The 102,130-nt window shown below is 37.1% G+C and overlaps 6 protein-coding genes across 7 annotated transcripts; 3 read left to right on the top strand and 3 right to left on the bottom strand.

Annotated features, from left to right (window-relative positions):
- Positions 1-16,035: 16,035 nt before the first annotated feature.
- On the bottom strand, positions 16,036-30,041 carry LOC132098234 (KN motif and ankyrin repeat domain-containing protein 3-like). Its single transcript, XM_059504417.1, has 10 exons — positions 29,951-30,041; positions 22,215-23,843; positions 21,025-21,133; positions 20,459-20,656; positions 20,136-20,226; positions 19,802-20,021; positions 19,456-19,598; positions 18,129-18,329; positions 17,527-17,625; positions 16,036-16,945 (listed from the first exon to the last, which is right to left on the bottom strand). Exons 1-10 carry the CDS (start codon positions 30,039-30,041, stop codon positions 16,883-16,885), a joined length of 2,844 nt encoding a protein of 947 aa, XP_059360400.1. The 3' UTR covers positions 16,036-16,882.
- Positions 30,042-36,450: 6,409 nt separating this feature from the next.
- Positions 36,451-39,269, top strand: LOC132097072 (NADH dehydrogenase [ubiquinone] 1 alpha subcomplex subunit 7-like). Its single transcript, XM_059502704.1, has 4 exons — positions 36,451-36,609; positions 36,827-36,876; positions 38,311-38,448; positions 39,164-39,269. Exons 1-4 carry the CDS (start codon positions 36,559-36,561, stop codon positions 39,237-39,239), a joined length of 315 nt encoding a protein of 104 aa, XP_059358687.1. The 5' UTR covers positions 36,451-36,558; the 3' UTR covers positions 39,240-39,269.
- Positions 39,270-41,797: 2,528 nt separating this feature from the next.
- ppih (peptidylprolyl isomerase H (cyclophilin H)) lies at positions 41,798-70,330 on the top strand. The gene is made up of 9 exons (XM_059503063.1): positions 41,798-42,023; positions 63,081-63,145; positions 64,296-64,319; positions 65,232-65,276; positions 65,744-65,786; positions 68,617-68,709; positions 69,267-69,354; positions 69,433-69,473; positions 69,896-70,330. The coding sequence occupies exons 1-9, from the start codon at positions 41,958-41,960 to the stop codon at positions 69,962-69,964; spliced, it is 534 nt and encodes a 177-aa protein (XP_059359046.1). The 5' UTR covers positions 41,798-41,957; the 3' UTR covers positions 69,965-70,330.
- LOC132097071 (probable G-protein coupled receptor 160) lies at positions 52,394-53,959 on the bottom strand. The gene has a single exon (XM_059502702.1). It carries the CDS (start codon positions 53,729-53,731, stop codon positions 52,685-52,687), a length of 1,047 nt encoding a protein of 348 aa, XP_059358685.1. The 5' UTR covers positions 53,732-53,959; the 3' UTR covers positions 52,394-52,684.
- Positions 70,331-74,786: 4,456 nt separating the features above from the next.
- On the top strand, positions 74,787-83,107 carry ybx1 (Y box binding protein 1). 2 transcript variants are annotated; one of them, XM_059503061.1, is made up of 8 exons: positions 74,787-75,032; positions 77,089-77,152; positions 77,361-77,394; positions 77,481-77,570; positions 78,947-79,264; positions 79,377-79,462; positions 81,815-82,079; positions 82,780-83,107. In XM_059503061.1, exons 1-7 carry the CDS (start codon positions 74,927-74,929, stop codon positions 82,041-82,043), a joined length of 927 nt encoding a protein of 308 aa, XP_059359044.1. In that variant the 5' UTR covers positions 74,787-74,926; the 3' UTR covers positions 82,044-82,079; positions 82,780-83,107. The 2 variants fall into 2 exon arrangements, with proteins under 2 accessions (XP_059359044.1, XP_059359043.1); XM_059503060.1 differs by having other exon boundaries at positions 79,377-79,474.
- Positions 83,027-101,502, bottom strand: LOC132097390 (rho guanine nucleotide exchange factor 16-like). The gene is made up of 15 exons (XM_059503062.1): positions 101,351-101,502; positions 99,128-99,706; positions 97,493-97,544; positions 96,814-96,974; positions 96,495-96,551; positions 93,069-93,229; positions 91,686-91,838; positions 91,445-91,574; positions 86,857-86,931; positions 86,457-86,549; positions 85,412-85,566; positions 84,400-84,537; positions 83,709-83,776; positions 83,479-83,580; positions 83,027-83,368 (listed from the first exon to the last, which is right to left on the bottom strand). The coding sequence occupies exons 2-15, from the start codon at positions 99,611-99,613 to the stop codon at positions 83,229-83,231; spliced, it is 1,971 nt and encodes a 656-aa protein (XP_059359045.1). The 5' UTR covers positions 99,614-99,706; positions 101,351-101,502; the 3' UTR covers positions 83,027-83,228.
- Between the last annotated feature and the right edge of the window lie 628 nt (positions 101,503-102,130).

Raw genomic sequence — 102,130 nt, 5'->3', positions numbered from 1 at the left:
ACAGGAGGGCCCCCCCCCCACCTCACTACATTGGACTATTCCATTATTTCACTTACTGCGCATCTGCGAAAGTGACAAGGCTGTAATGCACCAAAAAACTGACGAAGAAGTGATTGACAGTGATAGACAGAGTGTACAGATAGAGAGTGTTGACAGTAAAAATGAAGCGAATCTACCCAAGCGGTGCTGAAAAAAGGAAGAAACGGGAGGAAAGCAAAAAGTTTTTAGCAAAATTGCCGAAGGTAACAAACTTTTTTGTGATGCCCGGCCCCGCTGACAATGACAACAACGCTAACACCATCACGACTGTTAGCACTGCTGCTAGCGTGGAGGAGCTACCCGTTGCCACCGGCGCCGACAGTGCTAGCCCAGGCTGCTCAAGCGATATTGCTGCTAACGTTACATGCACGGCAATTTTACAGGATGAGGAGGATCCTTCAACTGCAGCTGCAGGTAACAAAACTTCCGCGTTCACTTTCAGTGACAGTGATAATAATGATGACGACGTCTATGACGAAAAAGACGACAATTCCATTTCCAATGAACAACTAATGAGTACTAGCAGTCATTCTGACCAATGTGTTACACTTGAAGTTGAAGATGACCCAGCACTCTGGCCAAAACATCTCACTGACAAAGAGCGCTGCTCAATAGTGCAGAGAGGCCCAGTTCAGAGCAAGGATAGAATTTATCCTAAAAATCAAGAGGGCAGAAGATTTACAAACAGCAATTATTACCTGCAAATGAAGAATGGAGAAAAAATAAAGAGGTCCTGGCTCGTGTACAGTGAAAAAAATGACTGTGTTTTGTGCTTTTGTTGCCGCTTGTTTGGTAACCGAGAAAAGGCCACTCAGTTAAGTGCAGATGGGTTTAATTACTGGAAAAATCTTTCTGCACACTTGAGACAGCATGAGAGGTCTGCAGAACACATCACAAACATGGATGCTTGGCGCAATCTTTCACAGAAACTACAAACCAACACAGCTATAGATCAGGTAAACCAAGATCTAATTGCTCTTGAAGTAAACCGCTGGAAAGAGATTTTAAGACGACTTATTGCAATTGTAAACCATCTGGCAGAGCACAATCTTGCATTTCGTGGCCACTCAGACAAATTGTTTGAGGCTGGTAATGGAAATTTTCTTGGACAAGTGCAATTAATGGCTCAGTTTGACCCAGTGATGCGAGAGCATCTGAGGAGAATTCAGGCAAAACAGCTAAGTGACACCTATTTAAGCAAGAATATCCAAAATGAACTTATTTCCCTTGTGGCAAAATGTACAACTGATGCAATTGTAGAGAGAGTGAAAACAGCCAAATACTATGCAGTAATTATGGACTGCACTCCAGACCTCAGTCACAATGAGCAGCTCTCAGTGGTGCTACGAATTGTTAATTGTGAATTATCAAAGGGTGTCTCCATCCATGAGTACTTTGTTGGATTTCTTCAGGCACTTGACACAACAGGAAAAGGCTTATGTGAGACATTTTTAGGCCAACTAGAAACACTAGGATTGGATTTTTGCAATTGTCGAGGCCAGTCTTACAATAACGGGAGCAACATGCAGGGTAAAAAGCAGGGAGTCCAAAAGAGAGTGCTGGAAATAAACAACAAAGCGTTATATGTTCCTTGTGGAAGTCACACACTGAACCTTGTTGTTGGTGATGCAGCCAAGTCCTCCGTGACGTCCATCAGCTTCTTTGGGCTGATACAGCGACTTTACAATCTTTTCAGCTCTTCAGTTCAACGTTGGAGTATTCTCAAAGAACACGTCAAGAATTTGACACTTAAAGCATTGTCAACAACCAGGTGGGAGTGCAGAGTTGAAGCTGTGAAAGCTGTTCGCTACCAGCTGCCTGAAATCGTGAAGGCATTAACTGCTTTAAAGGAGTACGCCACAGAGAAAAGAGATGCAGATGTTGTCTCAACAGCTGAAAGCATCTGCAAGGAGCTGCAGAAATGGCCTTTTGTGGTAAGTACCATTGTGTGGTACAATGTGTTGTTCCAGATAAACAAAGTGAGCAAGATCCTTCAGAGCCCCAAAGTTTCAGTTGAGACAGTGAGAGAAGAAATCAGGGCAGTGAAAGAATTTCTTCAGGAATTTCGCAGTCATGGATTTCATTCTGCGAAAACAGATGCCAGGGAGATAGCAGAGAAGCTTGAGGTGGAGATGAGCTGGCCTGAGGTGCGTCAGAGAAAAAAAAAAAAACAGTTTGAGTATGAGGGAACAGAGCAGACTCAGTCAACTGCAGAAGAGCTCTTCAAAAGAGAGTTTTTTCTACGTCTAATAGATACAGCTCTTGTCACTGTAGAGAACAGATTTTCCAATATGGAAATCTTCTATGAGCTTTATGGATTTCTCTACTCACTCGACACAATGAGAAGCACTGAGAAGGAAGGGAAGCTGGATGAATGCTGCCACAGATTAGAGCAAAGGATGGATGACATTGATGCAGAAGATCTGAAGCTTGAGGTTAAGGGTGCAGTTAGGTCATTCCCGCCAAATGTTTCATCACCATTTGAGATGCTTGACTATATATATAAAGAGAATTTACTTGACATATATCCAAATTTGAGTATAGCTTTCAGACTCCTCCTCACTCTCCCTGTTACAGTAGCTTCGGGTGAGAGAAGTTTCTCATCACTGAAACTAATCAAAACGTACCTCAGATCAACTATGTCACAGGACAGGCTGTCTGCTCTAGCTGTTCTCTCCATCGAGCAGGAAGTCAGGAAGTCACTGGATATGGAATCAGTGATAGCAAGATTTGCTGAGGCCAAAGCTCGCAAGGTCAGATTATAGTGCTTTAGACATGACAATACAGAAACTCACTCACTCACAGACACACTCACTCACACACACACACAGACACACTCACTCACACACACAGACACACTCACACACACACACACACACACACACACACACACTCACTCACACACACAGACACTCACACAGACACACACACACACACTCACACAGACACTCACACAGACACACTTACACACAGACACACACACACACACACACACACTCAGAGACACTCACCCACACACACTCACACACACAGACACACTCACACAGACACACTTACACACAGACACACACACACACACACACACACACAGACACACTCACTCACACCCAGACCAAAGAGAGAAGAAGAAAAAGATAGGCAAAGACCAAAGAGAGAAGAAGAAAAAGATAGGCAAAGACCAAAGAGAGAAGAAGAAAAAGATAGGCAAAGACCAAAGAGAGAAGAAGAAAAAGACAGGCAAAGACCAAAGAGAGAAGACTAGAAAGATGCAAAAACAGAGACAAGGGAAATTAAGAAATGGTCAGAAAAAAAGGGAGAGCAGGAGAAAGTCAGTGAAAGAAAAAAGGTAGGTTATTTTTACTAAAATGATGTCTCCATAATTGATCACTTATTGTCTTGTGTGTTTCTTCTCACTTTAGTAACACAAGACAGAAGTCCAAAAACAACATGTAGCAGCAAGCAGATCCATATAGAAGATACTATCAGAACAACCAAGGTAAATGACAACCAATGACAGCTCTTCCCTGTGTAAATAGACAATACATATTATTGTACAGAGAAAATTTTATGTAAATACAATTTTACAGAGGATACATCTGTTAAACAGAATGTTGTTCTGTGTTTTTTATTTTTCTTCTTTTTTTCTTACAGATACAACTCCAGATGTCTATACATCATTGCTGTGTGAAGACTGCTGAAGAGAAGTAACAAGTAGGGCTTTTTTTTAAAAGAAGGATTGACAAAAGGAGGGAAGCAAGAGATGTAGAGGGCCCCATGTCTGTGTTTGCCTTGGGCCCCAAAATGTCTAAATCCGCCCCTAGTCACCGGTGATCTTCATGAACAAAGGCAAGTCACCTCTGATCTTCATGAACAAAGGCAAGTCACCATTGATCTTCATGAGCAAATACAAGTCACCAATGATCTTCATGAGCAGTGTCAGGCCAGCACCAATCTTCTGGAGTCCAGTAAGGACACCAGGGAATTACCAGAGTTTCGTCGTCCCGTTGGTCCAGCCGCACGGAGGTCTGCTCCGCCTTGGGGGGCTCTGGTCCTGACCACATGGCTGTGGTGGTCTTCTGCTCCGCCCTGGGGGCCTTCCGCCCTGACCACACGGCTGTGGGGGTCTTCCGCTCAGCCCTGGAGGACTCTGGCTTCGTCCACAAGGACGTGGTGGTCTTCTGCTCCGCCCTGGGGGGCTTCCGTCCTGACCACACGGTTGTGGTGGTCTTCTGCTTCGCCCTGGGGGGCTTCCGTCCTGACCACACGGTTGTGGTGGTCTTCTGCTCCGCCCTGGGGGGCTTCCGCCCTGACCACACGGTTGTGGTGGTCCTCTGCTCCGCCCTGGGGGACTCCAGTCTCCACCACACGCACGTGGTGGTCTTCTGCCCCGCCCTGGAGGGGCTTCATGTTGTTTTTTGTTTTTGTGTTCACTCCTGTCCCTGTTCCTCTCTGTCAGTCTGGCCCTCTGTCCCTCCCCCTGAACCTCCTCCGGTCCTCCTCCCTCCTGGTCTCCCTGTTTGGTGTTCACACTTCTGGTGTCTGTTCCCCATGTTTTTCTTTTCTGGCCCTCCGTCCCTCCCCCTGAGCCTCCACCTGTCCGCCTCCCTCCTGGTCTCTGTTTTATGTCTGTCGTGGAGCGTCTGGGAGCCGCTCCGTAGAGGGGGGGTACTGTCACAGTGTCTGGGTTGTGTCCCTGGGTTTCCACTAGATGTCCTCCTTTCCCACGGTGTCTGTCACCTTATTAACTGTCTGTTCCCTTATTTGGTCACCTTCCTCCTTGTTTGAGTTAATTGATTATTCCCCACCTGTCTCCAGTTCCCTCATTCACCTTCTGTGTATTTATACCCGGTCTGTCTGAGTATGTGTCACGGAGTCCTTGTTTAATGTGTGAATTCATGTCCGTCAATCTGTCTTGCCCGTGCCTTGTCTTCTTGTTCAGTTTATGTTTGGATGGATGTTTTGGTTTCGACCCCTGCCTGGACTGTTATTCTTTTGGATTAACCCTTGAATAAAGACTTACCTGCAATTGGTTCTATCTCCGTGGTTTCCTGTATCACCGAACGTGACAGTAGTCAGTTACTGATTACAGATTACATGATGAAAAAGATCTGTTCTGACCACTTTTTTTAGATTACTTTTTATCTAGCTTGTTTTAAACTTACCATGAAACATGCCATATTGATAAAAAATATATAATACATTTACATTATTTATTTTTTTTTATCTTAAAAAGCATTTAACATTACATTAAACCCGGGTTTCCTAAATTGGGCTTGACCTGAGACCTGAAGGGGGGTTGTGAGTTAATAATCAATTAAATCATAAAAAGGTCAAATAAATTATTTAACCACTAAATAGAAATATTTATGTGTTTAGCTGCATGTCAACGTGACCATTAAGCAGCATGCTTAATGGTCATTATCTGGCTCGGCTCGGTGTTAATCTTCAGTTCTCTCTTCACAGCAGTTCAGTCAGTGTACTGTTTGAGTAAATGAATTACTCCGGGATATTGGTTTGTTTTAACTCAGAGGGAGTGTCAGCCACATTAAAAAAGTTAACAGCTTAATTCATTCGTGGATTAATGCATATTGGAGACGCGAACCGTTTAAAACGATTCAGTTCGATTTGGTGAACTGGTTCAAAAAGATTAGGTTACATGGAATGATTCGTTCGCGAACCGGATATCACAAACTGCTTTGTTTTGAACTCTCTCACAACAGACACGGAAGAGAAGACAATGTCAATGTCAATGTCACCTTTATTTATATAGCGCTTTAAACAAAATACATTGCGTCAAAGCAACTGAACAACATTCATTAGGAAAACAGTGTCAATAATGCAAAATGATAGTTAAAGGCAGTTCATCATTGGATTCAGTTATGTCATCTCTGTTCAGTTAAATAGTGTCTGTGCATTTATTTGCAATCAAGTCAACGATATCGCTGTAGATGAAGTGTCCCCAACTAAGCAAGCCAGAGGCGACAGCGGTAAGGAACCGAAACTCCATCGGTGACAGAATGGAGAAAAAAACCTTGGGAGAAACCAGGCTCAGTTGGGGGGCCAGTTCTCCTCTGACCAGACGAAACCAGTAGTTCAATTCCAGGCTGCAGCAAAGTCAGATTGTGCAGAAGAATCATCTGTTTCCTGTGGTCTTGTCCTGGTGCTCCTCTGAGACAAGGTCTTTACAGGGGATCTGTATCTGGGGCTCTAGTTGTCCTGGTCTCCACTGTCTTTCAGGGATGTAGAGGTCCTTTCTAGGTGCTGATCCAGCATCTGGTCTGGATACTTACTGGATCTGGGTGACTGCAGTGACCCTCTGATCTGGACACAGACTGGATCTGGTGGCCACGGTGACCTCGGAACAAGAGAGAAACAGACAAATATTAGCGTAGATGCCATTTTTCTAATGATGTAGCAAGTACATAGGGTGTTATGGGAAGTGTTTCCGGTTCCGGTTTACCTAATTAATGCAGCCTAAAAATCCTTTAACGGATTTGGATAATAAAAGCATATTAGTATGTTATGTGTATGCCAGGTTAAAGAGATGGGTCTTTAATCTAGATTTAAACTGCAAGAGTGTGTCTGCCTCCCGAACAATGTTAGGTAGGTTATTCCAGCGTTTGGGCGCCAAATAGGAAAAGGATCTGCCGCCTGCAGTTGATTTTAATATTCTAGGTATTATCAAATTGCCTGAGTTTTGAGAACGTAGCGGACGTAGAGGATTATAATGTAAAAGGAGCTCATTCAAATACTGAGGTGCTAAACCATTCAGGGCTTTATAAGTAATAAGCAATATTTTAAAATCTATGCGATGCTTGATAGGGAGCCAGTGCAGTGTTGACAGGACCGGGCTAATATGGTCATACTTCCTGGTTCTAGTAAGAACTCTTGCTGCTGCATTTTGGACTAGCTGTAGTTTGTTTACTAAGCGTGCAGAACAACCACCCAATAAAGCATTACAATAATCTAACCTTGAGGTCATAAATGCATGGATTAACATTTCTGCATTTGACATCGAGAGCATAGGCCATAATTTAGATATATTTTTGAGATGGAAAAATGCAGTTTTACAAATGCTAGAAACGTGGCTTTCTAAGGAAAGATTGCGAACAAATAGCACACCTAGGTTCCTAACTGATGACGAAGAATTGACAGAGCAACCATCAAGTCTTAGACAGTGTTCTAGGTTATTACAAGCAGTTTTTAGGTCCTATAATTAACACCTCTGTTTTTTCAGAATTTAGCAGTAAGAAATTACTCATCATCCAGTTTTTTATATCGACTATGCAATCCATTAGTTTTTCAAATTGGTGTGTTTCACCGGGCTGCGAAGAAATATAGAGCTGAGTATCATCAGCATAACAGTGAAAGCTAACACCATGTTTCTTGATGATATCTCCCAAGGGTAACATATAAAGCGTGAAGAGTAGCGGCCCTAGTACTGAGCCTTGAGGTACTCCATACTGCACTTGTGATCGATAGGATACATCTTCATTCACTGTTACGAACTGATGGCGGTCATATAAGTACGATTTAAACCATGCTAATGCACTTCCACTGATGCCAACAAAGTGTTCAAGTCTATGCAAAAGAATGTTGTGGTCAATTGTGTCAAACGCAGCACTAAGATCCAATAAAACTAATAGAGAGATAAACCCACGATCAGATGATAAGAGCAGATCATTTGTAACTCTAAGGAGAGCAGTCTCAGTACTATGATACGGTCTAAATCCTGACTGGAAATCCTCACATATACCATTTTTCTCTAAGAAGGAATATAATTGTGTGGATACCACCTTTTCTAGTATCTTGGACAGAAAAGGGAGATTCGAGATTGGTCTATAATTAACTAGTTCTTTGGGGTCAAGTTGTGGTTTTTTGATGAGAGGCTTAATAACAGCCAGTTTGAAGGTTTTGGGGACATATCCTAATGACAATGAGGAATTAATAATAGTCAGAAGAGGATCTATGACTTCTGGAAGCACCTCTTTTAGGAGCTTAGATGGTATAGGGTCTAACATACATGTTGTTGGTTTAGATGATTTAACAAGTTTATACAATTCTTCCTCTCCTATGGTAGAGAATGAGTGGAACTGTTCCTCAGGGGGTCTATAGTGCACTGTCTGATGTGATACTGTAGCTGACGGCTGAATGGTTGCAATTTTATCTCTAATAGTATCGATTTTAGAAGTAAAGTAGTTCATAAAGTCATTACTACTGTGGTGTTGGGAAATGTCAACACTTGTTGAGGCTTTATTTTTCGTTAATTTAGCCACTGTATTGAATAAATACCTGGGGTTATGTTTGTTTTCCTCTAAAAGAGAAGAAAAGTAATCGGATCTAGCAGTTTTTAATGCTTATCTGTAGGATATGTTACTTTCCCGCCAAGCAATACGAAATACCTCTAGTTTTGTTTTCCTCCAGCTGCGCTCCATTTTTCGGGCTGCTCTCTTTAGGGTGCGAGTATGCTCATTATACCATGGTGTCAAACTGTTTTCCTTAACCTTCCTTAAGCGTAAAGGAGCAACTTTATTTAAAGTGCTAGAAAAGAGAGAGTCCATGGTTTCTGTTACATCATCAAGTTGTTCTGAGGTTTTGGATATGCTAAGGAATTTGGATACATCAGGAAGATAACTTAAAAAGCAGTCTTTTGTGTTAGAAGTGATGGTTCTTCCATACTTGTAACAAGAAGTAGAATTTACAATTTTGGCTATATGAATTTTTCAAAGAACTAAATAATGATCTGAGATATCATCACTTGGCTGAATAATTTCAACACCATCAACATCAATTCCATGTGACAGTATTAAATCTAGAGTATGATTTCGACAACGAGTAGGTCCTGAAACGTGTTGTCTAACACCAATAGAGTTCAGAATGTCTATAAATGCTGATCCCAATGCATCGTTTTCATTATCAACATGGATATTAAAATCACCAACTAGTAAAACTTTATCTGCAGCCAGAACTAACTCGGATGTAAAATCATCAAACTCTCTAATAAAGTCTGTATGGTGCCCTGGTGGCCTGTATACAGTAGCCAGTACAAACATAACAGGGGATTTATCATTAACATTTGTTTCTTTGGATAATGTTATATGAAGTACCATTACTTCAAACGAGATATACTTGTAGCCTGCCCTCTGTGAAATCCTGAAAACGTTGTTATAAATTGAAGCAACACCTCCACCTTTGCCTTTTAGACGTGGCTCATGTTTATAACAGTAATCTTGGGGGGTGGACTCATTTAAAATAATGTAATCATCAGGTTTTAGCCAGGTTTCTGTCAAACAGAGTACATCTATATTATGATCAGTGATCATATTATTTACAAAAAGTGTTTTCGTAGAAAGGGATCTGATATTCAATAAGCCAAGCTTTATCATTTGTTTATCCATATTGCTTCTGTTTTTTATTTGTTGAACCTCAATTAAATTGTTAATCTTAACTTGGTTTGGACGTTTTTTGTATTTTCTAGTTCGGGGAACAGACACAGTCTCTATAGTGTGATATCTAGGTGAAAGAGTCTCTATGTGCTGAGAATTAACTGACCTCTGTGACGGGAGGCAGCTAGCAGACGGTCGGTTTAGCCAGTCTGTCTGCTTCCTGACCTGGGCCCCAGTTAGTCAAGTATAAACACTAAGACTATTTGCCATATTTCTAGAGAGAAGAGTGGCGCCACCCCAGGAGGGATGAAGACCATCTCTTTTAAACAGGTCAGGTCTGCCCCAAAAGCTCGTCCAATTGTCTATGAAACCTATGTTATTCTGTGGGCACCACTTAGACATCCAGCCATTGAGTGATGACAATCTGCTATGCATCTCATCACCACGGTAAGCAGGGAGGGGACCAGAGCATATTACAGTGTCTGACATCGTGCTTGCAAGTTCACACACCTCTTTAATGTTATTTTTAGTGATCTCCGACTGGCGAAGTCGAACATCATTAGCGCCGGCATGAATAACAATCTTACTGTATTTATGTTTAGCATTAGCCAGCACTTTTAAATTTGCCAAGATGTCGGGCGCTCTGGCTCCCGGTAAACATTTGACTATGGTGGCTGGTGTCTCTATATTCACGTTCCGTACAATAGAATCACCAATAACTAGAGCACTTTCATCAGGTTTCTCAGTGGGTGCATCACTGAGTGGGGAGAACCTGTTTAATGTTTTGATCGGAACAGAAGAGCGGTGTTTTGACCCACGACTACACTGCCTCACCGTCACCCAGTTGCCCTGCTGCAGGGGCTCTGTTTGCGGAACCGAACAATGTACAGGAATCCCTGAGCTAGACGCACCCAAAGCCGTATCTAGAGCCCTAACATTCTTACTGTCCTCAATTAAAGTTTGGATGCGTGTCTCTAATTCTGAAATCTTCTCTGTAAGCCTAACTATTTACCTGCATTTATCACATGTGAATCCCTCATCAGCGACAGAGATAGATAAACTGTACATGTGGCAAGAGGTGCAAGAAACAATGATAGGAGAAGCCATTACTCACCGTGCTTGATGAAAATTCTTACTGCGGTTGTTTGATGAACTTGTGAAAAACTGGAGCGAGAGGAGAAAAGAAAACAGCGATAGGTTCGAATGAAGACGCTAATGACAAGCTAACGAGTGCTAATGCTTTGCAGGTGTACTGCACTCACGGATATAAAATAAAAGTGAACGATCAAAGTTAATCTGATAAGACAATGCTGAATAAAGTCATAGTTTTTGCTATTTTTGGAACAAAATGTATTTTCGATGCTTCAAAATATTCTAACTGACCCTCTGATGTCACATGGACTACTTTGATGATGTTTCACGGGTTTGGAACGACATGAGGGTGAGTTATTAATGACATAATTTTCATTTTTGGGTGAACCAACTCTTTAAGTGAATAATATGTAATCATGTAATACATAAAAAGTTACTGTAATCTGATTATGAGCATTATAAAATTAACTTGATTTTTGGGTAACATTTTATTTTAATGTACCCTTGTTACACATTACATGTACTTACTATTACAATAAACAATTAATTATTCATAATTACATGCAATTAACCCTAAGCCAAACCCTAACTATATAGTAAGTACTTGCAGTTAATTAATATTACTCAGTACTAAAATGTATAATTACACTGTAACAAGAACACATCAAATTAAAGTGTAACAATTTTTTGGAAAATGATTTCGTATTGCCACAACATTAAAACCACTGGCAGGCAGTGTTGGAGATAACACATTACAAGTTACATGCTAAGGTTACTTTTATCAGATTACTACAAGTAATGCATTACTTCTTACATTTACAAGAAAACATCTACTTGTTTGAAAACAAGTTACTTTTTCACATGTCCTTCAAGTGCTCAATCCCGTTTTATTAACCAATATCTCTGACCTTCGATGATTTAGTTCAACTATTAAGTAAAAATATCTTTGGATGCACATAACATGTTGCACCTTCTACTGTACAGACGTGAATTTACATTTTCTTCAGCCTGAGGGGGAAAAAAATGGGCTTTTACATTTTCCAAAAATATCACTTTTTTTCAAAACAAACAAGCAAGCCCACCCCAGAAGACAAAACATAATGTGCCCTTAATAGTATTACTTTCCATAAATAAGTAACGCAACTTTTACTTTTCAAATGAACTTCCTCCACACTGCTGGCAGCTCAAGTGAATAGCATGTATTGTTTCAGAGGCAGGGGATGTGATATATTTAGGCAGAAAATGAAATCAGTTCTCAAAATCCATGTGTTGGAAAGTTGGCTTTGACAAGGGCCAAACAATGAAGTCAGAGCATCTCCAAAACTGCGAATCTTGTGTGGTGCTTCTGGTATGCAGTGGTTTGACTTAAAGGGTGTGCTGCTAATGTCAGATACCGCAGCACACATTCAGAGATCTTGTGGAGTCTGTGCCTTATAAACTGGACAACACTCCACCCTCAGCACTATTTCCCATGTTATTTCCCTTGCAGAGGTGTTAGCCAATCATATCAGAGCACATTTACCAAGATACAGGAGGAACCAAGATCAGCTCGTTTCAGGATTAGAAGGAAGAACATCAGGAAAACCTAAACACTTGGTTTGCACATTTCTAAGGCCTCTAAATAATCAACATTGATCCAAAAATGATCCACAATCTACTACATGCCTTACACTCACTAAAAACAAAGGTGCTTATCATCATCGGCAGTCCGTCGTGTATCGACGATGACTCTCTGGATTGGAGGCTATTGTAGGCAAGCTCTCATGTGGGCTAGAAGGCCTGCTCTCGATCTACAGCAGTGATGGCATTTGCTACAGACAAAGTCTTTTGCTGCAGTGGAATAATGCCGCCTCTCATGAGCTTTCTCATTTTCTTTCTGACGCTTTTTCTCAACAGCTGCGACTGCTGTTTTCAATCTGCGCTGCCATTTCTCACGCTGCAGGGCCTGTTCCTCCCAGCTTTCCGGGGAGATCCCGGTGTTCCTCATATGCCTTTTCAGGGCATCTTTGAAACGCAGTTTTTGACCACCACGGCTTCTTTTGCCCTCTTTTAGCTCTGCGTAAAAAACTGCTTTGGGCAGTCGGCTGTCACTCATCCGGCGCACATGTCCAGCCCATCGCAGTTGTGATGATGTAATAAGGGCTTCAACACTGACAGAGCCAGCTCGTTGGATTACCTCTACATCTGGGATTCGATCCTGCCATCTAATGTGTAAGATGGCACGTAGATGACGTATTTGAACTCGTGTAAGTATTTTGATATGCCTGCTGTAGAGCGTTAAACACTCGGTGGCATAGAGCAGGCAAGGAAGTACAGCAGCATTGTAGACTTTCACTTTTGTTCTGCACGAGATGTTGTGACAGCTCCAGAGGCGTTTCTCGAGAGAGCCAAAAGCCTTGGTAGCAGACTGAATTCTCCTCTCGACTTCTAGATCTGAGGAGTTTGTGTAGGTCACTGTACTGCCCAGTTATGTGAAGGCCTTGACAGATTTCAGGGGCACTCCATGCACCGTCACTCGCTGTGGCTCTCTCATATTGTTGGAGTACACTGGTGGTGGTTGATACAAAAGTTCGGTCTTAGAGATGTTAATGTTCAGTCCAAACAAGTCTGCTGCCCACGAAAGCCGGTCTACTATATGTTGCATGTCTTCAATGTTGTTAGCCACGAGAGCAGCATCATCTGCACATCCGCTTAAAAACAAAGGTGCTTAAAAGGTTCTTCACAGTGATGCCATTGAAGAACCATTTTTGCTTCCACAAAACCTTCTTTTGCCACAAAGAACCTTTTGTGTTCTTTAGTTGTTAAAGGTTCTTTATGGAACCATTTAGACCAAAAAGGGTTCTTCTATGACATCATGAAGCACTCTACTATTAAGAGTGTATGCCTTCAAATTGATAGATAATGCTTCTACTAAAATACCTTTTAGTACAACATCCTTTAGTTTATTATACACCTTTAATTTTTGCTATGAATATTTTACTCTAAACATGAGAATCATTATATGTTGTTAACATTATATCTATAATGGAAAAGCTCATTGACTTACATCGGGGTAAATCTATATCACTAAACTACACCAAAATAAATATTTAACTCAGTTTGGGTCTCTGAATATAACCAATGTGTATCTTTTTTCTTCTTTCCATATTATCCTATATATCAAACTAGCCATGTAAAATAAGATATTTTGTTCTTGAAAACATGCCTTGTTGGACTTGGACTTGTTTTTTATTTGTTGTTAATTATTTGTCCTTAAAAATAGGATAATAAATTAGTAATGTTATGCTTTAGTCTTATTGCTGCCTTACACTTTAGAAATCCACTACACTCTTAAAAATAAAGGTGCTTCAAAAGGTTCAAGCGATGCGAATACAAGAACCATTTTTGGTTCCACAAAGAACCATTCAGTCAAAGGTTCTTTAAAGAACCATCTCTTTCTCACATTTTTATATTCTGAAGAACCTCAGATGTTGTTCCTCAGATGTTAAAGGTTCTTTATTGAACCATTTAGACAAAAAAGGTTCTTATATGGCATCGTGAAGCACCTTTATTTTTAAGAGTGTACAGTCTGACCTAGATGGTGCATCATTTTGGTGCTACACTGATTTTTGCAGCGATATTGAGCACAAGGTTGTGAACATCAACTCTAATTTTGAAGACGAACCTGTGTCTTTCCAGACGCTTTAGACTTTAGAAACTTGCACAGCTCTCAAATACCATTGTGCTCTAAAAGATTTCTGTCTACTGAAGTTTGTAGCTTCAGTCTACTCGGAGTTCGAGTCCATTGCAGCCATTTTAAAGACTAAGCCACGCTGTGCAGTGGCTAAATAAGCCATTCAGAGTGTAATGGTGATGATAGCATGCAGATTAGTGGTTAAGGTAATGATTATCTTCAGTACAGTAGAAATAGACTGTGGTCCGTCCTGAGACCAGATCCAAGGCCACGTTTACGTGCATCATCAAGACTTCAGCCATGCCAAGAGGACACAGCATCTATCATGAAATGTATCCTGTAGTTCTAAATGACTATTCTTCAAGTCTATAAAGCAAAAGAACCAGTTATTACCACTATATTGCTTTTTACTACTTCAGTGACCAATTATATGCAATTTGACTGGGCTGAAGGTGGGTTCAATCTCTTGACAGCAAAGGTTAAGTGCTTAAATTTCAGACTTTAGACTTTTTTTCTCAGATTGCTCATGTTTTACTTTGACTTTTCACGGAAATAATATACTTTATATTATTTAATATTGTGACTGACTAAATTGAATGTTTTTGGACACTTCACTGTATGGTATTTGCATTTACTAAACTTACTACAAGTGCTTTGTTTTAGTACATATTTATACAGTATGTAATTTCATTACTCTATAATGAAATATGGTTAAAGTGCAGAATGCAGTGACAAGCATTTATGGAAAACTAAAATATACTTTAATGTAATTTCTATTGAAACTTCTGTGTCATCTATTTGTAATTACACAATCATAATGATGTTCAAATTTACAATATTATCGTTGTTGCAAATCATTTTAAATATATGAACTTTAAAAGTAATATTGAATAACACTACAGGTAAAATTATAATCAGGTACTTTACATATGCTTTTCTTTTGATAACATCAAAATAAGTGACTTCTTTTGAAAGCTCAAAAAAAAAACTTTTAATTTGACATCATTGCAAAGTGCACGTTTTAAAAGTGTATTTCAGTGTGGCATAGTCATTAAACTGTACTCTCTCAAGCACACTTAAGTGGCCTTTTATTTCAGCCATATATCATTTTACCTGTTAAGACGTTTTTAATATTTGAACTACATCACATGTGCATTCAATATAATTAAGCATGTTCTGTTTCACAAATCTTTCAGATTTGTAAGATTTCTTGTGTTTTAATATGGTTGAACCATTGATATTTTGGTCACACTGATGTATTTACAGTACACCACCAAAATCCACTATTGTAGGATAGGTGCATTTTCTTAATGAGTTTCCTTTAATTGTAAAAAATGCTAAATGAAATAGCATAAGCTGCACAGCATGATACAATCATTTAAAAAAGCATAGAGACCAAGTAAAATACACAATAAACCAAATACTGACAGACAAACACATACAAATCCTGATACAAAGGCCTGGTAAAAAATAATCCAATTGAAGAGTCAAAATATGTTTAAATGAGCAACTAAAGAACAACTGAAATACTTCTGTTTGCGGAGCTACTGCAGCATCTTTGGGTAAAATTAAAGATTGTCTGTGTTTGAAATCTACAGTAAATATTCTAGTTAAGTTTAAGACTTTTACAGGTATTTAACGCCTGGCTTCTTAATTTGTGTAAAGTGCAAATAATTATGGAAAACAAATCACATAGAACTGCTTTTATGCAAGTGTCCTTTCAAGGGTACCAACAGGTGTAGATTGTCAAATTAATTAACTATGAACATTTTAACATTTCACAGCCACAGTGTGTTGGGATTTCAAGCTTAACAACTGAAAAGTACTTTTTTTTCTTGAAAAATGCCATTTGCTTTGATTTGTCCAAATTGGTATTTGTGTTTTGGGGCCATTCCTGGCTGATTTCATTCAGTTATAGTTCTTAAGTTCAGTTCAGTTCCTTTCTGTGATCCGTCAACATCTCAAGGCAAATGTTTCTCTTTTCCAAAGTTAGGCAATGTCCTTTCGGTTCAAAAACTAGATTAAAAAAATAAACGCTCAGCTAATGGGCCACCATCAGCCCCAGACATGACAGACTGTATTTTTAACGGCTGAGTTTTATCCAATTAGATCAGAGGATAAAAAAAATAAATCACTGTAAAAGAAAACAAGGGCGGAGTTCATGTTTGTTGCTGGCCTTTTCCAAACAGCACATAATTATAGCAGTTGCAGGTTGCCTGTGTTATGAAGCCACGATGTGTGTTTAATAATTAAGTTTATAAAGCAAATATGAATGATTCACCCTAATCTGCTGCAATATTTCATGCTCATGAATGATTTGCACTTTGCAGTTTTTCTGACCGCTAATCAAAACAAATGTTTAGCTTGTGAACCATGTAATCACAATAAGATTACAGCTAAGCTGCAGTTATCCCAAATACCTTATTTCCCTAATTTAAACACTGACATCATGGCAGTAAGAAATTACTATAGAAGATACACCTGTTGAAGATTAAAAATAAGTAAAGTTATTGGTCTTGCCTACGTTAATGTGTTTATGTTGCATTATAGTGCATTAAATACGTGGATAAAAATGAATACAATATAAACATATTTATATGTATAAACTTATAAGACAGAAATTGTTATAATACTCCAGTAAAGCTAGTTAGTAATGTTTTTATTTTCATTTTGTTCTTAATGTGTCCATGTGTTACTCTGAGGGCCATGTTTTTCTAGGAGTGGACGGGCTTCGGGAGACTGCTTTCGATGATACCTGAACAACAAAGAACAAACACAAAAGTTATGTTACCATATTATAATATAATGCTAATTTTTCTCCAGAATTATACAATTTAAATAATTAATTGTGAAGGATAATTCAGTGCATGTTCTGCCTCTTAAAATGACTTATTTACAAAATTAAATGGTAGCCAAACAGCTACTAAGGAATTGGCCTCAGACTCAATTCCTGGAGGGCCACAGCTCCAGCCCTAATCAAACACAGCTGATCCAGCTAATCACAGTCTTCAGGATCACTAGCAACGTCCAAGCAGGTGTGATCTGGAGCGGGTTGGAGCTAAACTCTGCAGAGCTGTGGCCCTCCAGGAACTGAGTTTGACACCACTGCATTAAGGCATCGTTTCCATTCACATCTGGCTCCATTCTGGAAACACCCGCTTTCATGACCTAAATCTATTCCAAACGGCTGTCTCACCCTGCAGTTCTCTGAATAAATATCCTATCTCACATGCATCATTTAAACAAGTCTTGTAAAGTGTAATTAAACTGCGGAAATCAGTGTGTTTGTCCTGCTTGAATGAGTTCGGAATGGGATGCGTGTGAGAGGACTCTTACGTCTGCCTGTGTCTTCGAGTAGTTCATGTGAGCGTACAGTAGAACAGCAATATCATTGTGGGACGCCTCCAGAGCAATGGAGAGAGCATTACTGCCATCCTGGAGGAAAGAAATCAAAGAGCATGGATTTACCCATAATGCATTGTTGGACAGGATGCTTTAACACTGGATGCCGAGTCCAGTAGCATTTAGGGTGCGACCTGTTTCTCTGTTACATCATTATCAGTAAAACAGAGTACAACTTCCGGCTACGATGGAACAAGTGACTGCACTGGATTTCAAGCTTACACAATTACTCTGGACCCCACCTATACAGGCAACAGGAAATGACTGCAGGACAACACATTCAACTTGTTAAAATACACCATGCATCTGCTTCCACCTCAGAATAAAAATGATTAATTTGAATATAAGAAACACATTCATATCGAGAGAACTAATAGAACTAGTATGTTCACCTGCCTTTGATTATTAGTATGACTGCCACTTTAATCGTGGCTTTATTTCAGGCTGCAGTATTGTGCAGAAACGGAACATATTTAAGTGGCATGTATATTTTCATCATGGCTGTATGAAGGCGGTTGTGGTTGTGATGAACTCACATTGTCCACGACTGAGATGTCACACGCCGGCTGCTCCAGCAGTAAGGACACAATCTCAGCCCGACCGTGTTCGCTCGCACACATCAGAGCAGTGGAGCCTTCGTCGTCCTGGATGTTCACATCAGCACCGCAGTCCAGCAGCGCTCGCACCATCTCCTGACGCCCGTGACTCACGGCCAGCATCAGAGCCGTCTGTCCCGCCTAACCACAGACACACCAAAACACACACACGCTCAGCGGGAGCGTCCATGCTGTACGCCAATCAACACTTATAATGCGATGAAAATCGGTTTTTAACCAAGATTTTAGACACTCAGGCCTCACAGAATGAATTTGTGCAATTAATTAGTCTGAATTTCATTGCTTTTGATACAAAATATCAAAACAAGTTTTCTAAGCCATTTTATTCAAGGTTTGCCTTGCTTAACTTTCTTTCAAATCAATGCGACAATTATTTTTTTTAACTAATGACAATTTTTCTGTGATTTTAACTCTACCGTTCCAAAACGTAAAATGGGCAAGATCTTTAAATGTTTTGTAAAAACGTTTCTTATGTGCAAAAATAAAGTAAAATCTGTAGTATTGTAAAATATTACGATTTAAAATAACAGTTTTAGATTTAATTTTATTGTAAAATGTAATTTATTTCTGTGATAAAAGCTGACTTTTCAGCATCATTACTCCAGTCTTCACATATGTAATCCTTCACAAATAATTCTAATATGCTGATTTTGTGCTCAAGAAACATTTATTATTACTGTTAATGTTGAAAACAGTGCTGCTTTTATTTTTGTGTAAACTGTGATAGATTTTTTTCCGGATTCTTTGCTTAATTGAAAGCTCAGGAGAAGAGCATTCAACTGAAACTGAAATCTTTAGTGACATTATAAAATGTCTTTACTGTAACTTTTGATCAATTGAATGTGCCTTTGTTTAAAAAAAGGTTTAATATCCCCCCCAAAAAATCTTTTTTTTCCAGATGTTTGTTATCAGTAGTGTATGTATTCTGTAAATTAAAAAGAAAAAAAGAAAATTGTACACCGAGTCAAGCTTCCAAAAGAGAATTGTCACAGAGAAACAATTTTAGATTCCTGAAAGAACCTTACAGTGAACAGTTCTTGAAAAAAAAACCTTTTCTTTTTAACAAGAGCCCTTTGTCCACTATAAAGAACCTTTTGTGCGATGGAAGGATTATGTAGATGTTAAAGGTTCTTCATGGAACAATAGATGCCAATAAACAACCTTTAAAAGTGTAAGTGTAAATGTCATATTCAAATTAGCAGAGGATGTAATCGCAGATGAATAACTTATTAACTGGGTGACTTACTTGGCTGGCCTTGGCATTGGCGTTGCCCAGACGGAAGAGTTTCTGGACCACTGCCATGTCGTCCTCCTCCTTCACTGCTGAAAGCGCTGCCAGCATCACAGCAGTATATCCGGCTTTATTCTGCTGATCAACGTTGCACATGCCTACGCATGAACACATCCACAACTGAGAGTTTAGCATATAACTTTGGACTTTATCTAAAGCTTGAACTTCCTTTTCAAAAGCATCAAGTGAATATCATCACTCACGTAAACATGCAAAATAGTTAGGTCATGTGACAACCATAGTATGCACTATATAATAAGCTGCATTCTAAATGCAAAAACAAAACATTACTTCGCTTTACCTGTGTCGAGGAGTAGGTCCACCACGGCGAAGTTGGAATGGGAGACGCTGTAGTGTAAGGCAGTGTTGCCGTTGCCATCCGTCATGTTGACTACGTGCTCCAGCAGGACGGGGGAGACCTCTGAGAAAGCCATCAGGTAATTTGACACACGTGACGGCTGGGCCATCTTTGCACTGGACACTCTGAACCACTCCAGCTGAACGCTGTGAGTGCTGGACAACTGCGATAGACATGTTTACGGAAAAGTTGGTAAAGCTTGGCTGGAATGTAATTTGAAATGATTAATTTCGAACTACAATTTGAATAAAATGTCATTTGTGTGATTTGTTCTCACCACTTCTTTACTCTTCACTGATTTCGCTCCGTCATTAAGGTGGTTCTTCAAAATTAGACAAGCCTCACGCATTTTGGGACTTAGTTCAAACCTGTAAAATAATCTACATTTATTGTTTGAGTTCATTACATCATAGCCATGAATCAAGATTTTCAAGTCATTTACGGTCCTCAAGGGAAAGACCTCAATTATTTAAATATGTACATTTGCTAAAAAGTACACTTTTAGATGTACGCTACCATATAGAAGACCTCACAGCTAAGTCACTAACCTTTTTCTGTTATGTGAAATTTTAGTCATCACCAAAATCTGCATGCACTTACTTTTCCTTCACTTCCTCTTCCTGGTCCTTTGAATCACTGTCAGATTCTTCCAAATTTATATTCATCTCTTCATCAGATGTATCCTCTAGAGCTGCCCCTTCTTCCACACTGCTGTCTGAACACGCACCAGCCTCACTTCCATCTGAGGAACTCTCTTCATCCTCTTCCTCATCCTCTTCACTAGAAGTTGACTCATATCTGAAAGAATTTAGGAGAAATTCAGTTTAACTGGTAGTCTGACCTCAAGTTGAAAGATTTATATAAGAAATAATTACAAAATGGAGCGTTACAGTTCTAAAAACAGATTGAAAGAGCCATGTTTGAAGACAGTGATATTATATACAGTTGTTACTTGGCAAGATAATTATTGTTGTCATTAACGCTAATATTTTTTGTGAATCAAATTGACTTGTTTTAGCATATTACTGTTGTTATCACTTTATAAAAGCAATAAGTCATGGGACGCAAGCTGTGACAGTCTGACACTACAGTAATGGTATTTCGTATTGTGCCAATATGTCCTTTTTTAAAAAAAAAAATAATAATAATCTGCTCTAGCAACTCACCCTCCATTTAGAATTCCAACAAACTTCAGGCTCTTTTTGCCACCGCTGGAAGCTGCGCCAGCACCACTCCCATCCTTCCTCTTCATGATAGATTTCAGAGGGCCTGCAGCTTTTTTGCAAAGAATATGTTTTTAAAGGGATTTTCCTATGGATGATGTGGTTACTTATACAGATTGATTTAATGTCAACATGTAACAAATGTATAGTTGGACTTAAGCCTCGTTCACACCTGCAAATGATATATCCTCTTTAATTCTAAGCACACGTGCGTCTGCTGCTTTAAATTCTCGAGCTTTTTATAGCAGGATGGATTCTGATTGGGTGTCAATGTTTGTATCATTCATCAGCTGGAAAAAAAACGTTCTGAAAGTGATTCCAACTATGTATTGTTTCTCTGTGCCTGTATCATTATAGTTGTGGTGTGGACTCTGCTGTTCTTTAATATTGAGAATAATTTTTAGAACTATATCTTTATTGTTATCTTTATAGTTATCATCTTTGGTGTAACGGGCCTTTAGGCTTATAAATTCTGAATTGACTGATTCATACTTTAGTCTGTATTACATGAATGCTAACCAGCTTTATATTACTGCATAAATGCAAGGTTCTGTCATGAAACTCTAGATGGCGCAGGCCGATAGGTCCAACTCAATCTGATACAATTACATCATCATTCGCATGGTGCAACTGATAAGTTCTTTTGAAAATAATATTTTCACATCAGCAGCCAATGAGCTGCTGCTTAACATTCAAATACTTGGCTAGTGTTTGCTGCAGCAGTTGCAGCACACTTCAGAAACCCTCAACCTCCCCAGCTCCACCTGTATAGATCTGCTACAGGTCGTTTTCATGTATTTTAAACACGGGGGTTATTTCTTGCAGCAGTGTTTCTTGCATGATCACCACAGCATGGATGTGGATGTATTGATCTATTCCGCCAAGAACAAATGCATTAACATTTCCATGTATATTGCGATGCTAAACTCTCTGAGAGTTGTCATGGCAGAACAGTATTTATAACTGCGTAATAGTACTGGCAAAATGTTAGAAAGGCTGTATTACCTACAATTGTAGCACTACCAAGGCAGATTAACTTTTAATTAAAGATTAATAAGGTGTTTTTTTTCTTTCTTCAAATAATTGTGCACAGTATGTCCGGGAACATGCTTAGTGAAAATAACGATGCTCACCCTCTGCAGACATTGTCTGTTCTTCAGCATCTTGTGTATCATTAAGACATTCCCACTGTATACCAATGCTTACTAGCTCCACTGTTTTTTCCTTTAAAGTTTCCACAGGATCTGTTTGAATGCTTTGGTCATTTTTCGAAAAGTACTCCTGGTCAGTCGCATCTGGAAACAACACTCCAACTGAAAAAACTTCAAGAAATGTTTCCGATTGGGCATTTGCTGTCTGTGGTTTTGCTATTGTCTCTTTGTCCAGCATAATCTTGGATGCCCTCTCAATTTCTTGAGCCTTTAAAGCTTCAAGATCTTGGTTGGCTTGAGTTAATCTTGTCTCGAGAACCTGCATTGACTCCTGTTGAAATTTGACAGTATGCTGCAGGGTGTCAATTTCTCGTTCTGTCTCACTTTGTAGCCCTAGAAATGATTCTATTACCCAAACTGCCGCATCTTCTGTAGCCACTCCAGTCTGATTTCCCGCATCATGCATGACACTAGTCTCAGTCTCAATAGTTGCATGACAAACATCAACAGTAGCTTCGACAGCAGCATCCTTGACCGCTTGGCGATTGTAAATAACTACAGTCTCAATGGGATTGTCACTGCCTACTGCTATGGATCTTTTTTCTACACGAGTAATGGCTAGTTTCTTTATTTCCATTTTGTCTTGTTCAGTACTTTTGCATTCTGGCTTTTTATTCCAAAGTGATGGTGATGGTTTGGATCCTGGTTGAGAGGCACCTACTGCTGCCTCAGTGGAGACTCGCAGTTTGAGCGTTGCATCAAGTTCCTCTGTTTTCTTTTGAAGTTCATTAGCCAACCTTTCTTTTTCGGCACGGAGCATGGAAACTTCTCTTTCTAGAACTGGTAGTCCTTTCACTCTCTCCTCCATCTCTCTTAGCTGCCTAAGGGCAGTGGCCATCTGTTCTCGCACTGTATGAAGCTGCCCAGGAGGCAGTGTTCCTGAGTTGGAGGCTGGCGTGCTCCTTCCAGATGTCTGAGGACTTGCTTTGGTCCAGACCCCAGAAAGGGGGTTCTGGACAACAGGTGATATCTGTAGCAATTGGGCATCTGAAGCAAGCTGGGAAGAAGCTGGAGAGAAGTCCCTATTAGATCCACCGGCTTTGAAACTCCCTTTTGAAAGGTTGGACAAATCAGAGCCTAATCCATTGAAAAACTGACTTTGCTCCTGCTGGAGCCGAAGACTAGTTTCAAGGAGCGTTCTCTCAACCCTAGGGTTACGTGGTGGAGGCGGTGGTGGCACTTTAGAGCAAGTACTGGGACTAATGACTGGTAATGGGGAAAGTGGTTGTGATTTACTAGGTGGTGTGATAGGGCTCTGGAGAAAAGGTGGGTTAGTTTGGCCATTCTCACTGGTTGTTGAGGAAAGGGACTCAGTGGAGGTCCAGCCACTGGCCCGACCACCAACACTTAAATTCCTCTGATACCCACGGTCACCCCGGGATCCCCTCCGAGGGTTCACATTAGCCCTACGAATGTTGTGTCCACTCTCTATTTCCTCAACATACTTGAGAAAATCAAGGTCCAGCTGGAATCCATAGGGCGTCTGTACTGAATAGGAGCCCCCTTGATCTGTTTCTTCCTCAGTAGAGCCATGAAAAGGAGCACTCAGATCTGTAATGCAAACATAGCAGATGTGTTCATCTTGAAACAGTGCTATCTACCGAGGGCAGAAAAACAACTACTTACTTGGCAGTTTGGAAGTTATATGCACAGATTGGGTCATTTTATGGAGCCTTGTGCTGCCCCTCCAGAAGACAAATCAACACACCTACAAGCAAAAGACAACTTCTCAGTGTCATAAAGTCATCAGAAAAAATGAAAACATTGTTTGGGAGCTGCTGGTGACGTGCAACAAACTGAACCTAAAAACATCTCTGGACCATTCCACAACATGTATCTGTTCACTATAAAGGTTTTTAAAAGTTGTTTTTTTGTCCAGTGGCCCATGGTAGTTCCTGAACTCTTATAATTGACATGGACTGATACGTAAAGGTGTTGCTGCATGTTGCATTGTATGTTTATTAGCACACTGCAATGTTAGCAACCAAGATGACACAGTTTCTAGTTGAAACATGCTCTAGTCTCACATCACAGAAACTTTGTTTTTAGACTGCACAGTCTTGAGGTTTTTATAATAACCTGGGAATTGTGGTTAGCTATCCAGCAAACTTAATAGGTAATTTGAAAACAGCTTTGACTATTCTGGCTGACAAAAAATAAATATAGCTGTAACCCTCATAATAAGTAGGTTGCATGCCTTTTTGTACTCTATGATCTCTTTGATTTGTAGTATAATGGCTTGACTTAGTTCTGGGCGGTATACCAGTTCATACCAAATACCGGTGTTTATTTTTCTTATGATATGAATTTTTAAAATACCGTAATACTGGTGTTGTTTAAATAATGTTCGGAACGTTTAAATAATGTTCAGACTTCAGCACTAGATTTAGCAATTTTCAGATGCTTTTAGCGGCTTTTTTTCCAAATAATATATATACTGACAAACTTAGTGACTTTTTTGGATAAACTTTAGCTATGATTCAGTTGGAAGATGTCACCAGTGCTGCACCACGAGCGCAAGGTCTGACTCTCCCGGCGCAGTGTCGTCTCTCTCTGTGTCTGTTCTGTTCACTGAGTGGCAGAGAAGCATCGCTTTCAGCTGGCCGTACTGCAGCCGACTCGCCAATAAATGAGTACAAAACAGCCTTTCCAAGCACCTGTTGCTTACTGACTGTTTGGAATTATAAATATGAGCATAGGTCGTCTGTTAATATTATGCACTTTTTGTTTGCTGTTGTTCTTTTGTTTGTTTGTTTGTTACTGCCAAAAAATATAGCCAAAACCACCGCATAGCCACTCAACATTCATCTACTGTACATGTGTGTTGATTTTATCAGACGATGCCACGATTATAAATGAGTGACTCCTGGTTAACGTATTAATGGGTCCTGTTTCATCACTATTTAGAATGGAATTTTTAGTAGAATTCAGTAGAAAATGTTGTTTACACTCGGTCATGCATGGAAAAAAAATACTGTCATATACCATGAAACCAGTATAATTTTGAAAAATACTGCTATATTAATTTTTTGGTCATACCGCCACCACTAGCTTGACTGTTAGTGAACCATTCTCTGTGTTGTTTTCAAAGTTCACAGACATTTTTATAAACAAAAAATGCATTAAAATCACACCTGATTTTCTCTATTTCTATACTATTCTAGAATTGCTCTGGGCTCTGTTCTAGAATTCCTAAAAATTTTCTGCTCCAGGTGTGTAATAATCTGGTTTACAAATAAAACCATGGTATGGCAAGATTTTTTTTTTATATGTTACCTGCTATGTTTTGAACAATGCCATGTTTGCTCAGAAGTAGGTCATAATATATTTTAAAAGCCTTGGAGTACCATGTATGTATATGAATATGGTAAAGATACAGTACCATGGACCAGATAACTAAGGCCAAATTATATTATAACAATTTAAACGAAAAGCTGACTTGAAAAAACTGACATGAATTTCAGAACATCACCCCTTTTCTTTAATGACAGCATTAAGTGTTTTGGGTACAAATTAAACCTTAAGTCTTAATTAAATTATCCTTAACTTCCACACAGCTGTCCTTCGTCCTCTGAAACAATGCAGTGTTTTCAAGACACACTGTACCACAAAAAACATCTACCCTCACATGAACAGGCATGCATTGAAATAACTTGGTGAAAGTGAAGATATTTTGCAAAAAGGGGTTCACTTTGCTCATTGACTCAGATTTGCAGACCATTCAAATTTGACAACTTTTCCAGGTTTTCACTGTGCTTTTGCTTCAAATTATAACAACGTTTTCAGGATTTCTCAGAGGGCAGGCTTCAAGTATAACTCGTTTGAAGTAATGGTGCTTCATATAACATTATCCAGAGAAACAAATGTTAATGATAAATCCCCTGTTATGTTTGTACTGGCTACTGTATACAGGCCACCAGGGCACCATACAGACTTTATTAAAGAGTTTGGTGATTTTACATCTGAGTTAGTTCTGGCTGCAGATAAAGTTTTAATAGTTGGTGATTTTAATATCCATGTTGATAATGAAAAAGATGCATTGGGATCAGCATTAATAGACATTCTGAACTCTATTGGTGTTAGACAACACGTTTCAAATCATACTCTAGATTTAATACTGTCACATGGAATTGATGTTGATGGTGTTGAAATTATTCAGCCAAGTGATGATATCTCAGATCATTATTTAGTTCTGTGCAAACTTCATATAGCCAAAATGGTAAATTCTGCTTCTTGTTACAAGTATGGAAGAACCATCACTTCTAACACAAAAGACTGCTTTTTTTTCAAAAGACAGATGATTCTTCTGCACAATCTGACTTTGCTGCAGCCTGGAATTGAACTACTGGTTTCGTCTGGTCAGAGGAGAACTGGCCCCCCAACTGAGCCTGGTTTCTCCCAGGGTTATTTCTCCATTCTGTCACCGATGGAGTTTCGGTTCCTTGCCGCTGTCGCCTCTGGCTTGCTTAGTTGGGGACACTTCATCTACAGCGATATCGTTGACTTGATTGCAAATAAATGCACGGACACTATTTAACTGAACAGAGATGACATCACTGAATTCAATGATGAACTGCCTTTAACTATCATTTTGCATTATTGACACACTGTTTTCCTAATGAATGTTGTTCAGTTGCTTTGACGCAATGTATTTTGTTTAAAGCGCTATATAAATAAAGGTGACTTGACTTGACTTGACTTTTAGACTTTGGAAGCCTAATTATCATCTAATATTATCACTGTGTTATGGCACCTCTAGAATAAGTTTTGTATGGAGATGTTACGGTACATTCAATGGTAGAAAACACACACATTTTATTAATACTACATATCCTGCACATCCTTTATGGTGCTAAATATCAATACCAGTGGACAAAGCAGGTCATGGAAATATAGTTCAAACACACACACACCCTCACAGAGGAGGGGAAGCATGCTGCACATAACTGTTTTCACAGAGCCCCAGGCACATTCCACCAGACACTTCCTATTTTACACAGCACTAATGTGACCAAGCTCGGACATGTCAATCCAACACAAAGACTCCACCAGGGTGGCGAACGGCTCGAATGCAGGATATAATGAGAAGACTTGGGCCAAGGGGAAAAAACAGAAGCTCTACAATGGTTTAAGTAGTGTTGGCGAAGACTGCGTCTAATTAAAAGCATACTGCGTACTGTTTGATCTCATTTAACAGGCCAAAGCTGTTTTTTCCACTGACTGAGCAAAGTAATGGTACCACGTGGAGACTGAACCCAAATGCTTCAATATGTTTTGCATTGGAGAGACTGACTGTGGTGCAATACAGCTGACCAGGTTTCCAGTCTCTGCAGCTACAGTCTAGTCTGTCAACTCACAGCGTGCTGTCTTGATTTGCGGCTTGCAGGACTTCCCCGTCCTTCCAGCTGTGAGCTGAGACGTATCACTGTGTTTGCCTGCTGGTAAAAGCCTAATTACAAGGCAAGAGGGGAAAAACACATTCCTGTCTACCTCCTCTTAACCAGCATGCTACAAACACGCCAGGATCACAAAAACAAAAGCATGTCCACCATTTGACTAACTACAAGACGAAAGTTTGGACACACCCACACATCCCTTATTATGACGGTTTTCCACATTTTCAAAACTACAAAATGGAAAAAATGGGGATTATGTATTGACTACAAAAGCCAAACAAATTAAAGCTTTTGTATATTTAAGCTTCTCCAAAATCGCCACCCTTTGTCTGGATTCCAGCACTGGACATCGAAAACAACTTTTGAGGTGCATCTTGGGATGCATTCAGAGCAAAAAAAGAAGTTTCCATGTATGCTGGACACTGATTTTTCTGCATCAAAACATCCCTTATTTTTGTAAAGTTTTGTGAATACTTTCATACATATAGGCAAAGCTTATATGTCGACTACATTAATTTAAATTAGAAGCTGAACATTAATAAATTCAGTAAAGGTAGGTGGTACACTTACTGTATATCGTCCGTTTCAGAACATGTCAAGTTAAATCAAAAGAAATAAGTGTTCAAACCCTGTACTTTTCATTCAGTTATGGTCCATAAAAGTAAGAGCTTTGTGTATCACATTCACCACTTTGAACATGGGAACAGTGACTTCTCAGAGCAGGCAAATAACTGGAACAAATCCTCCACTGTGGCGTTGTCTGAATGGGAGTCATGTTTTGAAACTGACCTCATAGTACTCCCTCCCATTTTCCTGCAGAGGAAGCAGGAGGTCTCTACTCACATTATATGTTATGTGAACTCTGCAGGCTGGGCAAGGACACTTCTTATTTAAAAAAAAAGGGCAGTCCCATAAAAAAAAGGTTTTGCAGAGCTTTCTGACACCCACCTTACAGCACTGTCAGGAATTTGTGTGTAATCACATGACTTAAAGCAATAGTTTGCCCCAAAACAGAAACATAATGTGTCATCATTTAAGCCCAAGTGAAATCCTTCTATACATAAAATGAGATATTTTGCACAATGGCAAGCCTTCTCCTTTCCAAAAATGAAACTATACCAGACACATACAGTAAGCAGCATAGTCTGTACAGCTATGCTCTCAAAACGTTTTGCACTTGCACATATTCAATGCTGGTTTCTCGAGATGTGTCATTCCAGGTTTGTGGCCAGTGATAATGAATGTCATCTTGGTGACCAATTGAAATGCACCAGGCAGGTACTAGGGGAATGCCAAAAGTGTCATTAGCAAACATAATTCAACAGTTCGGTGGTAGTTAAGAGCAATGATTGCTGTGGATTAAGGAATCTAAAATACGGTCATGCATAAGGCGTTACCATTAATCTGTGCTTCATAAGCAAGCCTACTATTAAACAGCCAAATATGCTAGTAATATGCATGCTAATAAGCAACTAGTTAATAGTGAGAGTTGGTACCTAAACTAAAGTTTTACTGATATTTTCATGAAATGGGGAGGTTCTGTCCCTTCATTGAAGATCCATGGAACCAAAACTTTTACAATGCAAAAAGGTCATAAAGGCATAAAACTAGTCTTGTAAAGGGATACTATCACTTTAGTTGGAGAAAAGATTTAATTCAGTGGTATATTTGACTTTTTATGATCAACAGACTCTTTATGATCGTTCTCATGAATCCTGAACATATGTTTGAGTTTTCTTGTTTATTTGATATACTCTACTGTATGTCTGTCGATCATTGTTTTTCTGAATGAAAGCCTAAATTAAATCTGTTCACCATATAAAATGATCATATCTCTTCTGGATCTCTTATGGATTAGCTTTGCAGCAGCGTTGTAAACTTTTTGGATCATCAAATTTTGGTTGTATGACGTTTCAGCGTATGGGTTTGAAACCAAATGTGGGTGTGTAATCGGTCAGAATTTTCACATTTTCATTTTACGGTGAACGAACTCTTTATGAAGTCTTCTCTTGCATGAACGTGATTCTATTATGGTGTTTGTGTCATTTTGAAGCTTTAGCAGTGTACATCTCTACTTGAAAAAAAAACAGTTTCTAAATATCTCTCTTCTTAACAGAAGAATAGAAATCATCTTTGGAGTTACTTTTATCGTACTTCCACAGTGTTTTTGTCTTGACGTGTTTGAGTGTGAGTAATGATGACAGATTTTTCATTTTTGGTCAAGCTGTTTTTTTGAGCAACAGTGTATTGCATAGTTTTTACTAGTGTCACAGCCAGTGCAGCAACACAGCTGCTCTTTCCTGAAGGGAAGTGGGTCTGATACGGCCCTAGGGTCTCCTGGAACAGCAGCCATTGTCTTTCAGGACGGTGAGTGCTAGACAGTTGATCAGAGCAGAAAAAGCTGTTTCCTCATGGACCAGGCAAGGGAAAATAAACAAGGAAGCGAAGCACATGCTCTAAAAACGACATCAGATCATTTTTCAGGATACAAAAGACAATGTTTAAAGTTCTAGAAGTAAGTCTAATAAACTTCACTCAGCATGAATTGCCTTTGAAGATGGATGGATCTCAGCTAGCCAGATAATAATTTTGACTATATAATGAATCATTATCCCTCTTCTGTGGGACGTTTTGTGAGGCGTCCATCTACTGTATTCTCATATCAGCTCACATCTATGAAAGTCAAATAATATTGATTCAATGATAAAAGGGTTACTGATTTAGCAGTCTCAGCCTCAGACAGCTCACCCACAGTCTGTACTGAACGTTTGACACAAATGGCACACAAAACTGTCAAGAGATGGTTGAAAATGGCCAGTTCAGATTAGCTTCTAGGGGTCACTGCACACTAGTTTCACAAGTTGAAAATGCTCACAAGCCATTTTTACATCAGTCATTGCTATAATGAACACTTTAGAAGAACTAGTCACTTTTTAAAATTACATTTATGACATTAAAAAAAAGTTTTATTTGAAGCAGGGTCAGAAATGTACTTTTCCATTAAGAGGCAATATTTGCTCTCTGGGTTTGTTTTCCAGCGGCATTGTTTGTAAGTTGTAAGGTTTTTTTTTATTACCTCATTAATTCTAATAATTAAATGAATCTGTGCTGTTCTCAGGCTGTTGCCAATAAAAATGTTATCAATATCAACAAAAGTAATCTGCGAAGGGACATGGCGTGTTTATTTACACAGACAACTGCTCAAATGTGACATGCCATAATTGCATAATGAGATTAATGTCATTTTCTTTATTTAAAACAGGCCTATAATAAATTTGAATGCCATTCAAATATTTTCAAACAAAAGGCATGGTCACCAAATACATAATGTACTTTTTATGTTTATTTGAATTTTTTATTTCCATAATTAAGGGGGTTTTCCATATATTGATATAAACAGCGATGAGCTCAACATGTAGAATAAAACAAATTTTTTACGAGACATTTGTATGGTTTTTTCCTATTTTGCACTTTTTTATTTTATTTTATGAATGATAGTCATTTGAATAAGATTTGTCAAAAGCATTATTTACTTCTGTTGGTGTAAGATGTTAGCAAATGGAAAACAGCACTTAGTGCACTTAAAAAGCCCGATGGAGACCATCTGCCGTGACACAGTTGAGTGAATAACACCAACATCCTCCCATTGTTTCTAAAAGCTGCTTCAGAAAATGGACTCTTCCTGTGAAAACCAGCTGATCACATTTTCAGATCCTCAAGGCCAGTCGCGGTCACTGGCAGATTCATTATTTAGTGGTGCTTTCTTGGGCAAACTTCACTGTTAGTACTGCTCATGCCGGGCATGAAAGTGTGTATAAATCACCCGCACTCAGTGTGCCACGAACATGAATAACACCTCAAATGATACAGCTTGTTGAGAAGTGTGTTATTATGCGTTTTCATAAAAGGTCAGACTTGTGATTTCAAAAGAATGATAGATATTTGTTTGCACTCTTAAGAGCCCAAAAAGAACGAGTTTGGCCTGTATTAGACTACAATATGTGCTTATTAAGCAAAACCATACACATATCAATTGCTCTGATACTTTATATACATTTTAATGTTTATATTAGCTCTTAGCTCTGTGAATAATGAACAGTGTCCTGTTCTTCAGCTGTGTTTGTGTGTCTGGGTCTCTGTCAAGCACAAGGCTGGTCTCATAAAAGTCTATTTTCGATTATCAACTTGATCCTAGCTCTGCTATAAAAGTACATGACAGTATCTTTCTTCCTCTTTGCAGATTATATGAAGTGACAAATGGTGCAGGAGAGAACGTCTGAGTAACACTTTGGTTAAGAGAACAATACTCACTATTAATTAGTTGTTTAGAGTGTATATTAGTAGCATATTGACTGTTTATTTGTAAGACCTTGATGTTTTAGTAGTTAATGTAATAATTTCTGTTCAGATTACCTCCTGTGGAAATTGGTAACATGGTCCATTAATGTTTTTAGTTAACATGATCTAAGCAAGAAAAATCCTTCTACAGCAATTATTAATCTTAGTTGATGTTAATTTCAACATTTACTAATGCATTATTCAAGTCAAAAGTTGTGCTTGTTAACATTAGTTAATGCACTGTGAATTAGCATGAACTAACAATGAATAACTGTATTTTCATTAACTAACATTAACAAAAAATAATAAATACAGTAATAAATGTATTGTTCATGTTAATAAATGAATTAACTAACATTAACAAATGGACCGTTATTCTAAAGTGTTACCCTTTCACTTAGACTATCTTGTATATTACAAATATTGTTAGCTCCTTGACAAATTGGTTTCGCTCCTCTTTTCTATAAAAGTCCACGGTTTTGGTTAAACATGCCAGCTGCATAAAAATAAATATTCTGTCACAAGAACAGATAAAAAACTAACAAAACAGTCTGTGACGTGCTAATTGGTTTAACATTTTCAGACAGAGCTCTGTCTGCCCTTTCAGTATTATCCACATACCGACAAATAATGTGGATTCAGTCTCCAGAACAAGCTCTGTTCGCCTGTAAACAACTTATACATTATCCACAGCGACGGACGAACAAAGAACTTTAGTCATGGAAGCGAGTCAAATCATGTCCAACTATTTAACTATATTAGATTAAAGATGAGAATGTATTAGATCCCATTTAACTCTTTAAGAAGTTACAGTGTTACAGTGCAAAGCTGTGTGGTCTGGGCTGGAAACATAACAGAAGGCTGAATTACATCCAGTTTTTACTATTAATATCTTTCTGAATGTGATCACATAGGCATCTCGTCATCACTGCATCAATATTCTACCATTTCAGACTGAACTTTGTCAGTCACAAGGCGCCGTATATGCATTTCTGTAATCTGAATCTAATTCTTTGCACAGATGTATTCCTCTTTATCTACGTAGATGAGTAAGGGTGTATGGTGGAGGGGCGATGCAGACGGGGAACGACCCATGAATAGAATCATGAGACTGAAGCATGTGATTCTTTTAGCGTTTCGGAGGCAAGTTCAATTTTCAAGCTACAGAGCTGTTTTGGGGCAACAACAATATAATGTATTGTTAATAGTAGTTTTCCCTGCTGAGATCAGTAGATCAGGATGATTTGATTAGAGAAAAGGTCGTCAAATGTCATATTTTGTGCTTTTTTTTCCCTTTGTTTATAATGCATTCCTTTGAGTATTGCATGGTGGTACAAAACAGGAGGTAAAATATCACACATTACAACTTTCATCATTTTTGCAATCCTGCTACCAAATTTAGGGAACAATTAAATGCAATTTAAAACCCATGTATTAATTTAGCCTATATGTATTTATTCAATAAACATAAAAAGGAAATTAACTTCTAACAGCATAAAAATATTTAAGTGAAGTGTAAAAAGGCTACAGATTGAACGCTTCATTGCTAGTTTGGTGTTTTTCTGTATAGTTAGCCTATTTTGATCTATACATTTCCCATAAATTCAATGCATTTGCATACTAAAACTTGAGTGGGTTATATGGCTCAGGATGTAGGCTACTCAGTGAACACTACAGGTAGGCTGTGTACAAAAACTGCATGGATTTTAATTTGTATAAGATATTTAATAGTTATATCTCCCCTAAAACCAAGGGTGTAAACCTACTAACAAACAAACACTAGTGAACCAATAATTACATGTATTCACCGCACACCGTTATGATTAGACACAAATATACATCTTTAAGTAATATACATATTGGCAAGTATCAAATTAAGCTTTGTTATTGACAAATGATATTACTGTTACCGAAACGCGCCACAGAAATAAAATCCCGTATCACGTACTGCGTTACAATAAACTTGAACACAAAGTCATAGCAGTGACAGTTAAACCTTATCATTGTAAAACCATGACGTTAGACCTTCAACTATCATCTATGCAAGAACAATGTGAGAAGAAACAGCGCTCTCTGGACTGTTAGTCCAACTATTATCGGAAGTCATGAAACTTTGTCTTACCCTTAGGATTGCTTCTTTGTTTTTGCGTTATAATAATCCGAGTATGCGCTGATTTATTTCCAGCCGTCAGAAGACCAGAAGTTACCGTTCATCCCGAGTGGGTCAACATGAAGGGTCTGTGGCGGGATCCGGTTCAATGATCTGCTGAAGTGTAGGCTCGGGCTCGAGCTCGGGCTCGTGGGCGGCGCTGACATTGCTTTGAATGGGTGGTGCTGATTTCTTCCCATGCACCCATGTGTAACTGCGTCGTAATCTTCAAATTGAAGAGCTCTGCTTTTAGATCAGGCAGAAATATGGTATGTCCCAGACTGGAAGTCCCCGAGAAACCCAATTCTTATTGATGCAGATTCTCACATATGATCAGTGTTGCTTTGGAAATGTAATAGGTTACAGATTACAACTCACCCTATAGCTAAAATGCAATAAGTAGTGTAACTATTTAAATTACTTTATTAAAGTAACTGATTTTTATTTGATTACTTTTCTAAATTTCTCATGTTTTCAACTGTTAATGATTTACAAACATGTAAACCAGGCAGGGTTAACCTTTCAGAATCAGAATCAGCTTTATTGCCAGGTATGTCTTCACATACGAGGAATTTGTTTTCGTGACAGAAGCTTCTGCAGTGCTGTTGCTAAATGACAGCGACAGAACAAAAACACAGATAAAAAAGTAAATAAGGAATAATATAAATATATAAATTGACAATTGCATGTGCTGGTATATATTACAATATACAGTTTTGTATAGTATGTACAGGTATATTATGAGCAAATTTGAAATGTAGACTAAGTATGTGTGTTAGATAAATAAGTGTATGAGTGTATAAATCAATAATAATCAGTATATTCAACACTGATTACCATCCCTTTTCGAAATCCTTTATCCCTTGAATTAAGATTATAATCATTTCATTTTAAAGCACAGCAACCACAAAATCAGACTTACTTTGATCTAACAATGGATTTAAAAAACAGTTAATTGTATATTAAAGCATATACATAAACCCAAAATAGATATCAAATAAGCATCTGTTCTGTTCTCCTGAAACATTGATGTATCATATATTAAAGCGGTTACTGCAATTTAGAAAAGAACTCAATTAAATCTGTATGTGGGTGTGAGTGACAACAAAAATCAGAGGTAACCCCCTTTGTAATCATTAACATTTTCATAAGTAACTGTAATTTAATTACACTTTTTTTTCTCAGGTACTGTAACTGATTACAATTGCATTTATTTTGAAATTAAATTACGTAATTTAGTCACATGTAACTAGTTATGTCCCAACACTGCATGTGATACCCATCCAGTATACAGACTGGCAGAGAGATGGAGCCCAGACAGAACAGTTACAGCACAGCTACATTATCTAACATGAGTAACCGGAATTACATTACTAACTACAGCTGTCATCATAAAATAATCTATAAGTAACGGACTACAATTTGTAACCTACCCAGCTCTGTAGGAGATATATATAGGTTTTTTTTCTTTCTTTTTTTACTACTATTGCTGTTCTTATATAAAGACTATATACTCTATACTTCTAGATCCAGCCATATTAAATTCATATAGGTTTAATCTGTCCTGTGCATATTAGATCAAACAGTCCAAATGTAGCCAAAAAAAAAATAAGGTCATCATTTGTCTCTCTCTCTCTCTCTCTCTCTCTCTCTCTCTCTCTCTCTCTCTCTCTCTCTCTCTCTCTTCTCTCTCTCTCTCTCTCTCTCTCTCTCTCTCTCTCTCTCTTTCTCTCTCTGTCTGAACTGTTTAAAGCTGCAGGACTATTTTTGTGTGTGTGTTCAAAATTTATTTATTTATAATTTATATAATAAACGAGTACACCATGAATCTTTTTTGGCTTTTTTTTGGCTTATCCTGAATCACTACGGTATGCCTATATTTTTATATTCGGAGTATTTTAGACCGGTTCTGGTGGAACCGCTGCGGAGTAGCCCGGTACCTGCGTGATCAGTCATAGACAGAAACAGAGAGAAGTAGATCCAGCTACAGTGTTCTTCCGCAAGACGCAAGCAGTTCTGTTTATTAAACGCTAGAGCGCCAAAAAAATAAAAATAATAACAACAGACTTGCAGCTTTAAAGTGGTTAAAATGGTGATAGTTTGTGTGTATTCCAGCTAAATTAATTAGAGAGTTAATTCGTTTCGTTTGCGTTTGATGCGACAGGTGGCGCGAGTCTCTGTTACTCTCGCGGATGTGAGCAGTCAGTGAACCAGAGAATAAGAAAGAGACTTCCGGTCCTCTGGTGTCTCGCTGCTGCTGTAACTGACTCAGGATCAGCTTCATTCATCTACACTCGCTTCATCTTAAAGAGACATCTTCCGTCTAAACTGATCCCGCGACAAATCCACAGCAAACAAACAGCGATTTCACCTTGACACAAGTATGGCGTCGGCTACGAGAATCATCCAGAGGCTGAGGAATTTATTGTCAGGGGTGAGAGGAGGATGATTGTTATTGTTTATTATTCATGCACTGTTAGACGAACAGAACCGAGCGTGTCGATGTTATATGACAGCGTTTATAAAAACGTTTACATCTCCGTGTATATGCATGTATTTGCTTGCTTGTCTTTGCGTTTGTCATCAGCAGTTGTTTTCATGTCTAGATAATATTTTATTTAACTTAATTCATTTTTCTCTTTCGTTAACAGCAAGATCTCCAGTCAAAACTTCAACTTCGCTACACTGAAATCTCCAAGAGGTAGATATGCCTTCCTAGAAGAGCAACGTTACATTTCTCAGAAATACTTGAAGTTTGGTTAACTAACTGGAACCAACCTTATACTTCGATATGTATTAATTTTTATGTACGTGTAGTTGACAGGTTTAGTAATGTGAACATCTGAACTAGAGCTGCAACTAACGATTATTTTTTCTGTCGACTACTATAACGATTTTTTTTTTTCGATTAGTCGACAACTCTAACGATTATTTTTATTAAAATACATTATTAATCTAGTGTTCTTTTTTTGGTTAGCTAATGAATCCTTTGGATAACTTTACAAAAAAATTTAAGCACAACTTCTAATATAATATTTCAACCTTTATTCATTTTTTTTTCCAAAAAATACTTAAATGTGGTTGAAGTTTTTACAGTATACAAAAATAAAGAGGCAAAGAAAATTATTTTACTATGGTAAATATGAGTTAACAATAGCGTTTATAATTAAACCACAGTAGCCACAAATTTACAGTTGTCTGAGTTGCCATGAAATGTTCTTTAGCATCACAAACCATAAAATGTAGTCAGGGTTCTGCTATGGTTTATTTTCATAATAGGTAGACACAGGTCACACGCGGGAAACACGATCACATTTCCTTGATTCAGCAGCTGCACGATGTGCCGCCGAGAGTCCTGTCTTGAATCCAGAGATCTGGAGTTGATTCGGTGTAGATCGGTAGCTCGGTGGTTCGTGACTGTTGTCTCGCTTCGAAACCCGTGCCAACAGACTTACTTTATTTTTTATCTTTTTGTTTATCCTACTTACTTCAGCCGCTACGGGTGATCATACCAATAACTTATCATCCTTACAAGAATATCAGAATCATGCAATGAGCAAGTCTGCGTTTATTAGACACTTAATAACATCACATAAGTTTGTGCTTTAAGAATCGCCGAATCTGCTGCGGTCGTTCCATCACATCTGCAGCAGAGACCTGAACCAGGAAGTTGGTCACCAGATAACACGGTAACCAGTTAAACCGTAACACCGGAGAGCGCCAGGATGTTTTCCTATTGTATTTGTGATAGAATGCAACTTTCTCCATTCCCAGGAGCAGAAGATGCCATTGCGCGAGATGTAAACAGTGTGACGTGTCGACGCATTTCACGCACGTCGACGTATTTTTGTAGTCGACGTAATCAATGACGTCGACGCGTCATTGCAGCACTAATCTGAACAAGGAAAAAACGTTATTTGTTTATTGTCTTTGCAATTTTAATGCTTCTACAGTAACACAAATTAATTTCGTTAAATGGAAAAATAAAGACTGACCCTTTTCTTTAAGGACATTTGAATTGTATTACCAGCAGCATACTTCAGTATTTAGGTTTAATGCAGTGACCTTATTTTCAAAGCACTGTTAGGATGACATTGAATGCAATCATTTGTTTTATTAATGTCACTGATGCTAGGACTCAGCCTCCACCTAAACTTCCCGTTGGACCGAGCCATAAATTTGCCAATAACTACTACTGTCAGAGAGATGGACGCAGAGAGTCTGTTCCCCCAACTGTGCTCATGTCTTCACAGAAGGCCCTGACTGCTGGAAGGTCACTGGCTTTGATTATACACAATTAATTTCAAATGTTGTGTACTGTGCATTTATTTAATGCTGTTTGCAGACACTTCTTTACACAAGTAACTTCAATAGAAAGTACCATGATATCAGCCCTTATGTAAAAACAGTGTTATTGGCCCTTTGTGTATTTATCTTTGGTAAAATAGCATCTGCTATTAAAATAATATACATTTTTATATTGCTTTATTTGCTATGTTCCTTGACAGTGGATTGCATTACTTGGTTTGTTTTATGAAGATCTTGTTTCCTTGCTGTTACTAGCCAAATACATGTAATAATTCCAGTGTTATTTAAAAGTTTGTGCTTTTCCAAGCATGCGTTTTGATCTTTTTCTGTATGCATAAAACATGAAAGCTAAAGTGCATGTTCTGGACCAAAAATTCTTGATATATTCTGTGCTGTATTATTGCTCAGATGGCAAAATATTTTACATGCACACTTATTGTAAATATGAGTTTGAACACTATAGAATTAATAAAGTGTTCACATATAAACCTGGTGTTTAACATGATAAAATATTAGGTAAAAAAAACTATAAAAAGATTTTATTAATGTTTGAATAATTGAATGCTACATATTATTTCTGCATTTCAGTGGTGATTTGTTGATGAATGGGGTTAGATGCTGCCTTATTGTTCCTGTTTCACCAGGTCATAAATCTCTGCGTTTCTCTCTTGTATTCACAGTGAGGCTTCTGGAAAACCCAAACGTCCTGTTATTCCTGGGTCGCCCCCGAAGGACCTTCCACTGAGTGTTGACTAGATTTACAGTTTCAAATAAAAGATGTGTATAATATACAAGAAACACATTCAGTGCACTTTTTCTATTTATTTTATGAGAAAGGTATGATCATAAACAATACACTTTTATTTATTTATTGTTTTCTTGTTTGAGTAAGTGATTTGAGATGAATTCTTCTAATTATTCTTCCAAAGCATGTCAAGATTTAAAATATAATCTAACTACTATCTCTTCAGCACTACACAAACACTAATTATGATAAGTATTTTGTATGACAAGGTAATAAGCTTTCAAAAAACTGATTTTAACTGACATTAAATTGTATACATTAAATTAAAATCATATAAAACACATAGTACAGATGGCCCAAGATATAAATTTAACTTGCCTCAACCAAACAGCATTACTGTATTTGATTGTGGATTTACTGTGATCATGAAAGCCACAGCTCGAGCAAAAATATAATGAGATTGGAATTTCACTTTCCAGTTTTGATCTAGATGTTTAAAACTAACATAAAAAAAACTGCTGGAGAATACAAACATGTTTAATCAAAGACAACTTAAATGCATAATTGCATAATTATTTAAAATCACGATCTGACTGAATAACACAAACGGTTGTACCCTTCCAATTTTTTTTAAGACATTGAGGAATTCATAATTTACTGAAAAAGTATCCCAGATAGCAAATGACATGTGGCCCAGTTCTGGCCCACATCTCCCATATTCTTCTGGCCCACATACCGCGTGGAATGACGGCGATGACTCAACCTGAGTCTGGCTGACATATGTCAGCCACAACTGAACCAGATCTGGGCCACATCTCAGAAATGGTGTGGGTGACATCTGGGCCAGATCTGGCCCAGTTTTGTCTGACACAAGTCAGCCACAACTGTACCAGATCCATGCCGCATCTCACAAATGGCATGGGCGACACCTGGCCCAGATGTCAACCAAGCCATTTCTGAGATGTGGCCCAGATCCGTCCCAGTTGTGGCTGACTTCTGGGTTAGATATGGCCCATATTTACCCTTTCTAGACACAAAAGCATATGCAATTCATCCAGAATAAAGAAAACACTCATGTAGTCTAAACTACTTTATTAAAATATAAAAATAAATATACATACATGAATACAACTGCATGTATAGATATAAAACAAATACATTTACATTATTACAAAATAAAAAATACAGATAAATATTTATAAATATAGTTAAATATACATTAACATTACATTTAGCAGACACTTGTATCCAAAGCAACTTAAAAATGAGGACAATGGAAGCAATCAAAATCAACAAAAGAGCAATGATATACAGGTGCTGGTCATATAATTAGAATATCATCAAAAAGTTGATTTATTTCACCAATTCGATTCAAAAAGTGAAACTTGTATATTATATTTATTCATTACACACAGACTGATATATTTCAAATGTTTATTTCTTTTAATTTTGACGTTTATAACTGACAGCTAAGGAAAATCCCAAATTCAGTATCTACGAAAATTAGAATATTGTGAAAAGGTTCATTATTGAAGACACCTGGTGCCACACTCTAATCAGTTAATTAACTCAAAACACCTGCAAAGCCTTTTATAAACCACAATTATGTTTCTGAAAGCTTAAATCTGGCGATGACTTAATGGTTCTAGAACATGCTTTGGACTCAGTTGAGACATCGTACCAAATTAAAAAGGGCCTGCATGTGCATTCATTTTAATAAAGACCAAATAAATATGTGCGCTCCGTCCTTTTGTATATGCTAGTATTATTATTATTATTTTTTTTTTTTAAGAAAACAAGCAGTTAGTAAATGAAAGACAACACAATAGAAAAAAAAAAAACAATAGAAACCATCACAGAAATTCTTATGGTTTCCATTAAAACAATTACAAAATTACTTTTTGTAGTGTGTTTAGGGCATTATTCCAATATGAATTTGATAGCATACACTTCCGGGCCTTATCTGGGCCAAATATGGCACATATGGCTGAGTTCTGGCAGTAGCAGAGGTCATTTGGGCCAGATTTGGCCCACACACATCAAGCCGGTTTTAGTGTCAGTTCCGGCATGTTGTATGTGGGCCAGATCTGGCCCATGTGTGACAAACCGGTTATAGGTTGAGTTCTGGCTTGTTGCGTGTGGGCCAGATCCGGCCCCATGTGTGACAAACCGTTGCCATTTTTCTCTCATCTCATCTTATTTATTTATTTTTTGCCATCACCATGTCCATTTGGAAATCTGAAAAATTGTGTATCATGGTGATCCAATCTAATTTTGCTTTGAAAAACCGGCACAAAAGTAAGATGGGCTAACGTTACCTGATCCTGCACAGAAAAACATTGGATTTACAAACTCAGATAATTCTGATACAGACTGGTCCCAGAGGCGCACATGTAACCAGAAGATAATAATTTAAATTCCTTAATGATACGGCGTTAGTGAGCAGAATATGAGTACACTTAAAACGACATGATGTTACGCACTCTTCTACAGTAGGGAGCGGTATTCACCTAGAAGTTGTTTGCAATCCGCGTTAACTAGAGAAAAATAAGAAAGAGGAGGCGCACTTGTCCCTCGGTCGCATCCGTATAAAGTTTTCCCGGTTTCTGTAGTGACGTCACGGGTGCACGTTTTTGAATCGTCCTGTGAAACTCATGGTGTGAGAAATTAGAAATATTAATAGCGCATATTTCTGCTGTCTCGCGAGTGATACAAGCCTGAAAACCGCCATGAACGTTCAACCTTCAAACCCTAACAACCCGATAGTGTTTTTCGACGTCACCGTTGGAGGACAAGTAAGTTTAATCCCACTGCTGTTTTATTAGCAGATCGGCTAACTGATGCTAATTCACGCGCAGCTGCGTTCATCCCCCACAGACTGCTGAGTGATGAAATAGCGTAAATAGCATCTGAGTGAATCAGAGTGCACATAATGTGTCTTTAAACATGTATGCAACCTCAAAAACATTAAACAGCCTGTGTAAAAGCACCGAGATGCCTCTTAAGAAGCGCTTCCTTGCGTCTGAATTTGGCTTGTCATCTGTCAAGATGGTCCTGCTTTAAAACATCAACATTTAAAGAGACATCAAGCAAGTCTAAACCATATAACCAGGTTTAGTCCCAGTTTTAATGTTTGATTTTCCATCTCAAGTGGTCCAGAAATTAAATTGTTTGCTTGATATTATTTATTAATTTATGAGTGATTACCTCGATCTATTGATATGACAAAACCACCACTTTATTTGTTTATTTTAGTTGTAGAAGTATTGTACTTTACTTGATTAAACCTTTGCTTGTTATTGTGTCATTTTGGGTTATGGAAACCTCAGCATACTGATGACAAAAGCTGAACTTTAGAGCACTTTACTGTGTGGATGTAAATATAATAATAATAATAATTTAGCACGTTCTTTTTGCTTCGAATGTGAAGTCCAAATGTAAGGATCAGGATTAAGTTACTCAGGGTTCAGTTTATAATGGGGAATCATTCAAGTCCAAAGGTAATGGTTGAGAGTTATATTCAAGGACATGTTTTTTATTACTATCCCTCACTTTGAAGTTGATTATCTCACAGTTATCTGGAGTACTGCTCCTTTATGGCAGCATTGTGCTGTAAAAATGTTGAGATTTCACTGGTTACAAAACTAGGGCTAGTTGAAATTTGGGGGAAAACATACTTTGTGTGTTTTGAGAAATGAATATTTGTAATATGAGCATAACAAATATTAAAATAGAGCAGTATTGTACAATTATGTTTATTTTATGATTGACATACACTACTACCAGTCATAGGTTTTTGAACCGTAAGATTTGTAAATGTTTTTAAAGAATTCTGTGCATTTATTTGATCCAAAATACAGCAAAAGCAGTTATATTGTGAAATATTTGTACTTTTTAAGATTTATTTTGAACATATTTTAAAATGTAATTTATTCCTGTGATTTCAAAGCTAAATTAATATGTAACAAAGGATTTCTATTTAAGATAAATGCTGTTCTTCTGAGCTTTCTATGCATTAAAGTTTATACTCTGCAAAAAATTATACTCTGCTGTTTTTAGCATAATAACAATAATAAATCTTTCTTGAGCAGTTAATCAGAATGTGTGACTGAAGTAATGATGCTAAAAATTCAGCTTCGAAATTGCAGGAATAAATTAAATTTTATAATATGTTCAAATAGAAAACTAAATAGTAAAAATATTTCAGAATTTTTCTGGTTTTGCTGTAGTTTGAAACCAATAAATGCAAAGAAAAAAAAATCTTAAATGTTGAAAACATTTGACTGGTAGTGTACAAAAGCTTATGCTTGTCAAAAAGATGTTCTCATCTGAGAAAAGATCAAAAATGAGGTGAGAGAAAATAAAAATGTTGTTAAATGAAAGTAAGACGGTTTCAATCTCACGTAAATATGAGGACACAGTACATTCAAAAACAGAAAAAAGGATTTTGAATAAAAAAAAATGAACCTTTTTTACAAAAACAATAAATAGATTGTTGCTTCAATGCAAACCGATGTTTTATTTTCAATATGTACTCGTTTGCTTTTATTCTGGTCAGTCATTTCCACAGAGCTTTAGTTTTGTAAAATTGCTGGAGCGCCTTTGGCATAAATCCAATCCTAAAATCAGAGTTTAGAATATATATATATATTTTTTTAAGTATATAACAGAGTATATGCAGGGAACTACACTAACCTTTTCCACTGGTGGCACTTGTGCGACTAACTTTTTCAGTTACTGGCGCAAAACATGATTTGGTCGCACAAATTTTTTATAGTAAGCCACTCTGGATAATAATGAAACTGTATTGCATTCAGATGTGCTTTTATTTTACTTGCCATCTTTTAAACCACATGCCTTCTTGTTTTATTTCTTACAGCACACACTGCAGTGCATTGCTCCTTCTTGGTACCTTAACCCAGGGCTGTAGCGGGGGTTAGAGGGGCTCTGGTGCAGATTGTACAGTGGGCCCTGTTTGAAATGGTTTAATATTTACTGAATGTTCGTTCTATTTATTTATTTTTGCTATTTTGCACAGTTTATTTGTTATAGTTTAGAAATTAGTAATAAAATATGACAAGTAGGGGATGGGAACCGAGATGGGAAACAAAAGTTTTGTTCTTTGAAAAGAACCGGAACCGTGAGCAATTTCTAAGTTTCGGTTCCGAAAACGGTTCTGGTGCAACACGTGACCAAGTGCTGTGAGCAGCCTTGCGCCGGTGTTCTGAATATTCTGTTTCCCGTAAAGCAGTGGTTCTCAATTGCAGTCCTCGCGCTCAACTGCTCTGCACATTTTGAACGTTTCTCTTAGCGCTTCAGACATTTGTTCTATTCGAACATAAGTGCCCTGCGAAGTGGACATCACAGGATATTCAGCCATGATTCCAGTTTGAAGCGGATGTAGCTATATGTTCCAATCAAAGTGCATTGAAGTGTGCAAGACGTGAATTTAAATTGTATTGATTTACAGAGGTATATGATGTCACAGTTGTCCATGTTTAAAGACGTTGCACAGGACAAATCAGTGAATGAATGTTTCGATGTGAGGTAAACTTAAACAGATTTCCCCTGCTCAGGGAGTAGGGAGCAATGAACAATCGGAACACAGTTCATGAACGGAGTTCATTTCTAACGAGCTGATTATCTGAATCAGGTGTGTTAACAAAGAGAAACGTGCAAAATATGCAGAGCAGTGGGGCGCGAGGACTGGAATTGAGAACCGCTGCCGTAAAGGATGTCACGAACCGAATAACAGACACGCCTCCCTGCCTCTTTAATTACTGAGCACATTGATTCCAATGATCAGAACAAATTCCTCTTGATAATGTCAGATAGCTTTGATAGAAAGATATGTAATGGAATCGACCAAAACTTCAGACAACTGTCAGTATGACAATATTTACACAACTATCAATACTTTGTTAAACAATTACAAAGCAAGCAATGCTTAATTTTGTTTCAATTTCACTGGTAGTCTACAGTATGAAGAATTTTGGGTATAATATTTCACAGTTCGCTGTATTTTGCTATACTCACTTACATAAATGAACTTTTTTGACAGCCCTAGAATCGCCTATGCGATTTTTTTTGTTGTTGACATTTCTAATCATAAACACATTATGGCATTTTCGCATTATGGCAGTCCACTCTCCTTATTGTTTTTCGAAAATGTTGCACTCCTGTTTGTTATTGTGCACGTAACTTCAAGCCAGTAAATCATCAGAAATATTGGTCTTTACATTCGTCATGACTGTTGTCCGTGGATTTACCTATTTTTGTTGTTATTTGCCGTATAAAACTTTAGACATGCAAAATCGATTTTACAATCGATTCAATGAACACTCGTCACTCAAATCAAACAGGATTTTTTTCAAATTGACAACCCAAGAAGGCAAAGTAAACGGTCTCTCATTTGTAGGTTGCATTGACACCTATGCCGCGTTTCCACCGAAATTACCCGGAACATTTGTACCAGGAACTTTTTTTCCCAGGAACTTTTTTCCCCCCAGACCTGTTGCTTTCTGCGTTTCCACCGCGGTGTAAAGTACCGGGAAGATTAGGCAAATAGAATGGTGACGTAGGTCTGCGCGCGTTTCTCAATACAAAGTACGCTGATTTTGGACGTGCATTCTCGGTAGTTCAGACTTTGTGCATTCGACTCGGGAGTATGATGTCCGCGATGAGGCAAGTCCAGTAAATCTGCAAACAGCAGCGTACTTGATAACTTCAGTCAGCTGACCATGGCTACTATTTTCCTCTCTGTATATTTACAATAAAACGAAATAGGATATCAAATACCACTGCCTCCTTTCGTTTTCATTTAAGCATAATAACAGCTGCAGAAATGTAACGTTACTTAGTTCAGGGATATGTGTATATATACAGCCATTACAATGAAACGAAATATTATATAGATTTGCCTTTTTTATTTTCATTTTAACATATAGATAAATTGAGTACAGACCAAAGAAAACCTGTTAGATTTACCCCGCAGCTGAATTATATTTTATGTTTAACCACTAAAGAGACATCAGAGCCAGCGGCACACATCAGAAGGTCTAGCCGAGGAGAGACTGCATCTCGGCGGATAGATGATCTCTGAGCACCCGCTGGTCGCGTGGAGCTCACCGTCTCTGAGATCGGCGAAACACATTTTTAAATAGGCGCTGTCTTTATAAATAAACCACAGATTTGAGTTTTAAACAACTACATTCTCGCCTGAAATACTTTTAAAATTACATTTCATGACACAATAACAGTAATATTTTGAAAATGTTGATCCGAATAAATGGTGGTTGAACTCAACCAATGCTTCGTGAACTCAACCAATCAGAATGTTTAGCGGCCAAGCCCCGCCCCCGAAAGTTCAGGAACTTTGAAAAAGTACCACCTCGCCAGCAGGGACTTTCTGAGGGGCTTTTATTTTACCCGGAACTTTATTTAGTTCCTGGTTCCTGCGGTGGAAACACACAGAGTACCAGCCCAAAGTCCCTAGTTCCTGGGTAAAGTTCCTGCGGTGGAAACGGGGCACTAGTGGTGGATGCAAGTAAAACAGTATAACAGTACCTCATTTTTTTTCTTCTCACCTGAAATTCATGCAATAAACATGTTTTTGACAAAGATTTTAATTTGTTTGTGGTCTATATAGCCTGCATCAAAATAAGGTTTGCAATTATGTTGCCGAAGGCACGGGTTGAAGACCAAGTTAGAGTCCTGCACGGGTTTGGGTACCGTGAAAAATAAATTCTCAGAAAATGCATTTAATACCAATATATTGAAACGTCTGTTTATATACTCCATTAATAAAGGAGTCCAGACATTGGAAAAATATCAGTCCACATGCGTTTTATATTTAATATGAGGGAAATAGACATGCATGCATGCTTGACACAAAAAATATTTAACTTTTAGGTAGCAAAATATTTTTTTGTAATTGTCAATTACACTAAGGTTATTACATTGTCTGCTTTATATTTGCTTCTTATTTATTGAATACGGGCAATTGATTGATAAAACATTGATTAAAATTAAGATGTATAAAAAAACTAATATCTTTTAAAAAGAGTTTTCCATAAATAACTTCTGTATGACCTGGCAATAAAATTCGAAAAAAGTGTGTCTAATGTGATTGGCTTATCTGATTTGATTTCGGGTGCGGGTCCGATATATAGACCGACCTACCGACCCTTTTTTAAAATAAAATTACTGTTACTGCAAACCAAAATATTTTTAAGGATGGCCTAAATGTCAGTAATGAACAAGACTGCACAAATTATAGCGATCACGAGTAGGGATATGCCGGTATAAAATTTTCCTGTTGCGATTAATTGATAATGCTTTTATCACGGTATACGGTATTATCACGGTATTGAAATTTTGTTTTTAAAAAGTGGTCATAATACAGTATAACAGGTTAAATAACTTTATTTCTTATAACAAAAACAACTAAACATTTAAAACAATAAAGCAATACAGAAAAAAATATATAAAAGTTAAATGTTTTACACATTAAAGTGCCAAAGAAATATAAAGACCAATAGGTATCACTTTACAATAAGACCTCATTAGTTAACCTTAGTTAATGCATTAACATTCATGGCAAGGCAAGTTTATTTATATAGCACATTTCGTACACAATGGTAATTTAAAGTGCTTTACATAAAAGAAAGTTTAGAAAAAGTCATGAACAAAAATAATCACAAAAATAAAACAAGCAATTTAAGACCTTGAAAATGAAAATGATTTAAAAATTGACTTAAAATGATTTTAAGACAGTTTAAAATAGAAAATGATTTTACATAAAATACAGTGCAATACATAAAATATAGTGTAATCAGTTCGGACATCACATAGTGTTCATTCAATAAATGCACAGCTAAACAATGAGCAATAGCTACATTTGCTATAGATGTTATTAATCTTTGTTAAAATATACAAGTCCTAGTTCATGTTAGCTCATTAAATAACACAGTTGCAACTTTCAATTTTAACAATGTGTTAGGGATGCACCGAAAAGAAAATTCTTGGCCGAAACCGAAACACTGAAAGAAATTATGCCAATTATTAGTACCATTGCATTTATTGCTATGACCATGTACTAACTTTACTAAAATTAAGACATTGCAATTGCATAAATTAATATTAAAGTTTTAAAGATAATTACAGTTACATAAATTATATAAAAAAAAAAACATAAAAATACATAATTACAAATTATGAAAATATTTATTAAGCACATTGCAACAATACTCAGTATAAAATAAAATTCAAACTAAAAATTTATCCCACTCATGTGGATATTAAATAATTATATACAGGCCTACTGGCCTGCAGAAAAGTTTTAAAATGAACTGTTCTCTCATAAAAACAAAGTGCATTTAGGTGAAGTACATTTGAAATTGTTCTCTGTAGGACTAGAAAGTGCATTACTTCTCCATAGGCAAGAGGGTTATCACTTCTGAAGATGGGGACTTCAGACAGATAACCTTCTAGCTTTTGAGCAGTTGAGCTTGTCATCTGCCTGACATTTGAGAAATATTTGAGAGAGTGTATTTAATTAGGGCCAGGGCATAAATAAATGTATATTTAATTTCTATCAAATTAAAGCAGAAATCTAGCAGAAAATCTAGCAGAAATATGGCTACAATCTGATATTATGTGTGTATATATATACATATATATATATATGTATGTGTTGTCAAAAAACCCGGTACCTCGGTACCAAGTCGGTACTAAAAAATGTAAATGTGACAGTACCAGGTTTCTTTAAGTACCGGTAGTACCGAGGTCCCGTTCAAACCTGGTTCAGCCATAGACAATAAAAGAAAGGGTTCAGCGCTATGATTTCCACGAAGCAGAAAACGAGGACGGAATCTCAAAATTCAGTCATGAAAATGAAACTTACATTTTAATATGGACAGTCATGGAATTTGTCAAAGTTAGCATAAATTAATCATATCAAATCTCCATATGGACCAGTATCTGTAAATGTTAAGCCGCAAAAGTTGTTAGAAATATGAATCCGTGTTCTGCGCATCTCTGTGTGAATTAATGAATGGCAGGGACGTGCGGGTTTGTTTACTACATAGACTGAAGCGCATGACGCTTGCATCAGAGTTCTCTCTCCATCAAGCGATCTGAACTTTTCAGTTCATCTCAATGGACGCACAGCGCACCTGTATTTGATGCTCTTTAAACTCTTTGTGAAGGCGCACGACTCACCGTCGCTTTGCTGATAGCACAGTTTCTCACACATGCAAAGAGAGAGAGAGCGAGAGTCTTACCACGCTGAATCGACACGTTATATGTAAACTATTCTTTGTTGTCTTCTCCTGTCAAAATAATGGAGTTCATTTAGAATTATTCATATTTATTTTCGAACAAGCAGAAGACATACCGGTTTCTCCGGTAGTGGGCGGAGCTAATGCGCAAATGGCAATTTCATTGGCTGGGCTGATCTCTTACCGTCCCTGTTTTGATTTCAGCAAATCAGTTTGACCGATTGCAGACAACGTGATTAATATTCATGAATCCAGCAGCTCATCAATTCATAGTGCATTGTATATACATTAGTATGATAGTAGAATTAGTAATAGTATTATCTTTTAATAATAATTAATATGATCTATTACTATTTTTTTACAGAAAACTCTCAATGACCAAAAATATCTTAAGCATCACCACGAGTCTTAAGTTCAGTTAAAATGACAAATATGCATTCATTAGGCCTAAAAGTTAATTTTTACATAAAGGCATTGTGCTAAAAATATTACTATTATTTAGTAAAATGTATGTGATACTGCTACTACTGTTGAAAAAATTTATAAAACTTTATTTTTTAAAGAAATAAATCACAAAATTTCTTCCATGTTTTAATTTGAATAGCAAATCCCCTTTATTTACCAAAAATAAATTGTTTAAATTTCATAAATTAAAGACAAATTAAATTTGGGTGAAACTTGTTTACTATTTTTCATAATTATATGACTTGTAGAAAAACTTTAAACACAATTGTAAATAAGTATAAAGAATGGCATTGGTTTTATTTTTAGTGCTAAAAAGTTATTTTTTTTTAATTAGCATATTTTTGTGTTTTGCTTTGGTACCGAAATTGGTACTGAGAACCGTGGATTTTCACTGGTATCGGTACCGAATACTGAAATTTTGGTACCGTCTTTATAACACGGATCAAGCACATTCGCGATGAAGTGCAGAGGTTCCGAAAAGATCTCAGTGAGACGTGTGCTAACAGACTCTATAAGACTGTACTTTTCTTTGTTTTCACTTCGTGGTCCGTCTTAATCTCTTTGTTAGGAGACGCTTTAGTGCTGCGAATAAAGGAATAAGAAGAGAGAGAATGTCCTCACTGGTGTGAAGTGAATGTCGCGGGGAGCTCGTGGTCTGCGCTATGCAGGTGCACGTGCAGGTCGTGGTTTCTGTTTGCGTCACCACAACATTTCGGCCGTGTTTTTCGGTGATAAAAGTCTATCGGCCGAAAACCGAAAATGCACTTTTGGGCCATTTTCAGCCGAAAATTTTCGGTGGCCGAATATTCGGTGCATCCCTACAATGTGTTATTATTCATTGGAATACCTAAGATTAATGTTCAGGAAAAATTTTTCATTGGCAGTTTTATGTTAACTAATGAAGCCATAATTTAAAGTGTGAATGAACAAAAAAAGATAAACACTTTCAGACAATATCTAGGGCATTTGTAGTCCAGATTAAAAAATAAATAAAAAAATGAATGTTTGAAGATAAATAGCCTATTAAGTCTAAATATTTCAGTAGTTGGCTCTGTAATAAACACCATAGGGAAAACACAAATCTGAATGTGCTTCTCATGCGTGCTTGTTTACATCAGAGCGCATGCGCTCTTTCAAGCAGCATACAGCAGTGTTGTGCATTTTAAGCAGCTGATGGGAATGATATTCTTAAAATGCATTCCAAATTCGGAATAATTTGTAATGTTACTTTATTCACGGTATTTAGAAGTGCCCACGATAACAATATCGTGCATATTAATCACAGCAACATATCGCATTACCGTATACCGGCACAAGTCTAATCACGAGGTAGGTCCGCGTACAGTAAAGTGGACATTGTACAACACCCCATCAGTTATATTCAGGTCTATAGTGCCACCTGCTGGCGCAGTTTTTGTAAGGCAGAAAATTAATATTACATTATAACGAGAAAACGACTTTGGTTATGTCGAGATAACAAGAAAAAATTATAAAGCATTGCCGCTTAAAACGTCCATACGATATGGCAAAAAATATCTTTTATTTTTTTTTTTTTTTTTTTTTTTTTTTTATCACAATTCACAATTTTATCGTAATTCTTTGTCATGTTGGTTTTGCTATTTTGCAAGTCAAAATTAGCCAAACTAATTTCCCTATTATAAAGACAAAGCCTTTCAAGGTAACAACAAAAAATAAATAATGGCAGATATTTAGACCAAAGATAAAAATCTTTGTCCTTATTTTTTAATAACAAAGATAAAAGAATGTCAAACTACACATAATATACAAATAAAACAAACAGTGCTTTATTTTCAGGTACAGTAAATGTATTTAGCAAAGCATTCAAGACATTGAATGAACAAATATAAAAATAAAACACTGTATTAACTGATTCCTAAAGGAACTGTATTACATTTTTTCAGTTAAGAAAAGTCCGTGATTTTTATTAACGTTAAAGGAATAGTTCACCCAAAGATAAATTCTGTCAGCTGTCTTGTCAATTCTGTCCATAGTGTTTTAGTTTTATAACATCATTTACTCAATCAAAAGTGGTTTTAAACCTGAATGAGTTTCTTTCTTCTTCTGAACATAAATGCTGTTTTGAGGAACGTGGGAAATCAAAGTTGCTGGTCCGCAGTGACTTCCAGAGTATTTTTTGTTACTATCAAATTCAACGTTTGGTTACCTACATTCTTCAAAATATCTTCTTTTGTGTTCAGCACAAGAAAGAAATTAATACAGGTTTGTGACAACGTGACAGTAAGTAAATTATCCGTTGACAGCAATGACAGTAGGCTGCATGTTTAATAGGCCTACTGTCCCTTTAAGACCTGCACTCATCTAATATACAGGCACAGATACATTTTTCATACATATATATATATATATATATATATACAAACACATACATAAGTCGTACTGATCCCAAACTTTTGAATGGCATTGTATCATTGCAACTTCTATCTAAGCAGCTCACAATGTTTGTAACAGAGCGTTAGATTTGAACTCGTACTGTGTATGATTGATAGTGTTCCTGTAGCTCAAGTGGTAGAGCATTGCGTTAGCAAGGTCGGGGGTTTGAATCCCAGGGAACACATGTTAGGAGAAAAATTGTTAGCCTGAATGCAATGTAAGTCGCTTTGGATAAAAGCGTTTGCTAAATGCATAAATGTAAATTTTAATGTATGTTGCAAGTCTTCAAATAGTTTAGGCTAGACCTCTTGAAAAGGCACAGCAGGCTTGTGAAACATTTTGTATGTTCTCATTGTAAGCTTTGCGTCCACCGTTGGTGTTGTTCCTTTGCTCAAGTGCCAGTAGATGTTCCACAAACAAGTGTCATCTGGGAACTTTCTTAAAGGTCCAGTCCTAGCACTCCTAAACCAAAAAGCAATGCCCACCAGCACACTGTTGGCACAGGCCATCCACAGAAGATTGACACTGGCATAAGCTGGCACCACAAAGCCCAGAAAGGCACACACCACACACATTAGTAGGTAGGGTATCCAGTTCAAAGCGAAACCTAGAGTCAGACTGACAAAGAGAGGAGGGGAACTTTCTTGAATTTCAGAACTTCCAGCTTCCCCCTCCTGATTGTAAGCTAACATTTGATCTTTCTCTGAAGCAAATGCTGTGTCTCTCAGCTCTGCCAATTTATTGGCTCTTCGGATCCAACCAGTCGTTGTCTTAAAATAAAACAGAAGTATGAGACCCACTGCGATGGATATTTGCATACTAAATTGAAACACTACAGTAGATCCGTGAACACGGCACACCAGGACTCTCGCGTTGTCTTTGTAAATCTCCATAGGTTGCGTGTCTGTGTAGTTGTAGGTGTAACAGCACGCAGATGCCCACAGAAGCACAACCACAGTGCAGTAACATACAGCCCTGCGCCAGGAGCTTGACCTAACGTCTAGGTTTGGGTAGCTGGCGTAGTCAAGCGCCCCACAGATCAGTATGGGCAGAGGAAGCAGGGCGTAGACAGCCGATCCATGCGCCAGGATGAAGCACATGGAAGTGGAGGTGGGTAGGTGTTCTTTGAAGAGCCACGCACCAGTGACCGCACTGACCAGCAGCACATCTGCCACATACATGGAGACGCTGCAGAGCCCCAGCAGGGACTTGAGAATGCTGTGCCTCCAGAAAGACAGGACAAACGTGTTCAGAGCTACTTTGGAGCACAGAATGAGCAGGTATTGCAGGGTCTCATCATGGGGAAAGCTCTCATTGACCCCCGGTGACCTGATGACAGCCATCATGATCGCTGATGATACTTGCTAGGTACGTGATGATACGTGTAAATTCACCCTGAAAAAAAAAAAAAAAAAAGATTGGTCAGAGGTGATAAAATATTCCTCCCTCTGTCTAACAATTACACTAAGCATGATACATTTTTTATGTTAAATGCATCATATGCACAAAATTCTAGACAGTGTGTTACTTTGGTTTATTAGTTAGCAGACATGGCACTCTATGGTCTGAAGCAATAAAAATATTATTTTTGTCGCATATTATACTGTGGCAGATGTCGTGTGAAGTCCATCGACTCTACTGTGCGACTCCATCGTGCAAGGACACAGACAAGTCACATGATTATCGCTTTTGATTCATCCTCTTTTCTACACCTTGCTTCACTTCTGTTTCAGTTTTAATGACCAACTCTTTCTATGTGTTTCCATATCCCTACTATTACTACCACTCGCAAATCACACATCACACATTCTAGGCAGCGCAGTCCTAACAACCTGCGCACTTTTCCTGTGTCTGCAAATACAGTACTTTCTTTTTCTATTGGTCTCTGTAATTGTCAGTCTGCAGTAAACAAAGCAAATTTCATTACATCTATTGCTAGTCATTCAAGACTAAACCTCATGGCCCTGACAGAGACCTGGATCAAACCAGAGGACACTGCTACTCCTGTAGCACTCCAATAGTTTCTCGTTTTCTGACACAACCCATCTGACTGGAACAGGTGGAGGAACTGTTCTGCGTATCTTTAATGATTGGAAATGTATTAATTTACCTTCTCTGGGTATTAACAGCCCCTTTGAATCACATTCAGTCACAATTACCCTGCCTTTTAAAATTCATTTTGTAGTTGTTAGGGTTAGGATAAGACCCCCGGGACCACAAGGTAACTTCTTGGATGAATCAGATGCGCTGCTCTCAACCTTTCCTGAGGATGTTACTCCTCTAGTTATGTGTGGAGACTTCAACATCCACCTACAGTGCATCTCAATAAATTTGAATGTTGTGGAAAAGTTAATTTATTTCAGTAATTCAACTCAAATTGTGAAACTTGTGTATTAAATAATTTCAATGTACACAGACTGAAGTAGTTTTAAGTCTTTGGTTCTTTTAATTGTGATGATGTTGGCTCACATTGAACCCACCAGTTCACAATCTCAACAAATTAGAATATGGTGACATGCCAATCAGCTAATCAACTCAAAACACCTGCAAAGGTTTCCTGAGCCTTCACAATTGTCACTCAGTTTGGTTCAATAGGCTACACAATCATGGGGAAGACTGCTCATCTGACAGTTGTCCAGAGGACAATCATTGACACCCTTCACAAGGAGGATAAGCCACAAACACAGAGTACTGTATCCAAGCATGTTAACAGAAAGTTGAGTGGACATCATTAACACATCCCTCAGCATACAACAGGCTCGTATAATGCCACTACTTAAGAAACCCACCCTCAACCCATCTCTTTTAGAGAATTACGGACTAATTCTGAAATAATTACAGTCTCTGACTTTCTCACATAGAACAACCTTCTCCACACCAACCAGCCTCGTTTCAGAAGTGGACATTCAGCCGAGACTGCCTTGTTCTCAGTTTTTGAAGCCCTGAGACTGGCAAGAGCGGATTCTGTCCGCTGCTTTTGACACAGTTAACCACCAGATCCTCCCGTCAACTCTATTGTCAAAGGACATCTCAGGAACCGCACTCCATTGGTTTGAGTCTTACCTCTCAGATAGGTCTTTCAGGGTAGCTTGGAGAGGTGAGGTGTCCAAGTCTAACCACTGAAGTGCCTCAGGGCTCAGTTCTTGGACCACTTCTCTTCTCTGTCTACATGCATCATTAGGTTCTGTCATGCAAAAACATGGCTTTTCATATCACTGCTATGCTGATGACACTTAACTCTGTCTCACATTCCATCCTGATAATCCAACAATAGCTGCTCGCATTTCAGCTTGTCTAACAGACATTTCTTGCTGGATTGAACTCAACCTTGCCAAGACAGAACTGCTTGTGGTTCCATCAAACCATCGTTTCATCACAATTTCACCATCCAGTTAGGCACATCCACCATAACCCCTTCAAAAACAGCCAGAAACCTTGGAGTTATGATTGATGATCAGCTGACTAGTGCTGCCACAACTAATCGATAAAATCAATTATTATCGATAATGAAAATAATCGACAACGATTCTCATTATCGATTAGTTGGGTCTGCCCACAGTACACGTACAACTGCAGCTGGTTACATCAAATTACAGCAATGAATAACGCATTTCTATGGACAAAATGCATCTACAAATATTGAAGGAAACTGAATGAACTCCTGCAGGAAAAGTATGTGATCCAAGCTGCCCAAAACATGATAAATCTTTATTTTAAGCTTCAAGCTCATGTATTAGCGTAATGGCTTGCCTGTCATGCGCTTTTACAGATACATATGTGCTTCCTCGGCACAAAAACTTTTAGTTAACGGTCATATCCTTAAATGTCCAAATTCATGGAAGCCTTTCTATTTTTGCATAAAGGCCCACCCTGACAGTCTGACACAGAGGCACAAAATCACTTTCACTTATTTGTAAGTCACTTTAAACATTTATTTTTATTTATATTTGCAAAATAACAGCACCTACATGATTATTATTGATAAACCGTTGTGCACCATTTAGCTTATTTTCCAATAGCATCAGTAGTACCTTTTTTGTTTTGTTTTTGTTTTTTAAGCTTTTAGCTGGAATAAGGTTGTTTCTAATGCAAAGAAGTCACTAAATGTGACTACATCATAATAAACAAAAACTCGTCTACTTGCTAGTTTCACAGCCTTTTTGTGTTTATAATTGCTAAAAGTGTTATCTGAGGTTTAATGGTGGAGACGTTGATGACCTTTACGTTTATAGCCTACGTTTAGCTTTTTATTACTTCTTGTGGTTGTATTAGTTTCAAAATATAAGTCATGTTCGTTTGTCCTTCAATCTTATCATGATGAACAAAATGTGAAGGAGTCATAAAATTTTGCTGGTCACATATTATCATCTAGCTTTCTGCAATAATCCAAAAGCCAAGGGTAACCCATTAGTATCCTACTGTTTCTTTTTTGTTTGTTTGTTTTTTTGTCGAGGGAATCAACAAATATTATATATTATATTAATATATTAGTTATCCTGGCTAATGTGTGTGCACAAAACTATGATAAAGGTCTGTTTGTTTTTGTTTTTTTTGGTCAAGACTATATTCCCAAACAGCAGCATCCACCTCTTACAGCATTTATCATATTGTCGTTTTTCATATATTTATGCATTTAGCAGACGCTTTTATATGAAAATGATTATATTCAGTGATGTCTCCTATAGTTCTTTTAGTGATATTTAGTGGCAGTTTACCAGGAAGTGATGATTTTTTTCTCTTTGACTCGTTGGATAGAATTGGTGCTTTATTAGCAAATGTTTTATGCAATATTCCAGTTTTGCACAAGTTTAATTCGAATCTCTGAATGGAAACATTGTTAGCAAGAGATTTCAGCTCAACTAACTCAATCTCCTTTTTCATAGACCACAGTTCTTACAAAACTACCATACCTCAGCTCACATTGTTACATTATTCCTAGACACATATGCAGGGAATTTCCTGCATGGAGAATTATGAGGCGGCTGCCTCCACCAAATTTTGTGCCGCCTCTGGTTGTTGCAGTCACGTACGAGCGTCACTGAACTGCTTCCATTAGAGCTTTTAGTTCATATGCGATCTGATGAACATTAACTCATATTACGCAATCATATCTCTGTATGAATGAATGACGTGCAGTTTCGTTTACTATACACACTGAATATATTTTAATTAACTGATGTGACATTGTATAAGTTCCATGATTTTAATTTAGACATGCTTTTTTTTTATTAAACTTTAACCATTAAAAAGGATTCTAGAAAAAATAGAACTGAATTTGGGAAAAAAATAATACTGATTTCATAGGGCCCTATATTTAAAGGTGCAATGTGTAATATTTACAACAATCTATTTACAGAAATGCAACATAATATACATAACTATGTTTCAGAGGTGTATAAAGACCTTACTTAATGAGCTATGTTTTTATTACCTTAGATTGAGCAATTTATATCTACATACTAGGGATTGCATCAAATAGTCGAGTGATCGACTACTTCAACCACTAGTTGGCGCTGTCGGAAACAATCGTCTACTCGAGCATGCATTAACCATAATGCGTACAAAGAGTTTGCAAGTACGACATGAATTTTAGGATTACATATTGCGTTTAGCTGTTACTTTCTATGACCTTTATCTATCTTGCATGTAAAATTTAAATATGTAAATAGGGGTGTGCCTGAAGCCGAATACCTTATTCTGAATGGCACGGATAATGGCTTCAAAAACGAATAACAGGCGAGGAATAATTCTGCCTGAATGCTCGGCTGAAGCTGACACAGTCCGGAGTTTGCTAGATAACAGTTGAGCCAGGGGATCAGCGCAATATCATACAGAAACCTCCAAAGCCACGAGTGTGAAGGGAATGAATGTAAGCTTTATGAATGAAAAGAGCGCAACTCAAACACCGCATTGCTGTTGCCTCTCCGTGCATCTCTCAGAAATCAGAGCTTGGCAAGAGTAATATCACCTATAATAATACATCATACATGTTCTATTGTATATATTTATATGCCAAAGATTTAAACCTTAGGCTAAATGGATTAAGCACAGCGCGCTCACCAATCAAACAGCCGCGTTGCGCGTCAGTCTCTCAAAAACCAAACATGTTCTCTCATTTAGCAGGCTAATAATCAACTTAGATATGGATACATTTTCTATTTCGCCTACATGTTTGCATCTTTATCTTTTGCTGGTTTGTGCGGCACATGCACATTTGTTTAGTGAAGTTCACTAAACATTAAGATTCGCTTAAAGAGTTAATGTAATGAAAATGTGTGCATTGAATTGATTCAGTTGTGTTCAAATGATCACTAAACGTTTGTCATGACATCTCTCTGCTCGCATGATAAATATTATTTTAGAAATTAATAATTATTTTAGTTTAACACGGCATACTTGTTCAGTGATAACTATGAAAAAAAAAAAGATAGTCATAACGGTCTTATCAAGTACTGTACGACGTTGTATCCGAATGCAGATACGAAAAATTGTGTGATTTGTTACAGACACAAATACAAATACTGGCTGTTACATGAAAATTTCAATATGTAATGTCATAATTATAAAGTTTTTACAATTTACATATGTAATTGTTGCATAAGGCTATGAATTAATAAGCGTTTATTGATAAAAAACAAAAACAAAACAAAAGTAATTCATTTTAAAATTAATGTCAGTGACATTATGCACATCAATTACAAATCATATCTCCCTGATGCTTAAATACTTTGCTTCTTTCAATGGAAGCATTTGTTAAATATTTATCAACCAGGATATCAAAGGAATGGCCTTCTCAGTTAAATAGGAAGTATTTAAATAATATCCAAGAGTTAAACCCAAGTGACCAGACTTAAAGAACTGGCTAAATAAAATTAGATGCTACACCGACCCCGATATCATCCCCTAATTCACACAAACAACAATTAAACACAATATAATATTTTTTGTACCAAACATGGAAGCTTTTATAAACAAAACGCTCACATATGAAGATGGCAGTGTCTGGAGTTTTGGATAATCAGTGGACACAAAAGATGGAAGATTATAAAAGATAAACGAGGCCTGGCCATTCACAGATCACTCGTTGCTTTCATGAGTTCTATTCAGAATTGTACACTTCTGAAACACATTTCATAAAACCCATTTTCTTTATTTTTTGCCAGTACTCCAAAAGGCTGTCATCAAACGTCTTTTGGTACCCATTGCTGACCTATGAACAAAAAATGGATCCAATGGAAATTTGAGGACACCCCACCCCCCCCCCCCCCCCCCTCATCATTTTTATATACCTGGACAATTGTTATACAGCAACATTTTACTCTAATATGTTTCTTATCTATGTTGGAGCAAGTATATCGTTGTTTTGTCCTCACCTATTTTGCTATGTCGTTATAACTGCTATTATAATGTTGTGTAAAATAGCATAAAATGTATCTCATTTAGTTATATTGTTATCATAGCATTCATTAATCCCATTTACAAATGTTATTTGTTATACATGTACAGGTCCTTTGCCAAAAAACATTCAAATGGTTACAAAATGTGCTTGAAATTTGATTCCTATATTTGATTCTAAAGGATTAATTGCTGGTGCTTAATCCCACCTGTAACTGTTTTTTTTAATGTTTTATATTAACCACAAATCTTACCATTACAAATTAGATTTCCAATAAGCTTATTATTAAATCAAAAATTTCCAGTGCTTTTTTTATTGCATTGTAAAGTTAACGTCCCTGTAGCTCATACAACATAAATGTAGAGATGCAGAATCTATGTACATAATCTTTATAATTAAAAACCCCATAACCAGTACTGCTAGTCAAATGTTAAACTAGCTCCCTGCTGATGAGACTGAACAGGTCGTGCAGGTTTTGTGGTCATCCACTTTAGTTGCATTCATTGTTAGTCACAGATGTAGTAAAAAAAAAAAAACTTACAATAACCTTGCTTTATGTAATATTTAGAAGTGCCCATGATAACAATGTCGTTTGTATTCATTACCATGATATATCGCATTACCAGATACGGCCACATGTCTTATTCAGAATTGTACACATTTGAAACACATTTCATAAAACCCATTTTCTTTGTTTTGCCAGTACTCCAAAAGGCTGTCATCAAACTTTTTTTTGGCAGCCATTGCTGACGTATGAACAGAAAATGGATCCAATGGAAATTTGAGTTTTTCCCCCCTTCTCTTCTTTTTTTATATACTTGGAAAATTATGTTATTCAGCATAAAACAAAACATTTTACTCTAATATGTTTCATATCTATGTTGGAGCAAGTATATTGGTTGTGTAAAATAGCATAAGATTTATTTTATGCGGATCTCATTTAGTTATATTGTTACTTTTTCAGGTTTAAAAAAAAAAAATTTATTGCATTATAAAATTAACATCCCTGTAGCTCAAACAACATAAATGTAAAGATGCAGCATCTATCTACATGTTAACTAACATAATCTTTATATATAAAAACCCTGTAACCAGTACTGCTGCTCCCTGCTGAAACTGATATGAACAGGTCGAGCAGGTTTTGTACTCAGCCACTTTAGTTGCATTCATTGCTAGTCACAAATGTAGTTGAACATAGGTGCTGCTTTAAAAAGAAACTCACAATAACCTTGCTTGATGCAATATTTGTTTCTTTTAAGCTTTCCAGATAGGTCTATCCCAGACATAGAAAGATGTTCACATGACAGCAATATAACAACATATTAAAAAACAATGAGATATACCTTAAGAGATTGTAGACATTGTGATCCTGGCACACAGTCATGAGCTCCATCAGTGTGTTGAGTGTCTGTTAGTAAGTCGTGTCTGGTGAGAAAATGAGCACATTCTTTAAACCACACCTATTTACCTGTAAATACATTCTTTTCCTGGACAATAAAAGGCGGTCCTGACTTCTGTGGACTCTGCCCATGTGACCATCTTTTTAAAACCAGACAGAATTTATTGCGAGTAGTGTTGCCTTTTTATTACATTTTTTGCCTCACTCATGTATGCTCATGCTATTTACATGAACAGTAATTGATTGTATTGGTTTATGCTTTTCTTAATGCTCTAAATCATTAAAGAACGCCCAGTATTTAGATAATTAGAGTGTGTGATTCAGCTAGTGACACACCTTATAATGCAACTTGATTTCTTTGTATTTTGTTCCGAGTCTCCTCAACTGTTGATGGAGACCGCAGAATGTTATTGGGACATATCACATTTCAACGGTTTTTAAACGTTTTTTTCAACGGTTTGGATAGCTTACCATCATGGTGCTTTAGGACTAATCCTGAAGCATTTCATAGTTCAATTACATTTTTAGAAAATAACACAGATGGCCACTCCACAGAGTGTGTGTGTGTGTGTGTGTGTGTGTGCGCGTGTGTGCATCTCTCAGTTGGCACTAAACTCATTACTGAGAAATACACTTCTGTGAGGTCTGTATGTGTGTGTTGGAGGTTTTATTTTTTTGAATGGGAGTATGTAAGCAACTGTTGCATTTAAATAATTCTTAATACAGGTATTTGATTCAATTTTTTTCTAATGCTGAACAATACAAAACCTTGTGGTCTTAATGCATTTAACTTTTTATTTGTTTTCACTCATAAATGTTTACATATGATCAGTGAATCAAATATTTGCTGTATTTATAAAAAAAATCTTCTTTACATTTTGGTAGAAAAAAACAAAACTTTTTGTTGACACTGGACTTGGGCGTGTGTGTTATTATTAACTGTACTATACATAGACATTTATATTTTTATAATGTTTTGTTTTTATTCCCAATATTTATCTTTAATATTAATATTTAATATTGTTCTTTAATTTCAAAAATCAAATGCACTTTGCCCCTTTTCATAATTTTTTTCATTAATTTTTAATCAAACGTCCTTTATGTAAGTTTCTACAAACTTTCAAAACTGTCTTTAAATCTTTCCAAGGCATGTTTGACACTAAAAACAAAAAGTAGATGTAAGTTTTGACAACATTTGTCCAAACTGCAGCTCACCACTGCTTCTAGTTGGTTTAGAGGTATTTGTTCTCCAAACGTCCCACAAGTGAGTCAAATATAATCAGTTGAAGAGTTTGATCTAGTCGTGATGCGGTGCTTGGGGAAAAGTATAAACGTATAGTTTCAGAGCGTCTGTCAGCATGCTTTTTTTTTAAAAATAATGTTTTTCATTCCAATAACATACATCCAATGAATCATGCACAATACCAGCAATAATCTATTTTAAAAGCAAACAGAGTTCAAATGTTGCCTAGCAGAAAGCTCAGAATTCTGTAGGTTTGCATTGAAGGAGAGATCCAGATCGTTTTAGAGACGCAAATGTAGAAATGTGGGGAGAAGAGTTGCTCTTTTGACTTGGGATAAAAGCCCTAGCAACCATCCAGAACTCCCTGGCAACCACCCACAACAAAAGCATTGCATGCTTCATTTCTTATGTGTGCTCATGTAGGGACAACAGCAAGCTGCATCCACAACAGATCATCCATCAGAGCTAAATGCCTCACATCTTTAATTTGAAATTCTCTATTTTTGTTTGCATTTAGATGATTAAAAAGCTCATCCTATTTGTCACTGCAGCGCACAGAATGCAATATCTTTGTACATTGTCACTCTTGGTTTGTAATCAGCTTTTGTTTAATTTTTTTGATATATATATATATATATTATTTTTGTTTGTTTCCAGGAAGTGGGCAGAATGAAGATAGAGCTTTTTGCAGACATTGTTCCAAAGACTGCGGAAAATTTCCGGTGAGATGATTTTGTAATTCTTTCATGCATAAACCTAGAATACGCTTAGTATTCATACATGGTTAAAATATGCTTTCTGTAGTGATAACCATAGAAATCTACAAATACTATAGTTTAACTACAGTCATGTTTCATTTTCATATTATTATTCTGAGTGAACCGAACATGTCCTATCCTGGTCAACACTACATATTAAAGTGGTATTTATCAGAGATGGTCTTATTATTGGGAGATGAGAGGATATTACCGTTGGAAAAAGCCTAACCGCTATCTTGGATCACGTGAGGCACCTCAGCCAATCATACAGTGGCAGTGATGTCAGTGGCCCACTTTGTTTACATTGCACAGTAAAAAGTAAAATAAAAAAGACTGAATTCTGTTCATTTGAAAAACAGCACAATAGGGCATGCATAACACTGACACTAGCCACCAAAAATGTAATATATTTGTTGAAATCTGGAAGCCAAAGAATACCTTTTTTTAATAATAATTATTATTATTTTTATTTTTTTCATTAAAAAGCATTATATCGTTATCTTATGCAGCAGTCACAAGTCATTGTATTTGAGTTCTGTTTATCGAAGCTTGGAAGCACTAGAAAGAACGTTTTATTTTCATTAAACAACATACAATTTAATGCAATAATTTAGTTTCCTCTTAAAAGCTGTTTATTTAGCATAATGAAGCCTCTCCTTCATTGACATCCATTAAAAAAAAGTGTTATACAGTCTAATTTAAATAAAAAACTGCTCATGCTGCATGTATGCAGCATCTTTGTTAGGATCGTGATTAAAACACAGCGGTTGCCTTTTAATTTTAAATGGAAAGAGCACAAGCATAGCCTTAGTTTGTTTATATTAAGAGATCTCTTTTATTTGTTATTTATTTAAAATGGAGCGTGTTTTTGTCATTTGACACATTTCAATATAAGATGTGCAGCATTTTGTCCAAGCAATAATACAATGACCACTTTTCATTTATAATTAGTCTTAAATTAGTGTCGATGGCATCATAAGTTGAGTGAATCATTACATCTCTAGTGTGCGTCATGCAGAATGTGTTCAGTACTAGCATGCTAATCTACGGTCTTGATTCTGGTGCGCTGCTTCTGGCATCATAACAGAGATGTTTTTCTTTCTGTGTCTTTCAGGCAGTTCTGTACTGGTGAATTCAAGTAAGTCAGATCTCAGTGAATTTAAGGGATAGTTCATCCACAAAATGAAAATTACCAGTTAATTGACTCCCTCTCGGGCCATCTGAGATCTAGCTGAAATCTAAGTAAAGAAGACTTTTAACTGAGACACTAGTCCTTGGTGATTCATAACACTAGAGTAAAAAAGCATACATGCAACACAAAATGAATACCTGTGGGTTCTGGTCTGGTCTTGAGAAGTCAAATTAGTCTGTGTGAAAAGCTGAGCATTATTTACAGCATTATTACCTGTGATCCAGAGCTACAGGCAAACTGAGGTCCAATTATTTTCCACGAACTGGTTCTTTTGGGTAGTTTGTTTCAAATAACCGATTCAAATAACCGATTCATCAGTCCGAAAGTGAGTTTTGATTGAATAACTTTGTAAATCTGTGTTGCTCGAGTCATAAACCGTTTCACATGGTCCAGTCACGTTTGGTTAACTGGTTCAGATAGTTCACTAAAAAAAAAGATTTGTGCGTGAACCGTACATCACTCCACACTGTTTGTCTGCAGCTCTAGATTACAGGGAAAAAATGGTGTAAATAATGTTCAGTTTCTTACTAATCTTCTTCACTGTTCTACTGAAGAAAAGTCACCTACATCTTGAATGGCCTGAGGGTGATTTTTGGGTAAACTATGCCTTTAATAAAGGGCTGTGCTTTAACCGCATGTATAGTTAAACCACATTCTCGAATTACATTTAATGAGTTATTGTGACTGATGCTTTTAAGGATGTTGAAATCATTCAGTAAGTAACATGAATACTGGATAAGGTTATAGATTAAACACAGCTTGTATTCGACGGAGGCATGTTGTGAGCACAGCTCTTTCTTCCTGCTCTTGCTTTTATTTGCATATACCTTGTTTTTGTGCTGCTTTTATTCCCTGTAGGAAGGACGGTGTTCCTGTTGGCTATAAAGGCTGCACATTTCATCGGTGAGACACTTTAGTCTGTATTGTTCACTGTTGTATTGTATAACAATGATTAATTGTGTTGGCTTAATTAGACTAGAGGTTTGTTTAGATCCATAAATCTAAGTATAAAACTTCTGACTTGTGTTTATGTTCATCAGACAGGTGTTGTAGGTTTTTCATTAATCAAACGAACCTTTGCAATTCAAAACGCACTTTGATATGGTCTATGCAATGATGGCTTTCACTGCAAAGTTACACTGCACTGAAGTTGGTTCGAAGGCTTTATGTGTATTTATAGTGACCAATACAAATCTAATTAAAAGAAAATCACAATTGCATATTTACAGCAATCCATGTCTTGCTGCACATTTTACTCATAGAAACGTAAGAGGTTATTACAAAATATTTGTTTTAAAAAAAAAACCCTAAACAATAGAAGCTTGACTTTTAATTTAAACCTGCTCATGGGTGCTGTTTTCTTTTTGCAGGGTGATAAAGGACTTCATGATTCAGGGTGGTGATTTTGTCAATGTAAGTTTTGCTTTGTGATCCAGACAATGGAGCCGAATTGATCTTCCAGGTATATGGCTTTTGACATGTTTCAGAACATTGTGTGCAAACAACGTTCGGGCTCTGTTTGCATATCAACTGCCATTCATGATATCCGTCTTTTTAAACAAGGATCGTGCCCTCATAAATGGACAAATAAGGCAAACAAGAATGTGCCTTTATATTTGCTGTCACCAGCTTTTGTATTAGTTTGATTAATTTGCAGCAGTAATTTTTGAGTCTTTCCCTCTCAGAAATTAGGGCCTTATCCAGTCTTGAAGCTTCAAACTGGTTTTGCCATTGGACATTTTTAAATGTTAAAATAATTCCAGCAGTCAGTTTGATGCTTGTTTCTGGGGCTCTTTTTCAACTTCTTCTGTTATCAGACACCAATAGACAACTACAAGGACAAATACTGACATAAGGCCAACACAGAAATAACCAAAGAAAAACACGGGACAATTGCAAAGTCTGTATAGATGAACACTGAGCTTAGTTAAAACAAAGCGATGTGATCTGAAGAAATAATGGTGGGAGAAACTGACTTTTGAGAAAAAGTCTGGGGTTTTAAGTCTCAGGTGAGGCAAATAGTAATTATCTTGAGGTAACATTTTTACATTTCCAAAATGAATAAACCAATTCCACATTTCTAGACTTCATGGTTGAGCAGGGCCAAAACAATATTCAGAAATGACTAGCTTCCCAAAATTGTAGTGGGGAAAAAATGGTGTAGGATTTACTTTGAAACTGGTTTCTCTCAGAAATTTATAATACATTTCACAAATGATTACGAAAGAAACCGCAAATAACAGGTTGAATTAAACATTACGTTTTGAAGTAGAAAGACTTAAATAGTGTCGTCTTGTCAAATGTACTCCAATAATATTTATAAAACGGATAGTTCTGGTCCTTGATTCTGATTGGCTGAGCCGTGTTCGAAGCTGTTGTAAATTACACTACAAACATACACCACTTTGTTGCAACCACAAATGTTTCTGAGGAGCTACAGTGTTTGGTGGAAGAATACTGTTTTTACTAATATCATTACACTTTATTTGCCCTGTTTTATTCTGTGAAACCTTACTACGTATATGGAATAACCATTTTATAAAAGCAATAAGCTCGAGAATCCGTGGTTTACAGTGAATTTATAACAGCTAAGGGGATTTTAGGCACACTCTTAGCTGTTATAAATTCACTGTAAACCATGGCTTCTTGGGGCTTTTTACTTTAGTTGACATCTCCTAAAAACATGTTTACAGTGTATCTAAAATAAAAAAGAGAAAGGAAAAATACAGAGAATTATAGAATAGTTTCCTTTCGCTTTTCTGTCAAACAAGAAAGAGGCGTTATATACATAGACACCATAGTTTCCCAGAATATTGATATTTACAGTTGTTTAACACTGTTTACACAACAGCAAGTTGAAATGTGCAGAGAACACCCCACACCTCCCCCAGAAGCCTTGAAGCTGCCTGTAACTCTCTTTGCTTTTGGAAACCAGGGATGTCTAAATTATTTTGTGGTAATTAACATTAGGCAGCTTCTATTTGCACTAGGTCTAAATAGAGATAGAGGCTATTTACACTAAGTGCTAATAGCAATAGATGCTATTTACACTCTGGAAATAGCAATTAGATGCTATTTACAATAAGTGAAAATAGCATATTTTCTTAGCAATAGATGCTATAGACACAAAGTATTTACACTGTTAAAATAGCAGGATTTTCTGCTATTTATACTACTTATTACAAATACTGGCAACTCTGCACCTCAGTATTGTAGTACATTATAAAACAGTATGCAATAGCTTATTGAGTGTAAATGTAAATTAATACAAATTATTAAATGGATGTCACCTTATTGGGACAATAAAGCCCTCCCTAAACCCAACCCAATACTTTTTCAACTTTTTGATTCTTTCCTTCAGTTTCATTAAAACACATGCTTTTCTGTTGTGGTTTGAAATGTGAAAAGGGACAAAAAAAGGTTTGCCAAAAGGTGGATTCGATCCCGGGTCGATAGCGTCAAAATGAGTATGACAAGCATTTTACCGCCATTATTTGTATGACAGCCATCGTTTGTCTTTTGTAATGTCGGCTAGCTGAATCACACATCGGTGGGTGGAGTTAGTATAAATGGCCTCTTAATCTCTTAAACCCATTTCAGTTGGCTTAATTTGTGCCATTGGTCCTGCCTCCCCTCGTGTCTGTTCCTGATCTACTGACAGCAGCGTTATTCAAATGTTCTGATTTCAAATATTTTAATTGATCTTTGAAAGTATATTGCATATTGAAAGTATATCAAATAATTTTCATTGTATTTTACAACTTTGAATTAATCATTTGTCATCTATAAATAATTGTATTATTTTATACCACTGACCACACTGCAGTAAAAATATCTGTATTAGAAAAAAATTGAACATTGATAAACTCATGTATTGTTGGACTACACATGAAATAATTAGTTACAAATGTGGTAACGAGTTCTGATTGGTTTGAAAGTACATATAGTTTTAAGATTAGAGTCTTTATGACAGCAGCTTTTAATTAAGTAGTACAATAAACCAGTGCTGTAAATAATAAAAAGAAAAAAAACCTGCAGAATTATGTGTCTGTCTTCAGTGTGTGTTTGTCTGCCTCTAGTGGTCATAGGGCCCTACTGTGTACACACACACACACACACACACACACACGTACATGTAGTTTTGGTTTCACATAGAGTTAGACTACATGTCTTACAGTTTATTGAGTAATTCAGATTTTCTGGCTCTGTGTGAGCTATTTTTAACACTGTTGTTGTCCATCAGGGGGATGGCACTGGTATCTGCAGCATCTACAGGGGGCCGTTTGCAGACGAGAACTTCAGGACGAAACACTCGGGCCCGGGACTCTTATCAATGGTAAAGCTTCTGTACACACTGGCACTGTAAAACCCTTGATGTACATTTAAAGTATGCCTTATGGCAGCATATCAGTGACGTTAGCGTGTAAAAAATCACCATAAATTATTACCAGTGTTTGTGTCTAGTGGGGAATATTTTCAATTTACACTTTACTCCACAATCCAACAGGAAAAAAGAAACCAACTTTAGTGTATACAAAATATTACATTTTGTCAAAATATGTCAATTTATATTTCGACATACTTCAAAAAAAAAAAAAAAAAAAATTATAATCTAGATTAAATGTAATTTTCTTCCAAATAAGAATTATTTTCATTTTACTCATGTCCATAAAAATTCTCAACTGTTACTAACAAAACTGTCCGCTGAAAATTAAAAAAATGTGACCAGCATTATGCAAAATATATTTTTTTCTGTGGTGGACATTTTAAACATTGCTCATCAAAGACAAAGTGATTCATTGATATAGAATAAACACACTCTATTTAGTCATCACATTGTTTGTTCACTGTTGTTTCCAGTCATTCGTGTAAAATATTAATTTTCCTTGGCAGGCAAACAGTGGACCGGGAACAAACGGCTGCCAGTTTTTTATTACCTGCACAAAGTGCGACTGGTTGGATGGGAAGCATGTGGTATTTGGTGAGTGAGACAGATCCTGGATTGACTCTGTAGTGAGTTGCTGCTCGCGTCATTAACTGCTCGGGGTCTCTCTTACAGGAAAAGTGGTGGATGGTTTGCTTGTTATGAGAAAAATTGAGGTAAGACAATATTTTAGTTTAAGGAATTTACTAGTGATCCTATTGATTGATCAGTTAACTTATGTGACAAGATAGAGATCTGCCGTGCTTAAAGCATATGAAGAATTGGGATGTTTGTCTGAGAGTCTGAGAGAATTCATTACGAGGTCTCAAACTTCTCAGTGTTTAATTGTTGTTTTGGTTTTTTTAATGATAAACTACGATAACATCAAGAAAATGTAAACGAAACCGCCCAGACTGTTTTATTTCACATCCTTCTATGCTTTCTTTATTTTTTTAATCCCATTATTTTCTAAATTACTTTTCTAAACCATGTTTAAAACTTTGTATTGCTAGCTTACTTGTATTATGCTAAATGAATAATATATATTCATATATGTGTGTGTGTGTGTGTGTGTTTTTTTCTTATTTCTCCCATACAGAATGTCCCAACAGGACCCAACAACAAGCCCAAGCTGCCCATTCTCATTGCCCAGTGTGGAGAAATGTGAAGTATTAGACTTCAGATCAGCTTTAAAGAAAACAGACAAGCCATTCTGGATTTTGGACTAACTAATCATCATTTCCATTGCAAAATATAATTTTTGTATAGGTCATTTTGAGGAATTGCCTGATTATTTGTGCAAACTCTTGGCTGAACAAGTTTGTAGATTTACACTGTTCAATGTAAGTTACATCAAAACTGAATGTTATGTCAAGATTAGCTTGTCTGACTCTTTTATCAACATTTGCATATATGACCAAACTTGAAATTCAAGACTTGATTCTGAAGGACAAGGCTTTTATTTGTCCTTAGGAATGGCTGGTTGAGGGTTTTCTTACACTTAAATAAATGTTGACCTATTTTTTTTTTTTAAGTCACTGTGGAACATTCTTTATTACCCTTTAAATTCAGAGAGAACTGAAATCAAGAGATGCCTCCTGAATCGTCAAGGTCTATGAGTTTATGATACTAAACCAACACCTAAAGGACACGCCACCTTATGATTGTACTCCCTTTGTCGTCTTCTTGCTGCGTACCCTAACCCAGAAAACCCTTCCTCCATCTGCTGTACTGTGTCCCATGTTCACAAAAGGGCTCTTTCAGCTAAAGTGCAGGAAGAGTTTGGGCTCGATGGGAGGCTTCTGGGGTCAATGTTAAAGTCCATTTTTGTAAGGGACAACAGGGCCGGACCATTAACAATAAAATTACACTTCAACCGGGTTTACATGACAAAAGGTAAGAGGGGAGTGTGGATCTGTCTCATCTGTGGTCGTTGAGCTTCATTTATAATGCTGTGGGAGAAGTCAGTAATGGGATTTGTCTCAAATACATCATCCTTACATTGAAGTCATGGATCGATTCAGGTTATGATTCACTCCCTGATGAATGAAGCTATTCATACATGCAAATAATGATAAATCAGTATTACAGTAGGGTGCTCAGTGATTTATAAAACATTACATATAAAATTACAATAGTGCTTAGTGAAAAAAAAAATATATATGTGTGTGTATATGTGTATGTATGTATGTACACACACGTATACATAGTCATAGTATTCTGTATCAGGACATGAATAATGATCTGCACCTTGCCATGTCATAAAAATTGGAAAAAAATAACCTCAGATGAGCAACAACATGACATATCACACCGTGTCATTATTTATAAAAAATAAAACCAAAATGGAAAGCCATGTGTGACAAAGTTAGGACAGCCTATGATTCAACTGCTTGTGAATACACTTTTAGCAATATTCAATTTCTGTATTGCTTTATCAGTCTCTCACATCATCTGGATGAATTTTGGATCACTCTTCTTTAAAACATTGCTCCAGTTTATATTCAAGTTAATGCACAGCTCTCGCCACAGCATTTTCTGTCAGGACGAGGTCTGGACTTTGACTGGGATATTGAAACACCTTGATTCTTTTCAGCCGTTCTGTGTATTTGGGATCATTGTCCTGTTGCATGATCCAATACTGGCCCAACTTTAGCTGTCAGACGGATGGCCTCACATTTGACTCTAGAATACTTTGGTATACAGAAGAGTAGTTCATGGTGGATTCAATGACTGTCAGGTGCCCAGGTCCTGTGGCTTCAAAACAAGTGCAAAATCATCAGCCCTCCACCAGCATAAGTGACTTTTGCTATGAGGTGTTTGTGCTGATATGCTCTTTAGGTTTTCACCAAACGTGCTCCTGTGCATTATGGCCAAACATCTCCACTCTGGTCTCATCTGTTCAAAGAACGTTTGTTGTAGAAGTCTTATAAATTGTTCAGATGCAACTTTGCAAACCTAAACCGTGCTCCCATGCTTAGATAGAAGAGGCTTTCTTCTTACAAGCCTGCCAAACATGCCATACTTGTACCATATTTTTCTAATTGTACTGTCATGAACTTTAACATGTTAACTGAGGCCTGTAGAGTCTGCAGTCAAGTCAAGTCACCATTATTTATATAACGCTTTAAACAAAACAGATTGCGTCAAAGCAACTGAACAACATTCATTAGGAAACCAGTGTGTCAATAATGCAAAATGACAGTTAAAGGCAGTTCATCATTGACTTCAGTGATGTCATCATCTCAGTTCAGTTTAAATAGTATCTGTGCAATCATTTGCAATCAAGTCAACGATATAGCTGTAAATGAAGTGTCACCAACTAAGCACGCCAGAGGCGACAGCGGCAAGGAACCAAAATTACATCTGTGACAGAATGGAGAAAAAACCTTGGGAGAAACCAGGCTCAGTTGGGGGGCCAGTTCTCCTCTGACCAGACGAAACCAGTAGTTCAATTTCAGGCTGCAGCAAAGTCAGATTGTGCAGAAGAATCATCTGTTTCCTGTGGTATTGTCCTGGTGGTCCTCTGAGAAAAGGTCTTTACAGGGGATCTGTATCTGGGGCTCTAGTTGTCCTGGTCTCCGCTGTCTTTCAGGGCAGTAGAGGTTCTTTCTAGGTGCTGATCCACCATCTGGTCTGGATACGTACTGGATCCGGGTGACTGCAGTGACCCTCTGATCTCTGGTGACCTCAGAATAAGAGAGAAACAGACTAATATTAGCGTAGATGCCATCCTTCTAACGATGTAGCAAATACATCTGGTGTTATGGGAAGTGTTCCCGGTTCCTGCAGTGAAGATCTTGGGTTGTCTGCTATTCTTCTGAGCATTACATGGTCTGATGTTGGGGTGAATTTGCTGGGACGTCCACTCCTGGGAGGATTTGTATCCGTTTTGACAGTCTTCCATTTGTGAATAAACTTCCTCACTGTAGAATGATGGACTTCAAAATGTTTGCAAATGGCAGTAGTACTCTTCCCAGACTGAAGGCAGGAACAATTGCTTCTCTAAGGTCATCGATGATGCCTTAACTCCTTGGCATTGTGTTAACACACTCCTGAAGGCTCCAGACCAGCAAACTGCCAAAACATGTGCTTTTATAGAGAAAGTGACATACAACCAAGTATCGTGACCCATACTCAGAATTTGTAATCTGCACTTAACCCATCCAAAGTGAACACACACAATAGTGAATACACACTCACCATGAACACACACCCGGAGCAGTGGACAGCCATTTATGCTGCGGCACCGAGGGATTCATTGGGGGTTCAGTGCCTTGCTCAAGGGCACCTCAGTCGTGGAATTGAGGGTGGAGAGAGCACTGCCCCCCACCTACAATTCCTACCGGCCCAAGACTCAAACTCAACCTTTGGATTATGAGTCCAAATTTCTGGCCATTATAACTTCCTGTAAAAGGTGCTCACACTTGCTGATGATCAGTTAATCAGAGGCATTTGATTAGCAGACCCTGACTGCTGCTTACTCTCTTAACTCCTATGTTAACGGTGTCCTAAATTTGTCACATATGGCATTTCCATTATGGCTTTATGTATATTAAATAAATAATGAGATGGTGTGATATGTCATGTGTTGTTGAGGTTTTATTTTCCAAATTTTAAGACCTGCCAAGGAACATATATATATATATGTGTGTGTGTGTACAGTTCAGACCAAAAGTTTGGACACACCTTCTCATTCAAAGAGTTTTCTTTATTTTCACGACTATAAAAATTGTAGATTCACACTGAAGGCATCAAAACTATGAATTAACACATGTGGAATTATATATGGAATTATATAGATAACAAAAAAGTGTGAAACAACTGAAAATATGTCATATTGTAGGTTCTTCAAAGTAGCCACCTTTTGCTTTGATTACTGCTTTGCACACTCTTGGCATTCTCTTGATGAGCTTCAAGAGGTAGTCACCTGAAATGGTCTTCCAACAGTCTTGAAGGAGTTCCCCAAGAGATGCTTAGCACTTGTTGGCCCTTTTGCCTTCTGTCTGCGGTCCAGCTCACCCCTAAACCATCTCGATTGGGTTCAGGTCCGGTGACTGTGGAGGCCAGGTCATCTGGCGCAGCACCCCATCACTCTCCTTCTTGGTCAAATAGCCCTTGATGCCTTCAGTGTGACTCTACAATTTTCATAGTCATGAAAATAAAGAAAACTCTTAGAATGAGAAGGTGTGTCCAAACTTTTGGTCTGTACTGTATATTAAATTTACATTTAGTCATTTAGCAGATGTTTTTATCCAAAGCGACTTACAAATGAAGACAATGGAAGCAATCAAAAACAACAAAAGCGCAATGATATAGAAGTGCTATAACAAGTCTCAGTTAGCTTAAACAGTACACATAGCAAGGGCTTTTAAATAATATAATAAATAAAAAGAAAACAATAGAAAAAGAATACAGCAAGATAATGTTATAGGTCTTTTTTTATAATTGTATAATAAATGAAAAGAAAATAGAATACAAAAAAAGATTAGAAAGGTAGTTTTATATATATATATATATATATATATATGTATGCATGTATTTTAGGAATAGAATTAGAATAGTGATTGCTAAAGTTAGAGGGTCAAATAAAGATGGAAGAGATGGGTTTTAAGCCGATTTTTGAAGATGGCTAAGGACTTTTCACTTTTTAAAACCTCTTCATAAGGGATTCAGAACTCTTTGAAATATGCATTATTTTCACGCTTTGGGTCAATGGTTTCTTTCTGTTTGAGGGATATATATATATATCTGTCAGTATGTCTGGAAGGTTAAATGGGGTCTTAAATCCTGGGCTGTGCTAATTCTTTATGTAACCAATCATGAGCAGACATAATATGCTTTCCTTATGATTGACAATAAATAGAACCAATGAGCGTCTGTAAAATAATTGACGTTGTCTGACCGCAAGTTAACCGACCAATTAGATTGAGTGATGGGTGGAGAGACGGGACAGAATATCATCCGGCAGCGTTACTCTGTCCGTCCAGTTCGATCGGCAGCGGGAGCGGAAAAAGGAAAGCGGAGAGCCTGAAGGCAGCAGTCCCCACCACCGCCGGCCCAGGTTACCATCTAGCACCGGGAAAACACACTAGAGAGCCACCGCCGGCTTTACCAACAAGAAAACAAAATGAGCAGCGAGGCCGAAACACAACAGCCGCCGCAGCCTGCCGCCGACGCGGAGAGCCCATCCAGCCCGGCAGCCGCAGCTACCGCGGGGGATAAGAAGGTCATCGGTAAGCTTTTCAGCGAAGCCTCAGCCCTCTTGGATTCGGGATTTGTTTATTCAAAATAATATATTTATTTAATACGTCGGCGCTTTAATGTTTAATACAAATGAACTGTAGCGGACTTCTTAGTTCGGGAAAGCGCGTGGCTTCACGGCGACGTTATCCGGTCATCAACTTAACATTAACGTTACTGTATTCCCGTGGCTACCTGGTCATTGTTTTTGTTATGGAGTTGTCTTTACTTCATGCATTTAAGTACGTACGTACGTTAAATTTGAGACCTTAAACGGTCTCAGTCGGTTTAAATGTTCGCTCGCGTGCCGCGTTCCATCAAACCGCCATGACGCGTGCTCGACTCCGAGGCCTGCTTCTGTGAACGCGCTTCTCAACCATAGACTAGGATCTCACGCGCTTCTCCCCCAATAGAGCCGCGAGCGTTATTTACTGCCCATAAACCAATGATACGACTAACGTTACTACATTTATATCAATATATGTTTACTTTTCATTCCGTCGATGTTTACGGTGACTGAAACAGATGCTTGAACTTGGCCTTGATCGTGACATGATGACCCAGATCAGTATTGGCTATTCGTGTGAAACGCACGACGTTAACTTACACTACCCCAGTAAACGAGTCCAACTGTCGGTTTTATACTCAAATTATTTCGCAGGCCGGTTTCTTGTTTGAAAGCGAATATAAGCCAGGCTGAACTCGCTCTCTCTTTGTTCGCGTGGGACGTTTGACGCGTCGCGCATACGTGTCCATATCTCCATTAACACCATCAACGCCGTCTCCTGAAGATGTCCTCCGCTAAGATGCAGGCGATTTAAAGAACATATTGCATAAAGATCGTATAAGATAGTGTCGTCTACCTCTGTGTCGCGACCCCACATATAAAATGTCCGCCATGTGTTTAGATGATGGACGCTTCTTTTGTCTTGTCTGCTGCTACAAGCTCATAGTACTTCGAGCATTTAGCCAGAAACGAGAGTCACGTGCCTGTCGAGCTCCAAACAAAAACACATCTCGTAATGTGTGTTGTAGTAAGGATTGAGAATCGAGACTGTTTGGCTTCGATCCGGCCACATGGCTGATGCTAGTGTGCTAACTGCAGTTAGCATCTCAACAGCATCACTTCCTACTTCGACTCCACATGATGGCAGAATGAATTGGCTTACTAATAAACTAGTGTGTAAACTATATATTTAACCAACACATTTGTAGTTCTTATTTTTCAATGTGGTGATTACTGTAATAGTAACTTTTTAATTTTAATATTTAGAAAGTGTGGTTGAATGTCATGGATATATATATATATATATATATATATATATATATATATAATTTCCATGGCATTCAACCACAATTATTATATGCATACATTCTCACACATGTATGTATATGGATAATTTGGATGTTTCTTGGTCTCTACTATGTTATAATGCATTTTACTCCTGACTCTAGTATAAAAGAATTGGACACCCAACATTAAAAATTGTCATTTTATTTATTTATTTTATTTTTTTACTATGGAAGAGAATGGCTACCAGCAGCTGTGTTCTTACACACATCGTTCAAAATGTCTCATGTTCAACAGAAGAAAGAAACTTTAAGTTTGGAACAACTTGAGTAAAAGATGACAATTCAAATTTTTGGGTGAACCGTCCTTTCAAACCCTGTCTTGATTATTGTAAACTCTTGCCTGAATGTTTTCTTCATTCTGTATTTGACATTTTGGTCTTCATAAGATGGATAGGGGGTTAAAAATGTGAACTCTGTGGGTCAGGGCCTTTCATGGTGATGGAGGCACTTCTGATAAGAGCAGCTGCCTTTGCATCACAGTCTATTAAAAGCACCACAGTTGGAGGTTATAAATAGAAGACACAATGAACTCAACTCGCCAAGGATGGCTTTTAAATGACTTTTCTAATGTGATGCATCTTTTTCTCTCAAACGCTGTAGCTTTACTAAAAAAAACAATACTTGTATAAAATCATGTCTGATATTTCAAAACAATCTTGGTGTGGTTTTAAACCATTTTTTCCCTCCTCTTTAAAGCAACAAAAGTCCTGGGGACAGTGAAGTGGTTCAATGTCAGGAACGGCTACGGTTTCATTAACAGGTAAATGACATTCTCTAAAGACTCTAATATGATATGCTGGTCAGGGAACATCCGCAATCCTATTACAGCCTTTATGTGCTTACAAAGCTAGACTTGGCTCGCACTAGCACACTATTTATTAAAATATTTAACTTGCTCTTCAACCCTGCATGCTTGTTTGTTCTCCATATGTTCTCAGTTATTAAAGTTTCACTCTGAATTTTTGCAGGAATGACACAAAGGAAGATGTCTTTGTGCACCAGGTAGTTATTTGCTTTAATTGTCAACACAATGACAGCAATGTTTTGGGTGAAAATGTGTTTTCTGATTGCTTGTGTTTTGTATCCAGACTGCCATTAAGAAGAACAACCCGAGGAAATATCTTCGTAGCGTCGGGGATGGAGAGACTGTGGAGTTCGATGTTGTAGAAGGGGAGAAGGTGAGTTCGAGTTTATATTTAGAGTTCAACCAGTTTCACACTCCTTTGGCTTTACTGCACTGTTTTGGTATTAAAAATAAGTATTTATGGCATTAAAGGTTCTCATTACGGATGGAACAATGTATTATTATTTAATAATAATAATAATTATTATTATTCATTAATGCAGTACCAGTCAAAGTTTTGTGCATCTTTTAAAATGTTTTGATCCAAAGCCTTGACTTAAATTCTTGAATTTTGTAATTTGTACACATTTTCTGACTGTCTTCTGAGAGTCTTGACTGAATTTTTGGGTCCTTAAGTGTCCATCATACATTTGAACTTATGAAGTTTCTTGAATAAGCAGAGTGCGACCTATATTTAAGATGCTTTACATTTGTTTGGTCACTACATGATTCCAATATTTCCATTTTTCATAGTTTGACTTTTAATCTCAAACTGGTTAAGTATTAAAATAACTTAAATAATGTTTTAAATTGTCCTAACTACACACTTTGTCATAAGGGGTTGCTACCTCAAGAACTGGCGATATGCTCAATTGTCCTGTAATCTGCCTGTGAGATCACAATACATATTATCGGGCTAATTTATTCAAAAATGTACTTTTAATATTTATTTTACCTGGTTTCATTGCTGGAAAGTGATGCTAAAAGCAGCCTAATGTTTTTAATGACTGAATTGGTTTTTAACACGATTTAAAAGAAACCATGTAATGTACTAATTATGATGCTTACATTCCTCAGTTATTCAAACAGCAGCTACAGTAAACAAGCAAAGAGCATTTAAATGTTTACATGCACAAGTATATGCAGTTTAAAAACACTCCCGTTATAATCAGTGAAGCTGTCTACACTTTAATGAATGAATCTCTTATTTACATCTGCTCTTGTTTATGACGAGAGAATTTGTGAGGGAGTTGAATTCAGTCTGCGAGCACGCACTGTACAACAAAACTCTGCCGTTTCAGCAATGACTCATCTGAACGCCTCTGATTGGCCATTTCATTCATAGTTAACTGAATCAAGTGCAACACTGTTAAAACGTTAAAAAAGAAATATGATGGAACAAATAATCTCTAATGTTAATAAGTATTACTAGCCTGATGATGATAATCGTCTTGCTATTGTCACAGGCATCAGCCACAAACAATATACACAATGCTATTGTCTATTGGCACAACCCTAGTGGATCCAGGGTAAAAATAGTTAAATTCCTTACGTAAACCATTAACAAGATATTGATTAAATATCAAATTTCTGCCCAGCCTTTTAAAATTACTTCCAGTAAATTTCTCCATTCTGCTTCCATTATCCAAACTATATTTGTCTATTGAATTAGGAGATATTCGCTATAATTTTTTTTCTTCATTCTCTCAGGGTGCCGAGGCAGCCAATGTTACTGGCCCGGATGGTGTTCCTGTGCAGGGCAGTAAGTATGCGGCTGACAGGAACCGATACAGGCGGTTCCCACGCAGAAGGGCCCCCCCTCGCGACTACCAGGAGAACTATCAGAGCGACGGAGAGGGACGGGAAAAGAGGGAAGAGGAAGAAAACGCCCCCGAGGGTGAGATGCAGCAACAGCAGCGTAGACCCACCTACCCCGGCAGACGGCGCTACCCGCCATACTTCGTGCAAAGGCGTTATGGCAGACGTCCCCCATACAGCAACGCCCCCCAGAGAGCAGAAATGACAGAGGTAAGCTAAAAACCGAATCATGAATTGGATATTGCATTATATAGTGTTTCCAAACTAAATGATTGTTGTTCGACGCTTTTTTTGCCTGAGACGTACTCTTCTTGACTTCTAGGGTGGGGAAGGTGAGGAGAACCAAGGTGGTCCAGACCAGGGCAACAAACCAATGAGGCAGAACTACTACAGAGGCTTCCGACCAAGGTTCAGAGCAAGGTTTGCATGTCGTATTTGCAGATGTGATGCTGCAGCAGTAAGATGAGCAAGACTGCAGTTAGAGCCAGACGATATTTCAAATGTTCACAATATTTGAAGTTAAAATTAGGCAAAATTGTCAATCCTACATAGTTTGGCTTTTAAATCCCCTAAACAAGGGTCCCTTAAATCTGACCCTGGAAGGCCACTGCCCTGCAAAGTTAAGCTCCAACCCTAATCAAATACAACTAAGGAAGCTAGTCAGGGTCTTTAGAGTTACTGGAAAACGAATCAATCACTAACAACAGTGTCCCTCTAGAGTAGATTATTTCTGATAACAAGAAAAATAATGTAAATTACATTAGCTAGCAAGATAAAACACTACGTGTGTTCAATTTGAAGCAGCGCTTCGCAGACTGGTGTGTGTGTGTGTGTAAAAGTACTGGGACAGCAGATGGCACCTTATGCTTTTGAATCTCTTTTACAGTACTTTGAAGTCAAACACACCATTTGTCTTGCCTTGAACTTCAGCTGTGTTTGTAGTCGCTTCCATTTACTAGCCAGTGGCCAGACAAACAAACAGAACGGAAGTTAACTTCAGGCCAGATGTGTGCATCTGATGAAATTAGGGTTTTAACGTTATGAGATTTTCACTATATGGTAATAGTCTCAGAAAATACCATGGTTATATGGTATTAAACAATCAAAACAGTTTGGGGGGGGGGGGGGGGGGGGGTTGAACATCTGTTTATTCAAATTGCATTAATCAAAAACAAGAAAATTTTACCATTATTTAGTTTAATAACTTCTATTTATCATTAATAATTCATACAAATTCACAAATTCTGGTTTAACTTAATTTTTCTGGATTCTGTACTTATGATTTAATACAAATATACTATCAAAAATTGTGGTAATGAAAATGCATACAAATTTAACAAATTTAATTGTTTTAAAACCTTTATTTTATATTTTCGCAAAGGGCTGCACAACCGAGATTTACTAAATTAAAATGAGGGAAAAAAGTATATTCCCTAATGTTTATGTAAATTATTATTATTTTAGAAGTAGGCTACATTATAGTACAATCATAATTTCTTAAGTACATGACAACGCCGCTCATTCACCGAGAGATATGCAAAACAAACAGATTAGCCTTATATTTATAAAGCATTGCTTTTGTCATTATTTTACAGCTTTGTTTTTTATTTATTCATCAATCCATCAAATCGCACATTTTATCTGCAGAGTAGCTAGCTACTGTAAATTCATTGTCATGACTGGATTCTGTGCTCCACTCCGCATCACAGAAATCATAATGCTTTAACCTTAAATTATAAATGGGACATAGCTGTATCTGCACGGGATGATGATGTTCTGAATAGGTAAACATGTTCGATGCATTTCCTCATTTTGCAGCTGCTTTCCGACCACAGTTTTTGCAAACTGTCTACCTTCGAGGACAAATAAGCATTTGTCTTTTCTATATAAAAAGTATTCCCATTCTAGTGCCAATTTTAACTCCTATTTTGACGTGGGATAGAGATTAGAGATAACAGCCTCTGTCTCTGATGTTTCTCCGCTGTACGTGTGGGTGGAGCAAGAGAACAGTTAGTGTCCGTTCACATATCGTGTCTTTTGCAAACTCAAGTTCGTTATTTCAGATGCAGGCGCGCACGCAGTTTTTCGAGTTAAAAACATCTAAACTTTTCAGAATTCTGCTAGCGCATTCATTTAGTAGCCAAGCTATTGCAAGCAATTTTTAGTGCTGCAAATCCATTTATCCATTGCTGAAATTTCCGAGAGCAGGTCATAGTTGCTTAGCAATGGCAGACGCCTAAGGGGCGCAATTGCCCGAAGGCTTTTTCCATGCGGTTTTAGGCACGATATGTGAACGACCCCTTTGGTGGAAAGTTGTTGCCTAGGTGCAGGTGAGATTCTGTGTCTGTTATTTTCTGTCAATACCGTAGATAAGCAAATGTACACGGTCAGATAATCGTACATGTTTAGATCACGGTATATCGTCATACCGGTATATCGTTACAACCCTAGATGAAATGGTCTTATGAGTGGAACAGCATGATCTTTGTTTTTCATATTGCTTGGAAAACATGCATATATATATATATAGAAAATGCAGAAGTTTTTTTTTTTTGTGTGTGTGAAAATAGTTCTATTGGCCAGCTCTAGTTGAAATGTAGTTTATAGCATGACTGGTCCCTTTAATGGCTAATTCATTGCTTTTCCCTGATGGATTCTCTACAGCATCTTCCAATTTTGTGCAGTTTATTTTGTTTGAGCCTTTAGATTTGTTGGCTCTTTTAAGCTTTGTGTGTAAGTGCATTATATCCTGTCTCTTAGGGGTCCACCACGCCCCCGGCCGGTGCGGGAAGGGGAGGAGGATAAGGAGAACCAGGACGAGGGTGAGCAGAACCAGGAGCCCCGTCAGCGCCGCTACCGCCGCAACTTCAACTACCGTCGCAGACGGCCCCAGACAACCAAGCCTCAGGACGGCAAGGACAGCAAGGCAGCCGACGCATCAGCCGACAAATCAGCCGCTCCCGAAGCTGAACAGGGCGGAGCAGATTAACCACCACCGGCTTGAACATCTACACCATTTGGCCGGGTGGGTGCTGCGTTCTCATAGCATGTCAATGAGAATATACTTAACTAGTTGGTTGGGTTTTTGACTGTGGCGTGGTTTCTGAATAACCATTCATGAGTCCATACTGTAGGTGTCTTCTTTGTCTTCAGGTTTTGTTTTTTGGAAACCTGTCCTAGTCACATTTCACACTCAAAACCAAAATGTTAGTTTTTACTTTTTAAGATTTATTTTGCTTTGCTATCATTTTCATAACAATTAAGCATGTTTCACCTTGAATTCATTGTGTAAAATCATTTAATGAATGTATACATCCTGGTCATTTTTATTTTTTCTTTCTGCCTACTAAAAAATTTGTTCTAAATTTACTATTACCTTGCATAATTTTCATGAAAATGCTCTAAGAAAACGTTACAAATGTTAACTTCTGTTATAATGTTTTTTAAATGCACTTTAGAATAAGCTATGACTTGTATATTTTCGTGAAGTTTGCTTTGTGTGAATCGTGGTGTTTTATCAGCACATAATTGTGGGAGGGCATTGACGCTGTAGATAATGGATGTGTTTCAGCTTCAGTTGGCACTTTTCATTGAAAGGCTAGATGATAATGCTGTGGATTTGATTTAACAGACAGTCTGGCACACTGTTGTGCTTATGCTAGTGATTGATAAATTTGAGAAGTTTTAAACATGCTAACCTCTTCTTTGTTTGTTTGCATCTGCAGTTTTGTCAAGCAGAAACATCCAAGATCTGAGCAATAAGAAACAGATATGACTTCGATCGTCTAAGCTTGCGAAAATGCATTTCGACCAGATCACCACCAAATTGCCTGCAGACTCTATGCAGACCTGTTTTCTTTTTCCATTGTTTTTGTGACAGCTAAAAATTTTGGGGAAACAGATGTTTTTCTACATCGGTCTTAAGTTTTTACACCAAATGGTTTTTTTAAAAGTAATTTGATATCTGGTCAGTTTGACATTTTTAAATAACTTTTTATGTATCCAAACATGAATTTTAACTAAGGCAAGCTGAAATAAAAACCAGAAACTGTTCCTCTAGTATGAGTGGTGTTTTCTGTGAACTAACAGTTCATGAGGTCTCCTTCACATTACTAACACCTTACACTGGTTTAAAATCATGAGAATCTCTGTGAACAGTGTGTTGGGAGTCTGCTCAGACATCGGTCTCCTTGCGCAGTCGCTCCATACGCTGGATGTTGTTCTCCATGGCGGTGCGGTTTGTGATCTGAGTGGCACAGTTGGCAGGAAACCAGCCCCTCTCCCCATCTCTCATCCGTTCTCCATGACACCAGCCTACAGCAAAACAGACATTGACCTAATTCCTCTATTCACAGTTAGTAAACTCTTATCCAAAGCAACCAAGAAAGAGGGCATGTGAATAGCACTTGGTTGACCATGTTTACCTTCCACTTCCTGTAAAACGATGACCAGTTCCGCCTGCTGCAGACTCAGCTCATCTGGTGCTTTTGGCATATAGGCTTTGGTAGCTTCATATTGAGGCAAGTCTTGGACGCCCAAACAAAATTAAGTGTTATTGACAGGACATGCTAAACGTAATCAGAAGTGGTTACCAAGAATTAATGTGCATGAAAACGATGCAAGGCTATTTTAAGGACAAATGACAATCAATCACCATCACTAGCGATGCTCTCGCTTTTTTTGACGTTGTGGAGTGCAGTGATCCATCGAGCTCCGTCCAACCTAAAAACAATTCAGAGCAACAATCCATTAATTACAGTATCAATTACAACAGAAGTTAATAAAATCAAAAACTAAAGAATAGGGAGTTGCTCTTTTCAGTGCAGCTATACTGTTATGTTAAACCAGTCTTTCAGTATAATTATTATAACATCCCTTTCAGGCTGTGATTCACATGTCTTTTTGCTGTGACATCTTGACATTTTTAGTAATATTACACGACGACTGAACTGAAACAACCTAGGTTTACTTGATTATCCATGCATCATTTCCAAGAAAAGTTGAGTTAAAATGAAAATAAATAAAAGCCTGATTCTTCAAATATGACCCCCCCCCTCCCAAAAAAGAAAAACATGCCAACATTCTTAGATTTTGCATAGTTTCACCAAGTTAAAACTTCTAGATTCTTGTGACTAGTATTTCATCTGTCAGGCTTCACAGGGTTAATTGTGACATCATGTCACATAATACTGCTTTCACATCAGCACTATTCTAACAGTTATTGTGCTACCCTGCTTTCTGAAGAAAATAAAGGGTGAGAAACATTTATGCTGGAATATTCCTTAACATCTGGCTTAAAGAAGAGCTCCACCTGCTGATGAACTGGTGTTTCATGGGTATCTTACTTGCTTTCTGCCACGAGTATCATCTGCTCGCTGCTGGGACTCATCAGCAGCTTCAGATGGAGTTTGGAGTCTGTCATTTCCTCTTCCATCTTAACCTTGTCCACAGTGGAGTAGTCCAACACAACATTACTCTCCTCACTAGATGAACATATTAACATCAGTTCACACATCCGTAATGCAACATATTCAACATGATAGCAAGTGTTGTGTAGAGCCAGAATACTTGGATGACCTTCTCCTACACTTGTAATATCACTGTGTGCTTTATCATAAACACTGCATCATTTTTTACAGTTTATATGTTAAATAGTAACACTTTACGATACAGTCCTGTTAGTTAACGCATTAACTATTAATAACAATGAGCTATACATTTGTTACAGTATTTATTATTCGTATGTGGTTAATAAAAATACATTGTTTATTCATGTTAGCACACAGCCTTTAAATGATCATTACATATATATTTAATATTAATAATGTATCAGTAAAAGCTGAAATGAGCATTAACTAAGTATTTTTTCATTGTTAATGTCATTAAGTAATCTTAAATGAAATCTTCGAGTCAGTTAAACGCTGTATAGCTATTAACGTTTTAAATATTGCTATATAATGTATTAACTTTTAGAAATTATTTAATGGTATTTATTAAAAATAGACCTCCATCTAATACAGTAAAATCCCAATATATAATTTATAGCCAAATTAATTAAATATATTATTTGACTGCAGGATAATGTGGATTGAACACATTTTTTACTGTTAACAAAGTAGTAGCCTAAATATTCATTATAAGAACATACAAGGAGTGTGAGATGTGTTTCAGCCGTTTGTTTGTCCCATAACTAGTTTAGGAGGAGCGTAGTGAAGTGATATGAAGCTCTAATGTGGCCAACACACCAGGAATTAAAGCGGTGTAGTAACTAGGTTTGTCATTCAGTCAGGATCAGGAGTTCATGAGCAGTGCTGTGGTGTGATGTGGTCCGAGACTGCACAGCGACACAGGTCTGACCTCTTTTTTCTGGTGATGATGAGCACATCATTGAAGAGGAACAGATAGCAGCTCTTAATGCTGATCGCTTTCCGGAAGATGCTGAGATCATCAGTGTACACGGCCAGCTCACCGCTCTTCTTCAGCCAGCGGGATGACGACACTAATGGGAAACGCTAAAAACATGCAGAAGTATTTAGATTCTAATAGAAAAAGGTTGAGAAACAATCTTTCTGTCTAAACGCACATCCCTCCCTGGTCTTTAGTGTTTTTATTCGCAATCGTCTATTAAAATATCTTGCTTCTGAAATGACTTCCCTTTGTCAGCAGATCTCAGTCTTATTCTTCAACTGAACTCTTGACATCTGGCAACCGCAGCCATAAAAGCTTGAAGAAACGTCACTTTCAGAACAAAAAGTACAATAGCTGTCACTGGGAAAATACCTTTTAAGTTTAAGTGCTTTTGGCTTTGAGTGTCAGCTTTCAGAAATTGTGTGACGAGTAAAACCTTTGTAAGCAGTAGAAAAAAAATGTAAAAGGACCGCTTTCTTTCAGGTGCATACCTTAAAGGTACCAATATGCACCATTTTGGTACAAAGGTACCACCCCAGTGACAGCTTTTGTACCTTTTATTCTGAGATTGTTGTTACCAATGCAATGCTAATGCCAAATAAAAATAAAACATTTTCTTCAAGATAATTAACCAGCGGTTAAATATGGTTAATAATACGAGAGTAACAGAAATGATTGAAATACGATTTATTGTGCATATTCTGTTATGTTCCTGTGGTTTTGGCGATCTATTAGTATTATTATAATAATAAGTGCTATAGAGATAAAGGTGTTTTGATGTGACTCTAAAAACCTGTTTTTATGATCCAATCAATTACAGATGAGTAAACTAATTTATTCACCATTTAATTTAATAACTAATTTATCCACGCTAAATGTATTATTCTCTTATGGAAAAATACCTAAAAACCAAGCCTCATCTGGGTCAGAAATATGAACGGTTTGCTTTAAATGTGTCTGTTTTAAGAGTAACCTAACCTGCCTAAACATGTACCTTGATTTTACCGAACTCCATCTGTTTCTGGATGGTGTACATCTGCTCCGTCCGCTCCATCCTCCGCGCTCCATCATTACAGCACTTCACCAGCTGAAAAACACACATAGATCATCTGTCAAAAACTGCTTCAGTGCAGGCTAGAGTTTGTGCTACTACAACCTTTCTAAAAAACATTTAAGCGCACAGTCGTATTCGAGGCAACTTCATCATACATGGGAATATAAGTAAACTGCAATCACACTTGGCTTCTACAAAAAAACATGCCATTCCTTAACCTCTGAGGTTTTGTTAAATAACAATAGTCGTGTCTACTCGTCAAGAAACAACCAGATCAACTCGTTTTGAAAAGGTGTGGTTTTACACATCCCTGGTTGATGTAAAGTGAGTAGCATCATACCTTACTGATAGCTTTAAAAGCCCAACAGGCTGCATAGTATTCGGCGGTCTCTTTCGGGGTCTTCTGACAGATGGTCTGCGTAGATGTGGAAAGACAAAATATAACACACAGTTTGAGCACAAGGTCTGATGTTTCAGTGCTAGATCTGGGTTCAGAAGCGACCGAACGCACCGGAGCCAGCCAGTCAAGATCTTCAGCTTCACTGGGACATTACAGGCAAGTGTGTTATTGCTTTCAAGATGAACATCACTGTAGTTAAAACATGCTGTCATCATTATTTATTATTCCAAACCTGTATCAGTTTCTTTTTCTGTTGAACACAAAAGATGATGAATATGGGGGTATTATAACCGTTGATGCAACGGACTTCCATAGTATGGACAAAATAATTAGGAAGTCAGCGGGCAGAAATAAACTTATACAGGGTTGAAATAACTTGAGGGTGTGTATTTTCATTTTTGGGTGAACTTTGCCTTTAAGAGCCTGAGTGTCGTTTTTCTAACTTGCCTATTATTTTTATTGGATTGCATATTAAAAACAAATCGTTATATTTCTCTTCTATATTAACTAATGTTGACACAAGCTGATGTTCCCGCACTTTTGCATGGTATTTTGTTAATAGAGTTTGAGTTGCAGTCATGTTGAATGTTGACTGTAGAGTTAATATGCAATGATGCTTGCAATGCAAAAATACATGAACATGAGAATTAAGGCATTTATTAAACACCTGATTTCTAAAACATTAGCAGAATGAACCATTTGTAAAATCATGCTTATGTAAATTGTCCAAAAAAAAGAAGAATAGACAAATCTATATATATTTGAAAATTCTGTTGTCATACTATTACAAATGTAAAAGAGCTGTTTTCTATTTTGATATATTTTAAAAGCCATTCCTCCAGCTTTTAGTGTCACATGATCCTTTCAGAAATCATTAATCTTTCACATTCTGATAGTGATTTGCTGCTCATTTACTATTATATATATATTATTAGTGCTCTATTATTATTGGTTCCTATTATTCTCAATGTTGAAAACAGTTCTTACTGCTTAATCTTTCAGTGGAAACTTTTTTTTACTTTTTTTCAGTATTCTCTGATGAACATAATTCAATAAACCGCTTTAATTTGAAAGGCATCTTCTGTAGCATTTTAAATCTCTTTACTGTCATGTATGGTCAATGTCATACATCCTTAATAAATAAAAGTTAATAATCTTACACTAAACTTTTGAAGGGTTATCATGGTTGTGCTGCTTAATACTTTCAACAAAACCGTTTTCAACATTAATAATTGTTTAACCATTATTAATAATTGAGGCATCAATAATAATTGAGCAGCAAATCAGTATATAAGAATGATTTCTGAAGGATCATGCGAGACTGAACGCTGGAGCAATGATGCTGAAAATATAGATTTGCATCACAGGAATAAATTACATTTAAAAAAAGTAGTTATTTTAAGTTGCAATAATATTTCGATTCGCTACAGGAGGGCTTTGTTCACACCACCCCAGCCATGTGACATTTTTTTGTAATGGATGAACTTCTTTATTAAACTTCTCAAGGACCGATGAAGTGCAACATCTGCGGAGTTGGATCAAACAGATTGAAAGATCAAAAAACATTTTTAAAATAACTCCAACTGAGTTTGTCTGAAAGAAGAAAGTCATATACACATAGGATGACTTCAAGAGTAATTTAGTGCTTAATTTAAATTTTTGGCTATACTATAAAGATTTGAATAAATTTTGGTTTGACTGTATAAATGCAGTAGTGTATATACTGTGTGTGTGTATTATATATATATATATATATATATATATATATATATATATATATATATAAGCCTTCCAAGTAGACAGTAAAGGCTTGTGTCATGCTTGAGCTTTAGTTAGGCTGAAATTTGAAAGTTAAGTTGGCGACATAAATGCAATGTTTAGGTTTTATTATTTTTTATTACTATTATTTTGATTTATGCCTTCGTTTTAGTTTGTGCCTTTTTACCTTTTTTAAAGTAATGTGAAATTGTTTTTTTCTTTTTTCTTGATTTATGATTTAATTTCAGGTTTTAATGTTTACCTTTTAAAGTAATGTGAAATAGATTTTTGTATTTTTATTTAATTTATGTATATTTTAATTTTATTAATTTTTAACTGATATATTTGTATTTTGAATGTAATTTGGCAGTTAAATGCATTAAATGGGTCTATATAGTTTTAACAGTAATGTATGCAATTTCAGTAAGTAATAAATATTTATTTTTCTAAAAAGGAAAAAAATGTGTAGTTTATTTTAAGAGATCTTATTTTCTCTTGTATATCTAGTATTACTCTTTAATGCTCTTATCTGATTACTCTATGTATTACATGAATCAGTAGAATACTAAAATAATATATATATATATATATATATATATATATATATATATATATATATATATATATATATATATATACACACACACACAACCATTTAAAAGTCTGTGATCACTTGCACATTTCTTTGTTTTCCTAAGAAAAACACATTTTCACAATGCAATTCACAAAAATTGTATCCATTTTTCAAACAACTAAAATTAATCATAAAATAGAGCAAATGTTAGTCCTCTACATTGATCTCCTGGTATGGCTGCCAATTCAACATTTTATAAGGCTAATTGATCATGAGAAAACCCTTTTGCAATTGTGTTGCACAGCTGGGAACCGTTGTACTAATGGAGCAAACAAGGGAGCATGGCATTTTTTAGGTTAGTTTAGTATTTTGTTTACAGGCTCAAAATGGCCAGAAAGAACGAACTTTGATTACAGACCCATCATTGTGTTGTTTTCCTTAGAAAGGAAGGCTACTCATTTCGAGAAATTGTGATGAAAATTAAAAATGTCTTATCATGCTGTTAACTAGTCCCTTCAGAGAGCAGCACAGACTGGCTCGAACAAGGACAGAAAAAGGAGAGGAAGGCCCTGATGCACAACTGAGCAAGAAGACAAATATCTGAGAGTGTGTCGTTTAAGACAGACGCCTCACAGGTCTTCAACTGGCAGCTGCACTCAATAATACCAGCATCAACAGTGAAGAGCTGACTTCAGAAGCGCCAAGAAAAAGCTATTTCCCAGACTGGCCAATAAAAACAAAAGACTGAAATGGGCAAAAGAGCATAGACATTGGACACTGGAAGACTGGAAGAAGGTGTTGTGAACAGATGAGTCCAAGTTCGAGGTCTTCAGATCAAACAGAAGAACTGGGGGCACTTTGGAGGTAGTAAAATAGGGGATTTGTAAAGAGTGGAAGGGACCTTGTGGAAGGAAAGCTATCACAAGATTTTGAAACGACATGCCATGCCCTGTGCACAGCACTTGATTGGAGCCAATTTAAATTTCATCCTGCAGGACAGGAACAGGATAATGACCCAAAACACACCTCCATTGCTGTTTGAAGAATGAGCAGCGCGCTGGAGTTCTGTCTGTAATGGAGTAATGCCCAGTCTTTGTGGGAGCTGCTTGATCGTATGGAAGAGATGCTCCAGGAAGCATGGGAGCCAATCTCATCAGATTACCTTGAAAAACTGACAGCTAGAATGCCTACGTTCTGACAGGCTGTAATGGCTGCAAACCGTTTGTTTGTTTTAGTTTTACCTGATGGAGGCAAAGTTTGAAGAACACATTCATCATTTCTATCAAAATCATTATTTCTAACTCTGACAATGTCAGCATATCCGTTCTTTTGCTACACCTCCTATTCAGACTGATTTCATGTGTTTTTCCATGGAAAACAACATTAAGTAATCCCAAACTTTTGAGCAGTAGTGTATATTAACATACATGGTAATATATGATATATTATAATATATAAATATATTTCAGTAAAATTTGTAAGTTTTTTTTTTTTTTATAAGTCTTCTGCTCATCAAGGCTGCATTTATTTGATCAACAATCCTGAAAAAAAAACTAATCGTGCAAACATTTTATTACAATAGAAAATTTAAAAGAAAAGAAATGTATTTCTGTGATGCAAAGCTGAATTTCCATCAGCCATTACTCCAATATAAAGTGTCACGGGATCCTTCAGAAATCATTCTGACATGCGGATTTATTCTGTGAATTATCTAACAATATAAATCTTTGCTATCACTTCTTATCAATGTAACACATCCTTACTGAATAAAAGTTTTAATTTCTTTCAAATAAAAATAAAAAAATGTACTGACCCCAAACTTTTGACCTGTAGTGTATATTGTTAGAAAAGATTTCTATTTTAAATAAATGCTCTTCTTTGGAACTTTTGTTTCATCAAAGAATCCAGGAGAAAACGATCACAGGTTCCAAAACAATCTGAAGCAGCACAAGAGGTTCAACACTGATAATAAATCATCATATCAGAATGATTTCTGAAGATCATGTGACACTGAAGACTGGAGGAATGATGCTGAAAATACAGCTGCCCATCACAGAAATAAATTAGATTTAGATGTATATTACAACAGAAAAATATTATTTTACATCATATAATTATTATTATTTCACAAACTGGAACTGAAGTCCAGGTTGGATGACTAGAAGCTGCGGTTTACAGGAGGATTTTGTCTCTTACATCTAAAAGCAGTGGCAGACGAGTGATTCTCTGCATGGGTAAGATGAGGAAGGAGATCATGGGCAAACCTCCACATGCTTCACTGCATTCAATCTGCTTCAGAGTTTCTCGAAACGCATGGTTATTTGACCTAAAACACAAAAAAGAACCATAAGTCACACCGAAATCCTATTAACAACTGTTTTGCACTCAAAAGTGCTTTGTGAGCATCCGTTCATTATTTAATCGTATGGGTGCTTACTGTAGTTTCTGGAGCGTTCTCTGCTGGAAGGTCTCATTGGAGCAGTATACAATGTACGGCTGGAAATGTTGAGTTGCATATTTATTCACTATATCGCTGATGTCCTTGATCACAGGGTGTTTTTGGTGACGTCTATCCAGATCCTCAAAAAACCTACGAAACATTAGATATAGTAGTAGCTTATATGTGATCTTCATATGCCAAGTGTTGCAAACGATCTCCAATTTAATTCCACATTTAAAAGCAAAAAAAGTTAAATTACCAAAACGGTGGAAATGCATTTGAATATTTCTTTAGGAAACTGACAAAAGGAAATACTAGGATGTGTAAACAGCGCTGTGCAGAACCAGACCACCAGGGGGCGCAAAAGCCTCATGCAACTCTCTGCTGCTCACTGAAGCTCTCCAGCATTTTAAAATAAATAGAATCAAATGAAAGGCATGCATCATATCTATAATCTTCTGGACTGTCACTAGTTGTCACTCACTGTTATAGTGTGATTTGAAGGGCCAGTTATACATGACCACTATAATAAACTGTATCTGGGTTCTATTTCTGAAACCTGCTATCCTTAGTTTGAGAAAAATTGATTTCTCCTACCGCTGGTCAACTTTAACACCGCAGCTTCACTTATTATTTGCCTCTATTTTCAGTATGGGAAATACTCTCTAGGTAAGATTCATTTTACCCATTTATATGCAAGAGACTTTCTCCGTAAGCTCCTATCAAACAGAAGGTTTCGCGTCTGTTATTTCCCAGCCCTAAAGGCAACTCCCAGACTGGAAGGTCTCACTCCCACGATCCAGCTAATTTAATGTGCTTGTTTCATAAACAAGACCGAGCCGCGTGACACAACATGCTCTAAATCTTTAGCATACCACTTCACTTTAGCCTGTTTCAGAGCCACAACACTGAATGTCTCCAGAAGAATCATGCATTCACAGTTTCTGAGAAACAGGTATGAAGTTTCATTGTAAATGTGTGAAAACCTTTTTTAGTGAAACATGAATCCAGGAAGTGGGAAGCTGCTTAACCAGTTTAACCAGCGAGTCTGAACACGTCCAGCAGTGCAGATACTGCAGTCACGTCTAAACTCCCGCGTGAGCCTAGATCCAGCTTTTTAATTACCTGTATTAAATCTGCCTCAGAAACAAGCTGAACCGGTTATTCCAGAGTGACACTCTGCTTGCCATATTTCACAATGTTTACATCCATTTCACAAAATTTCAACAGAAACATGCTTTTCATTCATTAACTATACAGTATATAGCGTGTGTGTGGTCTCACCACTCCTGAAAACTCACTAAAAGCGAGTTATTTTCTAGATTTCATTTTTCATGGGTTGCCACATTAGAATTTATGACACAAGATAAAACTTTGTACCGTTTGCTGACGTCCTGGATGACGGATATGTTGGAGAACAGATGATGGTGTTCTGTTGTAGTCATGGTCTTCTTCAAATCTGCACTCTCTTTAAAATGAGTCACCAGGATACTTAAACTGTGCAGGTAGGAATATTCGGACGTGATGATTTCAAAGATGGCCTGCACACACACAAAATAATAAGAATAATAATAAAAATCACTTGTGGTGTATTAAACGGGTAAAGAATAAAACTGAATGTTTCTTTTTCAAAAATGCACAGTGTGACATGGAGAAGGGATCTGAACTTGTTACAGAGAAACCCTCTTATCACTAGAGGCCACTCTTAAAACAGCCTTAAAGATGCCAGAAACCAACACACTGATCATAGGATGTAGTAACATCAACAGCTTTTCAAGTCAGCAACTCGAAAACCCTAAAATATACAATGTATGTATAGTATATAGTATATAATATATAAAACGAAACCAAAACAATAATTGGAAGAAACTTCAATGTGACATCAAGAACTATGAAAGATCAAGACAAAGAATTATTAGTCAATGGTTGTCCAAGAGTTAACTGTGTGCTAACGTGCAGTTCTGTTAGAGGTGCTTGCTTAGGCAAAGTTAGTTATTTAAACAATTAATCTTTGGCACACAAGCTGTTCCACCCCTTCTCTGTTGAATGCACCTAAGGTCATGTGACTTAAGGAGAAGTGCGCCAATAGTTTTTAGAGTCAGACTTGTAATCTTCTCCTAGTGGACGGTGAAACCACATAAACTTATCACTGTAGGACGAATCGAACCATATGTTGAGACCACAATATCATATGCAGTAATATCTATAAGAACTATCAGAGATCTACTATGTTTCTCTTTCTCTCCTGAAAAGACCTTTCATTTCAGGAATAATGAGACATGCTTTAAAGTTCAACCACGCTTTAGGAATGAATGGGCTTTCCATGAATATCCACAATACAGCCTCATTTAAAGCAGCAGGAGGATCAAATGATCAGCTAAGAGTCAGATGTCTGGGTGTGTCTGTGTGAGAGTGTGCACAAAGTGAACTTTAGTATTTACACAGCCATTTCAGTGCACCCATATCAACACGACAGCCATCTGACAATGACTACACGAAAGGACATCACTGACTAGTGCCAGTCAGAAACATATACACCATGAATCTAGAATACAAGTTAGCTTTTTTTAATCAAATGACAAAACTAAACTTTTCTATGATATAACATTTTTTGAGATGCACCTGGATATATACAACGCAATGACAAAAACACTGGCACATCTCAAAAAAAATTTATTTCATGAAAACGTTATTTATTTTTTGTAATTTAATTCAAAAAAGCAAACTTATATTCTAGATTCATTGCACCCAAACTGAAATACTTCAAGAGTTTTTTCGTTTTAATTCTGATGGTTATTACCACTTAAGACATTTTGTAATTCAGTATCTCAAATTTAAGCTTGATTAGTTTGATTAATTTTGAGTATAAATACTGGGTACCTCTTGGGCTAGTTTAGAACATGCAACCTCAATTATGGGAAAGACTGCTGACTTGGCAATGGTCCACAAGACAATCATCAACACCCTTCACAAGGAGAGTAAGCCACAGAAATTCACTGCTGAAAGGGCTGGCTGTTCACAGAGTGCTGTATCAAAATATATTCATAAAAAGTTGATTGGAAGGAAAAAGTGTGGTAGGAAAAGGTGCACAAGCAACAGGGATGACCACAGCCTTGGGAAGATTGTCAGGAAAAGCAGATTCGAGAACTTGGGAGAGCTTCACAAGGAGTGGACTGAAGCCAGAGTCAGCGCATCAAGAGTCACCACACTCAGACGTCTTCAGGAAAAAGGCCCTAGAACCAAGCTACTCCTGAACCAGAAAATAGCTCAGACGCATTTCACCTGAGGAAGGAGAAAAAGATCTGGACTGTTGTTCATTGGTCCAAAGTCCTCTTTTCAGATGAAAGTACAGTACAGACCAAAAGTTTGGAAACATTACTATTTTTAATGTTTTTGAAAGAAGTTTCTTCTGCTCATCAAGCCTGCATTTATTTGATCAAAAATACAGAAAAAACAGTAATATTGTGAAATATTATTACAACTTAAAGTAATAGTTTTCTATTTGAATATACTTTAAAAAAATAATTTATTCCTGTGATGCAAAGCTGAATTTTCAGCATCATTACTCCAGCCTTCAGTGTCACATGTAACATCCAGTCTATCACATGATCATTTAGAAATCATTCTAATATTCTGATTTATTATGAGTGTTGGAAACAGTTCTGCTGTCTAATATATTTGATTAATAAAAGGTTAAAAAGAACTGCATTTATTAAAAAAAACAAAAAATTCTAATAATATATATTCTAATAATATATTTTCTTTACTATCACTTTTTATCAATTTAACACATCCTTGCTGAATAAAAGTATTGATTTTATTTAAAAGAAAGAAAGAAAAAAAATTACTGACCCCAAATTACTGACCAGTAGTGTATATTGTTATTACAAAATATTTATATTTAAAAAACACAGCTTTTTTTTTCTTTTTACTTTTTATTCATCAAAGTATCCTAAAGAAGTATCACATGTTCTGAAAAAATATTAAGCAGCAGAACTGTTTCCAACTTTGATAATGAATCATCATATTAGAATGATTTCTAAAGGATCATGTGATAATGATCCTAAAAATTCAGCTTTGCATCACAGAAATAAATGATAATTTAAAGTATAATAAATTTAAAAACAATTATTTTAAGTTGTAATAATATTTCACAATATTAAAAAATTTCTGTATTTTTGATCAAATAAATGCAGGCTTGATGAGCAGAAGAAACTTCTTTCAAAAACATTAAAAATAGTAATGTTTCCAAACTTTTGGTCTGTACTGTAAGTTAAGCATTTCATTTGAAAATCAAGGTCTGGAGTCTGGAGGAAGACTGGAGAGGCACAGAATCCAAGCTGCCTGAAGTCCACTGTGAAGTTTCTGAAGTCAGAGATGATTTGGAGAGCTGTGACATCTGCTGGTGTTGGTCCACTGCGTTTTATCAAATCCAAAGTCAATGCAGCCATCTACCAGGAGATTTTGGAGCACTTTATGCTTCCACCTTCTGACAATATTTATAGAGTTTGATGACCATGATATTACTGTGCTTGATTGGCCAGCCAACCCACCTGACCCTGAACCTCACAGAGAATCTATGGGGTCTTGTGAAGAGGAAGAGTAGTAACATCTGACAAACAATACAGAGGAGCTGAAGGACGCTATCAAAGAAACATGGGCTTCAATAACACTTCAATAACGCCACGCTGCATTCAAGCAGTAATTCACACAAAAGAAGCCCTGACCAAGTATTGAGTGCATAACTAACTTACTTTTTATCAATAAATGCAGCCTTGATCAGCATAAGAAACCTGAAATACTCACTTCTTGTCTTTTGCGTTCTTCAGGGGAGATGGTATCCAAAATGCCCAAATCTTTCACCTAAGTTTGAAATAAAACAATAAATGCACTTATTAGGAATCAGCAACACTCTTTTATAAACATATTTATTTCCCTTTAAATTAATAATTTAATGCAATACATGCAATGCATCTATGTCTTAAGTTGTAACAGATCATGAAATAGTTTCTCTGAAGTCTCTAAATGTAATAGGCGAATGCAAGTATTTCTCCTCTCTCAGAGGCTTGAGCCACAGCTTGATCTCGAGCGAGTGGCTCTTCAGCAGGGGTTTGGCTCTCATCACCTGTTGCAGTTGACTCCAGGTCATGTACGCTGCCCTGTAGTTCTTCACCACGATGCCCTGATCCTCCTCTGGAGGCTCGGTCGGTGACAACTCATCGTCCTCTGTGCTCAGGCTGCTGGCGTTCAGGCCTCGCTCCTTGATCTCCTGGTAAAACCGCGGCTCTAGAAGATAATGAACAACTTTCAACCCGCTGCGGTTCATATAGTATCACTTTTGACGTTTCTGGCCTTAGAAGTTCTACAACGATCATTGAATTACCATCCATCTCACTTTACCCAAAAATCGAATCACTGGGATTCAAACTGCATTAGTAACATTTACAATAAGGTTCCACTACATTAGATTTTAAACATTTCCTTATACAACAATCAAATCAAAAGTTGTAGTAGTTAATATAATTTACTGGACCTGAGCTAACATGAACTTACAATGTATTGTTAATGTTTATTTAATTGTAATAATTATTGACTATGTAATGGATGAACTGATGCTAACTAATGGGTCTTATTATAAGGGGCTACTGCTGATTGTATAGTTTTTTTGAAGTGCATTCAGTTCATCAAGGCAAACTTAGAAAGTTCACAATGCTATCAGCTTGGATAGATGGGTAGATGAATGGATGCTACATAGTGCACCAGCTTGTCTATTTAAAAATCTTTTTTGGAAAAACTGAACAAACCATCTTTAAAAGAGCCAGCTTGCTTCCTGTTCCTGATCCTCCCCAGTGTTTTCTGTAAGGAAAGACAGCATAAATACATATGACAATGTGATTTTTAGTTTCCTACAGGATGAAAAACTTAAAATGTTCTTTGATAGTTGACAACCTGAGAAAAAATGCATCAAGAGTTTATCACATCTTAATAGGTGACATTAAAAGACCCGTGATGTTACAAAAACTCTTCTGATAGCTATATAATTCATATTTTTGAATAAACTGAAAGAAGAGTATAGAGCTGAAAGTAACGCTGAGGGAGAGATATTGGGAATAGTCCTAAAAAATGAACCAGGGTCACTTACGCCAACAGCTTAAATGTGTTTTGTATGAGCACATGTGCTGCACACTCCAGCATGCATTTATGATTACGGTAATGACTCAAAATCCCATTTGAGTCACCATTTGGATTTAAGCCATCAAATACTGAAGAGTCTAGAGTTAGATCATTTCTGCAGAATTCGTTTAGCAATTCTTTTAACCCTAACTGATGCAGTGTGCAACTTATAATTTCTAAACCTTGTCAGAAAGATGTACCCATGTCCATATACCAAGATAACAAAGGCAAGATTCACCAGGCTTAATTTGTGAAATCATGGTTTAGTGAGCATGAGGATTGATTTATGAACGAAGTGTCTTGGCCTCCTGAGACTAACCCTGCTGACAGTCTTTGAGATGTGCTGGAGTTTACAGAGTGGTTTGACTCTCCCATTGTCAATGCAAGATCTCAGCTGAGCATTAATATCAATATTTATGGAAATAAATGTTGTGATGTTGCATGACGATTGCACAATACAATCAAAGCTATAGGCAGTCCAATGAAATATTATAGTGTGCAACCTTCAGAGAAATTAAAATGAAAATGAAAATCAGTTACACTTTATTGTCAAAAGTATTGGGACACCCCTTTCTACTGAACAGGTTTGACTACTTTAGTAATTTCCATTAATACAATATTTAATGATATTCTAGGAAAATGTGTGCTTATAATTTTATAGCAACAGTTTGGACAGAACCCTTTTCTATTATAACATGACAATGTCTCTGTGTATAAGGCAAAGTTCAAAAATAATGATTGATTCAGTCAATGTGGAAGAACTTGACTGGTCCAAGTACTAATCCCAGCTGAACACCCCATCCCATTTCTGTTGCAATAGTTCTGGAAGGGTCTAAAAGTGTCTTTTTGGCTCAAAGTCTGCATTTAAAGTCACACCAGAGGTGTTCACACAATTCCCTAGAATATCATCATATGCTTAAACACTAACATTTGTACTCATTGAAAATTACCTAAGTAATCAAACCTGACCATTAGAAGGGGGTGCCCAAATACTTATGGCAATATATAGTGTATGATTAAATTAATCATTGCCAAATCTTACAACAAGCCAGAAACATATGCAATAATGATTCAATCCTAAAATCTTAAGTATTTGCTTCTTTAAATCTAGATTATAATATGCTTATAATAAGATCTAGATATAAATGCTTTTAAAAATAACACTCCCACAATGTATTTCACAAATCCTGACTGTGGATTCAACAAACGATTTGAAAGCATCCAGGTGGTTTAATAACAAAATAAACCGAAAGCAAGACACTTGCCTTGCGTCCTGATTTCTGTGGTGGCTTTTGGTTGACCGTCTTCTCTTCACTGACCGGTGAGAGCACTTCTGTTAGGAGTTCACTTGGCAAAGCGTCAAGATTCAGACTAGTGACGGCAGCACGGTATGATTTATTCCTGCGATTTCTCCTCAGCGAAAACCCATCGCCCAAATCGCTGTCATAGTCCTCCCAGGAGAGGTCGGGGGGCAGGGTCACCACGGTGGTGTGGTGGCGGTTTTTTGGGCGGCTGCTCACAGCCAGGTTCTTAGGAATGAGCTGTCGAGCGCCCTGCCTGCGAGCTGCTTCGCTCTGGGTGCTGAGCACTACAGGTCTCTGCTCATCCTCTGGGGAATCCACTCTGGACAGGTCGATGCTCGAGGACGAACGTCCTGATGGCTGGTCCAGCTGGAGGGCTGAGCTGAAACGGCTCTCCGGAAGAAGGAGAGACTGGTTCCCCGTGGAGCCATAGGAATTTCTGTGGGACATGGCACCTTCACCCTGTTTCCTGATCGGCTGTAGGAAAGTGTTCGTCACTTGAAGAACATCAGTTTGGGGTCACCAGCAGACCACAACACGAACCTGTTACAACAGAGATGGGTGGAGTGACAGAATGAAGTACAGGCTGTTCAGCTGTAATTCTGATTGCATGTAATTTGAAACTGCGAGGGTGGAAGCCTTTTCATGATTTTTAAAGATCTCAAAGGAAGACAAGCACTGCAGGTCAACAGAGCATTCACTATACCTGTAAAGAAATATTCACCACCTCTTTCCGCTCATCAACAAAGTACTCAGTGAAGTCTAGGTGAACATTACTATGATCTAAACTTTGCTAAAATAAAGTAATTCTCACCTGAAGATAATGAAACCAGTCCAGCTCACATTTCACTCCAAAATCAAAAGAAACCAAAATGGAGCACGTGTTTAGTTGTTATTTTATATTGGGACATTATTTTAATAATAATGGTTAAAATAAAATACGTTTTGGATCATTAATTCCTTTTTTGCATTACTGCAATTTCTTGATTGCAATAATTTCCCCCCAAATTCAAATATGTATGTTCTCTACGTTTCCAATCTGCACGCATTATGTATGTTGCAAGATTAAAAATAAATAAATAAATAAATAATTAAATAAAGGAGTGCGGACCATTTTATTCTTTTGAAATTCAAATCAGCATTAATGATTAGCATCACCATAAAAAACACTTAAAACTATATATTGCTTCAGGTCACATTTATTTAAATGGCCCTTTATACGACAGATTATTTCGAAGCAGCTTCATAATAATAAACAGGAAAATAACATTCAACGCTATAGAAATTATAAATGACGAAACTATTACAATTTTAACTGTAAAGGAGAAGACAGATTACTGCTGCAAAGTGTATTATTTACGAAATGCGCAAGCAGCTCTACAGGAGCCAGTTGTGTCGCATTAATTACATTTACTCTCTTTATAAAAAACTATTAACTAATATATTCATCTGTAAATAGCCTAACATATGGAAAATATAACAATTGTAAAGATGAGTAATCAGGGTTGTTATAAAACAGGCAACTATCATTTCAGTTATAGGCCTAGGCCTATACTACACCAACGTGTGTAATATTACAGCATAACACAAAACATTTCATCTAGTCCTTGAAGGTAATGTCAGTTTTAATTCTATTTTTACACATTGTTCATCATTATCAAAGCATGATACTCACTGCCGCTGTTATACCGCCGGTTATTTTCCCGGGAATCCGATCTCACACCTGTCTGGAATGTCCCTTGATCACGGAAACAGGTGCACAAATCATGTTCAGTTTCGTTTACTCATATAATTCTTAAAATAAATAAATAAATAAATAAATGAATAATGGATGGTTCTTCACGGAACCACATATGCAAATAAAAAAAAACTTTCTTTCAGGTGTGATAAAACAACATGATATATTTCCGCTCATTACATAATAGAAATCCCTGTGTCTGAATTACTAAAAGTCGAAAGGACTATCCGACTTGTTATATATTTAGAGCAGTTTTCTTTTCTTGAGCAGTTTTCTTAACATAGCTATTGGATTAAAGACACTAATGCGGAAATATTTTAACATATAACTGATCCTAGTCATCTGTACATACCACTGTAACAGCATTTCACGACCAGATCGACTAGTTATCTGAACAAGAGCACTTTTAGTCCGTTTAAAGGACATACATAAATACAGGATTGACTTACCCGGCTGATATCACATGCACCGTGATTCTGAAAAATGTGCAGATGTCAGATTTCTCTGCACGGATCCTGAACATATATTTTTAGCAGAACTTCAACGCATTCCTGCACCGACACGGCCTCTGTATCGCTCGCGCTGCGTCTCTCCAGGTGAGCTGAGCCAAGCCACACCCACTTCCTTGAAATCTATATTTCTGTAAATATGAGATGGCATTAATTTGCGCACTTATGGCCAGATATTTTATAAATAGTGGATTTTGTAGTTGCTTACTGTAATGGTATAATAATATTAATAATAATAATGCACACTGCGCCATCTGCTGTTAAAGTGTGTCACTACACAAGCTAAACATTTACTGAAGTTGATTCTTTTCATTAAGTGATGGTAGTTTTATACTTTTATTTTTGTAGTTTGATGCGATATTAATCTTTACATACACACACACACACACACACACATATATATATATATATATATATATATATATATATATATATATATATATATATATATATATATATATATATATATATATATATATATATACATTCGTTGCCAAAAGTTTTGAGAATTACATAAATATTAGTTTTCAAAATGTTTTCTGCGAAACTGCTTTCAGATCTTTGTTTCAGTTGTTTCTGTAATGTACTGAAATATATTTACAAGCACTTCATACGTTTCAAAGGCTTTTATCGACAATTACATTTATGCAAAGAGTCAGTATTTGCAGTGTTGGCCCTTCTTTTTCAGGACCTCTACAATTCGACTGGGCATGCTCTCAA

This window comes from Carassius carassius, chromosome 21 (assembly GCF_963082965.1).
Source record: "Carassius carassius chromosome 21, fCarCar2.1, whole genome shotgun sequence".
Lineage (NCBI taxonomy): Eukaryota > Metazoa > Chordata > Actinopteri > Cypriniformes > Cyprinidae > Carassius > Carassius carassius.
Note: the sequence above shows the minus strand (reverse complement) of the source record. Positions and strands in the feature narration are given on the sequence as shown.

Excerpts from the sequence above, each read along its gene's own strand:
- LOC132098234 (XM_059504417.1), bottom strand. The coding sequence starts at position 30,041 with ATGGCTGCTGTTCCAGGAGACCCTAGGGCCGTATCAGACCCACTTCCC. Across the intron at positions 20,227-20,458 it reads GAAGAGGAAGTGAAGGAAAA|GTTTGAACTAAGTCCCAAAA; the intron begins GTAAGTGCATGC and ends ATTATTTTACAG. Across the intron at positions 20,022-20,135 it reads CAGTGAAGAGTAAAGAAGTG|TTGTCCAGCACTCACAGCGT; the intron begins GTGAGAACAAAT and ends TGTCTATCGCAG.
- LOC132097072 (XM_059502704.1), top strand. The coding sequence starts at position 36,559 with ATGGCGTCGGCTACGAGAATCATCCAGAGGCTGAGGAATTTATTGTCA. Across the intron at positions 36,610-36,826 it reads TGAGGAATTTATTGTCAGGG|CAAGATCTCCAGTCAAAACT; the intron begins GTGAGAGGAGGA and ends TTTCGTTAACAG. Across the intron at positions 36,877-38,310 it reads TACACTGAAATCTCCAAGAG|GACTCAGCCTCCACCTAAAC; the intron begins GTAGATATGCCT and ends CACTGATGCTAG.
- ppih (XM_059503063.1), top strand. The coding sequence starts at position 41,958 with ATGAACGTTCAACCTTCAAACCCTAACAACCCGATAGTGTTTTTCGAC. Across the intron at positions 65,787-68,616 it reads AGGGTGGTGATTTTGTCAAT|GGGGATGGCACTGGTATCTG; the intron begins GTAAGTTTTGCT and ends GTTGTCCATCAG. Across the intron at positions 69,474-69,895 it reads TTGTTATGAGAAAAATTGAG|AATGTCCCAACAGGACCCAA; the intron begins GTAAGACAATAT and ends TCTCCCATACAG.
- LOC132097071 (XM_059502702.1), bottom strand. The coding sequence starts at position 53,731 with ATGATGGCTGTCATCAGGTCACCGGGGGTCAATGAGAGCTTTCCCCAT.
- ybx1 (XM_059503060.1), top strand. The coding sequence starts at position 74,927 with ATGAGCAGCGAGGCCGAAACACAACAGCCGCCGCAGCCTGCCGCCGAC. Across the intron at positions 77,571-78,946 it reads ATGTTGTAGAAGGGGAGAAG|GGTGCCGAGGCAGCCAATGT; the intron begins GTGAGTTCGAGT and ends TCATTCTCTCAG. Across the intron at positions 79,265-79,376 it reads AGAGAGCAGAAATGACAGAG|GGTGGGGAAGGTGAGGAGAA; the intron begins GTAAGCTAAAAA and ends CTTGACTTCTAG.
- LOC132097390 (XM_059503062.1), bottom strand. The coding sequence starts at position 99,613 with ATGTCCCACAGAAATTCCTATGGCTCCACGGGGAACCAGTCTCTCCTT. Across the intron at positions 96,975-97,492 it reads AGCTGGCTCTTTTAAAGATG|AGCCGCGGTTTTACCAGGAG; the intron begins GTTTGTTCAGTT and ends ATTATCTTCTAG. Across the intron at positions 83,581-83,708 it reads CGAGAGCATCGCTAGTGATG|ACTTGCCTCAATATGAAGCT; the intron begins GTGATTGATTGT and ends TGGGCGTCCAAG.